This window comes from Phyllostomus discolor, chromosome 13, assembly GCF_004126475.2.
Source record: "Phyllostomus discolor isolate MPI-MPIP mPhyDis1 chromosome 13, mPhyDis1.pri.v3, whole genome shotgun sequence".
NCBI lineage: Eukaryota > Metazoa > Chordata > Mammalia > Chiroptera > Phyllostomidae > Phyllostomus > Phyllostomus discolor.
In genome coordinates this window covers 61,072,239-61,208,007 of record NC_040915.2, presented here as the reverse complement: position 1 = coordinate 61,208,007, position 135,769 = coordinate 61,072,239, and the positions used below count along the sequence as shown (strand labels likewise).

General features: G+C 53.1%; 11 protein-coding genes across 16 annotated transcripts in view; 7 read left to right on the top strand and 4 right to left on the bottom strand.

The window, feature by feature from the left end:
- IGLL1 (immunoglobulin lambda like polypeptide 1) overlaps positions 1 to 7,117 on the top strand; it is an 8,811-nt gene extending 1,694 nt beyond the window's left edge. The window contains exons 2-3 of the mRNA XM_036014002.1: positions 5,249 to 5,364; positions 6,796 to 7,117. Of these exons, the coding sequence (XP_035869895.1) occupies positions 5,249 to 5,364; positions 6,796 to 7,115 (436 nt within the window). The 3' untranslated portion in view covers positions 7,116 to 7,117. The remainder of the gene's footprint in view (positions 1 to 5,248; positions 5,365 to 6,795) is intronic.
- Positions 7,118 to 10,335: 3,218 nt separating this feature from the next.
- On the top strand, positions 10,336 to 11,485 carry LOC114510122 (ras-related protein Ral-A-like). Its single transcript, XM_036013833.1, has one exon. It carries the CDS (start codon positions 10,711 to 10,713, stop codon positions 11,332 to 11,334), a length of 624 nt encoding a protein of 207 aa, XP_035869726.1. The 5' UTR covers positions 10,336 to 10,710; the 3' UTR covers positions 11,335 to 11,485.
- Positions 11,486 to 25,860: 14,375 nt separating this feature from the next.
- ZNF70 (zinc finger protein 70) lies at positions 25,861 to 27,725 on the bottom strand. Its single transcript, XM_028527770.2, has one exon. It carries the CDS (start codon positions 27,647 to 27,649, stop codon positions 26,303 to 26,305), a length of 1,347 nt encoding a protein of 448 aa, XP_028383571.1. The 5' UTR covers positions 27,650 to 27,725; the 3' UTR covers positions 25,861 to 26,302.
- Positions 27,726 to 31,951: 4,226 nt separating this feature from the next.
- Positions 31,952 to 33,285, bottom strand: VPREB3 (V-set pre-B cell surrogate light chain 3). The gene is made up of 2 exons (XM_036014926.1): positions 33,179 to 33,285; positions 31,952 to 32,423 (listed from the first exon to the last, which is right to left on the bottom strand). The coding sequence occupies exons 1-2, from the start codon at positions 33,225 to 33,227 to the stop codon at positions 32,107 to 32,109; spliced, it is 366 nt and encodes a 121-aa protein (XP_035870819.1). The 5' UTR covers positions 33,228 to 33,285; the 3' UTR covers positions 31,952 to 32,106.
- A 2,898-nt stretch (positions 33,286 to 36,183) lies between these two features.
- On the top strand, positions 36,184 to 39,155 carry C13H22orf15 (chromosome 13 C22orf15 homolog). 2 transcript variants are annotated; one of them, XM_028527194.2, is made up of 6 exons: positions 36,192 to 36,722; positions 37,571 to 37,657; positions 37,750 to 37,887; positions 38,038 to 38,112; positions 38,196 to 38,352; positions 39,048 to 39,155. In XM_028527194.2, exons 1-5 carry the CDS (start codon positions 36,698 to 36,700, stop codon positions 38,333 to 38,335), a joined length of 465 nt encoding a protein of 154 aa, XP_028382995.1. In that variant the 5' UTR covers positions 36,192 to 36,697; the 3' UTR covers positions 38,336 to 38,352; positions 39,048 to 39,155. The 2 variants fall into 2 exon arrangements, with proteins under 2 accessions (XP_035869755.1, XP_028382995.1); XM_036013862.1 differs by having other exon boundaries at positions 36,184 to 36,722; positions 38,038 to 39,155.
- CHCHD10 (coiled-coil-helix-coiled-coil-helix domain containing 10) lies at positions 39,125 to 40,943 on the bottom strand. The gene is made up of 4 exons (XM_028528017.2): positions 40,903 to 40,943; positions 40,417 to 40,636; positions 39,446 to 39,593; positions 39,125 to 39,344 (listed from the first exon to the last, which is right to left on the bottom strand). The coding sequence occupies exons 1-4, from the start codon at positions 40,941 to 40,943 to the stop codon at positions 39,325 to 39,327; spliced, it is 429 nt and encodes a 142-aa protein (XP_028383818.1). The 3' UTR covers positions 39,125 to 39,324.
- Positions 40,944 to 43,996: 3,053 nt separating this feature from the next.
- Positions 43,997 to 54,835, top strand: MMP11 (matrix metallopeptidase 11). Its single transcript, XM_036014350.1, has 8 exons — positions 43,997 to 44,151; positions 49,473 to 49,702; positions 51,044 to 51,187; positions 51,267 to 51,400; positions 51,546 to 51,787; positions 51,907 to 52,123; positions 52,806 to 53,063; positions 53,994 to 54,835. Exons 1-8 carry the CDS (start codon positions 44,032 to 44,034, stop codon positions 54,125 to 54,127), a joined length of 1,479 nt encoding a protein of 492 aa, XP_035870243.1. The 5' UTR covers positions 43,997 to 44,031; the 3' UTR covers positions 54,128 to 54,835.
- Positions 54,836 to 55,955: 1,120 nt separating this feature from the next.
- Positions 55,956 to 88,390, top strand: SMARCB1 (SWI/SNF related, matrix associated, actin dependent regulator of chromatin, subfamily b, member 1). 2 transcript variants are annotated; one of them, XM_028527598.2, is made up of 9 exons: positions 55,956 to 56,289; positions 59,835 to 59,973; positions 61,653 to 61,782; positions 65,099 to 65,236; positions 66,903 to 67,030; positions 74,723 to 74,889; positions 80,197 to 80,387; positions 87,481 to 87,612; positions 88,064 to 88,390. In XM_028527598.2, the coding sequence occupies exons 1-9, from the start codon at positions 56,197 to 56,199 to the stop codon at positions 88,101 to 88,103; spliced, it is 1,158 nt and encodes a 385-aa protein (XP_028383399.1). In that variant the 5' UTR covers positions 55,956 to 56,196; the 3' UTR covers positions 88,104 to 88,390. The 2 variants fall into 2 exon arrangements, with proteins under 2 accessions (XP_028383399.1, XP_028383400.1); XM_028527599.2 differs by having other exon boundaries at positions 55,987 to 56,289; positions 59,835 to 59,946.
- A 2,347-nt stretch (positions 88,391 to 90,737) lies between these two features.
- Positions 90,738 to 93,061, bottom strand: DERL3 (derlin 3). 4 transcript variants are annotated; one of them, XM_036014352.1, is made up of 8 exons: positions 92,885 to 93,061; positions 92,707 to 92,772; positions 92,561 to 92,634; positions 92,353 to 92,446; positions 91,653 to 91,848; positions 91,443 to 91,528; positions 91,054 to 91,144; positions 90,738 to 90,949 (listed from the first exon to the last, which is right to left on the bottom strand). In XM_036014352.1, the coding sequence occupies exons 1-7, from the start codon at positions 92,975 to 92,977 to the stop codon at positions 91,067 to 91,069; spliced, it is 687 nt and encodes a 228-aa protein (XP_035870245.1). In that variant the 5' UTR covers positions 92,978 to 93,061; the 3' UTR covers positions 90,738 to 90,949; positions 91,054 to 91,066. The 4 variants fall into 4 exon arrangements, with proteins under 4 accessions (XP_035870245.1, XP_028383699.1, XP_028383700.1 ...); XM_028527898.2 differs by lacking the exon at positions 91,443 to 91,528 and having other exon boundaries at positions 92,707 to 92,769; positions 92,885 to 93,050; XM_028527899.2 differs by lacking the exon at positions 91,443 to 91,528 and having other exon boundaries at positions 92,707 to 92,712; positions 92,885 to 93,050.
- Positions 93,062 to 101,614: 8,553 nt separating this feature from the next.
- Positions 101,615 to 124,940, top strand: SLC2A11 (solute carrier family 2 member 11). Its single transcript, XM_028528286.2, is given in 16 exon segments — positions 101,615 to 102,068; positions 103,125 to 103,202; positions 107,211 to 107,467; positions 110,415 to 110,513; positions 112,954 to 113,114; positions 115,374 to 115,498; positions 117,066 to 117,092; positions 117,095 to 117,198; positions 117,728 to 117,826; positions 117,829 to 117,877; positions 120,716 to 120,903; positions 121,022 to 121,132; positions 121,933 to 122,034; positions 122,115 to 122,190; positions 122,420 to 122,547; positions 122,796 to 124,940. Coding segments are annotated over 14 exon segments (1,491 nt in total). The 5' UTR covers positions 101,615 to 102,068; positions 103,125 to 103,202; positions 107,211 to 107,446; the 3' UTR covers positions 122,997 to 124,940.
- Positions 124,941 to 134,411: 9,471 nt separating this feature from the next.
- Positions 134,412 to 135,267, top strand: MIF (macrophage migration inhibitory factor). The gene is made up of 3 exons (XM_028528266.2): positions 134,412 to 134,644; positions 134,795 to 134,967; positions 135,073 to 135,267. Exons 1-3 carry the CDS (start codon positions 134,537 to 134,539, stop codon positions 135,137 to 135,139), a joined length of 348 nt encoding a protein of 115 aa, XP_028384067.1. The 5' UTR covers positions 134,412 to 134,536; the 3' UTR covers positions 135,140 to 135,267.
- The last annotated feature ends 502 nt before the right edge of the window (positions 135,268 to 135,769 follow it).

Here is a 135,769-nt window from a genome sequence, read left to right as displayed (position 1 = left end):
CCACAGGGCTGAAGTGGTGGGTCCTTGGACCAAAGGGGTCTGAGAGGGGGCTGGGCAGGTGGCCAGGCCCAGATCTGGAGGATCCATACTTGGAGAACCGACTTCATTTGGAGAGTACTGGGGGAATATTTGCAAGAAAACCACATGACCAGACTTGGGTGGGTGGGAGGGGATGGGAATCCAGGACTAGAGACCTGGGAGGGGGTGGCAGGGGCCCAGACAGAGGAGACAGATACGTGGACAGGTGGACAGATCCAGAAGATAGGAGCACCTGGAGGGGAAGAGTCAGGATGCTCCACCTTTTTTGATGGACAGTTAAAAGAACACTGTGACTGTACCCACGTGTCCTGTGTTTCAACAAAGCGGTCCAAGAGGAGGGGTGGTCTGCAAAGCGTTGGTCTCCCCCAAGGCTGTCCACTCAGTGAGGGGCCACACAGGGTGCAGGATGCAGAGGGGGGTCAGCCTGAACCAAGGCGTTCATGTCCAGTCATGGGGACAGACCCATGGGCACTTTAGGAGCAGTAAAGAGGAAAGAGGCGTGCCCAAGCTGGCCTCACAGGGAGGGTGCCGACCCCTGCCAGGAAGGCTCCAGGCAGAGAGAGCAGCATCAGCCTAGAGGAGAGTGAGGCACCCAGATGCAGAGGAGGCTGGGAGTTGGAGGGAGGGATGCGGAGGCAGACCCAGGAAAGGAGACGGGTTTGGGGTTGGGGGTAGTATGTCCCGTGTCTGGGGACTCTCAGAGTCAAATCTGTGTCTTGGACAATGGCTCTGGATTTTTCGAGGCTGGAGTAGAGGAGCAGAGGGAGCTGCCTCTACCGTGACCAGGTAGCAGGATGCCCTACGATTTCGGTAAGTGAGTATGAAGTGACCACCTGAGGGCTGACCGGGAACACATGGGCGCTCTCCTGGGCGGTCGGGCAGATTGAGTTCCTAGAACAAATAGCGCCTTGTATCAAAGTTCATAAAAATGTGCATTCCTTTTCATCAGGTAGTTCCACTTTTGGAAATTTATCCTGAGGAAATAATCAGAACTTCAACTAAATATTACACCTGTGTTTGTGGGAAGAAGTGGAGACAATCTAAATGTCCAACAATAAGGGAATATAAAGTCAACTATGGTACACTTGTGATAGGGAATATTAAAGTCATTCAATATTAACTTTTTTAAAGATTTTAAAAAATTATTTTTAGAGAGAGGGGAAGGAAGTGAGAGGGAGAGAACCATTGATGTGCCAGAGAAACTTTCATCAGTTTTACCTCCCCTGCTGAGGACCTGGCCTGCAACCCAGGCATGTGCCCTGACAGGGAATCAAACCCGTGCCATTTCGCTTTGTGGGAAGACGCCCAACCAACTGAGCCACACTGCTCAGGGCAGACAAAGATTTTTAAAAATCAGGTTCCAAATGATATACTATCAATTTTTCTACTGTTATTTTATTTTAATTTACACAATAAAATGTACTCTTTTGTGTAGAAGTTATACAAGTTTTATAACATCATGCAGTTATGTAACTATAGCCACACCGAGTTACAGAACACCCCCCACTGCCCCAAATCTCCCTAAGGTCCTTCGTAGTCAATCCCTCTCCCCACCCAACCATGGCAACCACTGATCTCTTTCTGACCCTGTACTTTTGCCCTTTCCAGAATATCGTGAAAGTGGAATCATGCAGGATAAAACCGTTTTGTAAATTAAACTTTTTATTTTGAGATAACAGTAGATTCGCATGCAGTAGTTGTAAGTAATAATACAGGGGTCCCAGGTCCCCTTCACCCAGTTCTCCCCACAGGCAGTGTCTTAGACTCCCTGTGCCTGTCGTCAGACATCACAGCCAGGACACTGGCATCGGTGCACACCGCCACGGCACAAAACTTCTCCCTCACCACAAGATCCCTCGCTTCCTTTTTTTCTTAAATCCTCACCCAAGGATATGTTCATTGACATTAGAGAGAGGGAGATAAACACTGTAACGTGAGAGAGAAACATCATGCCCACACTGGAAAGTGAACCTTCAACCTAGGTACGTGCCCTGACCAGGGATTGAACCCAACATTGTTGGTGCACAGGACGACGCTCCAACCGCCTGAGCCATCTGGCCAGGGCCCCTCACTTCTTTTTTTATAGCCGTGCTCTCTCCCCTCCCTCCCAAACCCCTCCTGATCCTCTGGCAACTGCCAGTTTGGTCTTTGTTTCTAATTTTGTCACTTCAAGAGCGTTCTATAAATGGATCGTGTGTAACATTTTGGGACTCACTTTGTTCACGCAGCATAGCTTTACAGATGTTTGCTCAGACCGCTGGGTGTAACGTAGTTTGTTCCTTTTTCGTATTCCAAGTAGGAACTTTTGAGTCTGGCTTCTTTAGTTCAGCATAACGCCTTTGTGGTTCGTTCAAATGATCCCATTTATCAATAGCTTCTTTCTCTTTAGGGCCAAGCGTCATCTCACTTATGAAGGTCACAGTTTGCAGAGCCATTCACCTACTGAGGCACAGTGGGTTGTTTCCAGCTCTTTCGATGATGGATAAGGCTGGTGTAAACATTTACATTCATGGTGGGGGGGGTTGCACATAAGTTTTAATTCACTTGGATAAATACCCAGGAGTAGGATTTGAGTGAGCATAGGGCAAATGTGTGTTTGTAAGAAACTACCAAACAGGTTTCCGGAGTGGCTGTACCTTTTACATTCCCTTAAGCAATGTGTTCCAGTTTCTCTGCATCCTCGCCAGCACTTAGTTCTTTTAGAACTTGAGATGAAATTCATTTAACATAAAATTCGCCATTTTAACCATTTTAAAGTGTATGATTCAGTGGCATTTAGTGCATTCACAGCATTGTGTGACCATACCCCTATGTAGTTCCAAAATATATTAATCACCCCAAAAGGAAACCCCAAAACAATGACTCTTCATTTCCCCCTCCCCCAGCTCCTGGCAACCATGGAATCTGCTTTTTGGGTTTGCCTATCTGGACATTTCATATAAATGGATCCATGATACACAGCCTTCTGTGTTGGGCTTATTTAACTTCGAGTAATATTTCCAGGTTCATTCATGCTGCAGCACGTGTCAGTGCTGCATTCTTTTCAAGGTCAGATAATATCCCATTGTGTGGATAGACCACATTTTGTTTATCCATTCAGAGTTCATAAAGCACTAGGGTTATGTCCACCTTTGAGTTATTGTGAGGGTACTGTTACCAACATTCGTGTACAAGTTTTTGTTTGAATACCTGTATTCAATTACTTTCTGTATGCCTAACTGGATTTTTTGGGCCATACGGTAACTCTAAGTTTAATATTTTGAGGATGATCAAACTGTTTTTGCACAGTGGCTAAACCATTTGACAATCCCACCAGTAATGCACAAAGGTTATGATTCTCCACCTCGTTTCCAACGAGCTTTATATCTTGCTTTTTTCCTTACATTGTAGCCATCCTACTGGCTGTGAAGTGGTACCTCATCAAGATTTTGGTTTGCATTTCCTGCTGATGACTAACGGTGTTGAATGTATTTTCACATGCTTGTTGGTCATTTCATATCTTCTTTGGAGAAATGTCTGCTCAAGTCATTTGTCCATTTTTAAATTGGGTTATTATCTTTTTTGGTTTTGAGTTATAAGCTTTCTCTGCACATTTTGGAGACTAGACTCTTTTTAGATACATGATTTGCAAATAATCTCTTCCATTCTGTGAGGTGGCTTTTCACTTTCTTGATAGTGCCCTTTGATGCACAGAAGTTTTGAATTTTGATGAAGCCCAAGGTACCTAATTTTTCTTTTACTGCTTGCACTTTTGGTGTCACATCTAAGAATCAGTTGCCTCATCTAAGGTCATAAAGATCTACACCTATCTTCTAAGAGTTGTCTTCTAAGAGTTTTATAGTTTTAGCTCTTACACTTAGGTCTTTGATCGACTTTGAGCTAATTTTGTATATAGTGTGAGGTCGAGGTCCAACTTTTGTTTGTGGATATCCAGGTGTCCCAGCGCCATTTGTTGAAGAAACTATTATCGTCCCCTCTGAACCACCTTAGCCTCTTTCTCAGAAACTCAATTGATAATAGATGTAAGGGTTTCTTTTTGTCACTTAATTCTATTCTGTAGATCTCTGTGCCTGTCCTCATGCCTGGGGGCGAGCGGGGATGAAAGCTCTCAGGATTGTGTGTGACAAGATGAGGACAGAAAAAGAACTGGGTTGGGAGAAAGGTGGCCAGTCTCATTTGGATGCAGTGGGTTTGGGGTTCCGGTTGGGCCATCCAGCTGCAGGTGGTCACTGGGCAACTTAGGCTGAGCCGAGGAGAAGGCTTGGCTGGGGCTGGGATAGGCTTGAGCTTCACCACATGGACAGCAGTGGGAATCCTCAGTGTGAGAAGATGGTGAAGAAGGGCCCAGCTGCCTCGTGTGGGCCGTAGAGAAGGGCAAGTTGGGGGAGGAAGAGCATGGGAGGTCTCAGGTGCCGAGGGGAAGAAAGTCATTGGAAAGAAAAGCTGCTCTGTGCCGCACCCGGCAACAACATAAGGGACAACATGGGCTGGGGAGGGAGGCTCGCACTTGCCAGCAAACAGGGTCTGGTTGGCCTTAACTGAGAGGTTTTGGCGAGAGATGGAGATGAGGGCCAGGGCCCTGCCACATCTCAGCACGTGAAACTGCCAGACACTTGCTTTGGAGCCGTGGTTAAATGGATGGATGGAGGGATGGACAGGTGACTGGAGCAAGAGATGAGTGGATGGATGAACAGAAAGATAGTGGTTTAAGAGATCAGAGAAGGCTTCACAGAGAGAACTAAAGTGTGTCTTGATGTGGGGAGACAAAGGGGGAGGGGACCTTCCCCGTGAGACAGGAATGTCCCAGTGTCCACGGACCCAGGGAGGCAGCCCGCCTGGCTGCACGGTGGGAAACTGCGAGGAAGAAACCCTCAGAGGCTCCAGAATGAGGCCAGGAGAGGTCAGGCAGATCTGAGCCAGTTCGGGACTCGTTCTGCCACAGCACACGGCCTCGTGAGGGGACACAGTATTCGGGGTCTCCATCAGCACTGAGGATCTGATGGTGACCAGGACAGCCTCGGGGGTCACACACCAGGTGACTCCAAAGTATGGGTGGTGCTTGCCTTGGAAAGGGGGTCAGACACAGTGACACTTCAGGGTATGAGTTCACCTAGGTATGCCCCAGCCTTTCAGCACCTGGCTGCCCACCCTCCCCAGGCCAGGAGACAGTCCTGCCTGCTATAGCCCCTCTGCCTGTCACATCCAACAGGTTCCCACCCAGGACTGGCCCCCAGGAGGCAGGCCCCAGGTGCTGGCATGGGTTTTGGCCTGATTCTCGGTCACCATGGTTCATCTTCAGCAATGGGACTGAGCTGATCATCCTAGGTAAGAGGCCTCACCACCTTTTCCATTGTATCCCACCCCCCTGCTATCTTGGGAAAGTCATTCTTCTCCCTGTGGGCTGTTCCCCTCTGCCATCCAGCCTTACAGACTGACCCCCACTTTCTCCATGGGGCCTTGGGAGGCAGGTTGGTCTCGGGGTAACCAGCGGGAAGGACCCAATAGCAGGAGCAGCCACCTCCAGAGCTTGACAGTTTGGTGCAGCTGGGTCCTGGGGGTCTGGGCTTGGGGGTTGGCCCAGGAATGGGGCTCCTTTCTCTCTTCCAGGACAGAGGCCCACCAGGGGACCACAGGCTGGTTCTGACTGTCCCTGGCCTTGGACAGTCCAGAGCCCCTGGGGTCTGGGCTGAGGGCTCAGTGCTCATCTAAGCAGGTAGAGCCATACAGGAGGCTGAGGACAGGCTGGATCTGTGACCCCAACCCCCAGAGACACAGGGTCAGCCTGAGAGGAGGCCCATGGAGAGCGGGGTCCTGCTCACTCTTAGCTGAAGCTCTCAGGGCCTCTGCTGGGCCATGAGGACGCAAAGACACAAGTGTGACAGGGTGAGGTGGCCAGAATCCTAGTCCTCCCAGGTCGGTGGTCAGAAAGGAGCAAGTCCTGCGGGGCAGAGACTCATCTGTCCCTGGAGCCCCACAATCCCTGTCCAAGGGTCAGCCACTCACCTGCTTCAAAGGGTGCATTAGACTCAGATGACAAAGGGGGAGTGAAAGACGGGTGGCTCAGAGCTACACAGCTGCCCCATGAAGTCAGGCGTCATCAGAGGTGCTGGGGTGGCCATGGGGCCACTGTGTCCATTGTCTGGAGGAGCAGAATCAAAAATGCAGCTGAGGGGAAGGGTCCTGGGATCAGGGTGTGAGGGACAGGGAGGGCAGGCAAAGCCACGAGAGGCCCCCAGGCTTTGGCCCCAGCCTTCCCTTGGGGACCTGAGGCCAGGCTGAGGCAAAGTGGGCGCCCAAGGGCAACAGGGACTCCAGGCCCCACTGTGTGCTGGGCGTGGGCTCGGAGCCTCTGCACACGCTGTCAGGCCCGGATCACACAGGAGGCCCTGGGCTCCAGGAGAACAAAGAGAGATGGAGGCTGGCGCTGGGCCGAAGGCTCAGGGGGTGGGGGCCAGACTCTGCGCTCACACTCTGCAGAGCAGGAGAAGGAAGGAACAATCTGCCCTGGTTCCACTTGGGGAAACTGAGGCTATAGGTGGAGGGGCTTGACCAGGTCACCTGGAAGAGGTGACATGGAAGGGCTTCTAGGAGGGCGGGGGCTGTCTGCTGTCCAGCGGGTGATTGGAAAGGAGGAGGCAAAGAAGGAAGGAGGGTTCCATGGGTGAACAAACGTGGACACCCTGGACCAGCCACAAGCTACAGATTGGTGGGGGCTGCCCACCACTCAGATTCTCCCTCTGCATCTCACACCCACAGGTCAGCCCAAGTCCACACCCTCCATCACTCTGTTCCCGCCCTCCTCTGAGGAGCTCAGAACCAACAAGGCCACGCTGGTGTGTCTCATCAGCAACTTCTACCCTGGAGCCATAACAGTGGCCTGGAAGGAAAATGGCAGCCCTGTCTCCCAGGGCGTGGAGACTACCAAGCCCTTCAAGCAGAGCAACAACAAGTATGCGGCCAGCAGCTACCTGAGCGTGTCAGCCAGCAAGTGGAAATCTGCCAGCCAGTACAGCTGCCAGGTGACCCACGAAGGCAGCACTGTGGAGAAGACAGTGGTCCCCTCGGAGTGTTCCTAGGACCCTGAACCTCCCACCCTCAGGGGTTGGAGCCTGAGGACCCCTGGGAGGGACTTCCCTCCCACCTCTAGCCTGTTCCCTGCACCCAAGCAACTCTCAAAAATGTTCTCATTGTCAATCAGAAATCACTCTTTCTGCTCATTTTTTTCTCATCTCATATTTCATCTGTGAATTCTCCTGGGTCACAGGGTAAGGTGGGAGAATCCTTGGTGCCCGGCGGGAAAGTTTCCCAGGGCACCTCCCAGGGAGGTGGCCAGGACATAAGGAGTCTAATCACCATTCGGTCCCTCTCCTTCCACCAGCTCCTCCTCCAGCCCACAATGTCCCTTCTTCTTGGTCAGAGCTGGCCGTGGCCAGTGACCTCCAGATAAGCCCTCTCTCCCTGCCCTGGTCAGAAACCCCTCTGCTCCAGGCCCTCGCCCCCTGGAACACCCTGTCACTCCCTCAGGCTGGATCACCCACGGGGTCCAGGACACTGCAGCAGCATCAGTTTTAAAGGCTCTTTACTCTAGGGTCTACCTCAATTCCTCACCTTAAGTCAGGTTCAGCAGTGTAAGAGGACTAGGAGGAAGACAGGAAGGGACTTGTCACACAAAATGCCTGCTGGGAGGCTAAGGTAAACTCTAACGCAGACAAGCTTTGAGCTCCCCAGGAACCAATGCAAGGAGGGAAATAGGTGCCTCATAATGTCTCTGAGGTTAAACAAAGCCTTTGCTTGAGGGAAATTGGTGTCTTGGACATCTTGTATCACAATTAAAAGTGGGCACGAGTTTTTTCTAAGTTGTCAGCATTGACAGGAATCAGGTTCTGACACACACACAGGTGACGTGCCCTGCAGCCTCAGGACATGGTAATGACCATGAGCTGGCTACAGTTGCCACTGCACAGGGAACCCTCCATGTCACTGTCTTCTTCACCACCAGGTCACCACCACTGGGGCAGGTGGTGTTACATAGTAAAAGTCCTCTGATTTGCTTCAGGGAGGTCTAGCCAGGTAACCTTCCCCCATGGACCGAAGGTGGACCCACAAAATCACACCATCCTACACCCATTGCACATCTGAGGACAGCCGGCCCCTGCTGGAACCCCCTTGGGTATCCTGGGACCCTTGAGCTGCTCCCCAACGCATGAGCCAGCTCTGCCACATCCGAGCAAAGGGAGGTGGGATACGCTCAGGTTTGTGGCCCAGAAAGGCACCTACCATCTTCCTCGGGGCATTAATTATTGGAAACCATGTTCACCTGATTGTGAATGTCAGGGGGGAACCAGGTCCCCTATGGTGACTCTGTGAGGCTGTGAGGTTCCCGGTGTCTCTCTGAGAATGAAGGGTGTCACCCCAGCCCTCATGCTGGGTTCCTGAGCTCAGGCTTCTCTACCACACCTGGGGGGGGGTCCAAGGGGGTTGGGGCAGTGGCAGCTGGTCAGGCACATGTCACTGTGGGTGGAGGCTGTGGCGGGACCATGCTGAGGTACAGGGTGAGTCTCTTCCCTGGCTCCTTTGTCAGCTTCCTGCACCTAATGTCAACACATCGCGGCGAAAACTAAGCGGCTCAAAGCAACATACATCTCTTTAGTCTCTCACAGGTCTGGGAATCAGAAGTCTGAGATGCTGCAGGCACCTCCCCCTCGCTCCCGTCTGCGGCACCTCTGGGAGGCTGTCAGGTGGCAGCTTCTCGGCGCCACTGGTTGGGATGAAGAGCAAGGCCCTGTGCCTCAGCCCCTAGGATGCAGGTGCAGCAGGGACCAGGCTCCTCGGCCATGCAGTGTCCTGTCACCTGCCCCTTTGTTGTGCTGTTGCTGTCGGAGCCAGGGGAGCTGGCCCCTTGGCTGTTCTTTCTCCTCTATGTAAGGTCATGAACTGGCTGGACCCAAAAGCCGCCTGTTTCCACCCAGTCTCCATGTTGACCCTAAATTTTATACAGAAATGCAAGAAGCCCCGGATAGCCAAAAAAATCTTGAAAAAGAACAAATTTGGAGGACTCACATTCTCAATTTCGAAACCTACTAAAAGCTACAATAACCAAAACAGGGTAGTTACTGGCATAGGGTAGACCTATGGATCCACACAATAGACTTGAGGGTCCAGGGGAAAAAACGTAGATTTATAGTCAATTGATTTTTTAAATCCTCACTCAAGGATATATTTTTATTGATTTTAGTGAGGAAGGAAGAAAGAGAGACAGACAGACATACAGACAGACACCGTACATGCCCCGACCGGGCATCGAACCTGCAACCTAGGTATGCGCCCTGACCAGGGATTGAACTCACAATCTTTTGCTGTAGAGGACGATGCTCCAACTGTGTCACCTGGCCAGGGTTCAGTTGATTTTTTTAAACACTTGTTTTTTGTTGTTGTTGTTGTTTTTAGATCACTCTGGGTTTGCAGCAAAATTTAGAGGAACACCAAGAGTTCCCGTATACCCCCTGCCAATACACATGCACAGCCTCCCCATTATCAGTCTCCCCCAAGAGTGGTGCATTTGTTACAGTTGACGAACAGCACACTGGCGTGTCCTTATCTCCTGAAGTTCACGGTTTGTGTCAGGGTTCACTCTCGGTGCCGTTTATTCAATAGTTTGGAGTTAGCCAAAGGACCTGAAAAGGCTAATTCAGGGAGGAAAGATCTAGGCCTGGTACAGATTTCTCTTCTATCTCTGCTCTGTTCTGGTAGAAAGGTTTGGGGTGCCTTCAGGGCCCCCAAACTCTAGGCTCAGGTAGAGGCAATAGGGTGTAAATAAACTCTGTGGACACAGGTGTTAGCTCAGTGTGAAGGAGAATCACCTTACTTATTTTCTGAGCTCCTTTTAAATAGTTTATTCACATTGGTCTTCTGTCTAAAATGCTAATAGCTCACTCTAAATAACGTAGGAAGTACAGAAAAACAAACGGGAAAATCCACCCTCATACTCACCCAGAAGAGCCACTGCTAATATTTTAATGTACTTGTTTTAATAGTACATTATAACCACAAAAATGCATTTGTAAAGTTATTTTTAAAAAGCAGTGAAACCAATCAGGACGTGGTTAGGACCTCAAGATCCTGAGTTCTTCACTTTTCTTTATAGTTTTACCTCCTCTGCACGCGCCCTTAAGCCAACCGCTTCTCAGCTTCATCTGTTTTTTTAACGTCACACAGGTTGTTAGGCTGCGTCTTGGACACCATTCACGCGGGCGGAGGAACCACACCCCGCTCTGTGCCGGGCCGCGGGCCACACTGGGCAGGTCGTCCCGGAGCGGGGCCCTGCAGCACCGCCTGGAGCTCGGAGTGACGGTCTCTCCAACGCCCTGCGTTTGTACATCGCATTGTTTACCTTAGCTTGGTTTTCGAAGATAGAGACAGCTTAAGTTTTTTCCTGATTATGAGAAGATATACAAAGACTCTTTTAAAGTAAAACAGAAAGAACTCCCGCGAGCGGGACGCCCCGAGTCTTCCGCCTCCTCCCGCCGCCCAGGGTCCACTGCCCCTCCCCGCGCCCGCGCCGGGACTAGGACCGAGCACTCTGCGGCCGGAGCGCGCTCAGCAACGGCTTCCGGAGCCCGCACGGCGGCGGGCCGGGCGGCAGAGCCTTTGGTGAAAACTCTGTGATTCAAGATGGCCCCAAATAAGTCCAAACGTCAGAAGAAACCCGTGGCCCTGCACAAAGTCTTGGTGACCGGCAGCAGCTGTGGGAACCGGGCCGCTCTGACTCTCCGGTTCCTGTACGGGGAGTCGGTGCAGGACTATGAGCCCACCAGAAGCCTGAGCTATCGGAAGAACGTGGTGCTGGATGGGGAGGAAGTGCAAATCGATATCGTGGATCCAGTTGGGCAGGAGGACTACGCGGCAATTAAAGACAGCTACATACGGACCCGGGACGGTTTCCTTTGTGTCTTCTCCGTTACAGAAATGCAATCCTTTGCAGCCACAGCTGACCTCAGGGAGCTGATTTTAAGAGTTAAAGAAGATGAAAACGTTCCATTTCTGTTGGTTGGTAACAGATCAGGTTTAGAAGATGAAAGGCAGGTTTCTGTCCAAGAAGCGCAAGCCAGAGCCGAACAGTGGAATGTTAATTACGTTGAAGCATCCGCAGAAACGCGTACTAACGTTGACAAGATATTTTTTGATTTGATGAGGGAAATTCGAGCCAGAAAGATGGAAGACAGCAGAGAAAAGAAAGGGAAAAAGGAGAGGAAAAGTTTAGTCAAGAAAATGATAGAAAGATTCTGCATTTATTAATCAAAGCCCAAACTACTTTCTTATCTTGACCATACTAATAAATACAATTGATTAGCATCGCCTCTGAAGGCTCAATTGACTGAAATTATTTTATTTTGAAAATTGTTATGTATCCCAGAAACCATTAATTGGGACTGCACTGAAAGTCAAATTCACTTTTTGTCTTTTTAAATCCTCACCTGAGGCTATCTTTATTGGGTTTTGTTTGTTTTTTGTTTTGTTTTGTTTTGTTTTTAGAGAGAGGAAGAGAGAGAGATGTTCACCCACTGCCCCTGGTAAGGGGCACCCAGACAACCAACCAACCGGGGATCGACCCAAAAACTTCTGGGTATGAGTCACTGCTCCAACCAACTGAGCCACCCAGCCAGGACGCAAATTCACTTTAAAAAGAAATTAATGAGGCTTCATCAAGAAGCAAAGTTTACCTCCTTTCATAATGGCCTAGATCAGGGGTATCAAACTCATTCTCACATGAGCCACATCAGTCTCGTGGTTGCCTTCAAAGGGCTGAAATAATTTTAGGACTGTATAAATGTAACTACTCCTTAACTGTTAAGGAGTTGAAATTACGTCCTGGCCTAGATTTATCATGGTCACCAATGTAACATAGGAGCTTGTGTTTTGAGAGCAGTCTTACACTGTTAAGGAAGGGAGCTGGGGGTAGGGAATAGCAGGAAAGGTTACTTCTTCTGGTTTATTATAAAGCTTACATTTTATATCATTTGTAAATGTCTTGGTCTTCTACTGCCTTGAAAGTGACAACTGTGAACCTGATGGTTAAACTACCTGCTTTTAAAACGATTATCATGTAAAATATGGAAGAAGTTATTGGTATGATTGTTGCACAGAGTTAAATGGAGAGCAAGTCATCTGTGAACCTGCATTAATTACCTGGTGACTGACTCAGAAAAGCAGTGAAGCTTGTACGTGGAAATTTTTTAATATGCCTTAATTTAGAAACTGAAAAATACTCGGGTACATCATTCTGGGTATGTCCTCGCTGGCGCTGTGGCCCATTGCCCAGCGTGTCCTGGTCCTGGTGACATATGTCTAGGATGGAATACAGCTTCTGTGTAGAAGATTCTTGAGAAATAGCTGTCTGTTAGGAGGCTGTCCAAGTATAAAACATGTACTGTATTCTGGTTCATTTTTATTTTTATTTTTTAGTTTGTGATTCTCCCCTGAGAACATGTTCACTGACTAGAGAGAGACACACACATCGATGTGAGAGAGAAACATCGATTGGTTGCCCATGTACTCTGATCGGGGATCAAACCCGAAACCTAGGTATGTGCCCTGACTAGGGACTGAACCCACAACCTTCTGGTGTGTGGGGAAAATGCTCCAACCAACTGAGCCACCCGACTGGGACATACTCGGGCTCTTCAAGGTAAGATTCCAGAGCTCCTGATTGCTTTTGACTAACTATATGGTCGTTTAAGGTGAAGGGCCAGCATATACTTGTAAGTTTAGTCTGAAGATTGAGCACCAGTTACGTTTCAGGGAACCCTCTTTTTCTGTTAGATGCTGGTCCCTGGAAACCCCTTCTGCAAGTGGTAAGCATGTGTTAAGTTTTTGATCTCTCTGGAGCAGGCGCAGGAAAAACACAGTGCCGATGCATTTTGGGAAGATATTTATGCTTGCCATCTGTTAAGTTCATACTCATGAGGTCAGATTTTGGGTATATGGGATTTACTAGGAGTATTTGTGGTCTGTGTTCCTAATCAAGAATGCTGTAGTTACATTTCCCTGAAGTTAGCATCAAGCAATCAAACCTGGATACAGTGCTGAAAACGTGTTAGATGCTCGTGACCAAACGTTTAGGCCTGCGTCACCATCAACGTTGTGTGGTGCGCCCCCTGGAGGAATCCTAGCACGCTATTGGGGAACATAATTCCAGCGGGAAATCTACAATACCACTGTCAGGCTTTTCTTTTCTTCTTTGGAACTCATCTAAGACAGTTGATTCACAGAGTTTTTCCTTTATTTTTTTGTTCAGTCCTAATTTCAATAAGTCAAAGATGTGTTCAGGCATTCCAGGTAAAAATGTGTACGTAAAATCAACAAAAATAGGCTCTTTAGAAAACTCTGCTCTTTAGATATTACATCCAGTGTGTCCGATTAAATATATGTCCCTAAGTGAAATGTGCATCTTTCATTTCGTACTTCTATAGGCTGTGCTGTGTGCAGAAATCAAGTACCAGTGCGGCACTGGTGCTGGGGACCCCCACGTGCACTCACTGCAGTCTTCTCTAACCAGGGGTCCTACCACTGACATCATGACTTTGCTTTGAGACCTTTCCTCTCCTGGGTTCTGAAAGGCTATGAAGCAAACTGACATAGATGCATCACGTGTCTTAAGCTAATGTCACTGCCTGATTGGTTTATTTGCAATTTGAGCCATTTCAAGACTGATAAACTTCCTTTAAGAAAAATAATAAAACAGAAAAAGAAGTATAAAGAAGTTTCTAGCACAGCTTGCAGATCCATGATGGTTGTATGTGGTATGTGTCCTTCCAGATGTGACCTTGAACTTCACATAGATGATAGATGGATAGGTGGGTGGCAAATGATAGGTAGATGACAGACAGATGGAAGGAGAGTGTTCCTTCTGCCCTGAGCAGCACCCTACACAGTTGTGGGTCACCCGGGTGTGCAGCACCCCGTGAACCTGCAGCTTCAACAACACTCAGGCTGCCCGTCGTGGGTCCCGCTGGAGAACATTGTCCCACACAGGACACAGCCAGTGCCCTAGCTTCCTTCCCTGTGTTCCCCCACTGACTTCACATAGACCCTCCCTGAAGCCTCCCCACAGGAATCAATGATCATGCCTGTCTGAGGTGTTGGAAGTAGGGTACAGATGAACTCCCAGGCCTTCCAGAAACAGGAACGTGCACTGCACACTCCTCTGGGCCTGGGGGGGGTCCGGGTCCTAAGGAAGGAAAGGCACAGGTGTGGACAAAGAGGAGCCTGGGAACACCGCTCTCCCCCGCCTGTCCCCCCCAACCCCGGCTCTGCGCTGAGGCAGAGGCAGAGAGGGGCTCCGAGGCCTCTCCCCAGCTCCTTGGAGTTCCCCCGACCCATGACGTGAACCAGGCCCAAACCCCCTTCCACAAGGAGGCCTCGGACCCCCAACACCACAGTTGCCATGTCTGCCTGGCAGTACCGAGCCCCCCCAGAGGGAGGAGAGGGCTCAGCGCTGTAAACGCGTCCTCTGGCTGCTCTGGGGGCTGCGAGGGTGTGCGTGCTGGGAGCGAGGGGCCAGGAACATGGCCCAGGGTCAGCAGGCTGTGCCGGGGGCCTATGGGGTCTGCCCTATGGGCTGTGGAAGGGCACGAGGGGCCCGGTGGTGGTTCCCACAGTTAGGGCCCGGGGAGGGGGTTTGTCCCCTCTGCCCCCGGTAACGTATGACCTCTCAGGTTCTGGGGACAGAGACCCCAGTCTGACCTTCCAGGCACAGAAGCCCCTGACATGGGGGGTTGGACAGGAGACCTCCAGCCCCAGCACCTCCAGCAGCAGAGCCTCGTCTCAGAGCCTGGGAGTCAGGCCCATCGGGGGTCCTGGCTGCCCAATCCAGCTGCCCCAGAAGCCAGAGGAAGGCTTGGGGGGGTCCCTGCGGAACCCGGAAGGAGCAATAGAGAGTGGGCCTAGGTTACAATGGAGAAAAGGAGTCCCATAGGGGACAAAGGATTTGTCCCAGCCACATGGTCACACTGTGAGCCCAGCCTCCAGATTCAAGAACCAGTACTCTCCCAACAGTGCCCACATGCCCTTGGCCTTGAGAGGGCCCGTCTTTATCCTAGGCTCTGGCCCTGTGACCTGCACCCTAAGACTCAGAATCGTTCAGGAGCGTCACCTGCATACAGATACCCCCACCCTCACTCAACTGTCCACCATGGGCTACACAGAGGTGTCCCAGCTGCACTCCTGGTCAACACACCCCAAATGTCCTTATACAATGCCCTGTCACATTCACACACATTCACCCTCACACATGCACCACAAAACACACAAATTACACTTTTGCACTTGCACACACAGTCATACACAGATGCACATCCAAGCCAACAGTGCTCTCTAGTGGCATCTGTTGTTATTTCTCTAAAAGGTCACGCTCCTCTGAGTAATAACCCCAGGAGTATTCATCACAAATCCTGGCAGCACAAGTCTGGGAAGAACATTCTCTCCTTTCACAGGGAGGGATGCGCCCTGGCCAAGGTCACACAGGGGGCAGGCGGTGGAGCCCTGGCCCCAACTCCTAAGCCAGCGCCCTCGTTCCCTCCCACCTGGCCTGGGCGCTCAAGTCCCAGCCCCCAAGGCCCTGCCAGAGCCCAGACACTGAACCTCTCCCAGGAGAGGGGCTGAGACAGGAGCTGTACCTCGCTTCCCACACACACAGGGTGCGTGCCCCCCAGGAGGGAACAAAGCCCCTTGGGGGAGAGGAATTTCCAGACCAGAGAGTCCCTGAGACGGGGCTGCTCCATGCTGGATGGGAGGATGTCAGCAAGGAAGGGGGCCGGGCTTTACAGAAACACAAAAATGCCCCAAAACATGGATGTAGACACAGAAGCTGCAAATGCTGACCTGGGGTCAACTAGCTCAGGTGTTTTTACAAGAGAAGAAAAACAGCTGGTAATGTGGGAGTGACTCCCCTTGCCCCCTGCCCACCGCCTCCCCACCCCCCCCAGTCCCATGAGCTCCCTCCTTCTCCACAGAAAACAATGCCATTCATTCCACATGCAGCCACTTATCAGCTCCAAAGCCTGGCACTGCTTTAGGCCCTGGGGACAGGGCAGCAGCTCAGAGACAAAGTTCCAGCGGGCGACACAGGCCAGAACAAACAAGCTGTCCTGCTACAATACATGGAGGTGGTGGAGCTCTTTAAGCAAGGGGGGAAAGAGGGACACTGTTGGTTTAGATGGGTGCTCAGGAGAGGTCGCCTCTGAATGACGCTAAGGGACTAGCCACGGCGGTGCCTGGGAGGGAGTGCTCCTGGCAGCAGGAGCAGCGTGTGCAAAGGCCCTGGGGTGGAATGTGACTGACAAATGACAGGAGCAGCAAGGAGGTCAGTGTGGCCAGATCCAAGGAAAGCAGGAGAGGGAGCCAGCAGGCCCCTGGGGCCTTGGAGGTCATGCTGAGCACCTTGCATTTTGTTCAAAGTCTTCAAATGTACCTGGAGGACATCATGCTGACAGCCACACTCCTTCTAACTTCCTACAAATGTGTCTTTACACCATATTTGATGCAGCCACGTTGATTGCAGAGAGCCAGGTGGCTGTGTGGTGACAGACTGCACAGCACTGGCCACCTCGGTGGGTGGACCTGGAGGCAGTTCTAGCTTTTCTTTCACACACACGGCCCAGAGAACGCTGGTGTCCCCAGTGCGCACACCGGGGCTTCTGGAGGGCACCCACTGACCTGCAGCTGGGGGACACAGGGCGTCTATGCTTGAGTTTCCTGTCAGCTGTGTGCAGCCCACTCTCTGGAGCAGCGGGACTAATTTACAGCCCACCGTCCCATTCCCCAAGTCCGCCTTTCCTTGGGTTGTCGATGCTCAGACCTTGCGGTCCCCAACAGTGCATGTCCCCTCATGGCATTGAGTGAGAAGCCAGGGAGAGCCCACCGGCATCACTTGCCTGTCACTAAGCTCTGGTCCCCACTCAGCCCATCTCATGGACCCTGGACTCCCAAACCTCAGCTTCCCTTGGTGGCACTCATGACTCGCAGACCCCTGAGCCCTCCCTGTCATCCTGGTTCCTACTCCTCTGAGTCCGAGCATGCTGGAACCCCTTCCTCAGCTTCTAGCGAGGAAACAGAGACCCCTGGCGACCGAGGAGGGTGAGGCAGGTCCGGAGCTTTGGCGTCATTGCCCGGGGTTGGAGGGGGACCAGGTGGGGCAACCCTCCACCTCAAGAGAGCACAGGGACCCCCACCCCTACCCCAGGTCTCCACCCTTGAGCTCCTCCCGGGTGCGCCACAGAGCCTGCAAATGCTGGGCCAAAGAGGTGCTCATAGTGGGGCACCTCCAAGTCTCCCCTCAGTTGGTGGCAGGGTAGAGGGGCTTCTGGGGATGGGGGCAGGAATGTTCCAGAGCCCAGGTAATCCCTGAGCAGTCTGTAACTAGTCATTGCTGGCCCCGCCCTCCCTCCAACCAGGCCCCCTGTCGTCCTCCTCTGGTTCCCTCGCTGTGCGCGAGGGGTCCTCCACCGGCTCCACGATGAGAGTGAAACCGAGTGTGAGGCTGAACGGGGGTGGCAGGGGTGGAGCCAGTGCTTGTCTGAGAGTGTGTGTGATGTGTGGATGTGGTGCGTGTGTGTATGAGTGTGTGTAAGGGAGTGTGAATACAGGCTGGTGATTGATGCTCATTCCTCTCCTAGCTGATACACGCGCGCACACACACACACACACACACACACACTCAGGGTCCGAGAAAAACCAGGCAGGATAGTAAAGCAGTAAAAACACTTTATTCAGACACTGTGGCAAGAGGGAGAGAGACTCAGTGCAGAGTCACTTCGGGCTCAGTTCCGAACACAGCGTGGGCCAGTGGGGACGCACAGCCCAGGGGCAGGCTGGGGGTCTGTGGACGGGAAATTACTAAAAGGAAACATCACTTGAGGAGGATTTCTGGCCAAGCCAACCTTAGCAGGATTCTTTGCGGAAGGAATGCCCGGGTGATCAGACAGCTCTTCCACAGATCTCTCTTCCCTGCTGGTGTTTACTGCTTCCCCGCCTGTCCTGTATTCCCTTTGCTCTCGGCCAGCCCCTCAGCTGGTCAGAGTTGTTAGTCTGGTGGGCTGCCCCCAAACTTTTATTCCCAACGGCCTGGGCCATAGGCGTTCCTGCCTGGAGGAGGTGGCTATACCTTGCATGCACTGTCATCACAGGACACGAAGGGACCCTGATGCACTCAGGGTTCCAGACACACTCCTCCTGGCCCCAACAGGGTAGGGACTCCGCAGTGCCCCTAAGAGTCAGGCTGTTGTTCACGGGCACGAGATGCCCAGAGTGGCCCGAGGGTGGTTTCTTGTTGTCTCCCTGGAAGAAGCATTCCTCTCTTTTTCTTTTTTTTTTAAAGATTTTATTTATTTATTTTCAGAGAGGGAAGGGAGGGAGAAAGAGAGAGAGAGAGAAACATCAATGTGCGGTTGCTGGGGGCTGTGGCCTGCAACCCAGGCATGTCCCCTGACTGGGAATTGAACCTGCAACACTTTGGTTCGCAGCCCGCGCTCAATCCACTGAGCTACGCCAGCCAGGGGCAGCATTCCTCTCTTGAGACATGAAACCTCTTCACTGCCGGCAGAGCCCAAAGTTCCGCTTACATGGATGGGATGTGTGTTCTTGCTGGTGGAGTCCCAGGCCTGAATGGTGAATGACGGGGAGAGGGACGGGGAGAGGAATGGCGCCAGGGGCTGGTTTTCCAGTTACGTCGCCATGGTTGGTCTCTAGCATCACTGCACGGTTCTCCAAGAACATACTCTGCACCTCAGGACTTCGACACCTGCCGGCACTTTCTACGTAGCCCAGCACGTGTGTGCTTGAAAAGGGTGTCCTGCACTCAGAGCACTCTGCTCCGTAGGTGGCCGTGAGGTTGTTTGTCCACCATCTTGTCCAGGCCTTCTCTAGCCTTTCCTATTCATGGTCTGCTGATTCCACTAATGACGGACACAGATTGTGAAAATCTGGCAGCACCCATGCACCCAGTGGGACTCCCTGAATTTCACCTCCTAGGGCCCCACGTCTGGACCCAGGTTCCCCTGGGGGCAGGTCTGGCTTCAGGCCTGCAGGCCCAGGCCAAGGGCAGGAGGAAGAGACACTAGATCTGCTCATGGGGGCAGGCCAGGGGGACACACCTGCTGGGTCTCCCACAGGTCAGTGAGCACCGGGCAGGGGCGCAATGTCCTGCTCCCCCCATATGTGCCCTGGTCAGGCTCATGGCGCCCCCTGCTGGCTTCCTGCCCTGTGTGACTCACTTAAACACCCTAGAGCTGTCCTGTGTCCGGCAAGAAAACCCAGCTGTTTCCCAGCCTGGTCCTCCTTTATCCCATGGGTTGGTGGGATTTTTTTTTACTCCCCTTTCTCTGCATACTATGGGAAGGCAAGCTCCTACCAGTGTTCTCACTGTTGGCGCTTGAGAACGTGAAATGACAAGGTACCAGCTGCAATCTTGAAACTGACCTATTTAATTCTTCCATGAACCGGCCTCCCCTCAGAATTCTTGCTCAGCCCCAGCTCCCATCAAACAGGGAAGAAAACAAGGGCAAGATGAGCTTCGGCCATTGTGAGGCTCTGCCCAAGGCCTGGAGGGGGATGAAGGCTTAAGCAAAACTGCATCCAGGGTGCTTGTGCGATCGTTTTTAGGAGACATGCAAATATGCCAGGCAGTGAGATGATGTGTGAAAGTGTTAACAGTGCACTGTGAGACACAAGACAGTCACGTGATCTTGGACCCTATCTGCCCTCTCATTCTCCACTAACCAAAGGGCTAGCCCTGATTCTAAACTTGACCTCCTTCCCTGGCTCACCTGCACCTAACACCCAGGCTAGAGCACGGGGCTGGGGAGGGGCATGGTAGAATGTCTGGCTTGAAAGCTGCTAACCTAGGAAGAGAACTATCCCTCTGCGACCTGGCCTCTTTCCATGGGTGAGAAAGGGGTGTCCCCAAAGGATATCCTTCCTGCCAGAGAAGGCATGTTTGGGAAATAGGGGAGCTCAGTGTGGCTGGAGCATGGGGACCCTGGCGGGAGGGGTGGTGTCAGATCAGGAAGGGCCTGCAGGACACCCCCCGCACTTAGGTTTACATAGAAACAATGGGAGTGTGTGAGGAAGAGTGACCCCACCAGGCTGCAGATGGGAACAATTGCTCTGGCTGCCCAGGGGAGGAAGGGTGGAAGGAAAGTCAGGCAGGAGATGGGAGGCAGGAGAGGAGGCTGTGCAGCTGGAGGGCAGCAGCCCCAGGTGGGAACAATCATGTGGGAGGAGGAGGTGGCTTTGAGTGACCTTAAGGGCAGGACTTGGGGGGATTGACGAATGAGAAGGTAGAGGAGGTAGCATTTATTCCTGGCTTGAGACCAGCAAGGGTGGAGGAAAAAGCAGGTGAATAGAAAGAAGGTTGAGAATTATCACTGACATGCAGGACAGGCGGGTGGAAGTCCGGTGTTCACACAGCAAATGCTGGTGGAGGGCCTCTCGTGCAGCTCAGCAGGGGACCGTGGCGGCCAGTGAAACCTGCAGGCCTCTCCCCTGCAGGGCTCCGCCAGGTAGAAGGGGAGGTGACGGACAGGGAGGCCCACATTCGGGGCCAACAGGAGAGAGAGGCTGTGGGCTCTAGGATAAGATGCCCATGTATAAGACCCAGATAAAGCCCCATCAGCCTCCAAGAGGGGAGCCGTGTCCCCTTGCCACTCCCCACTACATGCTGGGGACAGCCCTTTGCTTGAGGGTGCCTGTGGCCCTGGGAGAAGTCCAGTCCTGAACCATATGCTGTGCTGCCCTCTTTCCCAGGAGATGAGGTTTGGGCTTCATGAGGATTAAGGAGGCAGCACATTACTGCGTGGCAGCTTATGACCCCCCCACCCCTGGGGTTCCAGGTGCCGTACTTAAGCAAGACCCACAGGGAAGAAACAGAAGTGCCTCTGGTTATCTGTAGGGGAAGAAGAGCTAGCTAGCCTGGCGGAGCGTAGCGACAAGGGAAGCAGGGATTGAAAGCCAACACTTCTGAGTTTGAGATCTAACCGTCTTTCAAGTGTTTGCAGGCACCAGCAGAGGGCGCTCTAGACCTCAGAGGGCGAGGACCTAAAGGTAGGAAGCTCAGGGAAATCTTCGTGATGGGCGGGAGGGAGGTGAGGTGGCCAACACTGGACCGTCTCTAGCACAGGCCCCCCCCCCCCCCCGAATTCTGATGGCCTGTGCTGCAGGAGGAATGGCCCGTCTCACGACGCCCCCGTTTCACAGCCACCTTGGTTTCCTGGGTTATCACATGCTGAAGATGGCATTCTCCCATAAGAAAAGGGTTTCTCTTTTCCCACCTCCAGTAAATCCATGTATTGGCATTCTGGCAAATATGTCCATTTTGTGTGATGTTTGCAAATGTCTGCTCATCCCCAAGAGCTGAGCAACTCTGAGCGGACTGAGGCAATTTGGTTTTCACCTTGGCCAGCAGTGACTGAACCCACTTGCCACCTCTGAAAAGTTCTGGCAGCAACTGGCTGGAGCTCCAGCACGGCACCCAGAACCGTTCTTCCCCACGACTTCCGGGTAAAGCTGACACAAATTGCCACACTTTTGGTAAGTCATTGCCCTCTGCTTCCCTACCTGTAATGGAGTGGCCACAAGCCACAAGCTTCTTGAACCTTTTCAGTTACACCCTCCCCCCACAGGAGGGGGTTAGGGAAGAAAGGGGGAAATTGGGGGGAACTGGCCTGGGACAGACAGGTGAGGGGAGGTGGGGGTGTAAGATCAGGGTCCTCACTTCTCTTCAAGACTGTGGGGTCACTCTGGGAGGGGGGTGTGGATCTGTGATGCCTAATGCTTTGCTACATCTGGTAGTATTTGCTAAAAAGCAAAGCACAATGTAATGGTCTCAGTTATGTTCAAAGAACTTTAGGAGTCAGAACAGAAAGTTCAATATTTCCAAGTATTAATAGTGCGATAGCCACCTATGCCCTCAGTTTGCCACGCAGGTTTGCTTTCATTAGTTCTCAGGGCCCCACAGGCTGTGAGGTGTTTTAATTCCTCCACATCACAGACAAGGCCATGGCTACCGGGGGCTGTGACTTGAAGAGCGGGCTCAGGACGGAGCCTGGCCCTGAGGAAGGTAAGGCGGCACAGGTGCGCCCAATGGCAGACTCCCAGTCTGCCCAGAAATGACACTCCACACCTGAACGAGCATGGCCTTTTGGGGTTGGATGAGTTAGCAAATATGAAAACATTAAAATAAAAATTATGCCTTACTCTAAACAATAATGTTAACAACAGAACCTCTTACACAAGAACAAAGAGAATTACAGAAAGAATCAGAAAATAAAAATTGACAATTTGGTATTTATAAGTTACAGAGATATAGCAAAATATATACACAAATTTAAAAATTAAAATGCTGAGCTAAATAAACTCTCATGCAAATGCGAATCAAGAAAAGCAAAGGGCTTCCATTAAGAGGTCTGGAAAAGAGAAGTGTGAGCCAGAAGCCATGCAAGAGGCAAAGAAGGCAGCAAAAGGCACAGTTTTTCCACAGGTCGCCGTAAATACACGGACCCCAAGTACTACGGTCCTTCCGGACAACGTACACCCTGCCTGTGTCTCCAAAAAGAGCTGTGGTAATTGCGTGGTAACACAGCAACACCACGCGTGTAGAAGAGGAACCGAAATTAAAGGGGAACAGAAATACATAAAGAAAAACCATAAAATCTCACTGCAATTAGATCAGGTAAATGAGTGTTCTTAACTATTTTGGGGTTGCAGAGCCCTTGAAAAATGTGAGTAATGCTACAGACCCCTCCCTCAGAACGATTTATTCATGCACGTGTACCCACAGAGCTCTATTCGGTCCCTAGGGGTCCCCAGTCTTTACAAGCCCCGTGTGCTCAGAGGCTCCTAGGCCATCCACGGACCCCAGGCTCAGAACTCTGAAGTAAGCAAAAGCCAGAGAAAATATGAGTTTGAGTAAAATAGTTTAAAAACTGTCTTAACAAATAGAACTGATGGAGTAAGAACACATTTCTCGAGAGTACACAAATGCTTTATAAAAACTGATAATATACTCAGGCCCAACAAAGCTCTATGGATACTTCGAAACGTTGACAGCACAATACAGTAAGAAATAACAATGACTTAAGCATTCATCACGTGGGAATATGAAAAGTAATAACATTTGGGTCAAAAGGAAATTCCTAATATAATAACAGAAAATACCACATGTCCAACTTGAGTGCAGAAAAGGCTCTAACTGTAAGAAAAAAAACTGTAGACCAAAGTACCCACATTTGCCAGAAACATTAAAAATATGATTAGCTAATAATTAATCTTAGAAACATAAAACATTAAGCCAAAAAAAGAAAACAGAAGAGAATACATATACTTTGACACAACGGTTAGTAAACAAAATCAAAAATTGGACTTTACAACACCCGACATCTGCCACGAGGAAAAGAAAGACGACAGAAACGACTAAACTCAAGGACGATTAGACTGTCACCAGGGCAATGTCTCACAACATTACACTGAGGACCTAAATCAAATGGAAGGAATTCAAACATCATTGAACAGTGAAAGAACGTGAACAGAAGGAACTAGGTTCTGCTCACACTTCCGAAGGTGAGAGGTTCCTGGTCTTACCGTATTTGAAACCCCATCAACCCTTCAGAAAGGGGTTTTTATCCTGCGTTACATTAACTATCAAAAGTAAGAAAGGAGACAGGTGGGGGAGGAGGAGAAAGTGCAAATTCCAAAACTCGAGAACAGCATAAGAGGAGCTGGGAGAAGCTGGGAGCGAACTGAGGACAGAGGCCGCACGAACTCCGTGTGGCTTGCTTAGGGAGGGTGAAGGAGGGTCGGCTGAAATGGGGGTCTATGTGCAGAAAAGCCCCAGAAGGCTGGTTTTGAGGGGAGTCGTGACATGTGCAAAGTGATGCTTTAAAAAATTCAGTTTGGTTGTGGTGTAGGAAGGATGTGGAAGGAATGCTCTGGTTTCTCTTCAGGTCCTGTAAATCTTGCGCCTTTTACAGAAGGATGTGGAAGGAGACGTCAAACGTGGGAAGGAAACAGATGACTGCCTGACAGGGACAAGGGGAGAGGGGCGCCCAGGAGGTAGGTGGGGGCAGGGTGGCTGCTGTCACCTGCACCAAGCAGAGGTCTCAGCATTCTCTCCCCTCTCTTGGTAAATGACGACAGTGCCCAGGCACCACGGCTGGCAGGTGGAGAAGCAGGCCCTGGGGGCCCCTGGTGGGGGGGGCAGTTGAACATCTCACACACTCACACAGCAGAGGGAGGACCTGGAGAGAAGTGATGTCCCAGCCACCAGACCAGTCCTTTTAAAATCTCTGGCTACTGCCTTGGCCAGAGAGCTGTTGGTTAGAGCATTAAAATAATTTTTTTTTGTTTAATAATAAAATCGAATCTCTGGCTCTCAAGCCCCACTTACTCAGTAACAACTATGGCTCTCCCATTTTATTCATCCAATTACGCATAACGGCCAAGCTGAGCTTCTGATTAGCTGAAATTACCAGCTTCACCCCGATGCATTCATGTGATTCCAGCCATAATGTTTGAAAAACTTCAAAATAGCTCAGACTGCCTCCTCCCACACTAGCTGAGAAGCCTGGGGGGGGGGGGGGGAAACCAGTACAATGATCCCCAGGGTCACCCAAAGGCCTAAGGACCCAGGACAATTACCAACTAGCCAGACCCTGCAGCATCCCTGCCAGAGCCCACTCCTGTGGGACTGAGATGCAATGGCCACCTTCAAGCTCTCCTCAGTCCAGGCGAGCCAGCCTGACATTTGGGAGGTGCTGGGGCTGCATGGTGCCCAGCACAGGGCTCCTGGCCTGGGTGTATGCGGGTACACATAACCTCCTGGGAGCTGTAAAAACACACCACTGAGCTCTGCCCCCTTCTGGGGATGCCCACGACTGGTCCACGTGGGACCCGCCCCCACTGAACACCAGCTGGCGGGAGGACAGGGAGACAGACGTGCAGGGACACGGACTGCACTGCCACCGCAGGGCGGCTCAGGATGGCCCCCCAGGAAACATCTGCGTGTAGGACAAACAGGGCGCCCCCAGCCAGGGCCTCGAGCCTGAGGGAGTGTGGGAAAGCCTGGGTTAGTGAGGGCCTGCTGCAAGCTCTGCCGTTTCGGGGACCAGACGGGATGTCTCTCCAGGTTTCAGGGACAGTGTCTCCAGTGCGGCACCCACACTCAATCACCAGTTGCCAAAGCACTTTCGTATGTGGCCTCATTGCGAATGGAAGCCTTGCACCAGTCCTGAGAAGTACGTGGCCAGGCCCCACCATCCCCGTTTCACAGATAGGAAAGTGGAGCCTTGGGGCTTCTTCAAGGTCACAGAGGTAGGAGGGACAGAACCGAGACCTGGACCCAGAGGTCTGGACCTCTGACTGAATCACCCTGCTTCCAGCGTCCCCTCTACCCCTGCCCGACCCCACACTGGAAGGTGCAGAGGCTGCAGAGCCGCCAGCCGGGAGATGCGCCTGCTGCTGCTGTCCAAGGCACGCTGAGGTCTCGGGAGCCCTGGGTCTTCTGGAGGACCTACTCCCAGAGGGCGCTCTGCCTCGGGCCCGGGCTGAGTCAGAGCTGGGCACCAACTGAACCCCTACTCCGCTGGGAGAGAGGCTGCCCTCACTCCACCACAGTGGACCACACCAGGGCCTCACGCCCTCACCCTCAGTCCCAGACCCAGTCCTTCCAGACTCTCTGTTCCATACCCTGTTCTCCACCAGCGTCCAGGCCAGGCAGAAGATTCCATTTTGTGGTGAGGTAACTACTTTTTGGATTCATTTTTTCTTCAGCTAATTTGGACTGTGAGAATTGTTACTTCTTCTAAAAGTGCCAGACTGTAGCCTGATGTTGAAGAGTTCTCACCTGACATTTTCACGGGTTTAACTCAGCTTTCTCCCTCCTTACATTTATTCCCCCTCTGGATTCTGGAACAGAGGTAAACACTAAACTCTCAAGGCTTGGAAGCCAAATGTGAGAACCAGAAAACTGAAGGCCCTTCTCAGGCACACAGCCACTCTGGCAGCCTCCTACCCTCCACCCCCCGTCTCACTCAGTAAGCCCACCAACCCCAGGGCTCCTGGCCACAAGGGGGCCTTGCCGCTGTTGTGGGTGTTCAGGAGCGCCCAGGTTCAGCACTGTTATCTGGAAAGTGGGTGGGGCCTTGTGGGCGAAGTGACTGAGTGCAGGCTCCTTCTGGGAAAGGTTTTCAAGCTTTGGTGTGAGCTGCTCCTCCTCCTAGAGCTTCTCCCCAGCATGGATTTTCTGATGCCGAATGAGGTGTGAGCTCCCCCTGAAGGACTTGCCACATTTGTTACACTCGTAGGGTTTCTCTCTGGTGTGGGTTTTATAATGTTCGATGAGGGCCGACCTGTGCCGGAAGGCTTTGCCACACTCGTTGCACGCGTAGGGTTTCTTCCCGGTGTGGATTCTCTGGTGCTGAATCAGCGCAGAGCTGTGGCAGAAGGCCTTCCCGCACTGGCCGCACTCGTAAGGCTTCTCCCCGGTGTGGATCCGCTGGTGCTCGATGAGGGAGGAGCTCTGGCTGAAGGCCTTCCCACACTTATGGCACTTGTAGGGTTTCTCCCCGGTGTGGGTCTTCCGATGCTCAATGAGGTTGGAGCTCTGGCTGAAGGCCTTCCCGCACTCTTCACATTTGTACGGTTTCTTCCCCGTGTGAATCCTCTGGTGCCGAATGAGGTGGGACCGGTGACAAAAGGCTTTCCCGCAGAGATCACACTCGTGAGGTTTCTTCAGGGTGTGGATTTTGCGGTGCTGGCTCAGGCCCGAACTCTGGTTGAAGGATTTGCCACATTCCTTACACTGATAAGGTTTCTCTCCGGTATGGATTCTCTCGTGTTTTCTGAGACTTGAGCTCCTGCTGAAATCCTTCCCACATTCCCTGCATTCATAGGGTCTCTTCCCAGTGTGGGTTTTCTGATGTTGTGTGAGGGCCGAGCTCTGGCGAAAAGCTTTCCCACACTCCGGGCATTCATAGGGCTTCTCCCCGGTGTGGATGATCTGGTGTCGGAGCAGGTGTGAGCTCTGGCTGAAGGCCTTCCCGCACTCGCAGCACTCGTAGGGCTTCTCCCCGGTGTGGATCACCAGGTGTCTGAGCAGGTGCGAGCTCTGGCTGAAGGCCTTCCCGCATTCCCGACACGCATAGGGTTTTGGTGGCTGTGCCGTTATGTGAGGGTCATTCGGTCCCGAGTCCCCCCTCCCTACTAGGTCACAGTCATGTTTACTAGGTTCTTCTTCGCCATGGAGTAACTGACACATACTAAGGTCTGATTTCTGGAGGAAGGCTGGGCCAAATAGCTCATCATCCTGAGGTTTGTTTACTTGGGAAAGACTCTGATGCTGAACAGGGCTCGCGCACAGACTGAAATTCCCCTCGTAATCATCATGCTCCTCATCTGGATCCCCGAGAGGGATCTCCTTATAGATGACAGCCATTTGCTCTAAGCCTCTTTCCTGAAGGAAGGAGTCCCCCAGGTCCTCCTCTGGGAAGAGCTCTCGGTGCATCTCTAACCCATCTTCAAACACAAAGGTCTCCCCAAGTTTGGCTGCTGGGGGAACCTCCATTGTGGATCTGGTATCACCCCCAATGATTATATTTCTTGAAAGACGTTCTTTGGGACACTCTTACCTTTCTTACAATCTGAAAAGGAAACAAGGAACATCGTCAAGCTGGCAGTCAAGTACGTACCGAACACAGACCTCCTCCCCGACCCAGAGACAATGGTAGATACGACAAAATAAGTATAAGGAACAATATTGCGCTTGAGATGATCCCCACCGAGTTAGAGAAGTTTGATTTATCAGGAACAACTGCAAAAAAGACAGAAAATACAGGATCAAGCACCGCAGTACGGTGTCCACTCTAAAGGCTGAGGATGTTCAGAAAGGGGCTAGAGCAGGAAGTGGAGCCATGTGCAGAAGGAACAATGCCCCAACTACTGGAAGGTGTCGGCGGTGGGGTTTTGTTGGGGGCAGTTGGGAAGGGGAGAGGGAGAGGGAGAGGAGAGAGAGGGAGAGAGAGGGAGAGGAGAGAGAGGGAGAGAGAGAACACTTTCTTCCTTCTGGTGCCCCAGCCATGAATGCTGGGAGTCAGCCTAAACCTTCCTCTCTCACCCACATGTCCTGTCCTGTCCTGTCCTGTCCACTTCCTGGGGCTTTACTGAAGGGGTCTCTGCCTCTCTGTCCTGGCTGCCATTCTGCAGCTCAGGCCTCAATGCAACCTGTGACATTATTTCAATACTCACCTCCCAACTGGCTGCGTATCTCCAACTTCCACGCCTTCCTCTGCTCTGCTCTCTACATCGGCACCAGTGACAGAGACCCAAAGCACAGGCCTGGCCGTGTCACTTCTTTTCCTAGGATCTTGGGACAGCTCAGCTCCTTCACAGGCCCTTCCAGCCCACCCCTGCCTCTCCTTTCACACACCCCTAACCTTCCAGCTCAACAACTCATTTGCTCTGCTGTTTCCTCTGCCTACCAGGTCCCTCCCCCTTCTCAGACTGCCACCAGCTCATCCTTCCAGGCTCACTCCAAATGTTCCCTCTTCTCTTCACCAGCAGACTGATGAATCAGGCACAGCCCCTGGTGGCCCACGGTGCACAGGTCCACCAAGCAGTCGCCACCTTGGCAAACGTGGGCTGACAGGACCCTCCCCACTGCTGCCTGTGAGCTCCTCAGGGCGAGTCCCATGCTCCTTCAATTTGGAAGCCCCAGCCCCCAGCACAACAGGGCAATCTCTACGCACACATCTGTTGAATTACTAGATGACTGAATGGAGGAAAAGCCATCTGGTTTTGTGCTAGAAATGACTGTCACACTTGAACTCTTTACTCAAAAAAAAGTCAGTTCTCTGGGAGATATAAATAAATAAAACATACAAAAGCATGACTGCTCCAGTTGGAAGGGGTGTTTTTGTAGGAAAAAAGAAGGGTGCTGGAACACTCCCACTTAGTCCCCCATCACTGTGGTGTGGTGGCCCCTGAGGGAGCCCCTCAGGACCCCATCCAGAAACGTGTGTGCAGCTAAAAGGAAACTCCCCAGGTACCATAATGATGACAGCTCATGCTTCTTGATCATCTACCTGCTCTGTGCTAGGCACTGCTAGGCCTTTACAAGCAGATTTCATTTAATCCTCACAAATCTATACAAAGGTACTATTATACCTTCCCTGAAGCTTAGGGAGTAATTGGCTCAAAAGAAAAACACACTAAATTAATTGGAATAGTCACGATGGATCCCATTTCTATTTGGAAATATTTTAAAATGAATTTTCAGCCACTTTAATGAGTCTTCTTTGCTCCTTCTTTACCTCCTCTTCAGCGCCCACAGTCTCCAGCCCTCCAAGTTCTCCCACTCGCCTCATCATAGCTAACTCCTTGTCTAGCTCTGCCCGTGCCCGGGTGGCTGAGACCCTCTCCATCTGCAGTGGGTCTAACGACAGACATCACTTCTGCCAACTCTCTGACCAGTATCACATCCCTCACCAACTTGCCCTTCTGCAACCAGCCACTAATTCCTTCTCTACCCATTCCTCCTAAAATGTTCAATGTTGCCAAGGAAAATCATGCGACTGTGTGATTTCGAGTTTCCAATTTCAGCTGGAACTCCAGCACTCAGCTCCAGCGTCCAATGACCTCCTTACTGCCAATCCCTCTCCTTTCAGCCCTCGCTCCCCCACCCTCTGGCACTGCTCGCCAATACCTCCTTCTCCAAACCCTTCATTTTAGAGGTTGCAAGCTGGCAGCCTGGGGATCCCGCCACAGACACGTTTTGTCTGGCTCTCAAAAGAGTTGGGCTTTTCCTTTTTGTTTGACTTCGCTGCCAATATGGAAAACTCAGTAGGTTTCTGGCTTTCTCTTGATAAACTGGAAGATGTGACAACATGGGCCCGCCCCTTTATTAAACCCACCTTGCTTACCTGGATGCCTCAAGGCTTTGAGCTTGCTGGACAAATCACCCCCACTCCCACACTCCCACTTTATTCCCTTGGTTTCTGAAAGGTACCCCCCGCCCCCAATTGTCACGCCCTTAGATCCCTCCTTCTTGATATCTGTGGACTGCAACTCTTCTTCCACCCACCTGTTAAATCACGGTGTTTCCAAGGTTTCCTCCTTAGGAGTTTTCCATTCCCACTAAGTACCACCTACACCCTTAAGTCTCCACTCTGTTGAAAAAGTTGGCAATCCTTACTGTCCGCAACGATGTTTTAAACGTTTTTGGACCGAAAAGCCAAAGGTATGGAACCCCACGTTTTCCACCTCCCTCGGGCCTTCCCGGCTCCTCCAGCACCCATCACCCCATTCTCTAGGGAGCCCACAGGGCCGGGCACGAGGCAGACCCACGGTCCGGTGAGGTTTTCCCGGCTGGAGGACCACCAGCGGCCGCGGAACAGCACACGCCGCCCGGGCGGCGACGCCGGTACCCCAAAATGCTTCCCACCAATGGGGACGTCCGCACCCCGGACCACCTGAGGGACAGGTGGGAACACTGGCTGATGCGGAGCCACTCACCTGGGCCTGGGCGGAGCCGCTCACCTAGGTCGGGGCGGGGCCGCGGGCGGGCGGGGCGGGGCTGCACCTGAGCTGCTCCAACCCGCGGCCGACCGGCCTCGCTCCCCGGCAGCTGCTGACGCGGAGCCCGTGGCGGCCCGAGAGCCCGGAGCCCCGCCCCCAACCCGCGGGCACTTCCGGGACTGCTCTAGGCCGCGCGGAGGTCCACGCGTCTCTGTGGTCCCGTCGCTCCGGGAGTCCCCGTGCGTACCCTCCTGGCTCCAGAGCTCAAGGACAGGGATCTGGAGAGTCTTTCCAGTCCGACGCAGTGGCTCTGGGTTGCCCCTAAGTGCATCCTGGCTGGGAGGAAAACAGCTGGGTAGGCGCTGGCAGGACTGCAGGGGAGGAAACAGGCTGCCGCAGGCAGGAGGCCCAGTACTCGCTGCCCTTTTCCCTGGAGGTGCGGGCAAGCCAGGGACCTTGGGGGCGTCTGGGATCTTCAAGAGAAGAAGGGAATCCTAGAGTGGAGCCCGTCACCTCTCATAGGTCCAGGGATCCTGTAAGGATTCATCCTTCCTGGTTCATCTGCCTGCCCACCCTGCCACCACAGAGACGGAGGGGAGAGGAAGGGCCCGCGGAGGGCCTCCCAGATGGCCGGGAGTGTAGGCGGACCCTCTTTACACTCAGGGCATTTGAGGGATGGCGTCCTGGCATGAGGCGCCTCTTAGGGGAAGGGGGGGCGGGGAAAACGAGTGTGTTCTTGAACCCCTACCCCACTCCCAGACACTCAGCTTTGCTTCTGATGGCAAGACTTGCCTACCCCACCCCCAGTGCTGCCTTTGGGCCCACCTGCATGTGCGGCTCCCCCCACCCCGGGTTGGGGGAGCTGCACAGCCCTCTCATGGGAGACCAGAAGGACACGTGTTCCCGAGAGGGGGGATGCTGCCCACCTTGCCCCTGTCATCTAACCACATGTCTTCAGCACCCTTCACCCTGGCCCTCAGGTGCCTCTCAGTGCCCTGCACACGCGCACACACTCACACCTGTCACCCGCCTCCCTGTCCCATCAAGGAGTAGGCAGGGGCTGTCCCTCCCCTACCTAGCAGCCTGGGCTCCATGGGGACCCAGTTGTCACCGAGTGAGCATTGGACCACAACCAGCCATGCAGAGCTGGGAGTGGCAAGGGCTGGTTCCTTTTTTCTCCCTCCACCACCTTGGGTCACAGGAAGGCCAGGCTACCCATCTGATCCCTCTGGGGACCAGTGGAGAGGCTGGACCCTGCCCCAAGAGTCTCAAGTTCTTCCTCTTTTGCACCAAGCCCCAGAATGCCCTCCTCCACTTTCCCAGACCAAACACAGTCACTTTTTCAGCAGGGATCTCATGGCCCTTAGAATAGTCATTGTTGACATGCCAGATATTATTAGTCCATTTTACAGAGGAGGAACATCAAGGCTCAGAGAAAGTTAGAGAGGGGCCTAAGGTCGAGGACAGAAGTGGGAGACAGACAGGAGGCATTCATCCCACACCCCACCCCTAAGGTAGGTAGCCCACAGAGCAGTAATAGTCTGCATCATCCTCTGGCTGCACAGGGCTGATGATCAGGATGCCGGTATTGTGGGCTGCATCTGTGGCTGCTGAGAAACGATCCGGGATGTCTGGGGAGCGGTGGTGATCCTCTTCTGAACGGTAGTAGAGGAGATAGCGGGGGGCGCTCCCTGCTCGCTGCTGGTACCAAGACACTCCGTGGTCCCCAATGGTGGCATGGCGAGGGCTGATCATACAGGAGAGTTGGGCCACTTGGCCTGGGAAGACCAACTGTGCATCTGGCTGGGTCAGAGCTGGCTGAGAGACTGAGAGAGACAGACCTGCTCAGGCCTAGCCTGGGCCCCTTCTCTCTCACCCCTGCTTCATGAAGTCTCCATCAGTCTCCCAAATGATTTCTGTTCCTGAGGGGCTCCTGGCCTGGTGCCATGGTGTCGGCACTGGATAGGGTAGCAAGATGGCGACTCCCAAGTCCCTATTAGTGCCATGTTCCCAAGGATCTGTATTCAGTGGAGGGACTAGAGTTTATAAGGTGGGATGGTGGCCCCTGGTTCCTTCTGTTGCTCCTCAGGGTCCTGAAGACCCCTAGCCCTTTGGTCACACTGGCTCCTCCACACCCTGGCTACAGACTCACCCCCTCCAGGAAGGTTCCTGGGCTGTACCACCCATCAGCTCAGCCTCAGGCACCTGGATGCTGAGGACCTTCCTGGAGTTTGGTTGTTCCTGAGACACCGTGAGGTGAGGACCAGCCCACACCAGCTTCCCCTGTGAAAAACTCAAAAGGTGACCTGTTCCAGTCCCTTCTAAGACCCTAAAGAGTCAAAGTTCAAAGGGATCCTGGTGACCTGCTCATTCAGAAATGGAGAAACTGAGCCCCACACAGAGAAGTGACTTGCCCCAGGTCTAGGGCAGAGCCACCTGTAGTCAGTTCTCCCTTCCACCTCAGAGCCCCTTCTAGAATCCTCCCACGGCTCACATCAGTTTGCTCCCTTGCAGGAGGCCTCTGCAACCAGTGCTGTCCCCCATCCCACCCCCAGGTGAGCCAGGCCCAGGAAGGGCTCACCTGCCAGTAGGTCTCCAATCAGAAGGAGGGCCAGGTGCCACCAGGCCATTGCCGGCAGCAGGGAGGCAGACGGGAGTGTTCTGTTGGGTGTGCTCCAGGTGCTTTAGGGCACAGGCAGGGGAGGCTACTGGGCCACAACAGGGCATGCAAATCAGCCCATTGATGGGTGGGGGGAGGCGGTGGCTGGGCCCCAACCGCCAGGCCCTATCTTCCCAAACGTGAGCGTCTTGACCTCACAGGGCCTTCTGAGAACAGGAGCCGAAATCCACACATGCATTACAGAATGGGCTGCTTTTACACTGAGGTGTACCTCACATACGATAAAGTGCACAAATCTTTGAAGTATGGTTCGGTGATTTTGTAGATAAGATACACACACACGCACACACACACACACACCCCTGCAACCTCTACACAGATCAAAATTGAGAACATTTCCATCTCCCCAGAAAGCTCTCTCATTCCCCCCCACACTTTCCCCCACCCCCAACTGTAACAACCATCATTATGCCTTCAATCACTTAGGTCTAGAACTTCCCATAATGAAATGCGAGTGTATCCTCTTTTGTTCCTTCTCCTTTTGTTCAACATTATGGCCATCATCCAGAATGTGCAGTGATATTTAATTCATCCTAATAGCCGTGAGTGATCCATTGTGTGAATTAGTTTACCCATTATCCTGTCATTTCCTGTGCTTTTCAGCCCTTGGCTTTACAAATAAAACTGCTGTGAACGATCCTGTCAATGTCTGTGATGCACCTGTGTTTTCATTTCTGCTGGACAGACACACAGCATTAGAATTGCCTGGGGGTAGGAAATGTGTACGTGCATCTGTAGTGGATGCTGCCAGCGCTCCCACCAGTGGGTGAGTGACTCACATCTTCACCAGCCTTGATGTGGTCAGCGCCTTAATTTGCCAGATGGAGCGGAGCTGACTGGCTTGGATTCAGTTTCCTCATCTGGAAAATGAAGATAAGCATAGTGCTAGCTCCAGCATCGTGAAAACGCAAAGACAGGACTGTGTACCCCCTGCTAGGCACAGCCTGTGTATCCATCACACCGTTTATTTCCTGAATTCTGATGCTTTGACATCCAGGGCCTTGCTGACCTTAGAGGGCTGACCCTCCCAGGGTTAGCCAGCTCCTAGAGATACTTTCCAAATGCAAACCAAGCAATCCTGAGCCCACACCCCCACCTACCACCTTTATTGGGCTCTCTATCCTCCTGCCCTAACCACCCAGGTATCAGCTGATCGGGAATAGCCCCTAGAACCTTCTGAAATTACTCCTGAGCCTGTTCCTTCCCTCTGAAACTCCAATAAAGGCTCTGGTCCCCCAGTTGCCCCCATCCCTGTGCCTCCCGATGACCCTGGTGCTTCCTCATGTGACCCACTCCCCAGGGACTCAGTGTCCCCCCTCCTCTTGGGGACTGTAACAAACTATCTTCTCCAAGGCAATCATCTACTGCTCTGCCAGCCTTACCAGGCCTAAATAATAATATTATAAAACTAATGGAAACAGTGCACTCTCATTACCTAGCAGCCTGAGAGCTCCTTTGGCAGCTTATTATAAACACCCTCCAACATGGGTCCCAGTGCATTCCAGACACCCCCGCATCTCCACAACCCTCAAGATAAAAGACCCCTCAACTGCACTGAAGGCAGAGCTCACTGACCACAATGGCGGCTGTCAGAGCCAAGGCTCCCAGGGCCCAGAGGGGCCATTCCTTCAGAATCTGGCTGCAGCCACCCCTGAGCTCTGGTTCTGCAGGGCTCAGGTCCCCAGATATAGTGGTGTCCCCAGCATAATGTGCCTCGTGTTTAAATAAGTTTGGGAAATGCCGCATGTTTCCACAGCGCTGGTTCTGAGCACTTGGGGAAAAGGGAACTGGCAAAGGTTGGGCACCCTGGCTGGTGGGGCACATGGGGAGGAGGCAGGAGACAGAACTGGAGAGAAGAGGTGATTAGGGAAGAGGAAAGCGGCAGGATGATAAAGTGAGAGGAAGAGGGAGGGAGAGAAGAAGTCAGGGGGAGGTGGGGCACAGACAGAGAGGCAGAGAAACAACGTGAGAACACAGAGAAAGAAAGACCAAGGGAGAGGCAGATGGAGGGGAGGGAGAAGAGGGCAGGACAGACAGACAAATACGAGACAGGGAGAGATGGCAAGACAGGCGGAAGAGAGAGAGAGAGAGAGAGGTGGTGAGAGGGACGGTCGTGCCTCTGGGAGGTCTAGCCACAGCTGGACGAGAGAGGGACAAGGAAAAACGGCGCGGCCATGCCAAAACATGGGCAGTTTCCCGTGCAGTTAAACAGAGTTTCATCATATGACCCAGGAATTCCTCCCGTGGTATTTATCCTAGAGAAATGAAAACACTGAGTCACACAAAAACCTGTAGGTGAATGTCTAAACTGGCTTTATCATAATCGCCCAACACTAAAAATAACCCAAAACGGCAGGTGAGTGGATTGACAAACTGTGGTGCACCCAGACAATGGGACTCCCCCAGAGACAGAAAGCAACAAACCGCATATATACATGTAGTTATATACATGTACCGTGTGTGTGTAACTATATATGTAACTGTACATATAACTGTATCTGTATGGGAACAAACCATTGATACACAGGACAACCTGGGTGAATCTCAAATGCATTATGCTGTGTGAAAGAGACGAGACTCAGAAGGTCCCGTCCTGTATGAGTCCCTTCACAGGACGTTCTGGAAAAGGCAGCGCTTGCCAGGGGCTGGAGTTGACTACAAAGGGGCATGGGGACATTTTGGGAAGTGATGGAAATGTTCTGTATCCCAACTGTGGTGGTAGTTACATGAGATTTGTCAAAACTCAAAATACTCAAAAGGGTGAATTTTACCGTCTATAAATTTTACCTCAAACTTAAAAAAAAAAAAACAAGAATAGAGGAAAACAGGGAAGGCTGGGAACGAGGAGGAAGGCAGAGGGAAAGAACAGGAGCACGGGGCAGAGAACGGGCCTTGAGTTGGTGGGGAGCCTGCAAGGTTGGTGAGGACCCCATGTTGGCAGCTACCAGCTCACAGTGGTGAGCGACCACCCCCAGGAACCTCCCCCACTTTCAGTCTGGGAGCTCAGTCTCTAATGGTGGGAGAATGTGGTCTCTGGATGTCCCTGGAAACCGAGGCTCCAGGCCCCACAGTAGCCTTGCCTCAGATCTGGTTACCAGGATACTGAGGGGAAGGCATTTCCTGCCTGGATGTCTTGGCAGCTCCCACTACCATGGAGACCAGCTCGGAAGCTGGGAGGGCCTGTCTCCTCCTGCTACTCTGACCCAGCCAGCAGGAGGAAGAGGAGGCCAAGTAAGGACTTCAGCCCGGGCCCTCCCACCTATCACCTACTCGTCACCCACTAATACACACACACACACACACACACACACATAACTCCCTGCAGGGCTCCAACTCTGAGTAGATCTCAGCCCCAGTTCCTTCCTTAGTCAGACATTGGGGTACCAAAGCCCCCACATCTGTTTTCTCTCTCTTGCAGCCATGTTTATCACGGTGATGTTTGGAGGTAAGTAAGGTGCCCTGTCTCAGCAGATGGGTGGGGAATGGTACACTCAGCTTGCTTCCCTCTGCCCTGGGGAGAGGGTGGAGGCAGTGTGGGGAAGGAATGTTCTGTGAGGAAGCAGAACTAGTGCCTGGAGTGAGTCCCTGGAAGAGGAGAGCCTGGCTGGGTACCAGGAAACTCACACGGGTCCCTCTCCTAGAGCTTCTGCCATGCTGCTCCCATGGAAGGTGTTTTTAAACTGCGTGATCTCTCTGCTACTAATTCAGTCAGTGATCCTCAAAGTCCAGGGTGCCTCAGACACCTGAACTCCAGCCAGCTGCAATCCCCAAGCCTCCAGTGGGAGGGGTCCGTTGAGGGCAGGAAGCTGGTGCAGGAGGCTGTCCAGCGTGGGAGGCATGAATTGTGTGCCCATCACTGATGTCTGGGGAGGTGGGTGATGGGCGGGTACAGCAGGTCCCAGAGCCCTACTCCCTGCTCTGGTTAAGAGATGGGAGAACCACAATGCTGTATACTGGAAACTCATACAAAATAATATTGAATGTAAACTGGAATTGGAAAAAAGAAAAGAGAAAACTTAACTGCTTAGTGGAGATGTTGTTTACTTTTGGGGGTGACAAAAGTATTTTAGAAATAGAGGTGATAGCTGTACAACTCTGTGAATATACCAAATGCCACTGAAATGTATACTTTGGTTAAAATAGTGGATTTTTTCTTATGTAAATTGTACCTCAATGAAACAAATCACTTCAGTAAAACAAAACACAAAGGAGAGAGAAATGGAAGAGACATATGGTCCCAGATTGGGGGAAAATACAGAGGCTCATTCACTCACCTCTGCTCCTCCCCCACAGCTGGCTGCTGGGAGCTGGTGAACCCCTGGTGCAGCCTGGTGACTCTCACTGCCCACCTAAGGCAGAGGGGGCAGGTGCTTCCAGATGGTGAGGGGCAAAGAGGGGTGATGGGGTGGAGGGGGCTCAGGGCTACAGGCATGGGCACCAGCCCTGCACTGCCTTCCTCCCTGCCCTCCTAGCAACCGTGGCCCTCCTGGGTAAGGATGGGCACCTGGTGATCCTGAGCAAAGACTTGGAGGAGGGGGCTTCCCAGGAACCCTCCACAGGCAGCACCCTGCTGCAGGAGCGTGGGACCTATGTTCTCGTGCAGATCATTAGTAAGTGGGGCCCAAGACTTGTTGGCTGACGCTTTGGCCAGAACCTAGCCCTGACCCTTTTACCCAATGCCTGGTCCTGATCCCAGCCTGAGCCAGGTCTACAGTGAGAAGCAGGTGCCAGTCAAGAGCCTTTTTTTTTTACCTCCACAGATGGGGAGGATGGGGCCCCCACTCGCTATGAGTCCCTACTGGAAAACCTGGAAGATTGGTGCCCAGAGCTGGCAGGTGAGTATCATGGTAGAGCCCTGGGGTGGGGAGGAAGCATCTTCTCCCCAGCCCCGACAGGCAGGGCTTCCTGGGTCTTCCAGAGGAGCTATGCTGGCTGTCGGGCGTTCCCCCAACGGGCAACCGACGGAGGAGACGTACCGGCACTCGGCGTGGCCACCAGGAGCAAGGTTCTCCTTCAAGGCCCCAAAGGCTGGGCTCCCTGCTGTCCAGGACCCGCTAGCTGGGGCCAGGAGCCAGGTAAGGAGACATGGGTACCTGGGGGGACAGTCACACCCAGAAATGGTGTCCTTTCCCAGGGGACAGACACCTGTGTACTGAGAGGGGTAGGAAGCCCCAGGACACATGCACATATACATGAAAGAGGGAATATACTGTCCCCAGAGACAGGTGCCCAGCACACTGCTGGAGTATAAGTGCCCCAGGACAAGAACATCCTCAGTGCCCAGGAGATGTGGCATTGGGCCTGGCATTCAGTAGGTGCTCGATGCAGAGCTGCTAAATCAATTCCATGAAGGCCACAGCACACGTGATGGTGGGGGCCTCGTGACTGGGCACACCACAGTCTAGTGGCCAAGCTGGACTCAGATCCAAGGAGGTTGGCCGTGACCTCTGCCTTGTGTGATCAGGCCCAAACAGACAGCGGCCCAGCAGCATTCCTCTCATGGAATCTTGAATTATTGAGCTGTATCAGTCAGAAGGGGAAAGTCATACACAGGATGTGAGGTTGCCAGGGGCCCCTAAGATGTGGGTGCAGAGAAGGGAATTGAAAGGCAGAGACAAGAAAGGTGGAGGAGGCGTGCATCTCTGAGAGGAGAGACAACTAGGATTCTAGCTCCCAAAGTCAGATGCCCTTGAAGCCACCTGCTAATACCTCACCATCCGCCTGACTGCCCAAGGCTGTGGGATTACAAGGCTCCTCCCTCCCCACCCAGGAGGTGAATCATCGCTACAGCACCTCTTCAACCACGATGCTCCCAGCAGACAGGCCAGTGAGAGGGCACACAGCAGGTTCTGGTCTAAAATAAACTCTTTTAATTGCACATTTGTGTCTCAGGTCACCTGTGCGGTGAGAAACCCTCTCTTTACTCCCAATCCCAGCTTCAAGGGTACATTCTGGCGTTGTAGTCTGGCTGTCGGTGAAGGGGCGGAGGTGAGTGCAGAGCTCACTACTGAATTTACTCCAGTCTGCACCAGCGTGGCCCAGTCTCTTCAGGGCAGGGAGCTCAGACCTGTGAAGGAAGGGGTGGCACAGGCTGGTGGTCAGCCCGCAGGTGTAGGAAGAGGGGCTGTCCCTCCCAGCCCCTGCCTGGGTGGGGGGCGACTCGCTCACCGTGGTTGTATTTGCACTGCTTCAGGGCCTCACTGAAGCCCTCGCACAGGGTCAGGTCACTCTGAGTGGTGGAGCAGTCCAGGAACTGCTTGATCTCATAGGCGCAGGGCCCCAGTTGCAGAGGCTGGGGGGCAGCGCGGGCCGGGGCCTAGGGTGGCACAGGAGGCAGCAAAGTCAACTCAAGCTGGGGGAGCTACCTACCCCCTCCCCACTACCCCAGCCCAGGGGCCCCAAGGGTCCCAGGCAGGCTGAGTGACCCAGGACCTGCAGACTCATCTCCATCTGTTAAACAGGGTGAGCCCACTGCCCTCTTAACACCACCCAGCTGATGATAGACAGTATCTCCCTGCTGCCTCCTCAGGGGCATGTTGGGCAGGTGGGAGAAGAATCCAGAAAAGCCCAGTGAGTGCTCTGCTAGTACTCTTGGAGTATGAGCCCCACCCCCACAAGTTCTAGCAACTTCCTGGCTCAGCCACATTGATCCTCATGACCTCTGACCCTGCATTAAGTCTGCATTTGGCTCAGGACTGGTGGGGCACCCAGTCGAGGAGAGGCCAGTCACCAGCTACCCTTTGCCCTTGGGCGCAGGGATACAGTGCATGACGTCGGAGTAGGGAGACCTGAGACTCAGAAGCTTCAACAGCCCTTCCCTCTAATAGGGTTAGGTGACCTCGGGCCGATCTCGGAGCCCTAAGGGCCTGGGCTGCCCCATCTCTAAAGGGCTGGTTGGCATCTGTCCCTGAGAGTCTAGGGACCTTGGTCTCAGGGGAGGGTCTGGGAGAGCCTGCCAGTGAGTGACAGAAGGGCAACAGCCCAGTGAGAAATAGGACTCTGCCTGGTTGGGCAAGGCCCTGGGCCTGAGGCAGCTCAGGAAATGCCCGGACACAACTCGGTGGACATTCCAGCTGTACTCCCTGCTCCGCGGCCTTCTGAGAAGTGGGCCTCAGTTTCCCTGGAGCCCCGTTGCTTACCTGCTGAGCAGCAGGCTGGGCGGGCTCTGAGCTCCCTCCGCTGAAGGCTCCGGTTAGGGCGCTGCCCACGACGTGTCCCACCGCGGAGCCCACGGCTACCCCAGCGGCCGTGGACGCCATCTGTGCCATCAGGCCCGGCTGGCCCGACGGGGCGGGGGCCGGCGCGGCAGCCGAGGGCGGCGGGTGAGCGGGAGGGTGGGCAGAAGGTGCGGCAGTGCGGCTGCGGGGTGGGAAGGGGCAGGGTTAATCCTGGCCGGACCCCAGGCCAGAGGCCCAAGGGGCCGGCAGCCCCTGGAAATGCCCCCTTTCTCCTCCTGTCGTGTGGGCTACTACAGTCTTAGACACGTGGTTGTGATATTTCCCTCCCCTCCCCGATAACCCCCGCTAAGATGGCGCAGTAGTCGCCAAGGTCGAGCTATTACGTCCTTGGGGGAGTACACGCGCTTCCCGAGCCCTCTCCCCACCGGGCCCCTGTCCCGCTCACACCTGGCTGGCCGAGCGGACACGCTACGGCTCCCCCGGGGCATGGTCGCGGTGGTGGGGCTCCGTTGAGCTGAGTCAGAGACCGAAACGGTGGCGGAGATTGAGTCTCCGGGACCGAGTTGACACACCTTTTCACTTGCCGGCGCAAGGGGCGGAGCCTCGGAGACACGCCCCCAGGGGAGGTTGGGCTCTGCTGCAGCACTTGGCTCCCGCGGCTCCTCCGGGCTTACTCTTCCAGCATCCTCTCGTTTCGGCGACCATTTCAGCTGGAAATGTGACGCTGCGCCCTTCCTCCGCTTGGCCCGAATTGTATGGGCCCCATATCGGGGATATGACCCGATGTCGTAGAGCGCAGAGAGTTTACGCAAGGGCGACCGTCGTGTGCCTTTAAAGACCGCAGCGGAGCTCAGAGTGTTGTCCTGTGCTCCAGGGCAGAGGAGACCGGGAGGCAACCGGCCGATGCCCGCCTGGGAGGGGGCACGAGGCGCCAGGCCGGGCTGTGTTCCTTCCCTTCCTATGAGACAGGGTTTGAGGACTACTGCGTGGTGTCAGTGTCGCGGCGGGGCGGGGGCAGGGGACAGCGGGACGCGGGGAGGGAACTAGAGCCGTGATGAGGCGCCCTAGGGAAGGCCTGCCGGGATCGGTCTCCAGAATCCCCACCAGGGGGCGTCCGGAACCCCTCTTCGACTCCTTTCTGGAAAAATGCACTGCAAGCAACGGCAGCCTTGGGCATCACCCCGGGTGCGATGAGGCGCCCCCTCCACGCGTGACCCTCCACCCCGCTGATGCCCCTGCCCCGCGAATGCAGCGCCATACACTGACAGACTTTACACGACATTCAAGCAGCGTGCCCATCCTGAAGTCTGTGATCCGAGTGCCCAGAGATGCTTGTACACGTCTGAATCCTATAACCTCTCCATTTTACCACCTTGGCTCCAGGACAAGGGGAGGGCGGAGGTGCGGATTTAGGATGTTTCCCAGCCCTTCAGGAGCTTCAGGTTTTATGGTCTTTTCTGAGTGACTTTGAAGTGGTCATATTATTACTCAGATGGGAAGCTGACTTCTTTCCTTCACCCTCCTATCACTCTCGTGCCATGGGAGGGGAAACTGAGGCCTGGTAGCACAAGAATCTCCGAGATGAAATCACCCATAGCAAAGGCATGGGGGGGGGTAATGTATACTCAGTGATGGGTGTGCAAGGCATTTCCAGGCCACATGTGCACTAACCCTAACCTCTCACCTTGCCTGTGAAGGAGGGTCCTCCCTTGACCCCTGCCTGGGGGCCTGGGCCTCAGTTTTCTCCTCTCTTCAGTGGGGCTTACCATGCACTTCAAGGTGAGGTACACATGTCAAGGGTGGGGCATTTTCTCCTCACAGATATGCCAGGCCTGGTGTAACTCTACTCCTTTATAGTCCCTGCTCACCTATTCTCATTTGCCAGGCTGGCCTACCCTTCTAGGCTTTTCAGGGTACTCCTCTTACAGGAAGCCCTCAGTGACCAGCTGACCTTGCCGAATGCTTGGTTAGCATGTAATCATGGTCTGCTACCCCGGGTCTGCACTGCAGGTGTCTGTTACTTCAGCTCCCATGATTGGTGAACTGCAGGTTCTCTATAGTTCGGCCATGCAGCCCTGGAGGCAGGCAGTCAAGACCACTTAATAAACATTTTTATTGAAATCATTATGTATTTTCCTGTATATCAGAAAAATGTATAATTAGCTCATCAAGTCCATGATTTCTTGACCAATATTGCTAAGAATGAGGCTGAAGTAAGCATTTCAACCTTTAAAAGTGAGTCACTTTAAAGAAAAAATTGCTAACAGATTTAAGTAGGAAAAATCTCGGCTGTCGGCCATCTCCTCGCCCTCTAGGTGTCGCTGTGGAGCCTTCCTGGAGAAGCTGTGAAGGCTCCCTGGGCTGGGACCCAGAGGGAGGGTTGACTCAGCCGATTGTCCTTTCTTTCGCCCCAGCCCAGGCCTAGGCTGGGTGTCACAGCCTCACCTAGTAACACTCAGGTCCCTGCCCACCAGGACAAAAGCCACTGTCTGTTTTTTGGCTCAGCAGTGTTGTCACGATGGAGCAGATTGCCTGGGGAGATGATACGGCACCTGGTCATCACAGGGATTGTGAGACTGGAGGACCCCTTCCAGCATGCAGAAACCACCTCCTTTAGGTCTCAGGAAGCTTGAGGAGCCTGTTAGTCCCTGATGAAGGGATAGCCTGAGCCTCCAGAGCCCCAATATCCTCCCTCCAGCTCTTCACACTCCATTGCCTGCTGGTATGGAAAAGCCTGTTCTGGTCAGCCCCCTCTTGGCCTTAGTTTCCCCATACGTTATCACGGTTCTGTTCCAAGCTGGGGTGGAGGGAGGGGGAGGCCAGTCACTTCCCTGTGACTCAGTTTTCCTGGGACACATTTTAAAAAATGGTCTTATTTATTTTTAGAGGGGAAAGGGAAGGAGAAAGAGAGGGAATGAAATATCAACGTGTGGTTGCCTCTCACACCCAGATACTGGGGACCTGCCTGCAACCCAGGAATGTGCCCCGACTGGGAATTGAACCAGCAATGCTTTGGTTGGCAGGCCCATGCTCAATCCACTGAGCTACACCAGCCAGGGTCCCTGGGGCACATTTGAATACCCCCTTTCTCACAGGGAATACAGTTCAGCCTTCAAGATGGATCAGCACGTTTCTGAGAAGTAAGGAAACTTGTTCATGGGTACAACCACCTGTCGTAGGCTCACAGCATGTCAGAGGCCAGGCCCCCTGGGCGACCAGCTGGGGATGCCCCTTCCAAAGTTGGAGGTAAGGACCAGGAGGAGTGAAACCCTATTTCTCTCAGACTTCCCACTGCACATTTGGGAAACTGAGGCCTGGAGCGGTACCAGCTGGCCAGGGTCACTCAGCACCAGACCTCAGACTGCCCCTAATTAGGACGGGGTCTCCAGGCCCCAGGTCCCTTAACTGGCCAGCGGCTCCCTGTCCACCTCCCCCATCCTGGCAGCCGCAGTTGAGGCGGGGAGAGTTTAGAACAAAAGGCGCGAGGGGCGGGGCTGGGGCGGGCCGGGGGCGGGACGGAGGCTATAAGAGGTGGTGTGCCGGCGCGGCCCAGCAGGCCCAGCAGCCCTGGGGCGAATGGCTCGGGCCACTGGGCTCCGCGGCGCGGCTCTGCGCGCCCTCCTGCACCCGCTGCTGCTGCTGCTGCTTCTGCTGCCCTTGCCGCTGCCGCTGCTGGCCCGGGCTCCGCGGCCGCCGGTAGGTGCCCGTCGCCGGCCGGCCGCTCCTCGCCCAGGGGTCACTGGGCACGCGGGCTGGGCCCAGAGGTGGAGCTGGACCCAGGGGGGCGTTGGGGTGTCCTGGTGCCACCCGTTACCCAAAACTCCTTCTGGATCCCTGTGGGCGTGATAGATAGTGAGCGTCCCATCCCTGGAGGTGTGCAAGTGAAGCCTGCATGAGGATCGCCCAGTCTGGTGAGACGCAGCTCAGCACTAGATACACGCCCCCTCGCACAGCGTGGGGACTGCTCTTCTGTGTCCCAGCCACAGATGCTAGAGTGTGCTGGGGGAGGGAGCAGAGGGAATGGTTACAGGTATTGCTGCAATAAATACAGGGTTACAGGGCCCTCTATTTATTGTAGGGACAAAGCAGGCTGGTGTCAGCCTCCAGGCAGTGGCCTTGGTGATCACACCTCCAACTGTGCAGTGGGCTGGAGGATTAGGGAAGAGCTGGGGAGGGCAGCAGCGGCTCTGGGGGAGACGGTGTCTGAGCCTGGAGGGGGTGCCATCACCTAGGCACTTGCAGGTGGCAAGTTTGGCCAGGGCAGCATGAGTGTGTGTGTGTGTGTGTGTGTGTGAGAGAGAGAGAGAGAGAGAGAGAGACTGTGAGAAAGTAAGAAGAAGCAGAGCCAAGGGCGGAGAGTTGAGAACTTCAGAGAGCAAGGGGGTGGGAGAGTGAGGGAACGGAGAAGGTGTGATCCACGGGAAGAACAGAGTCCACGTGAGAGAGCAGCAGAGTGAGAAGAGGACCGCTCATGGGGTGTGTATGACAGCCTGTGTGTGACAGTCTGTGTGTGCCCAGAAAGCTGCACACTCCCCTCAAGCTGGGGTTTTAGGGGACCAGTCACAGGGGTGCCTAGGCAGGGCCTGGAGTCTGAGGCTGCACAACTGCAGACGTATATGGGCCCCTGGGAGCCCACCCCATCCCTACTGGCAGCCGAGGCATCAGACAGCTCAGGAAGGGATGGGACCATTGAAGTGTATGGTAGACAAGAGTGTGGGAGTATTCTGGTGAGGAGGGAGGTCTGACCAGGCTGGGCCCCTCTGTTCAGCCACCCCAGGTCTGCCCTGGCCATTCTTGCCCTTGCTGGCTATGGGAGCAGGGAGAAATAGGATGGGGGAGGCACCTCAGTTTGGAAGCCTTTCCTCTTCCCCAGCCCCTTCCAGTCACCTAGATCTTGGGGCAGTTGAACCCACGGGTTCGGGAATGGGAGCGATTGGGTTTGAACCACGTGACCCTAGGTGAGCCTTCTTGTGCTTTTAGAGCCTCACCCCCTCAGTCTTGTCAGGAGTGGGTGGGAGACAACAGTGCCCACTGCTGGGCATTGAGAATTAAATGAGGTAGTTCAAGGAGAGGTACAGCCAGGTGCACTGGAGACACTCTGTCACCTGTAGCTGCCACTTTGATGCTTATGCAGGGTCAGTTGGGGCCGGGTCTGAGCTGGGATGCTGCCTGACACTGTGCAGATATGCAGAGAGCATTTGGGGTCGCCTCTGATGTGTTTATTTGCAGGCTGCTGTTGGCAGGGCCAGGAAAGCTCTGTAAATATTTATCTATCCCAGTTCAGCAGCTTTCAGGGTTGCTGAAAGCCCCACAGCCCCTGGGACCAGCAGGGGAGGGGAGGGAAGGGAAAGATTTGGTCACGACGTCAGGAGACGATGGACTTGCCTGCTGATGGGCTGTGTGACTTAGCCAGGCTGCTTGGCCTCTCTGAGCCTCAGAGGGGCTTGATGCTAAATAGAATGATGCGATGATGCTCCCCTGTCTTCTGTACAGCCTGACGAAGTACCCTCCTATCAGGGTTACCTCCTGCTGACAGCAGAAGGCAGAGCCACCATGAGTAATTATCCCATTAGACCAACAGCAAACTGAGGCCCAGAGAGGGGCACAGCTAGTCGGGCTGAACCCAGCAGTCCCCCAGTCTGGGGTCCTCCTTTATCTCCCCTCTACAGGATGCCTCCATTTTCTTGATTGGAAGTTGTCCCAGAGGCTGACCTTGAGCCTCTAACTCAGCCAAGAGATTGAGTCAGCCGAGGAATTCCTCGAGGATGTTTGAGGCTGTGGTTTGGTGCCCGCCAGAGGAGGACAGGGCGAGTGGACAGTTACCACACAGGGCTGGCCAAGGGAGGATGCTGGCCCAGGAGGAGGGAGCGCACCAGCAGAAGAAACACTTCTCAGCAGCGTGGGTTTTGGAGATAGGCCAAGAGCTGAGGGGATGCAAAGAGAGCTCTGGGCAGGGAAGTATGAGCCCTGGGTCTAAGACCAGCTCTTGCCCTACTTGCTGTGTGACCCTGGGTAAAGTCCTTGACCTTGGTGGGCTCTGGAAAATGCCTGCCCCCTGAACCCCAGGGCTATCGATGAGGTCAGGTGTGGCCTGTGCCCACCACCCAACTCACTGAATTCCGGCAGCCTTGGGAGGACCAGTACACCCATTTTAGGAATCAGCAAGCTGCCTGTGCCAGGCCTTGCCGCTAGGCCGTCTGGCCCCAGGCCAGAAAGTACTCAGAAAGATAAAGTGTGGAAGGTCAGTGGGGCAGGGAGCATGTGTCCTGTCCCAGTAATGTGGAAACAGGAGCCAAGAGCCATTAAATGATGAGCTTCCCTTAAAAGATCCCGCTGGCTGGAGACCTCCATTCTATTGCCTTCCGCTCACTCTCTCTCCAAGACCAATGAACGTGACACAGACAGGGAGTAAGAGGCCTTTGCTTGCAGGAGAGCTTGCATAAGTCACTCTTCTTTTCTGGGTTCGCAAGCCACCTTCTGGCTGCAACTCCTGGTTTACAGTTTAAAGTCTGGAGACGTGGGGAGCTGGATGCCTGGTGGGTAGTGGGAGCTCTAGATTCCCAGATGTGGGATGGTCAGGCTCACAGGGGCAAGGAGCAGGGCCAGCAAACAGGCTCTGTGCCAGATGCTGCAGCAGGCATCACAGAAGAAGGGCATTTAGCCCTTTGCCATGGACTAGTCCCATTTGATAGATGGGGAAACCAAGGCTAAGAGAGAACAGTAACTTGCCCAGGGTCCTTTGTCCAGGGGTGCATGGCATAGAACTGGGCCTTCTGAACCTCAGTGTAGCTCTTTCTGCTGCATCGAGAGAGCCCTGATCCAGGGCTCTGGGGGTGCCTTGTGGGGGCAGGAGAGGAAGGGACGATGTATATGCCCATTGGCCACCCTCCATCCGTGGCTGGCTGCTCCAGGCCTCACTGGGGGCAGAGGAGAGGGGAGATTTCTACCCATGGACATAAACAGAGCCAGCAGGCTGTGCTCTGGGCTGTTTGGGTCTCCCAGGGGACCAAATGGCCCTGTCTTTCCCAGGGAGGGTCCTTGTACCCCTGCCAGGCTTGGGGAAGAAAACCATCTGCTGGAGGTCAGGAGGGGCAGCGTGCGGAGGCGAAGGGGCAGACTCTCATGTCTAGTCACACAGACCTGGGGTCCACATCCTCAGTGTGAGGTCTGCCATATGCATCATCCCCACCTCGTGGGAGGGGAGACAAGGTTCAGTAAGCCCATCTGCAAAGTGCCTGGGAAGTAGCAGGTGGGTAATAACTTCCCATTCCTTCTCTTCTTCACCAGGGTGAGGCGATCTGGGTCCCTCCTCCAGGACAAAGATGGCTCCAGCCCAAAAAGCAGAGCAGAGGTAGTAGGCTGGGTGGGCTGTGAGCACAGGGAGCCTGCCACCTGCCAGCTGTTGTGTGAGCAAATGGCTCTAACTCTCTGGGCTCCACTTCCTCATCTGAGAAAGGGCATGATGCAGGTGGAGGTGGTGAGAGGTCCCTTTAGGGGCTAAGAGCATGTGCGTGGAGCTGTTGGCAGGGTCCTGGCCTAGATACAGGTGGACTGCAACCATGACAACTACTTAATAATAGCAGTAAGCCCAGCATCGGCTGGAATCCACAACCCAGCAAGGCCAAACTCTGCTAGGTAACCAACTGCTTGATGAGAAGCTCAAACCGAGGAAAAACTGATTCAAGGCCCCACACCCCAGAGAGCTCCATAGCTCCCTTGGGGTTCAGAATCGCCAGGTATTCAGAAGACCACTTCATAGTGGGGTATTCTTGGGGGCTGAGTCTGGGTGGCTCTTGGGGATTGAGTTCTTAGTGGCTCCATAATCCAGAGCTTGGGGGAGGGGAGCTGGGACACTGACCTGGGGCTTGGGAGAGCTGCCAGAGGCTGAGGCTGAGGCCAGGCTGAGGGTGGGGCCTGGGTGGCCTGGCTCTCACCCCAAATATGGCTGTGGGAAGGCGGACGCTGAGTGTCTCAGCAAACAGCACCTCTCCATGCCTCTCCTCCGGCTTTGCATGGTGTCCACAGGGGGGCCTTCGCTATGGCCTATGTCATCAGAGTCTTCAGCTGGCCCTGCCATGCCCTTGCTGGATGACTTCACAGGGTCTCCCAACCTCTTGGGCTTCTGCTTTTTCCATGCACTAGAATTGTGACTTCTACCCTGTGATTTTTGGAGGGTGGGAGCTCCGGGTCAGAATCATCTGGGGGCTCTGGCAGGGCAGGGGGGTGGGGCTGGGTGCTGGTAATTGTCTGATCCCTTACACACACACACACACACACACACTCACTCAGGAGTGGAGGAGGCAGGCAGACCACATCTAGCTCTGCCGTGTGCCCAGCCCTCGAGGGTGAGGCGTGAGCAAAACTGCCCCCAGAAATCAGACCTCAGTATCAGGTGCCCTTACTGGGTACCCGGTCCCAGGCTAAGTGCTTTAAATGCATTGCCTGGGTTCATCCTTGGGTCAACACTATGGGGAGGTATTACCCCCATTTGTCAGATAAGCAAATCGAGGCAGCATTGCAGTCCCTCCGTGTCCAAGGTGGGTGTCCTGGGCAGAAGTAGCTTACAGGACTTGGGAGCTGGGAGAGGCAGGGAGAGGACTCAGGAAGAAAGGGAGGTGGAAGGCATTTGCTGGGGGTCGGGGAGCAGGAGGCGCTGCCTGGCCTTTCCTCGGCAGCTCTGTGGAGTCCACTTCTGGCTGCGTGTGGAGGGCACAGTCTCTGTGACCCCATTCAGACCTCACCAGCCCAAATGGCCAGAGTAGGTGACAGGCAGCCCTGGGCCCTTCCAGGAGGAAGCGACAGGTAGTAGGAGGCCTTGGAGGAAGCCATCAGGAAACTGGTTAGCTCATGTCAGAGGGCCTTCAGTGTGACAGTGCACATGCCTCCTCTTGCCCTCAGCTGCCTGGCAACCCAGTGGGCGGGGCTTGAGCATGGGTGTGCTGACAGCCCGTACCTCTAACCATGGCCCCTGAGGACCAGTGGCCTAACCAGGCCTCCTCATCGTCTCTCCTGCCCAGGTCACCCACCGCTGGCACCTGCTGAGGAGGGGGCCACAGCCCTGGCATGAAGCTCCTCCGCACAGCCTGGCACCTGCCCCTGCTGCACAGGAGGCTCCTCGGCCTGCGGGTGGCCCCAGACCTCCCCGCTGTGGCGTACCTGACCCGCCTGATGGGCTGAGTTCCCGCAACCGACAGAAGCGGTTCGTGCTGTCGGGTGGGCGCTGGGAGAAGACTGACCTCACCTACAGGTAGGGCCCTCGGCCACGAGCAGACTCCAGAGCTATTTGTCCGTGTGTGTGCCTGCTACCCTCATACCTGCTTCTCAACACACACACCAAGGCGAGATCTCCGCAGTTAACAGACCTGTTGTCCACTGTTGACCCCTGAGCCCTCCCTGGACCAGCACTGCTGAACCCCAACTTACATGCATCCACAGACACCGCCCTGCCCGCCCATGGCAGAGGGACAGTGCCTCTGTTAGCCCATGCCTGGTCACCCTGTAGATGTGCTGGGGCACAGCTTTCTGTCACACAGGCAGCCTCTCTGGGGGCATACTAAGGACCAGGCCCTGGGACCCTATGGTGAATGAGGTGGCCACAACCTTGAGGAGTGAGGCATTAATCATGGCATTGTTTGCATCCAGGATCCATGCAGGTGGGACGCAGTGGTGGGGGCTTAGGTGACCTGAGGTCCTTGAGAGTGGTGCAAAGCTGAAATGTACACATGGTGCAGGCAGGGCCTTGGCTTAGAAAGATCACGTAGCAGGTCACATGTGACGTAGGGTCACATAGCACTGGAGCTGAGCCTGAAGGGGACCCCAGAAATGTCCTGGGTGGGATGGGAACTGACAGGCAGGTTAAAGGATCATGGTCTCCCTGAAGTGAGCAGTACAGTCTGGTCTGTAAGGTAGGCCTTGGGCTCCTGTTCCTGTGTTCTTTTTTTTTTTTTTAAGATTTTTATTTATTTACTTTTTTTTAAAGATTTTATTCATTTATTTTTTTTAGAGAGGGAAGGGAGGGAGAAAGAGAGAGAGAGAAGCATCAATGTGCGGTTGCTGGGGGTTATGGCCTGCAACCCAGGAATGTACCCTGGCTGGGAATTGAATCTGGGACACTTTGGTTCCCAGCCTGTGCTCAATCCACTGAGCTACGCCAGCCAGGACCTTATTTATTTACTTTTTAGAGAGAGGGGAAGGGAGGGAGAAAGAGAGGGAGAGAAACATCAATGTGGGGTTGCGTGCCCCCCACCGGGGACCTAGCCCACAACCCAGGCATGTGCCCTCACTGGGAACTGAACCGGCAACCCCCTGGCTTGAAGGCTGGCGCTCAATTTACTGGGCCACACCGGCCAGGGCATGGTCCTGTGTTCTTGCCACTGAATGTAGACACCTATGTGCACCTGAGGACACCAATCCACACAAAAATGTGCCCATGTGGTGGAGGGATTAGCGCATCACACCCGAGGCTCATCTGGCCTGTGCCCTGCATGCATGCACCCCCATGGAGCACCCAGAAGCAACTCGTGGCCCCATAGCCATCAGGGGCTGCCCCTGCACTCAGTAAAGCCCAGGCCCCTGCTTCTCCCCACAGGATCCTTCGGTTCCCATGGCAGCTGGTGCGGGAGCAGGTGCGGCAGACAGTGGCAGAGGCCCTCCAGGTGTGGAGTGATGTGACACCACTCACCTTTACTGAGGTGCACGAGGGCCACGCTGACATCATGATTGACTTCACCAGGTGAACCGGTGGCCTGGAACCCCTCTGGGAACAGCCCCAGCTGCCAGCAGCTACTGACCCTGCCCCCACCCACCCACAGGTACTGGCATGGGGACAACCTGCCATTTGATGGACCTGGGGGCATCCTGGCTCATGCCTTCTTCCCGAAGACCCACCGAGAAGGGGATGTCCACTTCGACTATGATGAGACCTGGACTATTGGGGACAACCAGGGTATGGGCTGGGGACCTATTTTCCAGACGGGGCAACTGAAGATCATAGAGAATGGGAACTTGCCAAGGTCTCAGAGCTGGGGTCTGGAGCTCGGGTATCTTGCTGCAGGAGGCTCGGGGATTGCTGGACTATTTCCCTTTTCCAGGCACAGACCTCCTGCAGGTGGCAGCCCACGAATTTGGACATGTGCTTGGGTTACAGCACACGACGGCTGCTAAGGCCCTTATGTCCCCTTTCTACACCTTCCGCTACCCACTGAGTCTCAGCCCAGATGACCGCAGGGGCATCCAACATCTGTATGGCCGGCCCCAGACAGCCCCCACCTCCAGGGCCCCAGCTGTGAGCCCCCAGGCTAGGGTGGACACCAATGAGATTGCACCACTGGAGGTGAGGCGCAGGAAGGTGGGGAGATAGGAAGGGAGGCCCTGCCCCAGCTTCCTCAACCCTACTGGCCTCTATGGCTCCAATGTGGGCTCTTTCCTGGCCCCCCTTCCTCTCCACCTCAGCCGGAAGCCACACCAGATGCTTGCAAGGTCTCCTTTGACGCAGTATCCACCATCCGTGGTGAGCTCTTCTTCTTCAAGGCGGGCTTCGTGTGGCGGCTTCGCGGGGGCCAGCTGCAGCCTGGCTACCCTGCTCAGGCCTCTCGCCACTGGCAAGGACTGCCCAGCCCTGTGGACGCAGCCTTTGAGGATGCCCAGGGCCACATCTGGTTCTTTCAGGGTGAGTGGGGGTTGGGGGTCATATTTCCAGGTGCCAGGAATGTCATGCCCAAGTGTAGGGACAGACAGACAGATATATTGGGCAGGTAGAGGGTGCCCCGAATCCTCAGGGCCAGGAGAGAACAAGACTCATTCCTCTGGGCACAGCTCTGGAGACCCCTGGAGGCAGAGGCTTTCCAGGTGGGAAGGTATTCTGCAATGGGCCCCGCCTTGGCCTCCAGCTCGGAGGTGGCGAGATGACTCATCTGAGGGCACAGCTTGGAAAAGGCAGAACAGGGATTTGATCTAGTTTTAGCAACCCTAGAGCCTGTGCTGTTAACTTTCAATTGGCAGAGAACAGAGCCTAGAACATTCCAGGTAGCAGGGACTCCATAAACAAAGATCTAGCTGGGACCTGCTGAGACAAAGTTAGGGCCACTTAAGAGCAGCCAAATGCCAGGGGAAGGATCCGGGACCCAGGCGCCTGTCTGCTGCTTAGAATAACCTTTCCCACATGGTACGTCTCAGAGCCTGCACCACCCTAGCTTACTTCTGCTGGCTCCAACTTCCCCTGGACTGGGGATACCAAGCAGGACAGTGAAACCGAGGCTAGGAAAGTCTGTGGCAGTGGTGGCAGCTGAGCAGGTCCATGATGGCTGAGTGTGGCAGTTGCACAGCTCCATTGCAGCCTCACCTCTCTGCAGGGGCTCAGTACTGGGTGTATGATGGTGAGAAGCCAGTTCTAGGACCTGCACCCCTCTCTGAGCTGGGCCTGCTGGGGTCCTCAGTCCATGCAGCCTTGGTCTGGGGCCCTGAGAAGAACAAGATCTACTTCTTCCGAGGCGGAGACTACTGGCGCTTCTACCCCAGCACCCGCCGTGTGGACAGCCCAGTGCCCCGCCGGGCCACCGACTGGCGAGGAGTGCCCTCTGAGATCGATGCTGCCTTCCAGGATGCTGATGGTGTGTTGGGGACAGGGTGGCTGGTGGAAGTGGTGTAGCAGCTGCATCTCCCGCTCTGTGGTGGCTAAGCATCAGCTTTCCATCTCAGATGCTTTGTCCAGCACCATCCTGCAGCAGGGCGGTGCTGCACCCCCGCACTGCAGGTTAGACGAGGGCTAGAGAGGTGCCAGGACTCGCCCAGGTCCTTTGTCACAGCTGGTATTCACAACCACTACACACCAAGGACTGACACCTGAGTTCCCTAAGGGTCTTGTGCAATTCTCAGGTGTAGTACCTGTCATGAACCCAGTCTCTAGAGGAGCAAACAGAGGTTCAGGTGATGAGGTTCCCTAACTGAGGCCACCCAGGTGGACAGTGGGCAGCTAGGACCCCCACCCAGGCAGTCCCTGCTTCTAACCATTGCACCACTTGGCCTCCTGCAATCTCCAAGGACTAGATTGGGACTCAGAGTCCAGTGCTCTTTCATGCCTCACCCCCGCTTGCTTCTGTGCTCTCCCACAGTGGGACCTGTTGGAGAGCTGTCCTATGGTGGCCTTGGGCTCTGGGGCTCTTGGTTGCCTGTATCACCCATGTGACTCAAGGTACCCAGGTGTATCTGGCTGGTGGGTGCAGGAGTAGAGTGATGTGGAGGGAGGGCCAGTGTGGGGAGTGGGACTTGCTTTCCTGACAGGTAGGAATTGGGCCTCTGAGGCACTCAGCATCTGCCAGGCTGGGTGGTAGCCCAGACCAGACTCTCAGCAGGCTAAAGGGCTCCCCCAAGAGAAAGGAGGTTCTGGAGGGCCTGCAGGTTTCAAGGAACTCAGCAGCGGCCAAGGCCCATCCACCTGGACCCCCACCCCCCACCCCAGGCCCGGCCCCTGGCACAGCCTGATAGCAGGTGTGAGGCCCAATGTGTCCACTTGCCCAGGCCTGACTCTCCTCTCTCCCCAGGTTATGCCTATTTCCTGCGTGGCCGCCTCTACTGGAAGTTTGACCCTGTGAAGGTGAAGGCCCTGGAGGGCTTTCCCCGTCTTGTGGGCCCCGACTTCTTTGGCTGTACAGAACCTGTCAACACTTTCCATTAGCCATGGCTTGGGTGCCCTCAGGGCCCCTGACATCACCTGGAGACCTGTGGCCATCTTTGTGGCTGTGAGCAGCAGGCATGGGACAGAACCTATGTCTCCTCAGGGGAGTTGGGAGGGGGTGTCCTGCCACCGTGACAACTGCAGGGAAGGCCACGCAGGTCGTGGTCACCTGCCAGCAACTGTCTCAGACTGGGCAGGGAGGCTTTGGTATTAAGTGTGAGGGTCGTCTGGGCCCTGCTCTACCCTACCTGTGCAGGTAACAGTCAAACCTGGCTGTCCTCGCTCTCTATGCCTGTCCCTCAGGAAAGGACCTCAGCAGGTTAAGGGGAGCTGGAGCCCTCATGCTGTCCCCGTTGTGAGGTTCCTGCAGGGTGCTGACACATGGATCCTGGGGCCCCATGGCCTTCTGCCTTTTCCTGAGAAGTCAGTTCTGGGGAGATGCTTGGAACTGGCTGCCTTGCAGTTGGTGATCCTGGAGATCTGTTCCCCAAGATCCAGGCCAGAAGGTCCAGAGTCAGCTGGGGAGGGGGATGCTTCCAGCTGAAGACCCAGGGCCCTGGAGGCCCCGACATACCTCAATCCTGTCATAAGCCGGATCCTCCCCAGCCCCCTCATCCTAGCACTGAGACCCTCCAAAGACGTGTAATTGTAAATGTGTGTACAAGCCTTTTTTTTTTTTTTTTTTTTTTTTTTTACTGAAGACTGTCATTAAACACGGTTATGGTCATTTTCTACCTGCCTGACTGGGGTTTCTCTGACTGGGAGGCCAGGATGGGGAAAGAGGTGGGACAGGGAGGTGGTAGCCTTGGGTTGGGACCTGCTCTGTCCTGGGAGCCAGGGTGGCAGCCCCCTCACCTCAAGCCTATGGTCTTACGGGACTAGGTGCAAGGTCTAGGGCGCTTCTTGCTCCATTCCTCCGTCTTGTCTCACTGGACACCTGTAGCGGCTTTGTCATTTCTTTCCTGCTCCCCCAGTGCCCTCCAGATCATCCTTCACCAAGTTGTGGTCACTTTGTCTGATCTTACCACACCCCAGCGCCTATCCACCATTGTCAGGACACAGCAGAGCCCTCCTAACCTTTCAGTGCCTCCTTGCTGGCCACCCAGCCCCACATGTAACTCCTTCATAGTAACATCTATCATAGCTGCAATTTTTGTTAGACCAAACCACGTGAAATTGTCAGCAGTGGGCTGTTGCTGTTGTTGACATACTGCATTGTTCAACTGGATACATGGAGGCTTTGATGCTTTTATTTATGTCAGTCCCCAAACCCAGATGTAAGTGTGCGGGGCCGGGCTGTTTAGTTTCACTGAAGGGATCAGCTTGTTGTTGGGCACAAAGCACAAGGTTAAGAAAGGAATGGAGAAGGTTCCCTCTCCTCCGACACTCATCTGATGCACCAGCCAAACCAAATACCACCTGGGCCCTGGAATCCTGCCAAGTCAGGGAGCCTCTGCCCACATCAGCACCACTCAGTGTTGTCATTCTGCCCATTCCCACAGCCGCAGGAACAGCTGTGGGCCCGGAACCGGGATATCTGTTCCTAGGATCCCTTTTATCTGCTCAGCTGCACTGTTTTCCGGGTGGGGAAATTGAGGCACAGGTACTACCAGCCTCCCTCAGCCTTCAGACCTCACTTCCTTTCTCCTCCACTGGGTAGAGTTCCAGTCTCAGCTGTGAGACTGGGAAAGCCACCGCCTGAGTCAAGACTCAGGTGTAATTTACTCCTGCGAGAATTTTCCTTGGTATCTTGATCTGGGAGGCAGGTGGTAGGAGAAACGGGTGTAGGTTCCTTTAAGAGACCCGCGGGGACGCGCACCAGTCTTTTGTTTGGGAGACGGCAGCGCGCGCGTCAGCGTCAACGCCTGCGCATGCGTACTGAGAGCGGCCTGGTTGTCGACTGCGGCGGCTGCTGAGGTACCCGGCGGCGGTGGCGCGAGCCCCCGGCCAGGCCTGGCCCGCCCTTCGCTTCCCGGCTTCGGCTCCCCTAGACTCGGTACTGCCCGACCCTGCTTCAGCCCTCCCGATCTTTGGCATCCCGGCCTTTGCCGCTCGCCTCCACCGCCGCAATGATGATGATGGCGCTCAGCAAGACCTTCGGGCAGAAGCCCGTCAAGTTCCAGCTGGAGGACGACGGCGAGTTCTACATGATCGGCTCTGAGGTACCGCGCAGCGCGTCCTCGCCCTCCAGGCTACGGCCTCGCGGAGCCTCAGGGCGGGTCTGCGCGCCGGGAACGCGCGTCTCCATTCATCGCGGCGGGCGGGCGCGCGAGCACGCGCGTCGGGGGCGGGGCCTCGCGGGCGGGGCCTCCCCGGCCCGGGTTCTCGTACCTCTGAGACCCTGGGTTTACCTTCCTGTTTCGAGGTGATCGGGGACTCACCCTACTGCCAAGGCTAGGGCTCCGCGAGGGGCCACTGGTTTTGTGCTGAGTTGTACAACCCCAGGCAGACGCAAAGAAACTGGGTGTTTTGGTTACCCCCGCGACTCTGGGGCGGAGATGTTGGACATCTCACAGGCACCCCTCCCCCATCGCTATATCTGGAATCCTGCAATGGCAGGCTGTGAAGAGGGGCTTAGTGAGGGCTCATTCCCGTGTTCGTTGCCTTTGAGGTGGGCAGGGAGGTGTTTTGACCTTTGTTTACCAGGGAGGAAATAGGTTGGGAGGAGGATGCTTGCTTTAGGGTGGAGAAGGACATCCTATTTCCTTTGGGTGGTAAGGCCCCCCCCCCCCCCAAAGGGGATCCATCAGCAGTTCAGAAGCCGTCCACACTTTGGATATCTTGAACTGACTGAATTATGACAGGGGAAAGATCCTAAAAATCTTTACTTTTTACTGGGCGTGACACTTTGTTGAATCAGCTGGACTGCTGACTTCAGGAAACCCCCACAACTGGTCCTTCAGTGGTAGATTGTACTAAGTATATTAAGTTTTTCCAGATTACCTCGAACTAGGCCTTTGTGGTCTAAAGGCAGTCCACAGATAGTGTGCATTCCTTTAAAAAAAAATAGCTGTGCAATTCAGACGTGCATATACCAAGCAGTAGAGTCTCATGTGACGAGGTAAGTGCTAATCTTGGAGAGCTAACGCAGTTAGTTTTACACAGTGCCAAGGGTTGCCTCTCCTTGTAGCAGTTTTCAGTATCAGACGCCAGGCATTTCATTCCTGGTTTTGGTTGTTTTTCTTTCTTTCTTTCTTTCTTTCTTTCTTTCTTTCTTTCTTTCTTTCTTTCTTTCTTTCTTTCTTTATATATTGTTAGAGCACAGAAGTGTGGATCATATTTTTTTTAGATTTTATTTATTTATTTTTAGAGAGGGAGGGAGAGAGAGACACACACACACACATCAATGTGCGGTTGCTGGGGGGCTGTGGCCTGCAACCCAGGAATGTGCCCTGACTGGGAATCGAACCTGCAATGCTTTGGTTTGCAGCCCGCGCTCAATCCACTGAGCTACGCCAGCCAGGGCTTGGTTGTTTTTCTTTACAATCGAATATAAACTAAGCCTTGTGATGGTCACATTGAGGCTTTCAGGATACCCTGTGATTCCTGATTGTCTTAGTAGTAACACATTATAACACTGATGTCAGCATCAGAACTTTAGTGTAACCATTTTCCATCAGTTTTTATAAAACAAAAGTCAGGATGCAATAAATTTTTCACATTAGCACATAAATGCTGCTCTTCAAACATAGCTGTGCTGAGGATATGGAGCCAGTTAATTATGTGATTCAAAAGGCAGTAGAGGAGTTTCATTATGTAATAATGGGCAGGTTGTTTAAAGTAACCTTTACCTGACCTAATAGGCAGGAAAAGAAATCAGTTTGGCCTTGACTCTGAGTGGCTGGTACTTCTGAAAAGCAAGCTTTCATTTATTAGGTGGAGCAAATTGAGAAGAAGCTTGCAGCCAGGTGGGAAGAACATCAGGAGGCCTGGTCCCAACTCGGCCCTTCCTCTGTCACTTTTCTCATGTGTGTCTTGAGATTCGGAGACTAGACGGCTTCTGATATCTTCTCTCTCACACACTTTAGTTTATAGAAAGTTAACTGCAGTCTTCTCTTTCAACCTTGTTGAGTGGGAACATTGTCCTGAGACCCAGTCAGCAGGGACCCAGATGGGAGAAGGGAAAGGCAGTTGGCTTTCTGGGCCTACCTTACAATCGTCAGACCTTTGGAGGTCTGGGAAGGTTCAAGGTCAGGATGCCGTCTATTGATATCCTCTAGCTCCTGTGACAGCATTGGGTGGGTGGCCCCCAGGCCCCTTTCCCTTGGGAAGCAAGCACCATATTCAGAGAGTGGGCCGGCCGTAGCATCACACCCAGCATCGCCATGCCATGTCCGTGGAATGGCCTTGGGCTGGCACCTGCAGTTGCAGTGAGTGTGTGTCACTGTTCTGTCTGCAGGCAGCTCTGTTTACCAAGTCAAAGTCACGGGCCTGAGAGGACTCTAGGAAATCCCTCGGTCCATATTTTCACTTTACATTTGGAAAACCAGATCCAGCAGACAAAATTGGGTTCAGGAAAAACCCAGGAAGGCAAGCCCTGGCCTCCTGTGTTCTGAAGGGATTTATGAAGGATCTAGGAGTCCTGGGACTCTGCAGGACCTGCAAGGTGGTAGTGGAGGGCGTTATCATCAGTGTCTTCTCAAAAATCTAATGGAAACTATGTTCACCTCGGGTGGTACTGACACTCCAGGCCAATGACGCACAGGAGTGTGTGCTGACTGTGCAGCTCATGAGTGATGTGCCGTGACTACCTTCTCTCACGCTGTGCAGCAGCTCTGGTTGTTGATCATGGAAGTCTTTGATTCATGAAAAATGGAGAAACATTTATTTAATAAATATACTATGATGGGTAGGCAAATGGGAAAATAATAGAAGTTATCCTTTGTGGGGTACAGAGTTGCTGAGGATTTGACAGATGTAAGGAGACCCGAAAAGGGAACGTGATTCCTCGTCACAGGTGGTGGCAGCACCTGGCACCCAGTCCACTGGCCATCTCGTGCCATGTGATTGCAGTGATCATTTTGGAAAAGTCAGTGGGACAGTGGGGTTTCTTTGTAAAAACTTTAGGACTAGATTTTTTTTTTCCATTAAAGAAGTCTTACTGTGAGTATCTGGTACAAGCAAACTGAAGCCGTTGTTTGCGGAAGTAATGATTTATATAGCAATCTGGTGATTGCCGATAAGTGCTTTTTAAACTCTTCGGAAAATTCCTTTGGCATTCCTGGTTTGAGTTTTGTTACTAAACAAAGCAACAGGGGTCATGGGGGAAATTATCCTGCATCTGTCTAAAATTAAGAGACCTTTTTGGTGTTTATTACATCATAAAAATATCAAAGTCTTATTCTTAAGATAAAAGAAGTCAAAGAGGCCTTACATTTCTGGCAAGTGCCAGAGAACCTTAGTCCAAAATCAAAACCATTGCAAACTTCTCCGTGAGCTCTGGGGGCCTGCCTCACAAGCAAGTTTCGGTCCTGTCGTCAGAATGTAGACGTTCCTGTCCCTGCCCGGAGGGGCAGATGTGGGCCAGATGTGCACTGTTGTTGAACCCTTGATGTCAGCAGAATGTGTTTTTATTGCTGCCTGGTGCCTGAAGGCCAACTCAGGGCCTGTTTGTCCATCACTTGATCCAGTGGGGCCTCTGCACCAGGATCCTCCCCTCTGCTTGGAGACATGACCCTTATAATGAGCGTTCTTGCTTTACTCATAGGTGGGAAACTACCTCCGTATGTTCCGAGGTTCTCTGTACAAGAGATATCCCTCACTCTGGAGGCGACTAGCCACTGTGGAAGAGAGGAAGAAAATAGTTGCATCGTCACATGGTAAAAAAACAAAACCTAACACTAAGGGTGCGTCTTCACGAGGGTTTGTAAACCTGTTTCAAAACCACTCGCTTATGTCATGAAGATAAAACGTTTTCACTCCAGAGTGTCTTCACTGCAGCCCTGACCTTAGTGTGGCAGGAACATCCTAGGGGCGGGGCACCCATGCGGCTCAGGCAAGAAGGTGGCTCCAGGGAGCCAGTGGTAGTCCTCCACCAGGTATTTTTAATGGGTCCAGAGGGTGTGAGGGGGGTGGGGCTGGGACAGTAGCGGGTGCTGTGAAGACATGTTGGTCTCAAAACGTTTTTGGAATGCTGTGATGCTCTGCCACTGCCGTGGCGTATCGCCATAGTCCCCCTTCATATGCACCCCACCATATGCAGCCCGAGCGGCGGGTGGTGACCCTGGCTCCCACTCCCCTCTGGGGCTTTCACCGCTTTGCTTCCCAGAGCACATCCATCTCGTAGCACTTCATTCTGGCAGCCGGTGTGCTAGAGCTCCTGTGCATGTCCCTGCTTGTTGTGCCTGAGGTGTGCCTGGGGCTTGCTAGGCCAGCCGCCCGACACTGGTGACACTAGAGACGCTAGTGTGCTTCAGCCGTGTCAGCTCTGTGCAGGGCAAAAGGATGCTTTCTGACCTCTCATGAAAGACTGAAGGTCTTTTTGGGTTTGGACACAGCACAGTGTTTAGCAGATGGCCAAACTGCTTCCCACTCGGCACTGGCGCCTTATAGAGAGCTGCGTGTGTGTTTGTGTGCGTGTAAATTGAGACAGAGAGAGAGAGAGAGAGAGAGAGAGAGAGCTTTGCTGTCTGTCCTGTCCTGTTTGGTTGTGTCTGTAGGTGCTGCTATGATCTTGTGGGCAAAGTAGTAGTTCTTTTAATGCAGGAGCCAGAGCTTCTTTTTTATCTGCTGCTATAACATTTTCACTCACTTTAAAGTCTCCTTTTTGTCCTCCCTCCACCCCCCAGTGGCGCACCAGTCACTAATGCAGTGAGTTCCCAGCTTTGCTTTCCCCTCCACAAGTCTCAAAAGAAGTCTTGTGACTCTTCCGCTTGTGCTTGGGAGACACCTGCCCTGTACCTAGTTTGTTTCTCCAGGAGAAGCCAGGCTGGCCCTTCAGACAAGTAGCAGCTCTTGACCGAGGTTCCCTGGAAGAGCTATGGGTCAAGTTGCCTAGAAACTGTCCTGCTTCTCAGAAATCATAGACTGGTGCAGGACCAGGAGTTTGTGTTCCATGTGAAGCAGCTCTTTCCAACTCTCTGGGCTCTTGTTTTAAAAGAAAAGCGTTTTTCATCTTTCATTCCATCTCTCCGCTTTGCTTCGTGTTGTGGATGGCAGTGGTGTCAGACCTCTTCCCACTGGTGATGTTACTCTGGAGCCTTCCTCTTCTCCTGAGAGCCCCTGTTGGCTGTGTTGCGCTGTCCCTGCTGCCGCTGCCCTGTGCACTTCCTCTGTGCCTGGAGCCAGTGCTCCTGGGACAGATCAGTCCAAGGAAATCCTCAGAGAGTCTTTACCCAGTAGGACCTCTAAATAAAGCGCTCAGTCCAGACTGCCCTTTTGGAAGAGGCCAGCATTCGGCAGTAGTAAGGTAGACACCTGCTTTTCCCACCTCCTGCATGTGAGGACCTGGATGTGCTGCATCTACTGGCTACTGTTGCTCGCTGCCCCACCGGCAGGGTGACCATAGCTGTGTCTCTGGTTACAGATCATGGATATACAACTCTGGCCACTAGTGTGACTCTGTTAAAAGCCTCAGAGGTGGAAGAGATTCTGGACGGCAATGATGAGAAGTACAAGGCTGTGTCCATCAGCACGGAGCCCCCCACCTACCTCAGGTAACACACCCATGGCCAGGTGTGCTCTTGGGACACCTGCGTATATTTTTCTCACACTCTAGAACTGGTTGGGATTAAGTCAGACTGAAAACTTAAACACTTTATACATGGTGCTTACAAATCATCCTAGCTGGGTTTTTAAGTTTCTTCTGTATCTTCGGAATTTCTAAGAAACCTAAGCCAAGTCTTGGATTGTGAAGAATGGTTAAGAAAGAATGCTTTGAAAGTAGGACTATCTGTCAGAAAAATTAGTGGCCCAGATAAAGTCACAAAAGAAACAAACAATGGATTTGATTGTATAAATTTAGAACCTTTCAAGAGAGTTTACCTTAACAATTAGGCAGGTAGTGGGAAAGCTGTTCTGTTGTAGAAAGAGTCTATTTATTCAGATTTATAAAGAAAACTTCAGTACCCCAGTAGATAAATAGGCAAAGGTGGGCTATATCAGAAGTACAAACAAAAACAGGAAACGATGCTTGTCCCCATGTGTAATTTAAAAAATTCAAAGCAAAAAAAAAAAATCAAATAGCAACATAAAGAATTGGGGAAGGCATGACAGAGGGGCCCTGGTAGAGGCTGCAGTGGCTTGTAGGTGGGCATGATCTTTTGGTACGGCGTTAGGACATCAAACATTTTTTTGTTCTTTGGCCCAGTAATTTCACCCCTGGGAATTTGTCCCAGAGAAATAATTTGAAAGAACACCACCACCAACCGTTATATATACAGAGATGTCCCTGGGTGCATTGTGAATAATAGTGGGAAATATGGAGCCACTTGAGTGTCTAGCCTTAGGGGGAGGCTGGGTGAGTGAAGGTGCACTCACCAGTATGGACCAGTACGTACCCTATACGCTGTAATTACATAGATTCCGCAGCAACTGCAAACACGGTGCACGTGCTCGAGGTGTGCGGAATACCCGCCTTAGGCTTTCAGTTCTCAGGAAAACGTGCACCCCTATGCACCAGACCCCAGGGGCACTAAGGGGGGTTGGGAGCATTATTGTTGAGAGTGATGTGGGTCTGAAAAATCATTTCTCAGATTTTCTCTCAACTTTACCGTTGGATTGTTTATATGATCTCCCTCCCCCACCCCTCACCCCCACAAAAAAGGGGGCACACATCCAGCCCGGCCAACATTATAGATGTGTGCTCTACAGATTTGTTTCCCCAGGGGATGTGGTAAAACACAAGGATGGGGAGACTCACCCGGGGAAGTGGCAGGAGGAAATTAGGTACATATGGAGTGGACTTTCAAGTCTGCACATGTCAGCTGGGGAACTTTTATGGGGTGATAAACACTTTCTTAATGATTGTATCATTTGAGGAACAGATGAGGGGGCAGTAGGGTCTTGTTACCCCTGAGGTCAGAGCTATGGGGGCATGGGGCAGGTAAAGGTTCCAGGGAAGCTGCTGTGCATTTTGACGGGCTTTATGCTCAGGAGGTGCCTTCTCAGTGTCCAGTCAGCCCCGTGGGAGGACTGGCACCTCCCCACCCCCTCACTGAGCAGGTCAGTCTCAGACCTCCTGGTGGTGGAAGAAGATTGAATCACATGATGCAGATCCTCGGATTCGGTGCATGGCTCTGTGTTCGTGCTCACTGTGTCTGTGACGTAACTCGGTAGAGCAGCCCCGACTGGAAACAAGTGAGGCTGCTACTGACTTAGGGTAGGATTTTTAGGGGGACCTCATTACAAGGTCTGGATGGCTCAGGAAAGAGGTGGTGTGCTAGACCCAAGGACCCTAAGTCCAGGCCCAGGGGCATAGACCTTGCCATGGAAGTTGGTAAGTTGTTGATCCATATTCCCAGGCCTTCCCCAGATGGGAGTCCCTGGATCTGGACGGGGCTCAGGAATGTGCTGCTTAAAATTTGGTGCTCCTAAGTGAGTCCACGCCGGTGGGCCCAGACAGGCTGTGGTCAAGATCCCAGTCTTGCCGCCCCAGCTCTAAGCCCTGCCCAGATTAGTTCCATGTCTCCCGTTCCCCCAGGTCTCTGATATAAGGTGAAGGCCATTCATAAGATCTAAGCAAGACCTGGTCATGGAAAGTCTTGACAGAGTCCTGGTCAAACTTGATGCTGTGAATTCGTCTCTGACCCCGCGCTCCATCAGGAGATGTTCCTGGACTTCAGCACCTGAGGTGCGAGTGGCCTCAGCTTTAGAAGAGAAAAAAGTTCAAGAGCCTGGGCCCAGGCAGGTTGTGGCCACTACCTCTGCTCTCCACCACCCGGGAAAAGGGGAAGGGCTGCCAGCAATGTCTCCTGGCCCCCCCAAGAGGGCACTGGCGGAGCAGCAGGAAGTCTAGCAGCTGTCACATTCTCTGAGGTGTAGCAAACAGTTATTGAAGAGGACTGGCGCAGGTGTTTATATATGTGAGTTGTGCACAGCCATTGCCCTCACGTTACCTGTAGTCTCACTGGGGAAGGAAGGCTGCCCCAGGGACGATAAAGGGACTCAGGGTATAGTGGGAACCTGAGCACTCATCTGGCAAACCTGACACTGGAGCCTCATATTAAAATAGTTTGTGGTATATTCCTAGTGGTTAAAGCAACCTGCGGTTTGGAGAGAAGAGTGAGCCTTTTAGGGGACATGGGCTACTTAAATTATTTTGAGTGTTATTTTCTAGACTATATTCACCAATACTGCATTTTCTCACCTCTACTGGTCAGAAGTCCAGAGGCCAGCAGTGTTGCCTAGACCATCTCAGCTGGCTGGCATGTCTAAAATAGTAGTCTGATCATACCTCTTCCTGCTGCAAACCCTTGGGGACGCCCAGCCATCTGCTAAGTGCAGTCAGTTTCTCGTGGGACACGCCAGCTCCTGTGATGGAGACCCTCTCTGTGCCCCATGTTTCCAGCCCCTGCCGAGTCTACAGCCTACTGCCTCATCCCTGCTGCTCCTTGTGCTTCTGAAATGCCTTCTCCCCTCCAGTTGTCCCCTGCCCCAGTGAACTTGAACTTAGTGTTCAAGGCTCCACTCCTCTGGGAAGCCTCCTCCTTGTGCTCTTTCCCCGCAGAAGGGACAGTGCCTCTGTGGAGCCACGGCCAGCACATAGCATGTTAACATGGCTCGTGCGCCGGTAGGGTGGCTGCTCTGACATGTCAGGGCCCCTTTGCACCCGTACTCTAACTTGGGTACCTCCAAGCAGGTGCTGGTAGGAGCCTAGGGAATGGAAACCTACAGAGTCTGGGGTGCACAGAAGTTCCCGCTGGGGCCTGGAGCTCAGCAGGGATGCAGTGGTTGTCTGTTGACTGTGACTTGATAACCTGGTGAGTGATATTGGGCTTGTAGACTGAGGGGGGATTTCCCATGTTTTTCCAGGGAGCAGAAAGCAAAGAGGAACAATCAGTGGGTGCCCACCCTGCCCAATAGCTCCCACCATCTGGATGCTGTACCATGCTCCACGACTATCAACAGGAACCGTATGGGCCGGGACAAGAAGAGAACCTTCCCTCTCTGGTGAGCACACCTCACCCTCTCTGCTGATTCTGCCTTAGTGCTGAAATGCAGTTTCGTCTTCTCCTCCCACCAAAAACACTCGACTTTACCTTATGCCCCCTAAAAAATGACATCTTGCCTTCTCCATGAAACCATTTTCCCTCAGCTTCCAGGATGTCGGTCTCTGGCTTGCTCTAGCCCCCCAGCTCTCTTTGTTTTCATCTCGCCAGTCTCCTCATTTCCCCAGTATCTTGAATAGAATTTCTGGGGACCCAGTCCTTGGACTTTTTCCTCATGATTTCGGATGCCACCCAAGTGACTCCTGCTGTGTTAGTTCTCCTGCTGGAACAAATCGCAACAAACTGGGTGGCTTAATACAACACGGATTTATTTTTTCACAGTTTTGGAGGCTGGGAGTTCCATGGAGCCAAAATCAAGGTGTTGGCTGGGCTGCACTTCTGGGGCTTCTGGGGAAATCTGTTCGTACCTCTTCCAGCTTCTGCTGGCTTCTGGCATTCCTTGGCTTGTGGCCACATCACCAGTCTCTGCTTCCGTGGTCATATGGGGCCTGCTCTGTGTGTGAAATCTACTCCTGTCTGTCTCTTATAACGATACTTGTGATGTAATCTAGGGCCCACTAGGATGATTAATCTCCTCTAAGATCCTTAATTACATCTGCAAAGTACCCCCTCCTTCAGCTGTATAAGGTGACAGTCAAGGTTCCAAGGGTTAGGACATAGCTATCTCTTGGGGGTTATTTTCCAGCTCCCATCCCCACATTCATCTCTGCAGCCCAGCCTCATTCATTTCTTGCCAGTACCTGCATGGCTCACCCCTTTTCTTTCCTCTTCCATCTCTCCTTCCCTCCCTCCCTCCCCCCCTCCCTGTCTCCCCACCTCTGTTTGAATGTCATTTTCTCAGGGCTGCCTTCCACCTTTAGAATGTCCACTCCTGCCCCTTCCCTCTATGTTTCCCAGAGGATTTGTGTGTAGCATGCATGTGGTGTGCTTTCCTTGTTTCTTTGTTTGTTATACTTGCCCCAAGCTCTGAGAGCAGATGCTCTTAGGTTTCCCCTGCCCTCCAACATCCCCACATCTCTTCTCCCTTTGTCTTCCTAAAATCCGGTGTGACCATGTAAAGCCCTTGCTGAGTCTTCCTGGAGTTCCCCCAGGGTGGAGGGCTGGATTCCGCAGCCTGAGGTGGAGAACTGTTGGCACCTTGACCCTGTAGTTTCCCAGTGTCTCTCACGCTGCTGCCCCATCTAATCAGTACCCTGCCTCCAGTGTTCTGGCTGCCGCCGCCCCGGCAACTCCGGGCTTCTCCCGGCCCCTTGGCCTTTGCTCAAGTATTTCCTCTTTTGGAAATTCCTTTCCCTCAGCTTTCTGTGAAAGTCCTGCCTGCTTTGGAGCTTAAATCTCCCTCTTTCAGAGTGTGTCTAGGTCTTGTCCCACTGCTCTAGCCAGCATCTTTTCCCCCTTTCCCATGTGTCCATGAAGTGTGGAGCTCTGCCCCTGTGGCCTGTGACCCCTGCTTGCCTCGTCTCTCCTTACTTAGCCCCTAGCTGACAAGTGCCTGTAAGAAGTGGGCTTCCCCCTTGGCCAGGATCGCAGTGGTCAGTGGTGCAGAGAGGGAGGCTCTGGGGGGACCCGTAGCACCCCTTGCTGACTTTGCTGCTGTTTACTTCCAGCTTTGATGACCACGACCCCGCAGTGATCCATGAGAATGCATCCCAGCCTGAGGTGCTGGTCCCCATTCGGCTGGACATGGAGATTGATGGGCAGAAGCTGAGGGATGCCTTTACCTGGAACATGAATGGTATGTGGGGCTCTGTACAGCCCAGATTAGCCACTGTGTAAACACTCCCTGTTCCCATCTGACACCCGTTGTGCAGATTCTGAATTATGAGCCTGACATGCAGAGCATTGTACCATAGGTTAAGAGGGTGTGGACTCTGGGTTCAAATCCTGCTTCTGCTACTGTTTCTTGTGGGCCAGGCACATGAACCTTGGGTTGCTTCCCCACTGTGAACATGGGTAGTTCAATGGCCTGGTGTGAAGCTTGCCAGTCCACAGAGCTCAGTGGTGAACTTGATGCTGCACCTGGGCCCTCCACTTACCTCCGCTTCAGCCCTGTCCGCTGCCCTGCTCCTTTAGACGCTGCATGTGCATGCTCATGCCTCTGTCAGACTGGGAGGCCTGCCCTCACCCTCTTCATTCTTTCCATCCTCACTCTCTAAGTCCTGGGTAAGACGCCAGCCCTTTGCGTGCTTCCCTGGCTCCAAAAGTCTGAATGAATCTCTGTGCAAATGAAGAAGAGAAAGATTAGGAAGAGACGTCCACCCAAGTGTTTAGAGTCCTTACCACATCTGGGGAAGAGGGTTACATATGTGTTTATTTTCTTCATTTTTGTTCTGAATCTTTCAGACTTTTTACAAAGAACATACTTATATTCAGACAAAAACAAAAACAAAAACAAAACAAAAAAACCCTCAATCTAGTGAATGTAATTTTTAAGCAAATAAAAGTTTAGAGGGACCAGATTCTTACCATCCTGATGTTTTATTTTGCATTTTTCAGTCACTTCCATATGCAGACCGACTTAACATAATTGTAATTATAGTTGCAAGTATAATGTTATTTTTCTTCACTTAAGTATCTTACCGGTTTCTTTGGTTCATAATTGGTGCAGAATTTCCTGTTACATTGTGGTGTCCTAATTTGTTAAAACTCCCCCTGCTATTGGATGTTTCCATGGCAGATAACATACGAGCTTAACAACATTTTTCTCCCAGAGTGGATTTCCTCAGGGAGGAACGTGTGTAGCTGTTGATATGCAGTGGCTTCAAGCTTTCTGGAAGGATTAGGTTGCTTCCTTTGGTCATCCCCTAGCAACTGGCGTGCCTGGCCTGAATCCGAGGGCCTTTGTCCAGCCCTGGGAACAATGCCTGAGGGCCGGTCTTCCATGACCTGTGGGCTAGCTGGCAAAAGAGGACGCTGGCAAAGAGGTGATGTGACAGACAGGATGGACATCAGTGAAGGGTTTCAGGAGGTTGTAGTGAGTGTAGATAAGGGTAGTAGCAGCGCACTGCTGATGCCCTGCACGGGGATGGGCTAGCTCATGGGTGCCGGGCCACCACCAGTGCTGTGTGTCCCTGCTGCGTTCAGCTGGCCTGCACTGTAGTTACTTGTTCATTCATCTCTCTCCCTCTTCATTTCAACCACTTGAGGCCAGGGACTTTATTTTTTATTACTGTTTTTCATAGAGCATTAGCATAGAACTTGGCTGGACATAGGAACTTAGTTCATATTGAATCAGTACATGTGTTGTCTTACCACTTTCCTTTCAACCATACATGAAGAGCTCTCACTATTTTTTTTATACTCAATCCTGTTTCAGAAGGGATGTTGGGCGGCTTATATAAGGATGCTCGGTGTAAAAAAATAAAGCAAATGAAAAAGGAGTGGTTAGAAAGAACTAGCTAAAGGGGAAGATGAAACTAGAACATATAAAATATAAAGTAAAGCCAGCACCCTGGTTTGTACACACAATTCAGTGGCATCCATTGTTAGGAGCTGGGCATAGCTCTCAGCCTTTTAGATCCAGGCGGGGAGAGACATAGTGATCGGTTCTGCTGTCCTCGCTGTGGTCAAGATTAGCAGCAGTCCGTGGCTCAGAAAAAGCAGAATCACCCAATACTTAAATCCATGAGAACCTTTTTCCTCAGCTCTCATGGGTATAATGTAGTGAAGACCAGCATCTCTCTGTAAACTCCACCATGGGTTTCTCTAGGCTGTTACTCCTGGGAGTGCTCTTGCAACATCCACTAAATGTAATTTAGTACAAACGCTTGAAGGACCAAAATACTGTTTTGTTTTCTATTTTAAAGATTTTATTTATTTATTTTAGAGAGAAGGAAAGGGAGGGAAAAAGAGAGGGAGAGAAACATCGATGTGTGAGAGATACACGACCGGTTGCTTCTCACACACCCTCAAGTGGTGACCCGGCCCACAACCCAAGCCTGTGCCCTGACTGGGAATCAAACCGGCAACCTTTTGGTTCACAGGCCAGCACTCAGTCCACTGAGCCACACCAGCCAGGGCCCAAAATACTGTTTTTATGTGAATTCTTCAATCTAGAGTAATAGTGTGCCTAAAGGCTGTGATAATCTTATTTCTCAAATTATAAAAGGAAGTTTATTTAGAAAGTTACATAGGTATTAAAAGTGAGCTGTAGAAGAAATGGGCTAAGGAAATAAGTTACGGAGACAAAGAAGAAGGGCCCTTGGAACTTAGGAAAGTACATTCAAAAAGAAGACGTGACAGGGTGTGCTCTGGGTGGGTAGGGAGTGGGAGAGAAGGAGCAAAAGCGCCAGGGCTGTCGGAGTCTGAACTGGTGGTTAGGAGGTCATGCCCCTGGTGTGGTAGTTGAAGGAGCATATTCAAAATTGTTGATACCCTGTTGTTTTTTTTTAATATTAAGCTTTTTTAAATATATAAAACATTTTGAAAAATTTATTGATTCTAGAGAGAGGGAGAAAGGGAGAGAGAGAGAGAGACAGAGAGATAGAGAAATATCGACTTCTTGTTCCACCCTTCAATGAATTCATTGGTTGCTTTTTGTATGTGCCCTTACCAGAGATCAAACCTGCAACCTTGGCATGTTGGGACAACACTGTAACCAACTGAGCAACCTGGCCAAGGCTGATCTCCTGTTTGTTAAAAGTCATGTTTTTCTTAATTTAAATTTCAAATGACCTTAAAGGTTATGAGAGTATTTATCACAAAGAGATTAAAAATGTGAAGCAGCACTGGTTGAGCAGCATGAATGAACTATATGTAGTTTGGACTACCCTTTCTAACCAGGCTATCTCTCTAACAAGCTTTTGGTAGATGTCAGTTAATGAGGAGTCTGAGGTTTTCTTCTCTGAGAAGGACTTGAAAAGAAGCTTGTTTGAGTTGCTGGTGAAGTATGGCATTCTCTGCTTTAGTAGTCAGCCTCCTCAGAGAGTGTTGAAGTCCTTCAGAAAGGATAAGCGTCTGAACAAGAGCACTTCTCTACATAGATGCCAGTTTGACCCCGAGGGGGATGAAGGCATCCCAGGGCAGTGCCGTGAGCTGCCTCAGGAGGAAGTATGGAATCTGCTCCTGCACACGGGCCAGGAGTGATCAGGGCCCTGATGGTCTACACCACAGGTCATGGCTGCAGCAAGAAGTTTGTGGAGATTTGTTTTTACATGGTCACTTAAAAACCCCAAATGACAGATTTAAGAAGCTGAGTGAACCTCAACAGGATAAACCCAAAGACACATCATAATTAAACTTCTGAAAGCTAAACAGAAAGAAAAAATTCTTGGGAATAGCCAGAGAAAAATGACATCTCATCTGCAGGGGAAACATAGAATGATGGCAGACGATAGAGGCCTGAGAAACCGGCACAATGTTTTTTAAGCAGTGAAAGAAGACTGCCAATCCAGATTCCTATATCCAGGGAAGATCCCTTAGGAACGAAGGGGGAATCCTTCTCAGGTGAAAAGAAAGCTGTCACCTGTAGACCTAACCTAAAGGAGTGATTGAAAGAAGGCAAATGACAAAAGAAGGAATTTTGGAACGTCAGGAAGGAAGAAAATGACAAGCAAAAATATGGGTAAATACAATAGGTTTTCCTTTTTTTCTTTAGTTTTCTAAATTACACTTGACAGTTGAAGCAAAAATTATAACACTGCCTGATCTGGTTCTAAGTATGTGTAAAGGAAATATTTAAGGCAATTACATTATAAATGGCAGAGAGTAAAGGGATATAAAGAAGCAAGTTTTCAGGCTGGGTTATCTCAATGGTTAGAGTGATGCCCTAATATGCTGAGGTTGTGGGTTCCATCTGTGGTTAGGGAGCATATAAAAATCAACCAATGAATGTATAAATAAGTGGAACAGCAAATTGGTATCTGTCTCTCTCTCTCCAAAATCAATAAATAAAAAATTTTAAAAAGAAGTAAGGTTTCTGTACTTCACTTGATTTGATAAAGTGAAGAAACCAGTAGACTAAATTAGGAATGTATAATACATAAAATTTCACTTAAAAATGCTATACAAAGTACCCTGACCGTGTGGCTTTGTATGGCATTATCCTGCAAAACAAAAGGTCACCAGTTGATTCCCAGTTAGAACACATCCCTGGGTTGTGGGCCGGTCCCCGGGTGGGACGCATGCAAGAGACAACCAACCGATGTTTCTCTCTAACATCAGTGTTTCTCTCCCCCTCTCTCTCCCTCCGTTCCCCTCTCCCTAAAAATAAAAAAAAATTTTAAGAAGTACTTTACAAAGAGATATACTCATAAATAGTATAGATAAGTCAAAATGGAATCCTAAAAAAAGTTCTAGTAACTCACAGGAAGGAAGGAAAAAAATAAAACAGAAAACAAAAATAAAATGAAAATAAAATGGAAGACCTAAGCCTTAGTATGTCAATAATTACTAGTTAGAAAACAGAGATTGGCAGATTGATTTTTAAAATGATTCAACAATATGAGCTCATTTCAAATATAATGATTTAGGTAGGTTGAAAGTAAAAAGATAGAAAAAGATACATCATGCAATCATTAATCAAAGAAAAGGAGGAGTTGCAATATTAATATCAGATAAAGCAGACTTAAGAGCAAAGAAAATGACCAGAGTTGGAGAGGGACTTTAAATGATAAAAGGGTCAATCCACCAAGAAGGTAGAGCAATCCCAAATGTGTGTGCAGTAAACAACAGAGCTGGAACATATGTGAAGCAAAACTGATAGAACTGAAAGGAGAAATAGACAAATCCAAAATTATATTGCAGACTTCAACATCCCTTTCTCAGCAACCGGTAGAACAACTAGACAGAAAATCAGCCAGATGATAGAAGAACCCAACAACACCAACCAACAGAATTTGATTGGCATTTACATAACATGCCACACAACATAGCAGAATACACAGTCTTTTTAAGTCCCTATGTAACATATACCGTATAAACCATATTATGTGTCATTAAACCTTAGCTCAATTTAAAAATGTACACAGACCTGAATGAAAATAAAAGATCAAAATATATAAGATTTGGCAAATGTGGCTGACATAGTAATTTAATAACACCCTACATGGTAATTTATAGCACCATTGCCCACATTAGAAAAGAGGAAAAAGTCTTAAATCAGTAATATAACCTCTCACCTTAAGGGTCAAGAAAATGAAGTCAAAGCAAGCAGAAGGCTAGACATAATAAAGAGAAGAACAGAAATTAATGAAATTGAAAACAAAACAGTGGATAAAATGAATGAAACACAGCTCATGCTTTGAAAAGATCAGTACAATTGACAAACCTCTAGTAAGACTGACCACAAAAGAGAGAAATATAAGTTGCCAAATTTAGGAATGAAGCAGGAGCTATCACTTATAGACTCTGCAGATATCCAAAAGAAGGGAATACTGTAAACAACTCTACTTAATAAGGAACATCTACAGAAAATCTTATAGCTAACATTATATTTAGTGGTGAAAAGCCAGACATTTTCTCCCTAAGATCAGGGACAAGGCAAAGATGTCTGCTTTTACCACTTTGTTCAACCTAGACCTTGGAGTAATAGGCAGTGCAATAAGGCAAGAAAATGAAATAAAAACATAATGGATCAGAAAGGAAGAAATAAAACTGTCCTCATTTATAGATGATACGATTGTCTATGTGTATGTAGATTGTCCCAAGTGATCTATAAAAAATTTTGCTAGAATAACTGAGTCCAGTAAGGTCACAAGATACAAGAAAAACAAGCAAAAATCAGTTGTATTTCTGTGTACTATCACTGAACACATGGACATTCAAATTAAAAATATATTACTATTTATAATTAGTCAATAAGAAGAAATCCTTAGATGCAACTATAACAAACATGTATAGGAGTCGTATGTCAAAAACTATAAAACGCTGATGAAAATAATAATTAAAGATCTAAATAAATTCACAGACCAAGTTCATGGATTAGAAGATTCAAGATATCAGTTCTCCCTAAATTGTTATGCAAGTTTAATGCAATTCTATGAAATTCTCAGCAAGATATTTTTGTAGTTATAGATAAAGCTATTCTTAAAGGGAAACACAAGGGAACTAAAGCACCTAAAGCAATTTTGACAAAGAAGAATTAAGTGGGAGGAATCAGTCTTCCCAGTCTCAAACTTTATATTGCTACAGTAATCAAGACTGCCTATGAATCTACAACTAAAAAGGCTAATTTTTTGAAATGCTGTGGACAGTGTACTCATAGGTTACCGTACTTAAGCCTGAGCACTTTAGCTTTCTGCAGCCATCTTCAAAATAAACATTTGCTTTTGTACTAAGTACTGAACATAGGCTGGCTGAATGTCCTGATGGTGCTGTTAGGCCACCTAGCCTCTAGTACTTCTTTTGGGCCAGTGAGGGAATAGTGGGGTCAGTTGACTGTTAAGCAGAGCTGGTTCTTGATGATGGGATCATGCTATGTGCTTATGAGGGAATTCATTCTTGGCTTTCGCATGTCTGTGGCTTGTTCTAGAGTGGTATGTGGTTGTTAAGGTTTGGGTTATGAGAACAGGGCAGAATAGGGACACAAATATTTGATTGCACAGTACCTTGCTCTAGTTTGGCCAGATACAGATGACCCCTGCAAGCTCATGCCTAGTGCTGTTGCATTTCTAGGGTTCAGGATCCATACTCTTCAACTTGTTGAGTGTGTATACTGCTCACAGTCAGAAGCTGGAGGAAGGTCTGTAAAAAGCCACAAACAGCCTAGTATTATCTCTGAGAGATTTTTCTACTGGTGAGGAAGAGGTGATGGGTATGCATCTGCTTCATCTTCCAGTGGGAACTGGCCTCCAAGTGGCTTATCCAGAAGGAACCTGTGTTAGTTTGGTAGGGCTGTCATAACAAAGTCCCAAACATGGGGGCTTAAACAACAGAAATTTATTTTCTCCCAGATCCAGAAACTAGAAGTTCGAGATCAAGTGTTGGCAGCATTGGTTTCCTTTGAGGCCTCTCTCTCTAGTGTGTAGATGGCTGTTTTTTCCCTGTGTCTTCATATGGGCTCCCCTGGTTGCCTGGGTCAGGAGATGAGAGAATAGACATGGCACATCAGCTCTGAAGTGCCTTTGCTTCCCCTGCCCCCACACATCTCATTGGTTAGAACTAATGGAGTGGTGTAGTCATGTAGTGGTGGTGCCTGGGAGCAGGGAGAACCTGGTATGGGGGAACGTGTAGGGCCTTGACCCCCCTCCCATGTGAAGGAGGACATGTATGTGGAATGGTAGCCAGAAGGGAAGTGTTCATCCTTTGCTTCCTTCCCTTGCCATGTCTGGAAGGTCTACCCTTAGTTCCTCCATTCTCCTCACCTTTATTCCGTCTTCGTCTGAGAAGTTCAGCAGCAGAAGAAGGGGTAGAGGGAAGTCAGGGCTGAGCACAGTGAGATTAGGCTCTGCAATCCATCAGCAATCTCTGCCCTCTTGCCTGATTTCAGAGAAGCTGATGACCCCTGAGATGTTTTCAGAAATCCTCTGTGATGACCTAGATTTGAACCCACTGACATTCGTGCCAGCTATTGCCTCTGCCATCAGACAGCAGATTGAGTCCTACCCCACGGACAGCATCCTGGAGGACCAGTCAGACCAGCGCGTCATCATCAAGGTAGGCAGTTCCTCTCCATGTGCCAGGGCCTTCCTTGTCCTGGGGGGTCATGGGACACTGAAGGTCCATAGAAGCCTGTGGGGCCGTGCTCCTGGAAAGCCGTCTTTGTTGTTCTTTGGTTGTGTTCTGTAAGTTCTCTCTATATTCTAGATATCAGTCCCTTATCAGATATGTGATTCAAAAATATTTTCCCGCATTCTGTGGGTTGCCTTTTTATTTTGTTGATAGTGCCCTTTGATGCATGTAAGTTTTTAATTTTGATGAAGTCCAGTTTTTCTGTTTTTTCATTTGTTGCCTGTATCTTTGGTGTCATGTCCAAGAAATCATTGCCAAATCCAATGTCATAAAGCTTTTCATCTATGTTTTTTCTAAGAGTTTTGCAGTTTTAACTCTACATTTTTGTCTTTCATCCATTTTGAGTTAATTTTTGTAAATGGTGTTAAGTAAGGGTCCGACTTCATTCTTTTGCTTGTGGATATCCTGTTTTCTTAGCATCATTTGTTGAAAAGATTGTCTTGTCTCCCATTCAGTGGTCTTGGTGCCCTTGTTGGAAATCATTTGACCATGTATGCAAGTGTTTATTTCTGGGCTCTTTATTCCGTTGGTTTCTATGTCTGTCTCTGTCAGTACCACACTGTTTTGATTACTATAGCTTTGTAATAGGTTTTAAAAAATATTTAAAAAAAAAAACTTATTTATTTTTAGACAGAGGGGAAGGGAGAGAGAAAGAGAGGGAGAGAAACATCAATGTGTGGTTGCCTTTCGTGTGCCCCCAACTGTGGACCTGACCTACAACCCAGGCATGTGCCCTGACTGGGAATTGAACTGGCAGCCCTTTGGTTTGCAGGCTGGTGCTCAATCCACTGAGCCACACCAGCCAGGGCTGTAGTAAGTTTTGTAATCAGGAAGTGTGCGTCTTCCAATTTTGTTGTTCTTTTTCAGTATTATTTTGGCTGGTCAGGCAGGGTTCCTTAGATTCCATATGAATTTTAGGATGGATTTTTTTTCTATTTCTGCAAAAAAAAATTGTTGGGATATCTTTTCATTTATTTATTCCTTTTTTAATTACTCTCAGCATTGTTTTGTAGTTTTCATTGTCCAACTTAACCACTTTCTTGGTTAGGTTAATTCCTAAGTATTTTGTTCTTTCTGATGTAGTTGTAAATGTAATTGTTTTCTTTTTTTATTTTCAGATTATTCATTGTTAGTATATGGAAATATAGCTGATTTTTGTGTTTTGAGTTTGTATTCTGCTACTTTGCTGAATTTATTAGCTCTAATAGTTTTTCAATATAATCTAGGATTTTCCCCATATAAGATCATATCATCTGTGAACAAAGATAACTTCTTCCTTTATAATATGGGTGCATTTTATTTTATTTTTTCTTGTCTAATTGCTTCGTGTAGAAATTGCAAGAAAAGGCATCTTGTCTACTTTCTGATCTTAGAGGAAAAGCTTTTAGTCTCTCACTATTTAGCATGATATTCACTGTTGGTTTTTTATATATGGATTTTATTATGTTGAAGTAGTTTCCTTCTATTTCTAGTTTGTTGAGTGTTTTTATCTGGAAAAGGTGTTGAGTTTTGCTAAATGCTTTTTCTGCATCAATTGAAATGATCATGTGACTTTTGTTCTTCTCCTGTTCATGTGGTGCATTCACATCAGTCAGTTTTCATATCGAACCTTCCTTCACTATAGGAATAAATCCCCCTAGGTAGTGGTGTGTAATCCTTTTAATGTACTGCTTAGTTCAGTTTGCTAGCCTTTTTTTGAGGATTATTACATCAGTGTTCATAAGGAATATCAATCTATGTTTTCCTTTCTTGCAGTGTCTGGCTTTGGTATTAGAGTGATGAATTATGAAGTGTTGCCCACTCTTCACTTTTTTGGCAGAATTTGAGAAGGATTTGTGGTAGTTCTTTTTTAAGTGTTTGATAGCATTCATCAGTAAAGTCATTAGGTCCAGTGCTTTTCTTTGTTGGGAGATTTTTGATTACTGATTCAGTCTTCTTGCTAGTTAATTACTTTTGTGAAAAGTATGAATTTGTTGTCTTTAGCCTGTTTCAGTTTCACCTTATGGCCAACTAACAGAAAAAAAGGGCCCAACTGAGAAAGGGGGACATCCTGGGAGAGAGATGGGGGTGTTGGGTATGGTATGGGGAGCCCCACTTGTGCCCTGTGCACAGGCTGCCGCCTCTGGTGCCCGGCTGAGGACTCTGCTCTGTGCCGTGTCTTCGTTCTGTAACGTTAGAGAGGGCGTGGCTCTGTGGAGCAAGCTGTACCGAGCCACATGGTACCGAGTGGCCAGGGTCAGCCCCACACAGGGTCCTCATGATTCTGACTAGCTGGCTTCCCTGATATTTTTCTCAGAATTGAGTGTCCCTTTTTTTGGTGGTGGTTGTTGTCTTGATGGAGGCTCGTGACAGCCATACAGAAAGTTGTCAGGCAGTTCAAATTCTGCCTGGGGCTGCCATCTGCTTTCTTGACCAAAGAGTTTCTTGGTGACTGGGCAGTTGTCAGCCATAGGACCCCTTCATGTCCTCCAGGCCACTATAATTCCTTCCCATTGGGGTGACATTTGCTGATGGGCTGTTGGCAGACTGTCCCTAGGTGGGGTTTCCTGCCCAGCTTGGTGGCATAAGGGCTCGTCTGCTCCGGGGTCAGACACAGCTGGCCCAGGGAAGCCCCGCTGCTGTGGAACAGTGCTGTGTTTATCGGGCGCCATGGCCTAGGTGACGGCGTCCTGTCTTGTATGTGAGGAAACTGAAGGTCACACCCAAGGTTTTCCATGTGTAGCTGGGACTTCAAAAGAGCTGGGTGCTTGCTGCTGTGAGGATATTCTTTGGCTGGCTGCTGGGACACAGTGGAAGACAGGAATCTCGGGAGTGCTGGTCCTGAGGAGTGTCTTTCCTCACAGAGCAGCGCCTTAGCTTGGAGCAGCCACTGACAGATGTTCTCAGTGGTACTGGGACTGAAGCCCAGGCCTGGCTGCCGTAACCAAGGGCGCCTGGGCCCGGCCAGCTCCACTTGGTTCCAGAGGCCTGGGAACCGTGGTGCTGCCGAGAGTCAGACCTTCACACTTTGTGTGGTGGCTGGGCCCTTTCCAGGGAGTGAGTGAAAACGTTTATGGGGTGATAGAGGTCAATGCTGTGGAGATGACGAGATCCTGGTGTCAGTGTTGTGTGCCTGCTCGGAGGTCCTGGTGATCCTGGCTCTGCGTTGTCTCTGTGAGCTCACCCGGGGTCCAGCCTCCGCTCACCATCCCACTGCTGTCGCCAGCAGATGCTGTCTCCCGCAGATGTGTCAGTGGCAGCCAGTGTCTCTCCTCTGCTCAGAACACTTTGCAAGCTTCACACATCCCCCTGTGGAAGCCTCAGGCTCTACTCTGCTGGGGGCCCTTATTCCCAGGGAGCCGCAAGCCTTCTCTTTTGGTTCATTCAGTTCTTCCTAAAATGCCACCTCTTTCAGGAAGCCCTTCTGGTCCTCCTGCATAATGTGGCTGACTCTGTACCTTCTCTCCATGCTTTTTTTCTCCTTAGCACGTGGCGCCATTCGATGTACATCCATGTATTTATTTTATATATGTCTTTCCCTCCCTCTGCTGGATGTCAGCCCATGGAGTCAGCTTTGTGTCTCTTTGACCCACCGCTGCACCCCGAGCCTCTCCTTAGTTGGCATGTAATCCATGCTATTTAATAATTGAAAGCATTCTTGACAGATTGTGGGGGACAGACAACCCAGTCCACACGGCATTGCCTGGCAGCAGAGAGGACTTACGGTGTTGCACCCAGGGCAGGGCTTGCTGGGTGTGAACCGCTGCCCCGGCTGGTCCTGCTTGGTTCCTTTTGGTCCTGGTAGGTTCCGTTTGGAACATTTCTGCTTGCCGCTTCTTGTTTTTTCCTGTCCCGGTGTACCGATGTGTTTCGCCAGGCATTTGGATCCTGTTAGGGGAAGAGGCAGCTCTTTTGGTTCCATTCTGTAAACCCAGGGTGGTCGCCTAGTAGGTGAGAAGGGACTGGGGCTGAGCTGTAGTGAGTGGAATGTGAGGCATAGGACTTAGAGTCTGGGTCCCACGTCACTCAAGGAAGGGAGAAGTCCCTGTGTGGGCTAGGCCCTGAGCAGTGGCCAGTTCACTGCCTGCCCTGATCCTTGCCTTAAAAGCTGAGTTGAGCCATCACTGTTGTGGCTCAGTTGATTGGGTGTCATCCCGCAGACCAAAAGGTCGCCATTGGATTCCTGGTAAGGGCACATGCCTGGGTTGCAGGCCAGGTCCCCAGTAGGGGGTATTTGAGAGGCAACCAATCGATGTTTCTCTCCCTCCCTTTCTCCCTCCCCTCATTCTAAAAATAAATACATAAAATCTTAAAAATAAAAGAAAGAATGAAAGCCTAGTTGAGCACTCAGGGACAATGGGGCAAATGGGCAGACACACCACAGCCTGCACACCTGGCAGAGCAGTGAGAGGTGGTCCCAGCCTCACAAAGCCGTGGAAGAAGTCTTGTGGACACGATGCTGAGTGAGCAAAGCCTGACCCCAAAGGGTGCTTCCTGTGTGATTCGGCGGTGCCCGGTTTCAGAAGTCACAGTCAGGTGTGGGTTGAGAAGTCAGTGTGGTAGTCCCCTGGGGCAGGCATGGGTGGGGCGCTCTTGGGGTACAGGCTGTGTTCTCCCTTGGTCTGCATGCTGCACACGCAAGGTCTGGACCCTCTCCTGGATGCACGCTGCAGGCCGCACTTCAGCGGGGTGCTGCAGGGAGTGTGGTGGAGTAGTTCGCTGTGGGCTTCTGTTCCCCTCCCAGGCTTTCCTTGTGTCTTGCATGCTGGTACAGGTACAATTTGCATCTGTGAGCACACTTAACAAGGTGATTTCCAAGTGGGGCATGCTGTGTAAAGAGACAGTAAAGGGGTAGACATGGGCTCAAGGACAGTGTCTGATGAGTGATGATTGAGCTGAACCCTGACTGACAGGGTAGTTATGTCAAAATCAAGACCAGCAGGAACAAAGGGGAACAAGAGGTTAGAAGCAGGGGCAAGGTAGGACTTGGTGCCTTAGGGCCACTTTAGGGTCTTGCCTCTAGGCTGACTCTACTGAGCCCTGAGCCAGAACCCCTTGGGGCCATCCTAGTTGGTTTGTGGGCTTAGCCCCACTTTTGTGGATAGGGGGTTACAGCTGGAAGGACAAGGGCCACACCTGGTCCTCGGCGAGTAAGTGGAGGGCAGGGTCCAGCCTGGTGTCCCACCTCCTCACAGCCCCTCTGTTGGATGGGTTCTGGTTGCTCTAATTTGAGTGCTTTGGTTCTGGCCCCAGCTGAATATCCACGTGGGGAACATCTCCCTGGTGGACCAGTTCGAGTGGGACATGTCAGAGAAGGAGAACTCTCCTGAGAAGTTCGCCCTGAAACTGTGCTCGGAGCTGGGGCTAGGCGGGGAGTTTGTCACCACCATCGCCTACAGCATTCGGGGACAGCTGAGCTGGCATCAGAAGACCTACGCCTTCAGGTAGGATCACAGATGAGTCCCTCTCTCATTCCTCTTTAAACTTGTTTTTGGGGAAAAGACTTCTCCCTGTGCGTGGTGATGTCTCCAGGATTTTCTGGAGCTTTGCAGTATGGGCTGGTCTTGGAAGGTCTTGCACCTTCTGCTTCCCATATCCCAGAAGCAGGGCTCCCCACCCCCATCATGGTGGGGTGGATTTAAGGAGATAGGGTACCCACCCGCTTTGTCTTCCACCCACCCTGCATCGCCCTGGACCACACTCTGCTGCCGGCAGCCGCTCCGCAGCCTTTACGCCCCTTTGTCCCCCCCATCTCTGCTCTCTTGCTCACACTGTCTGTGTCTCGGGTGCACACCCCAGGTTCTTCATCTGATGGACTTGTGTTCCATCTCAGACAAGGGCTACTCCATAGCACCCTCCCGGGCTCATGCAGGGAGTCCTCCAGCAGCCACTCTTACTGTCAGTCAGAGGCCAGTTGGTGAGCACCATGCTGGCTGCACCCTGTAGCTAGCACCCTGGGACGCTGTAGAAGATAAAGAGCTGCGTTCAGGCTGCTTGTGAAAGCGCAAGTGTAAACACAGCATTCTGGTCCAGTGTCCTGTGTGCTGAGCTGGGGGATGGACCAGAGGCCTGGGCTTTTTGAGAGACAGACATGGCCTTCCTGTTGGTGTTGGTCCCCCACATGAAACACTGGCCTGGCAGGAGGCGGGCCTTGGTGAGCGTTCATGGAGAGGTGGCGCTCGCTCGCCTCAGGACCGTTCCGTTGTACTAGCCCGACCCCCGAGCTCCTCTCCCATGTTCAGGCAGTGCGTGTGTGTGGGAGACGTGTGGTGAGTGGCCCTGCGTCAGAACAGGATGTTAGGATTTATTCTGCTCGTGAAGCTGTCATCATCCACATGTGGTGGTCATTATTTAGGGACTGAAGCTTAAAATGCTACATGAGGAGAAGTATGAAGGTCTTTTTGCAAAGATATAACCATTAATAGGGCTCGTGAGTATGTTTGTGTCTCAGCTGATTCTCCCAGAAATCCCAAGAGACGGCTCTCTTATGGCTTCCTGTAAGTCTGAGCAAGAAAGGAGGAATGAATGTACACCCACACGGCTTGAGGTTTGGGCCTGGGAGACCGCTGAGTCTCCCAGCGTGGTGGTCTGTGCTCCCAGGTCCAGGCGGAGATGGCACATCCGTCACCTCTGTAACCCTCCAGCAGTCCTGCCGACGAGGTGGTCCTGCTTCACAGACGGAGTCCAGGCCCAGAGAGGAGGGGGAGGTGGTGTCTGGCCCACGTCTCCTGCTTCCAATGTGAGGCCCGCTTGAAGTGTGTTGGTGTGTGTCTGTTCACTCTGCACCAGTGCCACGGCCAGTGGGCCTCAGACCTGGCTGGGGTGGCCTTGCTTTCCGGGGTTGACTCTGAGGTCCTGGGAGGTGGTGTATCATTGTATGTCTTGAGAGTGACATTGACACTGAGTACCTCATTCCCCAGATGCAGACTGAGTCAGAACCTACTTGCTGACTGGCCAGTGCAGGGGCGGGGGTGTCATGCTGCTCTCAGCAGCAAGACCCTGACAGTGTTGACACGTGTGACACCACCCCTCCTGCTCTTATCTCTGTGTGACGCCTAAAGTCCTCGTCGGCTGTGTGCCAAGTAGCTCCAGAGCAGGCGCCCCTTGGGAGCCCCTGGTGGTGACAAGTCGGGACTTACAGACAGATCCCTCCCTTATCTCCGCAGCCAGTGAACAGGTCACAGTTTTGTGGACAGGGAGCATCACAGACCTCTGTGCCACCTCAGTTGCTAGTGCTGAGTGTGCAGGTTTCATATCCGTGGGGACCGGGGACACACATCCCCTCTGCAGCAGCCTGGGCCAGCCAGGCGGGAGCGGCGTCCCAGGTGCCTTTTGACATTGGGAGGCCCGCCTGTGCTGTCCCAGCCGACCAGGCCTCGGGAGCCTTTCACGCTGGGCCCGGCCTGTTGTGTGTGCTCCATCTGGTCTGGGCAGGCGGGTGCTCTGGGGAGAGCTGTCAAGGACAGGAAGGGGAGCCTTCGGTCAGGGCCGGCTTGTCACAGGCTTCATCACGCAGGGGACAGAACTGCAGTCAGCCAGGGGAGTCCCATCCACCCCAAGACTGAGCCCAGTGCCTGGCTGTGGTGCACTTCTCGTCAATGGCATTAAGTTGTGCCCATAGTAGAGCCGGGCAAGATGCCACAGTCGGGAACCAGGGTAGAGAATAGGCTGCTTCCCTTCAGCAGGTGGGATGGGAAGGCCTGATGTGGGTGAGCACAGAGGGGAGGCGGGGGACATGGGTGTGTGGCAGAGGGGTTGGGGGCCCCGAGCTCCTAGAGGACAGAGGTGAACCAGAGTGGCATAGAGGTGTTCTGGAGCCAGTGGAATGGGGACAAAGAGACAGAAGTGGGAGAGGGATGGGGCTCCATCTACGGGGTGGGGGTGGGCTGAGCAGAGCATGTGAGGGTGTCACACTCACTGAGACAGTGAGCTGCTACCTATGAGGAGAGATGCATTCATCAGAGGTAACGGCACCTTCTCCAGGCCAGCCCTGTGTGCCAGGCTGGGGACACAGAGAAGAAACAGGAGACTTGTATGTGTGGTCACTGAAGGTACCAGAGGCTGCAGGCACAGGGAGGGAGGTGTTTGGTGGGGGGTGTGGAACCTGGAGTGAAGTGGCTGGGTAGGGTGCTGGCCAGGAGGAAGTCAGGACAGGCAAAGACATGGGACCTGGTGGCTGGTCCTGATGGGGGACAGAGAGGCTGTGTTGCGGGAGCAGCAGGGTTAGAGACACCTGAGTCGCTTTGAACTAGTTGGCCATGAGCCACTGGGGTTACTTCTAGGGCTCTGCCCACCTGCCCTGTGAGCGAGTTTTGCATGTCAGTTTGTTTTGTAACAGCTTGTTGACATATAACTCATATACCATACAATTCGCTCAGCTAGGAGTACAATTCAGATTCCGTGGGTTTTCATGTGTTTGCAGTGTGCAACCCTCACAGCTTCCAAACATTTTTCACCTCCCCATGCCCCTCTGCCCCAAGGCTCCTGGCCCTGGGCAACCACTAATTTACTTTCTGTCTGTAGATAGGCCTGTTCTGGACACTTAATATAAATAGAATCGTACAGTACACAGTAGTCTGCCCTTATTTACAGGGATACGTTCTAAGACTCCCAGTGTTTGCCTGAAACCACAGAGGGTACCGAACCCTGCATATACTGTGTTTTTCCCTACGCACACACCTTTTCACAAAAGGAAGCACTTTCAGCCTCTCTTTGGATGCCAAGCTGCCAGCGTCACTACTCTTGCACTTTGGGGCCATTGTTAAGTAAGATGAGGGTGACTTGAGCACTAGCACTGCGATACCGTGGAAGTGGATTGGATCGCCAGGACGGCTGCCCTGTGACTAACAGGCTGGTGTTGTGTATTTGTCACAACGTGGAGACGAGGGACAAAGGGATGGCTCACGTTCTAGACAGGACAGGGAGGGGTGGTGTGAAATTGCATCATGCTGCTCAGAACGACCTGCAGTTTAAAACTTCTGAATTGTTATTTTCAGAATTCCCATCTAATGTTCAGTCTCTGGTGACTGTGGATAACAAACTATGACAGCAAAACCATGAACAAGGGTCCGTAAACTACTGTATGCTCTTTTGTGGCTGGCTTCTTGGCGTAATGTTTGCAAGGTTAATCCATATGGCAGCCTATGTCAGAACTCACTCCATTTTCTGGCTGTTCCATTGTATCAATGCACCACATTTTCTTTATCCACCCAGTACAGCAGTCTGACAGCACAGGAGCCGCCAGCCACAGACCCAAACACTGCTCCTCGCCTCGGGGGCTCCCAGTCTCATTCATCAGTGCCCACTCATCAGGTGATGGGTACCTGGGCTATTTCCTCTCTTTGGCCGAGAACAGTACTACCGTGGTCATTCATGTACAAGTGTTTGCTTGAATACCAATTTTTCATTCTCTTGTGTATGTATGTAGGTGTGGAATTACTGGGTTATGTGGAAACTATCCTTAGCATTTTGAGGAACTGCCAGACTGCTTTCCAAAGTAGCTTCGCCCTTTTCCTTTCCCAGCAGTGGTCTGAGGGTCCCGGTTTCTCTACATTCTCAGCAGCATTCCCTGACGTTTTGATTCTAGCCATCCTAGTAGTGGCATCTGATTGTGATTTCGAGTTACATTTTCCTTCTGACAAACGATTTTGAGCATCTTTTCATGTCCTGCTGTCCATTTGTACGTCTTCTTTGGAAAAATGGCTCTTCCAGTCCTTCATTTTTGTTCGTAAGTAATTGAGTTTCAATAACTCTTTGTATAGCCTAGATACGAGTCCCTTATCAGACACATGATTTACAGACATGTCCTCCCATTCTGTGTTAGTCGCTTTGAAGTTCAGAAGTTTTACATTTTGATGTCGTCCAGTGTATCTGTTTTTCCTTTTGTTTGGCTTGTGCTTTTAGTGTCACATAAAAACCACGGCTTAATCCAAGGTCTTGTCCCAGCGCCACTTGTTAGAAAGACTGCTCTTTCCTCATCGCGTGGACTTGGCATCGCTGTCCAAAGTCAGTTGATCTTTGTTTTGTTTTGTTTTTTCTTCCTAAGTCAGTTGATCTCCAGCAGGAGACTTACAACGAGCTTTGTCTCCTCCTCCCGGTGGAGCGGCTGTGGGCACGTGGTTTCCCTCTCAGACTGCGTGCTCTCGTTTACACAGTGGGCACAGAAGTGCTGCTCAGCTGGTCTGTTGTGTCACGTGAGAGAGATCCCACTGAAAATGAACCTAAAGATACTTGATAAGCACGTTGTCTCACACACGACCACCCTGGCTGGGCTCCGGGTCTGTGGGGAGTTCTGTCCTTGAGGCCCATGAATCATAATCCCCGTGGAGGGTGGGAGGCAGGGCAGGGCTGTGCCGTGCCCGTGTTCCCCCCCCCCCCACTGGAGCCCGGCCTGCTGGCTCCAGGCCCCATTCTTGTTTTGAGCAGTTCTTATTTTAGAATAAACCCACTGGAGTGGAATCTTCCCAGAACCAATGGGGATAAACAAAGGGCCTCCAGGATCCACTCACCAGCTTTTGTTTAAATTAAAAGGAAAACATGTTTTCTTTCCTTTGGTGTGGGCTTGGCGCCTTTCATGTCTGCCCTCCTGAGGAAGGCGGTGGTGGTTGTCGTTGGGAGCCCTGTCAGTGAGGAGCAGTGTTTGGGTCTGTGGCTGGTGTTCCTGCACCATCAGACTGCTGCACTGGTCGGGGAACAGCTGTCGGAAGGGCTCAGGAGAGGCTGGCCCCAGGGTGCCAAGGGGTGGGGGCTGGCGCTGCTCAGTCACTGGCCTCTGAGTCACCAGCTTGTACTCAGGATTCTGGGCCCTGTGGGTCTGGGCCCCGCGGGCCAAGATTCAGCAGCAGGAGGTGATCCCCACTTCCAAAGGGACACCACGGTTAGTTCCGGGCTGTGGCGCCGGCGTCAGCCTGTACCCTTAGCTGTGTCATGTGTGCTCATGGTGACTGAGGCCCCGGGCTGGAGAGCAGCATAGGGGCCGGACGGAACAGACCCTTGGCTGCCCCATGCTGACTGGTGTCCTGAGGAGTGGAGGCTCTGCGCCCAGAGCACCCTGGGTGGCTGTTCATCTCTAGTCAACCACACATGTGACCTTGGGCACAGGTTTCGGGGATGCTGTATGAGAAGGCCCCCAGCTCGTAGGAAGCTCCGCAGTGGATGTATGCTAGCTGCTTCAATAAGTGTAATCCTTGGAAAATCCCTCAGGCCAATAATATCTTTCCTATTTTCCAGATGAGGTATCAAATATCAAAACCAAGGCTGCCCCACCTGGGGCCTATTCTATTTTATTCCATCTGCGTCCACCAGACATCTCCCTTGGGCCTTGCCTGCCCTCACTCTTCCCAGAGCTGACGGTGCTTTGCAGGGCTGAAGGCTTCTGGGGGCAGACTCCTGGCCAGCTGCGGTAGAGCAGGGCAAGGCTTTGGTGGGGCTAAGCCTCAGGAGAAAGGCTCAGCCTCCCAGATGGAGGAGAAAGGGCCTGGGGAGGCCGGAGTGGTGATACAGGGAAGGGGTAGGGCCTTGATTTGTGGCTTGTCTGCCAGGCCAGGGGTTTGGGCTGTCGCCCTGAAGATGGGAGGCACACAGGCCATCCTGGTAGTTGTGGCCTCCATGTCTCTTCAGGCTCCTGTCCCACAGACTTGGAAACCAAGGCCCAGAGAAGTGGCAGCTCAGCTTTGTCTTTCCCCCCCTTGGTGCTCCTGCCCACCCCCTCCCCCCCACACTGCCTTCGTGGCCTTTGTCCAGGCTGAACTCCCCCACCCACGCTGTGTCCACTTGGAAAGAGGGTGTGTAGATGGCCTTCGGGGTGAGGGACCCCAGGGTAGAGTGGTCAGGAATATGGGTTCAGTGTCCAAATCTCTGCCCTAAGCAAATAGTCCAGCCTCTCTGGAGCTTATTTCTGCCCTGGGGAAGTGGGCTAAGGGGCAAGTGTATAGGACATTCAGGAGCAGGCTGGCCCAGTGAACCCTCAGTGAAGGGGTGTCCAGGACTCTTGGGTGGCCCCTCCTTTTGCTCTCCTTTTACCCTCCATCTGTCTCCCTGATTGGTGGGTCCTGGCTCTGGACACTGAACAGCGCAGACCACCCTCCCCTTCCCTCCAACCCCCGACGTAACAGCAGGCTCAGCCACACTGTTCTGTCGAGGAAGCCACCTCCATAGCAAGTGCCTGTCTTCAGTCTCCCAGATCCAGAGACGCTGAGGCAGTAGCAAAGGGCCCATTGCTTTGAAGAGAAGGCCAGGGTCACAGGGGCAGCACCGCTGTAGCCAGTGGAGGTCCTGGCTCTCTGCCTTGAGGCTCAGGTGACAGGAACCTCCCAGGCTGCCTCTGTCAGGACTGTTGCTCTAAGGAGCTGGACATGGAAATGGGCCCAGCTGGGAGGAGGTGGAGGAGGAAGCAGGAAAGGCCTGGACCTTACCACCAGGCCCTGGCTCCAGCATTCCCTCTGTTGGCAGGCAGGAGGTAGATAGTGGTTTCCGGGGGGGCCTTTCCAGGTGCTGTTCTGTGAACTAGCACTTTATTCTCTCCCCTCACCATCCTAGTGAGAACCCCCTGCCCACCGTGGAGATTGCCATCCGGAACACAGGAGATGCTGACCAGTGGTGCCCACTGCTAGAGACCCTGACTGACGCCGAGATGGAAAAGAAGATCCGTGACCAGGACAGGAACACAAGGTACCTCCTCTCCCCCAGAGTGCCCGCAGCCAGCTCTGCCCACAGGCACTGTCTTCCAAGCAGGTACAGAACCACCACCTTTCCCCAGGGACCAGTGTCTTCCTGGGAGAGGACCTGTGTCCCAGGGCTATGAGTCCCATTCTGTCCCCTAGGATTTCAAACCTTGTAGGGAACAGAAGTAAGCCCTTAGATTGACTGGGTCTGACCACAGTTCAAACCCAGGTTTCAGGACCCCTGAAGAGGTGGGCAGGGCCTGAGCAGGCAGGTGCAAGGACTGCTTCAGGGCCCCAAGGGCGCACAGGTGGAGGCCAGGGGAAGGGAGGGGCTGGGAATCCCTCCTGCCTTGTCTCACTCTGTCTCCACTCCCTGGCCACCCTGGAGAGCCCTGGGGATGGCAGATGCCCAAGGCTTGGGAGCTGGCCCTGGGTCACCACTCTCTCCCCTCCTGCAGGCGTATGAGGCGTCTTGCCAACACTGCCCCAGCCTGGTAACCAGCCCATCAGCGCTTGGCTCCCACGGAGTGTTCAGAAGACCGGCCTGTCTCTCCATCTTCTGGCAAAGAGGGAGGCAAGGGGGCAGTCCAGGGCCGTCCTGAGCAGCACGGGCACGGAGGCCTTCCAGGTCGCCCTCCCCTGGGCACACTTTCCATTTGCTGAGCCCTAGTCTCCACCACCCCAGTCTCTGGTCAAGAAGAGGCCTCATTTTGCGTTGTGTTTTGTTTTTGTATAGGAGCCCCAGGCAGGGCTAGTAACACTTTTTAAATAAAAGGCAACAACAGATCATGTTCCATTTCTTCTAAGTGGCAGCGTAAACATGACAGTGGAGGAAAGCAGGAAGCAGGTCCTGTTGGGTTGGTGGAGCCAAGGCTGGTGGGCCAGGCCTCCCACCTGGCTCTGCCTGGATCCCCAGGGGGTGTTGACAGGGCTCCAGGGCTTCACTCTCAATGCCTGTAGCCCCAGTGAGACCTGAGTTACAGTGGAGTCCTTGCTTTCTGTTGGGCCCTCCAGTCTCCCCACCACCACCAGTAGCTGGATGCCTTTTTAGAGCAAGGGAAATGATAGGTGTGGTCCTGAGACTCAGAGGGCAGGGGGCCCTGTGCCCTTCAGTGAGCTCCATCCCCTTTTCCTGCTCTTGTGGAGCAGCCCATGGCTCTCCTGCCGTCCCTGCACTCAGCTGGGCCAAGGTGGTCAGGCTGTCCTGGCTGGGAGCGTTGCTTCTCTGGAGTCCCTAGCAGAGGCCCCACCCTATTATGCAGACACTGCGGGGGCGTCACCAGCCTGGGTGCCTGGGCCCGGCTATTCCAGATCTAACAGGTGTGCAGCGCTCTAGCCACACCTCCCAGTAGTGCACACGTACCAGGTGGACTGAGACATCGCCACCCCTGGCTAGCATGTGGCCAAGGCCAGCTCCTCCCTCCCAGGCTCGTGTGAGGAAGAATGAGTATGGAGCAGCACGTCTGGCCTGCTGCCGGCCTGTGGGGTGGGCATGAGTGGAGGAGGCACAGTTCTGTGCCTGTTCCCAGCTCTGCCTTCAACGAGCTTGTTATCACCTCTGCATCCTCATCTCCTCTGTTAACGTGGCAATGTTCCGCTCTACAGAACGGACCTGTGCGGGTCTCGCTAAGTCCAGCGCTGCTTGGTGAATTGGGCATACAGCTGTACTTACTGAAGATAGTGGACCCAGATCTCTAGCACTGGGCTGGTGCCAGCTTCAGTTGCTGGCAGGTCCTTCAACAGCCAGGGCAGGGCTGAAGGTTGGGACCACTCTGCTCCCTGGGAGCATGACAGGGGCGCCATGGCACCTGATTTCTCACCTGAGTAGGGATTGGGGCTCTCCTAGGGGGAGATGGGCCTTACCATCTAGGCTGGGGATGGAGGGGTCCTGTGAGCATGTTCTAGGACGTGACAGCTCCCAGGGAGTCTGTACTCAGGTTCCTACTTTTCATCCAGGAGTGGAACTTGGCTGGAGCAAGGGGCTAGCTGGGCTTCATTGGAAGGCCCTGACAAAGAAGATTCTAGGCCCAGGCCCAGTTGGTCTTATAAACTAGTGGGCTCCATTAGCAAGGTGTTTGCTCCGTCTGTGGACAAGAGATAGCTCCAGGGCTCCATAACTGGTTGGGTAGAACGAACCCTGCCTGCCTCAGCCCCACTAGGCAGGTTAGCCCACTTACCTGGGAGTGGTCTGGGGAAAGGCCAGCGCACCAGGCCTGGGTCTGAGCCCACACTGCTGCAGGGTCAGCTGCTGGTCCACAAGGTTTCCCTACAAAATTAGGGTGTACTCTATAGCGAATCTTTTTCATCTGTGAACATGACAAAACCTGAGCTGTTGATCATTCAGGAAGAAACCATAATGCAGATGGGTCTAAGGCAATGAGGAAAGCTGGCCAGGTCATCTGATGCGCACTTTACGGAGGAGAGAAATGAGCTGTGGGATTGGATGGGGCTCCTGTGGTCCTCAGCTAAACAAGGTGGAGACAGGACTTCCCAGGGTTCTTGGCTTCAGCCAGTGCAGGGCTCGGCGAAGGTGAAAACTTCTCCAGGCTTTGGAGTCACAGTAAGGACAGAGGACCCAGTCCCAGCTCTCCTCTGCACCTGACCCCATGGGGCCTTGGCCATGTCTTAGTTGCTTGTCTGCTAGTTGCTCAGCTGGAAAATGGGGCAAAGGTCCCCTTGGTTGTTGGTGAGGGACAGGAGGGGCTGAGTGAGGCATCAGCCTGTGAGTACCACAGGCAGGAGCGTGTCCCCAAGTCCCACAAAGACCAGGCTTGGCACAGCCGGGGACAGCCTGGTATTGGTCCCTGCTACCAAGATCTGGCCAACCCCCCTCTCTGGCTGGCAGAGAGCAGAGGTCCAACAGAGGTGGAATTTGAGTTTCCCCTGAGGCCCTGGAGAGGATGGGATGAGAACCCTGTGTCTGCCATCTGTCAGTCCAAAGCTGTCTGGCAACGGTGGGCAGGTTCTTGACCCTCTCTGGGCCTCCCATCCTTCCACCTACAGTTGGTCTGAGAAGGCAGTCCAGGGCAGAGGGTGGGCACGGTGGACCAGGCTTGGTAGCCCTAGGTTAGGACCAGCAGCGTCTGTCCGGCATGGAAGGGTGTAGCCAGGTCAGGCGAGGGGAGCCAGTGCTGTGGGCAAAGAGGCTACAAATTATTCTGTTTATTTGACAGGTTGCTCTGCTTCAAGCAGGGGTTAGGGATGGGATGGAGTCTTGACAGATGCTGGGGAAACAGGCCCCTCGGGCTGACCCTGGGTGGGGTCACTGCTGCTGCTGTCCTGGCTGTTCTTCAGGGAGGGGCAGGTAATTGGGGTCCTCTTCCGGGGCATCCAGTAGCAGCTTCCTGTGGGGAGGGGCCCAGGCTGAGCTAAGGCCAGCCTGGGCCCCCCAGGGAGTCAAGAGCTGTCTGTGGGAGAGTAGGGCAGGGTTGTCATCTCCAGTACTCACAGGAAGCCGGGGGTCAGCAGCAGCCTCTTGCCTCCAGGCTGGTTGGGAAAGACATCCTCCAGGAAGTAGTAGATGTGTCCCACAGCAATCCCTGTGGGAGAGCCGAGGACTGCTGAGGCCACTCTCCCTGCATGGTCTGGAGCCTGGGGCCCCAGCCCAGCACAGCCTGCTCTGGGCCTCCATGTGCAGCCCTGGAGGTCCAGTCAGGCCCAGAGAAACCTCAGGGGTCAGAGTATGAGTGTCTGAAGTCGTGGGCAGGCTGCCAGCCCAGGATAGGGCTGGGGTTGGCCCTGGAGGAGTTTACAGGACCTGGGGCATGGTTTTGGGGGGGGAGGGGGCTGAGAACCTTGGAGCAGCAAGAACCACAGCTGGAACAGTGACCCGCCCACCCGCACCCTGGTCAGGCTCCACACAAGCTTCAGCAGGTGGGGCCTGGAGATGTGAAGCCTGCAGGCCTGCTGGCTTGTGCAAGGGGCTGTAAGAACAGAGAGGCGAGGGTGGGGTTGGGGGCGCACAAATGAGAGGTCTAGTGTAGGTGAGAAGGCTGTGGCAGAGCAGCCAGCTTGGGATGGGCTGGCTGGCTGGACAGGCAGGCTCACCCAGCAGGTCCACGAGGATCGAGTTGCCCAGCAACATTGAGAAGCCCATGAGTGCCCAGGGCAGGAATGGCGCCTGGAATGTGAGGAGGCCGAAGAAGTTGACCCTCACCTGAGGGCTGCGGCGGCTCCATACATACACCAGCATGGCTGTAAGGGCCTGGCCCAGAAAGAACAGGCTGCCCAGGAACCCCAGCAGCTGGGCCAGAGTCAAGGTGCTAGGAGGCCCTCTGCTGATGGGGGCCTCAGCCCCTGCCCAGGGCCCCCTGACTTGGCTAAATCCCTGCCATCCTACTGGTCTCCTCACCCTCATCTAGGTGTCCCAACTAAGGCCATAATGTGTCCTTCAAGCCCCACATAACTGCCCTGATTCTCCACCTCACCCCAGCCTTCCACCCCACCACTGGTCATCCTTGCCTCAGTTTCTCCTGCTGCCGGCATCAAGAGCTCAGCCCTGAAGTATCCCACCTGGCTCTTCTTCAAGTCACCCTGTGGTGTGTGTGTGTGTGTAATTTTTTTTTTTTTTTTGGCACAACCCAGAAGAGCTATCCCTGGCGCCTGGGGCTGAGCACACAATGCACTCTCAAAACACTCTAAACTAAGAGTCCCCCCCCGGCCTGGGCCTTAAAGTAGTGGCCCGGGACCAACACTGGTTGGTTGCAGAAGTGCCCCCGACGGAGGTTCTGGAGCCTGGGAAGGATACAATCATAAGGACTCCCCCAAAGAGAAACATGAAAACGAAGTCGGCCTTGCGGCCACGGAAGGAACCCTCCTCCAGCATGCGGCAGTACCGGAACCTGTGGAGTCCGTATAGGAAGTGCCACCAGAAAGGGCCTCAGTTTCCCGCTCCCTGCCATTTTAGCCCGGTGGGCCCGCCCACTCCCCGTCCGGGTCCATGAGGCACAGGATACACGAAGAGCATGTTGAAGAAGAAGCTGAATCCCAGGGGCCCGAAGAAGAGGAAGTTGGTGAGAAGCCTCCAGACCTGAAAGGGGCAGACCGTTAGGTGCGGGGCAAGCGGGGCTGGGCAGTCAGGTGCAAAGGCGGGTGATCTCACCTGGAACTTCCTGAACACGAGATGCGGGTTGAAGTAGAGCTGGAAGGGGCTAAGGAGCTCCAGCTGCTGCAGAGTCAGGGGTGCGTCAGGTGCTGCCCTGGGATCCAACCGTAACTATGGTGCCCCCCCCCCCCCGGGCTGTAACCATGGTGTCGCCCCACCCGCCCAGTAAGCTCACCACGGCGGCTGTGGTGAGGACGCAGGCAGTGGTGTAAGCCCGCGTCACCGCCGGCACCTGCAGAAACTCGGCTGCCAGCCCCTGCCACGCCATTGAACTTTCTCAGGCACGCGTGGCCCAAACTCCAGCGAGCTCTTAACCCGCCTCCAAGCCCCGCCTTCCCACCTTCGGCCAATCTACGTGGGAGCCGCTTTGTGCCCAAGCTGAAAGAGAGACCTGGGGCCAGGTAACCAATAGGAGGAGGAAGCAGGGAGCTGTGGGCGGGACGGGAGCGTGGGCGGATCGAGCCTTGGGGCCAATGAGCAAGCTCCGCAGTTGAGCATGTGGCGGTTGTTGTGATGATAGTCGTAGGGGCGCGGGGGAGAAACGTGCAGCCAATGAGTAACTGGGGCGCTTCGCGGACAAACTACGGGAGGACCAATAGCGAGGACACACGGGCCACCCCTGGGGCGGGGCTAAGGTTACCCACAGTGGAAAAAAGACAGGATCAAGGCAAAGCTGATTGGAAGGGGCGGGGACATGGGGGTGTGGGTGCGGGAGAGGCCGGACCCAGAGTCTGGCTGTGAAGCTCTTTGTATCCATCCACTTTGCGCTGGCCGGCGACCTGGGACAATCCGCTCACCTCTGAGAACCAGAGACAGTGCCACCTCACCCACAGCAAGGGAGGCGCTCAGTAGCATGTCCAAATCCCCTCACACGTCCAGAGCCCCGCTAGATCACTTCAGCTCCTGTGGGGGAGTCTTCCTGGGTCCCACCAGAGGAGAGGCCAGAATGGGGATTTGCAGAGCCCATGGGATTCGAGGGTGCAGAAATGAGCTGGAGCAGGTGGACAGGCTTGTAAGGGACCCACCGTTACTTTATGCAAGTTAACTTTATTGACCACCGACTGTGTTCGGCACTGTTCTGGATCTTGTATATGCAGCAACCAACGAGACCATCCCTACAGTGTTACCGAGGGGATCGGCAATCATAGTTCTGTGCTAGCCTGAGCTCCTGTTCACAGGACAGTGAGCAGACAGAAATAACAGCTAAGTAGGGGTGGAGGTTCAGGTAGTGGGCCCCATGCCAAGATTGGGTGGTGTGGTCTGGGAAGTCTCAGTGAAAAGGTGATGCTTGATTGTACTTCGGAAAGATTCCTGTGGCAGTTGTGAGGACAGTAGGACTGCCAGAGGAATCAGTGAGCAGGAGGAGGCTTCGCGAGAACTGCAGAGTGGATTTTGGAGGTTCAGAAGAGATGAGATGTGGGTTGACAGGCAGACTGGACAGGGCTGTGAGGGAGACATTGAGGGTGATGTCCAGGCCTGAACCACACAGGGTAGATAGAAGGCGGTGAACTTTCCTAAGACAGAGAATGTTTGAGGAAAATGGGGGCCCACTCTCTGATCCTCCACCCCTGACTTAGCATGTAAACGGAGAGTTCTGTTCTGGCCTTGCTGAGTTTGCGAGACACCCACCTGGAAAAATCCATGTGCGTGCGATGTTAGGGAAGAGGCCAGGCAAAGTGATCTAAATGTGGCCATCGTTAATCAGTAGGTCAATGGCGTTTGTAGTCCTGGGCCTGTATGAGATGTCCAAGAGGTAAGGCTAGACTGAGAAAAGAAGAGGCCAGGCCTGGGCAGCTTGACTTTCATCGGTCAGAGAGGCAGACCAGCTGGGGAGGTGGAGGGAAACTGGGGGTGTAGGGGATGGGTAGGACTTGAGCCAGGGAAGGGCTTTAGGAGCAAAGCAGTGAGGAGTCCCCAGGTGCTGGGAAGGGACTGTGGAATGCAGCCATGCCACGGTTCCTGGTGGCCAGGATGATAGCTGGCATGAAGGAGAGGAAGGTGGCCAGACCAATGCGCCTTTACAAATGTGGGAGCTCAGCTTAGCTGTAAGTGTGGAAGATGAGGGGTGCTCTGGACAGGTCCCCGAGGTCCCCAAGAAGACTAGAATGGGGAGAACCAGCCAAGGAATTTATCTCAGGAGGATCCCAAGAGAAGGAGGGACTCACAAAGGCACCAAGAAGTGTCCCCTGGGGACTGACTCAAGGAGCCCCCCACTCTGGAGGAGAGGGGAGGGGAGGGAGAGGCTGGGAGCACTGAAGGGAGATGTGCATTTAGTTCAGCAGTGAAGAGAGGTCCGGCCTGGAACAGCAGGAATGGGACCAAGGTGTTGAGAGGTTGGGTGATGGGAGCAGGCTGAGGGAGGCCCCCTATCAGTCAGCTTGCATTTTCCAGGGAAGCAGGCCAAGGTCATGTTTGAGGTGGGCCGGACAGAATAGATGCCATCAAGGTGAAGGCATGGCAGCAGGGTGGGGATCCAGGGCCTCCGACGCCAGGGCGGGCACCTGCCTGTCATGAAGGAGCCAGCGAGGAAGGTCGGATTTCTTGTCTGCATGGGGAAGGGGGGTATTCCTGCCTCCAGGCACTTAGCGGGCGCTGGCTGGCCCTCCGCTCAGGGTCAGGCTGGGGCTAATAGGAGGGGCTGTCATTGTCAACAGGGGCGTCTGTCTCCCCTTAGACTGGGCCGATAAGGCAGGCGCCCAGTTTGAAGGCGGAGAAGCGCATTCCTGGGAGGCTGGGAGCCCAGGGTAGGGGCAGCCTGCTGGGCCAGACATCTAGGGAGCAACGGCTGGCTTTCACTGCAGATTCTCCCCTCTCAGAGCTTTGGATTATCCTCAGATGGGGAATCTGAGGCCCACTGGGAGGCAGAGCAGGGCCTGTGGTCCAGTCCAGGCTTTTCCTATCCAGTCTCCAGGCCCGAGACAGGCAACTCAGGAGATACCAGGTCTACATATCCTCCAACCCTCCAGCACCTTCAGTTATTCACGGAGAGAAGCCCTGGGTACCACACGCTCCCAGGAGCCTGGAAACGAAGGCAGGAAGTGTGCTGGATGCTAACATCTTTCTAGTGATCTGTCTGAAGCCCTGCTGGCTGGACCCACCTTCTCTCTCCTGTGCTGAGGGCTGTGGCAGGAGGAGGGCCTGTGTTTCTTTGCCAGGGTGACAATGGACCCTGCTCCCAAGCTGCCTGTCTGGCCTGGGAACCTGCCTGCTGCTGCAGGGCAAGGAGCCCCGGGAGCCCCACGTCTGGAGACACCCAGAGGACTCTTAAATCCCCTGTCCAGGTTTTCTCAGTGCCTACAGGTGGGACAGCACCCCCTGAGTGCCCACCAAGCCCGCCTTCCTCCTCACTGGCCTCACCCACCAGAAGAGACCCTCACCAGCCAGTGACCACACAGAAACCTGGGGCCACCCCTGCCCCACCCCCAGCCCCACATCGAAGCTGGTATTCCCATGGAACTCTCCAGTGCTTTCCCTCCCCTGCAACACACCTCGCCACCGCCACCACCTCGTACACAGGCCTCAGCCTCTTGCTTCTGAGACTGCCCAGCTCTCTGGCTTTCATTCAGTCACTTTCCTCCTACCAGCCTAGAGGCTCTGTTAAGAGAGGAGAGCAAGGGAGCCCTTCCCGAAGGACCAGAGCTCACAAATCCTCTGTTAGGGCCCCCACACTTCATTCATTCATTCATTCATTCATTTTATTTTAGAGAGAGGAAGGAGAAAGAGAGAGAGAGAGGAAATGGAGGGAGTGGGGAGGGAGGAGAGAGAAAAAAACCTAGATCTGTTATTCACTTATTTGTGCATTCATTGGTTGATTCTTCTTGTATGTGTCTGACTGGAGATCGAGCCCACAGCCTTGGTGTATTGGGAAGATGCTTTAATCAACTAAGCTACCCGGCCAGGGCTACTTAATTTTTAAATGTATTTTATTCCAAAGGCACCACAGGCCTGTGGTAACAAACCAGAAGAATCAGGAACAAGGTGTTTTTGTGTGCATGCTGGAGGCAGCTGCATTTCCCTTTTGACGACGCAGGGCACCCCCGCTGGCCCTGAGCGCCCTCTGCCCAGGGCCTCTCCTCAGGGGCTGTGAGCTCTGTGCTCACTTCCTTCCAGCACGTGGACTCCCAGAACACGGTGGGGAGCTTGCACTACAGCTTCAGCCAGCCCCTCCCAGGAGCAGCTGTGTCCCCGTTGGCCCTTCCTGTCTGGGCCATGCGGTATTTTTAGCACCGAATCCGGAACCTACTCGGCAGCAGCTGCTCATGGCTGGAGGTCAAGAATAACAAACCGTCCGGTGGGCTGCGTCAGGCCTGGGCAGCAGAGTGAGGGCCTGGGCCGGACACGCTGAGCCTGGTAGCAGAATCTGGCTTTGGCAGGCAGGAAATAGTGGGTCTCTGGGTGGGATGAGCAGGGAGGAAGCAGAGGCTGAGTAGGCATTAGCCCAGACCCAACAGGGGGATAGCCTGTGCAAAGGTCCTGAGGTGCCATGGAGAGACAGGGCAGGCAGGGCAAGGGGAGGGGCCGTGTGCCTGCGAGGCTGGAGAGGGCTGCGGCCGGGCAGAACAGGGCCCTGTAGGCTGTGGTCTCCATCCCAAGGTCCCAAGGGCAGCAGGAACCCAAAGGAGAGTGCTCAGCATGGTGATGAGGTTCAGATGGCAGCTCTTTGGAAGAAGAAGGGGACAAGAGTATAAGCCGTGGCCTGCAGTGGCAGGTCTGTGACAGAGAGGAAGTGAATAGGTCAAGGAGGTGGAAGTCACAGACCTTAGCTCTTGGCAGAGGGCTGAGACGTGGGAGATAGCCAGGTTTGGGAGGGAGACCACCCATGGTTTGGACTGGCTGAGTTTGGGATGCTCTGGGGACATGACCACCTCCCTGGTCACCCAGCCAAGTCCTCCCAGCTCCTTGCCCCCTGTGGCCCTTGCCATGCCTGCAGAAGCTCTGTGCCACAGCCTCTCTCTGCCCCTGGTGTCTGCTGCAGTGCTGGGTGCACACAGGCTTCAGGCCTGGACTCTAGGGGCGGAGTTGCCGCCTGAGGCTGGTGGGGGCCCTGGCCACTCCCCTCCTCCCGGGCTTCAGTGAAATGGGCCAGCTGGAAGAGTCCATCTGTAGACTTTCCTCTGGCTTGAAGGCTGTGCTCTGGCCTATGGTGGGGATGTCCAAGATTTCTGGGCAGGGGTTTCTTCCTGTGACGTCATGACCGGCCTCCCCCACCAAGGCCAGTCCCTGCTGTGAATGAGCCAGTCTGTGAGCCAGAACGCACTGGGGAAGGGACTTTCTCCCACATTTGTGCCCTCACCTGCCTCCCCCGATCCCAGGGCCTCAGCGGCCTGTGGTCAGGAATATCCACAGAGGCCTGAAGGGCACAGGATGGAGGTGACAGGGCTGCCCCGTCCTGCAGAAGCTGTTCCTCTGGCCAGGGAGACTCAGACTCTCACACTGAGCAGGGCGGGGGTTGTCCAGGGAGTGACCCAAGGACAAAGAACCACAGGCCCTCCCTCTGGGGGCCTGTCAGGCAGGAGGCTCCGGACAAAGCCAGCGGTAGAATGGAAAGAAGAGAGGGCACGCTAGGAAGGGAGAATGGCTAGAGTAAAGGTGCGGAGGCAGTAATGAACTCTTGTCTCATGCCTGAGGAAGGGCCACTCTGGTGTGGGGATGCTCACGGCCAGCTCCTGCAGTGATAACAGCTGCGCAGTGACCTCTCACCTGACTCTGTACCACAGGTTTTGCTAATCTTACATAAGCCTCACCAGCCCCTTGCAAAGTAGGTTATTATTATAAAGGAGGAAATAGGCTCAGAGAGGTTAAGTAACATGCTTGAGGACACACAGCTAAAGAGGTACCAAGACACAGTGTGCCAATCCTGGCTTTGCCACCATGAGGGTTGATGGAAGGGGCTAGTAGGGAGGTGGCAAATTGTCTCCACCCTATTTTGGGGACACAGAGGGAATTCATCACCTGCCTGAGCCCACGGAGGGCATCACCAGCCAGCCAGCACCATGCAGCCAAATTTCTCTGCCACCTCTGGGCTCTGGAGTGTCCCCGGCACGACTCTGCTCCCCTGCTGCTCCGCTGCTGCTCCCCTGCTGAGCAGCTCGGGCACGTGGCTCCCTGTGTGCGCCTCAGTTTCGCTGTCTCCGACCCCCGATGACTGGACGAGCTGGATGCCACCCAGCCCCAGCTGCCAGGCGAGCCCGGGCCTGTGCCTGTCTCTCACAACCCTCAGCAACTGCCTCTAGTCCCACTTCCTGCCGTGGCCACTGCCGGAATTTAAAGCCCCTCAGCCTGTCCCCAGAGTCCCAGTGTCTAGTGGCCCCCCCCCCCCTCAGCTATTTTGGGGCTCTGCACAGCAGGCTGTGTTTTGGGAGAAGCACATTATCTGCGCAGCAGCCTCCACCAAGTGGCAGGGCCAGGATGAGAGTTCACAAGGACACAACCCACGCCACACGTGAGACCACCCAGGCCAGTGGGGGCCGGATGAGAGTTCACAAGGACAAACCACGACACACGTGAGAAGGCTGCCCACCCAGGAGGCTGCCCGCTGGGGCCGGCAGTGTGGCCCTGGGGTGCCGTGGGACTTGAGGCCACCCTGTCCTTTAGTCTTCGACTCATCACTGCTGGTCAGATCAGCAGGCAGCTCTGGTCTGTGGCCTGGCAGGGACGGGCAATGACAGGGGCCACAGCTCTGGGAGCACCTGCCCAGGACTAGTGACCAGCTCCGGGCAGGTGGATGGAGAGGCTCAGAAGGGCCAGGCTTACTCACCTTCCACCCCGTGTTCACCACTGACATCCCCACCAAGCAGCCCAGGCCCTGCTCACCACATCTGGGGTGGGTACCCCCCATGCCAGGTGCTTGCAGAGCCACTGCGACAGGAAGCTCATACAAGTGTGCTGGACAATGACCCAGCATATCTTCTGCTGGTGATACCTGTGGAATTCCTGCCTGCACATTTTCCTCAAGACATTCTCCCAGCCCTCATGCCCTTCACTTTAGTGAGGTGTTGAGGGCCTCTTTAAGAAAACAAACGCAAAATTACAAATGCAGCTTAGGTGCAGAAGTGAGTATTTGCTTAGAATTAGAACAAAACAAATGACAAGTTCCTAAAAAGCTGACAAATATTACCCCGAACCATAAAACCCAGAAAAATTCCCTCCCAGGTCCTGAAGCTCGTGGCTGGGGGCCTGCTGTTGCGTTAACCTGGGCCCCAGGGCCCCTCTAGTATAGCTGAGGAACAACGGCTGGGGTGTGGGGAGAGCTTGAGGAAGGGGTGATGGTGGACCCACCAAAAAGGGGTGGCTGCTTGTTCGGCTTCCTCCTCCCAAAGGTGCGCCAGGTGACCCAGTCACAGGGGACGGCCGCTTTGGTGTCCTCCCCTCTCCCCTTCCACGGGCCCTGCTGGGAGGCGCCTCCCCCACCATGGAATGCCGGCATCAGCCCTTCAGACTCCGGCCTAACCGCCACCTCCCCCGAACCCTTCCCCTCCAGATGTGGGTGCAGCTGTATTTTTAGAACAGCCAACCACGAGGACATTCTTTCCTTCTAATTAAGATGACTTAAGTCTCCTGTCCGCAATCAGCCCCATTGTTCAGTCCTCAAATATCAAAGAGTGGTCAGGAAGCGCTGCCTCAGCTGGTTGTAGGTTGGGTTTCTTTCTTTCTTTTGAGTCATTAAGTTGGAAATGTGACCCAGAAGTGGAGTAAATGCCAGCTCTGAGGTGGGGGAGAGCAAAGCAGGATTTTAGGTGGAGCCCGCAGGAGCTGCCCCAGGGCCATGCGCTCTGCACCCCTGCTTGGGCTGAGCACGTCCGACTAGGCCGCAGCCCGCCATGTTCACCCACCCACGGGTAGGGTCTGTCTGGGGATCAAAAGTGGGCCTGTGCCTACTGCCCTCAGGATGCCCAGGGCTGGACCAGCAGACCCACACAGGGCGCTCAGGGCCCAGTGCCTATGTCTTCATTTTGCAGGAGAGCAGACGGGGGCTCAGGGAGAGGATGTACCTGGTAGGACTGCCAGAGCTTCTTTGGTGTCGGCTGCAGCCAGGCCTATGGCCAGCCTGCTGGGCTTGGTGGGGGCTCATTGCCCACTCTGGTAGCCTGGTGTCCAAGGTCAGCAGACCTCCTGACCTCCACCAAGATGGCGCCTCAGGAGGGTCCTGGTGTGGGGCAGAGATGCCAGTCCACGTGGGAGGAACAAGGCTGCAAGGAGGGGGGCCTTTGAGTCTCCTCGCACATGGAGCAGGAAGAGGCTGCAGCACTTCATTCAATCCACAGCTAACATGAGGAAACTGAGTCTCAGAGAAGCAGAAAAGTGGGCCCAGAGCAGCTCAGCCTACTGGTGGTCAGGTGCTAGGTACCCCAATCTGCTGTAGGGGCCTACCCACCACTCACCCTGGTGATGGACAGGCCTGCTGTTGGGCTGAGCCTGGGGGAGAAGCCAGGGTCCAGCCTGAGCCCTGGATGTAGGGGGAAGGCACCTACCCAGACCCCTGTCCCACCCTCATGGAGCATGGGGGTAGGCACACGGCATGGTAGAGGCCTGGTGGGTCTGGATGTTAGGCCTCCCAGCCCACCTGGTGTCTGATTAGCCAGCTGCGCCGGACAGAGGATGTGAAATCACCCTAGGGCGGTTCCAGCAGGGGCCACCTGAGTCTTGGGGTCACGGGTCAGGCAGGACTCGGGTGGGGCCAGCCCTGCAATGCAGCCACACTGCACCTGGAGCAGCTCTGGCTCAGGCCTCTTTGTTCTGTCACCACGTAATCCTGCAGTGGCTGCGGCGCCCGGCGGTCCAGAAGTCTTCAGAGCCCGGGCTTTGTCTCCCCCTCGTGGCCGGAGCCAGTGTTGTGGCGTCGGGCAAATTCTGGAAAACCGGAGGGGCGGGGCCTTGGGGTCCCCTGAAGGTCTGGAGACAAAGGTCCTGGGACACCCCTTTCTCCAGCCCAGGTCCGCGGGCCTGAGCACCAGCAGAGGCATTTTCTGGGACCATCCGGGTCGGGGAGGCGCCCCGCCACTTCTGCAGGTGTAGGGAGCAGAAGAGCCGGCAGGCCGGGGGTGGGGGCAGATTCGGCGGGAGTCAGCGCCAGCCACTAAGCTACGGTATGTTCATTTTTAGTGTGAACCGTGCTCCTCCCTGCTTCCCGCTGACTGCCAGGCGAAAATCCCCGCTGCCATGGGCCGCAGTTTTCCCACCTGCAGAATGAGAGGCCCTAGCGTGTAGGAAGGAGAGTGAGGGCGTGGACTCAAGGTGAGGGACGGGTGTCATCACCCAGGACTGCCCACAGGCCATAGCAGCCCCTGAACCGCTGGTGGCAGGTCACCCCTCCTCCCCGACCCCCACCTTCACCTTCTCACCGGGGAAACCAAGACTAGGTAAGAATTAAACACGGAAAGCCCAGGGCTGGAAGTGGGGAGTTAGCATGCCCAAACTCTTGTGTGGTTTGGGGGCTCTGTTGGGGCTGGGCAGGCTTGTCTTCATCCCTGGGGGTACGCCCGCTGGACTTGGAGCTCTGTGAAAGATCAACTCCAACTTCCAGCAGGCTTGCTGTGGGCAGGTTGCCATGGGCACATGCTTGACCTTGTGGAGTCTGAGACTGTGCGGTAAAGGAGGCTGAAGCCACCCACTTGTGGGTTGAGAGGATCGGCAACAAAACTGGGCCCACAAATACAACCATGGCTTTCATATACTCGAGGTTAATATTTGCCAAGAGAAGTCTCAAACTTCCTGGCTTAAGGGTAACAATTAATAGGGAACTCATGCATGGCGGGGGACGGGGGCGGGGGAGCTGATGGAGTAAGGTGTCCAGGTGGCATTTCAGGGAGAACCGAGGGGGCGGGGTGGGCAACCAGGCATGTGCACAGCAGCGATCCGGGGTGGCATGCATCCAGCCTGGCAAGGCCCTGCACTCAGAGTGTTAGCCCCAGTTCTGAGTTTGGCATTTACCTTCCATGCATGTCCTCAAGTTCTTACTACATGTGTGCATATTCCTACCCAATATAAGACACAAGGTGTGGTTTGGTGTATTTCCAAACTTTACATAAAGGCTTTAGAGTCTGTGGCGTTTTCTATACCTTTATTCACACAGCACTGTGATTCACCTGTGTTGGTAGGGTTCCTCCAGTTCATTGCTTTCCACCAATGAGTGGCTCCCCGGTGTATATCACAATCTGTTTCTCCATTTTCCTGATGACTGACAGCTTTCTGATAGAAACAATGCTACATTTGTGAATAGAAGTTCGTGAGCGTGGGATTAAGAGCTTCTCTAAATCAAACCCAGGAGTGGAACTGTGGGACTTGCTGGGTTACCGGGTATTTCCAACGTCAATGTACTACACATGCCCAAATTCCTCTTCAAGTTTCTGCACCAATTTATATTTTCATCAACCATGAGCCATTCCAGCTGATTCCTACCTCCTTGGTATTGCCAGAATGAAGCGGCCAGCCTGTTGAGTGTGAAACAATGTATGTTGTGGATTCTATTTGCATATCCTGGTTGCTAACAACAGGTGAGTATCGTTTTATTCTTTTTGTTTGTTTGCCACTTCAGTCTCTTCTTCTGTAAATTTCCTGTTCACAGCCTACGCCCATTTTCTTTACTGATGTGTGGGAATTCCTTACATATTCTTTGCTTTAAAAATATATTCTGATTATGCAGTTACAGTTGTCCCATTCCGCCCCCCTTCACTCCCCTCCACGCTGCACAACCCCTCCCACCCACATTCCCCCACTTTAGTTCATGTCCATGAGTCATACATATGAGTTCTTTGGCTTCTACATTTCCCATATTATTCTTACCCTCCCCCTGTCTATTTTCTAGCTACCATCTATGCTACTTATTCTCTGTACCTTTTCCCCCTCTCTCCCGCCCCGCTCCCACTCCCTTGTTGCTAACCCTCCATGTGATCTCCATTTCTGTGGTTCTGCTCCTATTCTATTTGTTTGCTTAGTTTCTTTTGGTTTTGCTTAAGTGTGGTTGTTAATAATTGTGAGTTTGCTGTCTTTTTACTATACATGTTTTTTATCTTCTTTTTCCTAGGTAAGTCCCTTTAACATTTCATATAATATAGGCTTGGTGATGATGAACTCCTTTAACTTGACCTTATTTGAGAAGCACTCTATCTGCCCTTCCATTCTAAATGAAAGCTTTGCTGGATACAGCAGTCTTGGATGTAGGTCATTGCCTTTCATGACTTGGAATACTTCTTTCCAGCCCCTTCTTGCCTGCAAGCTCTCTTTTGAGAAATCAGCTGACAGTCTGATGGGAACTCTTTTGTAGGTGACTGTCTCCTTATCTCTTGCTGCTTCTAGGATTCTCTCCTTCATTTTAATCTTGGGTAATGTAATTATGATGTGCCTTGGTGTGTTCCTCCTTGGGTCCAACTTCTTTGGGATTCTCTGAGCCTCCTGGACTTCCTGAAAGTCTAATCCTGTGCCAGATTGGGGAAGTTCTCCTTTATTATTTGGTCAAATAACTTTTCCACTTGTTGTTCTTCCTTTTCTCCTTCTGGTACCCCTATAATTCAGATGTTGGAACGTTTAAAGATGCTCTGGAAGTTCCTAAGCCTCTCCTCATTTTTTTGAATTCTTGTTTCTTCATTTGAATGTTTCTTTCTTTCTTCTGGTCCACATTGTTGACTTGAGTCCCAGTTTCCTTCCCATAACTATTGGTTCCTGTACATTTTCCTTTATTTTGCTTAGTGCAGCCTTCATTTTTTCATCTAATTTGTGACCAAATTCAACCAATTCTGTGAACATCCTGACTACCAGTGTTTTGAACCGTGCATCTGATAGGTTGGCTATCTCTTCATTGCTTAGTTGTACTTTTTCTGGAACTTTGATCTGTTCTTTCATTTGGGCCATTTTTTTGTCTTGACATGCCTGTTACATAGTGAGGGGTGGAGCCTTAGGTGTTCACTAGGGCTGGGCAACCCAGTGGCTGGGTTGTGATACTGTATGTGGGGACAGGGTCTGAGATGGAACATGGTGCTTGTTCTGCTCTCTGCTGGATTTCAGTCACTTCCCCCGCTTCCCACAAACAAATTGGGCCCTTCTGGTGCTGATTCCCGGGTGGGTGGGCTTGTGCACATTCTAAGACCCTGTGGGTCTCCAACGAACTCTCCTGTGAGACTGGGAGTCTCTCCCAGCACCTCGACCCGCACAGGTGTTTTCAATTGGTGTTTTGAGGCTTTATTTCCCTGAGCCGGAACCCCGGGTTGTGTGCTGTCTGGTTCCCCAGTTTTGCCTGGTTTATCTGCACGTGAATGTGGGACCAGACATGCCGCACCCCTCCACAACCCACTGCCTCACTGGGTCCGCCAGCCGCCGCTTTTTTTGCCCTAAGCCTTCTCTGTCCGGCTCCCGGACTCCGCCCCTCCTACCAGTCTGGATGAATGTGTCTACTTTAACTCCTTGGTTGTCGAACTTCCATACAGTTCAATTTTCTGTCAGTACTGGTTGTTTTTCTGTTTTTAAATTGTTGTTGTTCTTATTTTGGTTGTGTGAGGAGGCACAGTGTGTCTCCCTATGCCTCCATCTTGGCCAGAAGTCTCCTTACATAATACAAACATTTTGTTGGTCAAATGCTTGTGGACACCTCCTCCTAGTTAGTAGCTTTTAGCTTCACCTTTTTATGGTGTCTTTTAATACATAGTTTTCTGCTTTTTATTGTTGTTCAGTTACAGCTGTCCCCATTATCCCCCCATTACCCTCCTTTGCCCTACCCATCCCTGCCTCCCACACCCAATCCTAGCCCCTCCACCCCTTGTCTTTGTCCCTAGGTCCTTTATACGTGTTCCTTGACAACCCTTCTCCTTTCCCCTGTTATCCCCCTCCCCTCTGGTCTCTGTCAGTTTGTTCTTTATTTCCACATCTCTGCTTCTATTTTGCTCACGTTTGTTTTGTTGATTAGGTTACACTTATAGGGGAGATCAGATGGTATTTGTCTTTCACTCCTAGGCTTATTTCACTTAGCATAATGCTCTCCAGTTCCCTCCATGCTGTCACAAAAGGTAGAAGGAGTTCCTCCTTTCTGCTGCGTAGAACCCCATTGTGTAAATATACCACAGTTTTTTGATCCACTCATTTACTGGTGGGCACTTAGGCTGCTTCTAGCACTTGGCTATTGTAAATTGTGCTGCTGTGAACATTGGAGTGCATAGGTGCTTTTGAATTGGTGTTTCAGGATTCTTGGGGTATAATCCCAGCAGTGGAATTACCTGGTCAAAAGGCAGTTGCATTCTTAGTTTTTTGAGGAAATACCATACTGTTTTCCACAGTGGCTGTACCAGTCTGCATTCCCACCAACAGTGCACGAGGGTTCCCTTTTCTCCACAACCTGGCCAGCACTTCTTGTTTGTTGATTTGTTTATGATGGCCACTCTGACAGGTGTGAAGCGGTATCTCATTGTGTTAACACATAGTTTTCATTAACTTTAATGATGTTAACTCTTCATAAGAAACCTATGTGGTTTATCCTTATTTATCCCACAGTTATATATATTTTTAAAAGATTTCATTTATTTTTTAGAGAGAAGAAGGGAAGGAGAAAGAGAGGGAGAGAAACATCAATGAGTGGTTGCATCAATATGCATCCCCCAATGGGGACCTGGCCTGCAACCCAGGCATGTGCCCTGACTGGGAATCGAACTGGTGACTGTTTGGTTCACAGGCTGGTGCTCAATTCACTGCACTATACCAGCCAGGCCTATCCCAAAGTTATAAAAGTATTTACTTTCTTAAAAAAATGTTTAGTTTTCTTTTTGCAGTAGGTTTGTGTGGACCTGGACTGGTTTTTATGAATGGGCTGAGGCAGAGACCCGTTTTCATTTTCCCACAAAGATAATCAATTGTCCCACCACCAGTTATTATTAGACCATTGTTTTTAACTGTAATTTTTTGAGGGAAAAAAGTTGTTTTGAAAATAAAATTACCTGAATAAATTATCAGCAACTGAGACCAGCAAAGTGTTAGTAGTTGCAGTTACATTATGAGCCAACTGTGTTTACCCGGAGAATTCAAGGAGAGTTTACCAGTAGGAACACTAAGGATGTAACTGAGCTCATAAACAGTGTCAAGAAGAAATCCCTGGCCCTGGTTGGGTAAGTCAGTTTGTTATAGCCTCTTCCTGATAGGCCAAGGTTGTGGGTTGGATCCCCAGTTAGGGCACATACAAGAATCAACCAATGAATACATAAATGAATGGAACAGCAAATCTCTCTCTTCTCTCTCTCTCTCATATCAATGAAATTTTAAAGAGAATTTAAAAAAGAAAGCCCTTATGATCATCTCAATAGATGGAGAAGAAAAAGGGTGCAGTTAGCACTGTTTTATGTATTGCATTTTCCCTTAAAAATGGTATTTTTAGAAATGATTAAAAATTCAGGGCAGCAAAAATCAAACAAAAATGACGCATGAGCAATAGAGACGCTGCAGCATCTGTTCTGGTAAATATGTCTGGTGTATGTCTATCGGTCTTTGCTCCGTCACGCTCAGGTCTAAGTTTCTGTGACCCACAGACAGTGTCTTTCGCAAGGTCTGATTTCCGTCTGGCGTTGTCCTACTCATGGATTCCATGCAAGGCGTGAGAATCCCCGAGAAATAAAAGATTAATCCAGCCTAGTGGACCCTGGCTCCTTACCTCTGAGTGCGTCTGGGCTGTAGGCTTGACCGGCCCCTCACGTAATGAATCCCCCGGCGGCAACCCGAGACCGGTTCTCCGCCTTCAGGTCACCTGCTCTGTCAGAAGGGACAGATGAGAGCGCTCCAGAGACTGGTGGGTCTGTCTTTCGGTCCCTCCTAATTCTGCCCCTCCTCTAAGGAGAGGGTGGGCCCCCTGAGCTGGAGGAGGGTGGAGATGTCTGTTTAGAACCAGGGCTCGGCCTTCAGAATGTGCCCGGGTCAGGGGCCTCCCGGGGATATGGGACTCCCAGGTTCTGGTGGCGAACTGGGACCCCAGGGCGGGGTAAATGGAAGCTGGGCAGAGGGGATGGAGGGGAGGGTGCCGGAGGTTCGAGAAGGAGCAAGGCAGGGTCCCGCAGAGATTCACTCCGGAGACGGCAGCGGAGGAGGGAACGAGGGGCCAGAATTTCGGGTGAGTCTGGTGCGCAGAGATCAGAGCCATCGGCTGCGACCTGCGAAGGCGCTTGCAGGGGGGATCGGCCGGGGTATTTTGCACCACAGCTCCCTTTCGGTGCAGAGGTGGGTCCCAGGCTCAGCCTAGTAAAGAGTGGCTTTTCAGCCACAGAGCTGCGGAAAGGCAGGGTTAGAAAACGAAGAGAAGCCACCCTTACAGCCTCGGATGCTAGTAACCCATTCTCCGGCAAACCCCTTCCCTTTAATACTTTGTGCCCCTGCGCGTGCGCCTCGGCTGCCTGCTCTGGCGGAGGATAAATTAAGCTCACCGACCATTGCAACACGCACTGCGCTTGCGCGGCAGCTTCAGCCTCTAGATTGATTTGTGCCTCTCTCAAAGGCCCACTGCGCATGCGCCTCCACCTCTCCACCCAGGTGCGCTACTAGTGTCCTGTTGGAATGATTGCACCACCTTTCCCTGTACGCGCATGCCGGTCACTGTTACCCCTAATGCTGGAGAAATGTGTATGCGCTCCATGCCCTCCTGCGATCTGAATTCCAAAACCTGCCCGGCCCTGGCGTTTCAGATGAGAAATTGTGGCCCACACTGGGCCACTACGGAAGGCGCAGCCACTATGGAGGGCTTAACAGAGACGTCAGATGTACAAAAAATATCTCGTGCTTGTTTGTACAGCGTGTGGGCTCAGAAGAGCACAGGCAGGTGTTTGTTTTGCAGGGATGGGCTGAGGGCTGGTGCGGGATTGCATGGGGTCCCACATCTGCAGGACCTGCCAGCATCCCTGGTGATGCCTGCGCAGTTCTCGTGTCCTCGAGCAGGCCAAACACGCCGCGATCCGGGCTGCTGCGGCCCCTTCTTTGACTGTTTCCCACCCTCACCTCTCTCCCCAACCTTCCTCTCCTTCTCCATGCTCCTATTAAACCTTCCTGACCTGCTGCCTCACTGAGAGAATGGGGACTGTCCACACCGCCCACCACATCTCTGGTTTCCTCCCAACCTGCACCGATTTCTGGGAGCTATCTGGGCGGCCCTTTCCCTGGTCTCCTTTAGGTCTGTGCGATGTCACCTTCTCAGGACATGTTCCTGACCACCCTCTCCAAACACTCCCTCGCACCCTTTCCTCCTTCTGTCTCAGTCCCACCGGCTGACTTACCAGCGCTGTATATTTTCCTTGTCCATTTTGTTGTTGCCTGCCTTCCCCCACTGGAAGGAAATCTCCATGAGATCACAGATTTTGTCTCTTCTGTTCACTGGTATGTCCCCAGTGCCTAGTGAAACCAGAAAAGCTGGCGTTTGCGCTGCCTGTCACCACCAGAACCACTGAGCAGAGACAGGGATAGACTCTTCATGGGCACTTTATCCAGAGGGCTGGCGATCTGAGAAGATGGCGGGTTATATAACCTAACAGATAGTCTTACATTTCCTTTCAAGCCAGCCTTTCTTATAATGGGGCAGAAGTGTAGGTAAAGGGTCTGGAATTCAAGGGAGTGAGTGTAGGTAAGGGATTTGGGATTCAGGAAAGAGGTTAATCAGGTAAAAGCTGCAGTCCAGCAATTTCCCTAACATCCTTTCATCTGCTGACCGGTCATTTTCTTTATCTGTGCCCTGGGCAATTTTCTTTATCTGTGTGCTGGGCTATGGACTGTCTCTGCCTGGAGCACAACGGCTCGGCTCGGAGACCACCTTGACTGCTTACAGTCTCTTGCAGAGCACAAAGGTCCATCGCTGTGGTCTCCTGGGGTCAGGGTGGGCCGTCCCTGCAGGTCCTGAGGCAATAGCTTTTCACATGCATTAACTACTAGGCTTATTAACTAGGGTCTAAAACTAAATTTCCCAGCTCTTGAGTTCCCTCATCACAGTAGGGAACCCAGAACAGTAGTAGGTTTATGGTCCATAGTAGGGAGGCAAGAAATATTTGTTAACCGAATTAATAATCACCGTCATAGCTGGTGTCTGAATGCTTTTCATGAGCAGTCATGGCTCTAAGCAATTTCCATGAACCATCTCAGCGAATTAAACAATTTCCTGCTGTCTTGGAGACCTGCATCTCCTGCCACACAGGCTCACTTGTCATCAGGCACTGTGTCTGTTGCTGCTTCCTGCAGATCTGCCATCTTAGTGGAACTCTCACCTCCACGAGGCCCACACCGAGCTTTGATGTGGCCACAGTGAGACGAAACCCCTGGGTCCTCCCCTGGCTGCCTCCTACAGCTTGGGAGGAAGTTATGTGGGCCTTACAGGGATTGTGGGCAGCCAGGGTGCCTGTCATGGGCCTGTCTGCAGACACGTGGCCGAATCCTGCCCTCTGGAGCCTCTTCCTCTGCCTGCCTCCCCCTGCCCCCCGCCCGCACAGTATCTCGTCAAATGGTAAATGCATGTCTGTCTTTCCCCTGGCTGTATCTGTCCTCAGCACAGGTGGGAGGTGGGGAGGTAGTGAAGTCCTGGCCTCAGAGCAGAAGGCTGGCCTCTGCTATCTGCCAGCCTTGTGGTCTAGGTAACTCCTCCGTGCCTCAGTTTCCTCTCCTTGCCTCGTTCAAACCGATTGCGATTCTGTAATTGGTAGGTTCCGGTCCTGGGAGGCAGGCAGAGGCTGTTACTAATCACTCTGTGTTCTCCCTTCCCTCCTTAGAGTCAGGGCAGGGTCCTGCTCATGACCGTCTGTGCAGCTGGCATTGGTGGGACTTTTCAGTTTGGCTATAACCTCTCCATCATCAATGCCCCCACCGTGGTATGTACCTCCTGCGCCCACTATCGCCAGTCGAGTGAGTGCTGGGTGCGGGCTGACAGCTGGCCCCTGTGGGAGTTCAGACCAGTGTCCACTCGGTAGGGCTTTCTCCTACACCTCCACCTCCACCAGGATGTCTCATAGGTCCTGCACGTTCAAATCCGGCTCCTCATCCTCCTCTGAACCCACACTCTTCCTGAGTCCCTGATGCCAGTCTCCACTGTGTACCCAGTGACTCGGGGTCAGCCTTTGCTCTGAGCTCCCTCTCTTAGATACCAGTCCTTCTTCACTACCTCTAGCATGCAGCTGTTTCTCTCGGTGTCTCCGCCATGACCCCTGTTCACGTCCCATCTCTCCTTGCCTGGATTGCTGGTCCAGCCTCTTTATTAGCCTCCTGACCTTCAGCTTCTCCCCTTCTAGGTCCTCTCAAGTTTGATCAAGCCCAGAAACATTCTGTGTCTTCCTAGTGCCTGCAGGCACGAGCGCAGACTCACCCGCCTGCGTGCACCTGGAATCAGAGCCTGTTCGTCTGTCTCCCACCTCCATGCCCCCAATAGCACTACCCAAGCGGGTTGTGCAGCTCCCCAGAGGCACACAGCCCTTCCTCGAACCCTCCTTTCTCTGCAAAGCCCCTCAAGAACTACCCTCCAAATGCCATCATCCTCCTAAAGCCTTCCTTGAACAACCCCCAAGCCGGAAGTCACCCCTCTGTCCCCGGCCCTTGGCGCGGGTCGTGTGTTGGTTGTTTCAGGCCCATCTCTTCCTCCTGTGACTCCCCAGCAGCTGATGCTGGGCTGACCCCTGCAGGTGTTCAGTGTGGGCCTGTGGGAAGGATGAGTCACTGAGCCCTGGTGACGGAAGCCTCCTCTTACTCGCTTAAGTAAGAAGGGCCAGTGTCCCATCATAGAGCTGGGAAGAGCTCAGGGTCCATGTGGGGGGAAGAGCTGCAGGAACCAGGCCCAGGATGGACCTGGGGCCCTCCTGTTCTTGCCTGGCCTCGTGCGTCACTCAGGGACAAGAGAGCCATCACAGACTCACTTCCTGCTAGTTGGGAAGCCCCAAACAAAAGTCTTCCCAGGTAGCTCCTGCCGAAAGGCCTGGGAAGGGTGATCAGGTGGCTTGGGTCACGTGCCCACCCCTAGCCCAATCGTGTGGTTCAGAGGGTAGAGCACTTCCATTGGCTGCATCTGGCTCAGGTCACCACACTTGTAGGGGCTGTAATTGAAAACAGGAGAGGACTCAGGTTGGCGGGGGCATAGCAGAAGCCCAGGTGGGAGCACATTCTGGGTAGAAACAATTGTAGCAGCCCAGCCCCTTAAGGAAATGATGAAATGATGGCTTCAGAAGTGGGGTCTGAGCTAGCCGTGCTTGTTTCTGTGTTCATTCAACACGGGCGGGGGTGCCACTTCAGTGCAAACCTCCTGGCTGGCCACTCTCACGCCCTGTCTCCCGTGGGCCATCGCCAGTCCCCCTTTGGGGCTCTCCTGGCCTCAGAGGGCTCCTCTACTGCACTGAATGGTCACTCTTGAGTTCCCGCCAAGGTCAGCTCCTCTTGACACGTCATTCCTCCAAGGGGACCTAGCGGGTGCCAGGCTGACAGCCTCAGCAGGAGGGAACTGGCTCAACACCCAGCCCACTGCCCTCGTAACGTCCTCCCCCACATCCATTGGGGAGGCCTGAGCCTAGCCAGACCCTGACATTTGGTCTCTCACCAAGGCAAGAGGGTGTCTGGGTCTTTCCTCGCTTACTGTCCTGAGAGGCATCTCTGGGGTGGGGTCCTGGGGTGTCTGAACTACCTGGCAGCAGCCCTAACCTGTGGCTGAGGCGGTGGGCGAGTCATTCACCTGATTCCCAGTCTTAACGATGAGCAGAGTGATGTGTCTCTAACAGATGCGCACTTCCCAGGGCTCGGCACGGGCAGGGTCCCGAGGAAGCGTGCAGCATGTGCTGGACTGGCCAAGTGGGCTTGGGCACCACAAAGGACAGCTTACAAAGGCCGAGTGGGGTGCTGGGGGCACACAGGCCAGTGGGCGAGCAGTGATAGTGATTCAGAGTTCGGGGCACAGAGGAAGCGTCATGTGGCTCAGAGGGGAACGGACACCCTCCCACTTCTCTCTGATGCCCTGCTGGTGCTCACCACTGGCCAGTCCTAGCAGAAAGCTGGTCAGCCAGGAGCCCGAGGATGGGGGTCATGAAGATGGCTTCCAGGGCCCAAGCAGGGTGGGTGGGGGACAGTGGGCTCCAAGGGCAAGTGGAGACCGTCCCGCACTAGGCTCCCGGGGACGCTGTGTGTGGTAGTGAGTCTGTGCTCAGGCAAGTTTGGAGTTTGCGCTGCTCACGGCAGGGGAGTGGAATTGTGGGAAGACCTGGTGCCTTCTCTGCAGGGTCAGCCCCTCGTCTGTAGTCCCCGCCCTGGGAGGCTGACTGGCGTCTCTGTCCACAGCACATCCAGGAGTTCACCAATCAGACGTGGCAGGCACGTTCAGGCCGGCCGCTGCCTGACCACCTGGTTCTGCTCGTGTGGTCCCTCATCGTGTCTCTGTACCCCCTGGGGGGCCTCTTTGGGGCGCTGCTTGCAGGGCCCCTGGCCGTCATGCTGGGAAGGTAAGTGCTCCCTGTGTACCCCCAGTTCCCTTTAGTGAGGGTCAGCCCAGCCTGCAGGCTGAGGAATGCGGGAGAAGGGAGGTGGCCAGCAGGCCCCGGCCTCCTGCTCCGCCTGTCGTTCCACAGGAGACAGTTCCCAGCGGGCTTGGCAGAGGGAGTCCCGGGCCGTGTGCGAGGGGGCACTCAAGTTTCTTTCCAGTGCCATGTCTGCCTGCAAATGCCGTTTGATTGTAAACAAGTATCTTCTCCCTGGGCCTCACTTCCCCCTTTGAATCCAACTGATGCAGTGCCTATGTGGCAAATGAGAGAGACGGACTCTGGGTGAATTAATTGAAACTTGTAATAACTGGCAGGATATGGGGGCAGCTCTCGGGGTGAAGGGAAGTGCTCAAAAATCAGGCCTCCGGAGGACCAGCACAGCCAGGCCTGCGAGCCTCCCCCCGGCGGGGTGGCTTCAGCGTGCCGACTGCAGGCACATTCTGTGTCTGGCGTCTTTGTTCAGAATTCAGAATCCAGGAAGATGGACTGTTGTCGGCCCACCTTGGGTCACCTGCGAAAGAGGGGAGAGAAGCGATGGCAGGCAGAAGCAGCAAATGGCTATCACAAGCCACCCCCTTGCTGGCCATCCAGTGCGCGTGGACACACTTCAGCCCTGTAGTCAGCTCTGCGGGTGCCCTCCTCACATTACTCAGCCATCCTGTCATATGCACCCGCGTCCGTGTCCAGCTCCCCCTGAGTGAGACGCTCAGAGCGTTGTCTTGGCACAGCCGCCAGGGTGGTTACGGGGGGTCGGGGCGGGGGACACGCTCCTGCTGAGCGCGGGACTTCCCTGTGGTGACCTTCTGCCAGCCCTGCAGTCGACCCACACGGTTAGTGGTGCTCTAACGGCCACCAGGACACCCCCCAGAAACCAAAAAAGAAGAAAGAGTAGGGAAAACTAATCAAAGAAAAGTAGTGGATGAATTTTGTATTTTTTTAACCTTAAAAAAAACCCTCACTCAAGGATATGTTTATTGATCTTGAGAGAGTGAGAGAAACATCAATGCAAGAGAGAAATGTTGATCAGTTGCCTCCCATATGCGCCCTGACCAGGGACGAACCCACAGCCTAGGTGCGTGTCCTGACCAGGGACCGAACGTGTGAACTTTTGGTGTGTGGAATAACATTCCAATCAACTGAGCCACCCGGCCGAGGCTGGACGAGTTTATTTTAGAGCACATGATACAGGAAGCCCAGAAGCACAGGTAGAAGTTCCACCTGTTGGTTTTGGAACCGGTCACAAGCTGTTGCCCGCATTGTGACTCCCACCTCCAGTTCTCCACTCTCGTCCTTGGCTGGCACTTCCCCTGGTTGAGGCTCTTTGTCCACTGGGCTGACCCGAATCTTCATCCTCGAGTGGCCTTAGTGGTCCTGGTGGTGTGGGATCTCCGGCTGGTTGTTACACTGTGAGATCGCCTGCTTCTGGGTGGTGGGATTCGTAACGCAACTATGCATTCCACGAGCACCGTCCTTCCTCTTTCCCTGATGTAACTTCCTTTGTCGGATGCAAGTTGCACGGGTATCATGTTTGTGTATTTAACACGTGTATCTGTTAGGATGCCTTCCACTGTAAACAGTAAAACACCAGGGCTCAGCTGGCCAAAGCAATAGGAGATCCTCTATCTCACACAGGAAGTCTGTAGGTGGGTGACTTCCAGGCTACTCGGCAGCCCAGGTCCGCTCCTCTGAGATTCCCTTGGCTGCTGGTTTCACTGTGTGTGGGCGGGGCCCTCGGGCTTGCAGCCGGACAGCCACAGCGGGGCTTCACTCGGATGCAGCACTGTCCGTCCCCAGCGCCCCCGTCCCTGTTCGCAGTCTGTCCCATCAAACTAAGCGTGGACCATCCAGTTGTCTGGCAGGTTCTGATTCGGATACCAGTTCCTTCTTTTCACAAAGGATTTGGGGGGAGAGTGGTGCTTAATCTGAGGGATGATGCCGTAAAATAGAAGTCCCGTCACTTCAAACCGTGGTATGGGCAGCAGGGAGAGTGACTGGGGCGTGCTGGGGGAGGGGGGGGTGGGAGTGCACCCCTCTAGGCATACCCCAGGCGCAGTGAGTGGCTAGTGGTCATTTCCATCCATGTGGCTTAGACTCCTGAGCACAGTTCACACATACCCCCAGGTCTGGTCAGGGCTGGCTGGAACAGCAAAGAGGGGTCCCCAGGGCCAGCCGCTCTGGACTGACCTTGGCCTCTCTTGCCTGTGTTCCACTTGCCCCAAGGAAGCAGTCCCTCCTGGTGAACAACATCTTCGTGGTAGCCGCAGCGGGTCTGTTTGGCTTCAGCCGCAGAGCGGGCTCCTTCGAGATGGTCATGCTGGGTCGGCTGCTCGTGGGGGTCAACGCAGGTACGGGGGGAGGGCGCCTCACCCTACCTATCCATTCCTATTCATCCACTTATTCCCACCTTGTTTTCACAAAATGATTGAATATGGTTTATTTTAAAAGGCAGACATGTAAAGTGGGTATGGAAGAATGAAAATGTGCAGGGACGTGAGGACAAACATCCCCAAACCTGCAGTAACACAGGTCCTGTATTTGAATAACACTCTAAGCCATGAGCTTCCTGGCAGCCAAGGTAAAAGGCATCTCAGATGAGTTCTCTGATCTTTCATACAGAGGCAGGAAAGCCTGTTAGGGACTCTTTAGTTTTGGGGGCTTGTCATGGGAGGGAGCAGAATTCTGAGCACATCCACCTGGGCTTTTAGGGGCTCCCATCAACAAATCCCCTCTTGACACCCCACTGTTTGAACAGCCAGGTGTGGATGTCTGTATTAGTTATCGAGTGCTGTGAAACAAGTACGTAAAAGTCAGTGGCTTAAAACACCAATGTGTATAAATAATCCCGATGGTTTCTGTGGGTCAGGACCTGGGAGTGTCTTAGTGGGTGGTCTGGCTCGGGGCCTCTCAGGAGGCTGAGGTCAAGCTGTTGGGCAGGCCTGCAGTCCGCTGAGGGTTTGACTGGCGCTGGCTGTTGGTTGGAGGCCACAGCTCCCCAGCCTGTGAGTCCCTCTCACAGCAAAGAGAAGGAAAGAAGCGCGTGTGTGTGTGGCTCAAGGAGGAAGGCCCAGTGTTTCTTATGTCCTAATCTCCGAAGTTGTACACCGTCAGTTTTGCCACAGTCTCTGTGTGAGAAGTGAGTCCCTAAGAAGAGCCCACACTCCAGGGAAAAGGAACTAGGTCACACTTTGTCTCTGGGCCCCGAGGACCTAGCACAGAAGGAATCCCTCCCTACATGTTTGTGGGAAGAGCAGGGGCACCTCGAGACTTCCGCAATCAGTGTACCCACCCTCCCTCCCAGCACCCTGCACCCAGTGCTCAGAGAGAGGCGGGACCTTGACCAGGCCTGTTTCCTGATCCCTGGTCAGGGAGCGGATGGACCAGCACTCCCTGCAGTATTCCCGGGGGCATGGTCCTCAAATACTGTGGCCTTCTAGCTTTTGCCAGCTGTCACCATCTGGGGTGGGCAGTGGGGGTCCAGTTCTGTTTTCCCACTGGTTGCCTGGGTGCCGCTGTCTCTCTGGGGAGGCAGGGATGAGGGGAGAGCCTGCAGGAGCCATGGTCAGCGATGGTATTGATGTGAGCACTGCGGCAGCTGGTGGGCATCCAGACGCCCCTTCCCTCTCCCCCCACCAGCCACTCAGAGCCCTTTGCAGCCATCCCACTGACAGGGTCTAGAAAGACTCAATGACCACGGTTGGGGCTGTGCTGAGGGAACAGGTGGGATTGTTTTGAGCCCTGGGGTGGATCTGGAGCCCTGCTGGTCCTGCAGCAGGGGAGGAGGGGCCCCTCCAAGCGTGCAGGGTAAGGGAGCAGCACTCAGCACCTGGGCTCAGTAGATGAGGTGCTAAGGAGGTGGGGCGTTGTGGGGCTGGGGGTTCCAGCCTGACAGCAACTCTGCTGTGCACGTGGCAGGTGTGAGCATGAACGTACAGCCCATGTACCTGGGGAGAGTGCGCCCAAGGAGCTCCGAGGAACCGTGGCCATGACCTCAGCCATCTTCCCTGCCCTGGGGATTGTAATGGGCCAGGTGGTCGGACTCAGGTAAGTGCCCTGCCCGTGTGCAGAGTGGTGTGAGGGTGCCCTAAAAGCCCTTATTTGCCTAATTTCTCTCTATATATTAAGTAGATGACAACATTGCTTCTGTGTATTGAGTTGTTTGAAACCTGCCCGCTCCCACCTGTCAGCACACAAAACAGGAATCAGTCAGCCACACACACTTTAGTGTGAATCACACTTTTCCATCCTCTTCCAGATCAGGAAGCAGAGAGCAGGTCTTGACAGGAAGAGGGTGAAGGTTTGGGCTTTTCCAGGGGAGCCTGTCTTAGTCATCCCAGAAAGGAGAGGGGATGGCAACACCTGGGGCCTGGAGAGAGGAGTGTTAGGATAAGGAGGGGCCAGAGCCCTGCCTTACCTTGGGTCCTTCCATGGATGGGAGGGGTCTTCGGTCCAGGCCTGGAGCTGGTCAGGAAGAAGCACAGAGCAGTGCAGACCCTCCGCCCTCAAAAGGGCAGGCAGGCACGGGACAGGGCTCTGGCAAGGAGGCGTCTGGCCTGACCTCTCCTTTGCCTCTCCAGGGAGCTCCTGGTGGCCCGCAGGCCTGGCCCCTGCTGCTGGCCAGCTGCCTGGTGCCTGGGCTGCTCCAGCTGGCCTCCCTGCCCCTGCTCCCTGAGAGCCCCCCGCTACCCTCCTCATTGACCGTGGAGACGCAGAGGCCTGCCTGGCAGGTGAGTCCGTGGCCTCAGGTTCCCAGACCCTCCTGACCAATGGCCGATCTGCCCAGACCATGTGGGTCCTCTTTTCTCAGGTTTCATTTTTGAGGGAAAAGTCGTCCCTCTCTTGGTGCCTCTACTAATCCCTGTAAAATGCTTTATAGAGGGGCTGTCCTGAGTGCCAAGGCAGCAGGGTGGGACAGACCAGCCCCTGCCCCCAGGAACCCCAAGGTGGTGCTGAGAAAGAGCGCCCCCCGCCCCCGCCACACATGCAAGATAAGGCACCAGGTAGGACTTCACGGCCCTAGGCCAAACCGCCACTGATGGTCTTATCCATTAGCTGTGGCCACAGTAATGATGCCCGAGGAATGATCCCCAATCTCTGGCTTAAAACAACAATCATTTATGGCATCTTCTACTCATTCACTTGCTGCACTGCCCGCACAGCCTTGCTGATCTTAGCTGGGCTGGCTCCTGGTGCCGGCAGCGGCCGAGGAGTGGCCAGTCTGGGCCGGTCTGGGCTGCCGCAGTTCCGCTCCGCTGCACATGCCTTTCCTGTCGCTCCTGGTACCAGCCAGCCAGCTCAGGGATGTTCTTGTCACAGCGATGGCAGGTGCACAAGAAAGCAAATCCAGCCGAGTGAGCACTTTCCGAACCTTTGGTCGCCTCGTGCCCTTTTAATATCCCATCGACCTGAGAGAGTCATGTTATTGGACCCAAAGTTAGGGGGTGGGAAGGCCGATGGCATATCCTCTCCCATGCGAAGGGTGTCAATTTAGGGAGGGCCCACTAATATGTTTTCTCAGCGTGCCATCACGGCCACAATGATTACTCACGTCCCTCCCCTGTGTAGATCATGCTGATTGCCATCTGGGACCCCCTGAGGTCTTATCCAATGGCACCAAGCTTAAAGTACAGAATCCTTTTTTTCCCCTTAAGATTTATTTATTTATTTATTTTTAGAGAGTAGGGAAAAGAGGGAGAGGGGAAGAGAAACATCAAAGTGTGGTTGCTTCTCACACGCACCCATCTGGGGACCTGGCCAGCAACCCAGGTATGTGCCCTGACTGGGAATCGAACCGGTGACTGTTTGGTTCACAGGCTGGCGCTCAATTCACTGAGCCATACCAGTCAGGGCTGAAGTCCAGGGTCCCATCACATCAAGATCACATCAAGTCTATTTGTGTCTTCTCTTGATCCAGAGACCTAGGAGCCAGGACACAAGTCTTCTCCTCTTCCTGTACTCAGTGGTGAAAGTGGGAGAGCGTGACTAGAACTAACCTTCATTTCAAAGGAGCGGGAGGCAAGGAAGTGGGAAGCAGGAAGCAGCTGTGACCCACAGCAGTGCGCTAGTGCCGCTGGGAAACTGGGAAACGCTGCCAGATTCCCCTGCCCAGGGCGTAGGGCATGCTCCTCTGTCCCCTGGGAGGGACTCTTCAGCCATGGCTCCCCCAGCTTCTTGCTTCTGTCCTCCCAGATGTCCTTCCTGCCCAACGCCTTCCCGGACACCTTCTGAAGATGGCGTTGGGAATGTCCCTGTAGAAAGTGGGGCATGAAAGTCCATGCATCTCAAATGGTCTCTGCCTCTTTTCATCCAGGCTGGCAGAACTTTTGTCAATACGGTTTTCTCAAAAGTGATGTGAATTTTCTATGTATTTGATTTAGGTGCCAAAAGGCCACACTAGCAGTTTTTTTCAGACATGCGTCTCTCCCAAGACCTAGTTACTGGAATCTGGGGCACATCAGGCTGCTGCCGACCAACACCCTTAGGCCCCTGGAATGCCCCGTTTTAAACCAGGCGACTCTGTAAGGCTGTCGGGCTGTGACTTAATTTGGGACTTTTTGCTAGCTGGAGAGACTAGAGATAAGAAAGAGCTGTTTCGTTTTGCTTTGTTTTATTTTTGGAAACTAACCTTGCAAGCATGGGATAAGTTAAACTTAATTAAATTGTGTTCCTTCTGAAGTTGTTGTTGTGCTCACATCTTTTTTGTAAAGCAAGCTTAGAATACTCAACCAAAGGCAGGCAGTTCATTTTCAACACGTGGAGATCTCCGCCCCAGGCCAGAAGTGCACTGGGTCTGCTTTCCCTCCACCACGCTACAGCCCCTCACTCACAGGCTGCCCCTTGTCCGGCCTCCTCGTCACTCTCTGTCCGTGCCTATAACCAACACCACAGATCACAGGCCCTAGTTATGGTAGCACCCACTCCTTGTACCGGTTTATTCAGCAGTTTTCTGTTTCTGCTTAACAATCACTGCACCTCAGGGGCCAAGAAAAGGAGCAGTTGCTTAGTTCAAGCCTCTGTGGGTTCTCTGGTGCTGGCTGATACCGGCTGTGTCTGGTTGGCAGCTCTGCTGTTGGTCACTCATGCAGGTTGTTAACGGGGCGTTGGCTGATCTAGTATGGTGCCAGCAGGGCCATCTCTGCTCCTCCTGGCACCAGTGTGCTAACCTGGCAAGTTTTTATGATGATGACAGAAGAGCAAATAGAAATGAGCAAGGTCCCTTAAGGCATGGGCTGGAACAGGGGGCATGCCCTCCCTACAGACTCATCCTATTGGTCAGAGAAAGTCACATGGTGGAGCCCAGTGCCAAGGATGTGAACTTGGCCTGTTTAGTGGAAACTACTGCAAAATCCCTAGCAAACGGCATGGATACAGGGAGAAGGTAAAGGATTGGGGACGATGATGACAATCTGTCACAATTGCTGTGAAATGACAGGGTCAGGAAAGTCATCACCCCATGTGACCATGGGGGGCTGGGAGGGGGAGGGGGTTTGGAGTGGGGAGCTCGCTGTGGGGGACCAAAGAGAGGCCAGGGGAAGGAGAGCTCAGCAGCCCCTCTCCTGCCGCAGCACTGCAGCGGTTGCGGGGCACCACGGACTTGGCGTTGGAGCTGGTGGAGCTGGAGGAGGAACGCGCCGCCTGCCAGGGCCTGCGAGCACGGCGCCCGTGGGAGCTGTTCTGGGATGGCACCCTGCGGCGGCAGGTGACGAGCCTCGTCGTCCTGGGCAGCGCCATGGAGCTCTGCGGGAATGACTCGGTGCGGCCCTTGCTCCGTCTCCCGACCACCCCCGCAACTCCGGGCTGGGGGCTGGGGGCTGCAGGCCCCTGGGAGCCACGCCAGTGCCACAGAGCCGGCCTTGCGCCCACCTTCCCAGGTGTACGCCTATGCTTCTTCCGTGTTCCTGGAGGCGGGAGTCCCCCAGGAGAAGGTCCAGTATGCCATCATCGGGACCGGGTGCTGCGAGCTGCTCACCGCCTTCGTCAGTGTGAGTCTGGCTCTGGGCTGGTCTTGCCTCTACCCTGCGGGGGAGGAGGCCCTGGGGCGCTGACACCGGAGGACTTCAGTCCTCTTCTTTAAGCCGTTTCCCACTCCGGGTCATTCTGTTAAAATATGGCGAGGTAGCCAGAATTTTATTGAGCGCCTGTTGTTTGCTGGGCACTTAAACCACTATTTTCAGATGAAGAAACTGAGTGAAGTTGAGTGACCTCTGGGAAATTAATTAATTTCTTTTTAAAAAAAGATTTTGTTAGCCCTGGCTGGCGTAGTTCAGTGGATTGAGCTGCGAACAAAGTGTCGCAGGTTCGATTCCCAGTCAGGATACATGCCTGGGTTGCAGGCCATGACCCCCAGCAACCGCACACTGATGTTTCTCTCTCTCTCTCTACCTCCCATCCCTCCCTCTCTAAAAATAAATTTAAAAAAATAAAATCTTAAAAAAATATTTTGTTTGTTTATTTTTAAGAGAGAAAGGAAAGGAGGGAGAAAGAGAGGGAGAGAAACCAATGTGTGGTTGCCTCTCATACAGCCCCAACTGGGGACCTGGCCTGCAACCCAGGCACGTGCCCTGACTGGGAATCAAACTGGAAACCCTCTGGTTCACAGCCATCACTCAGTCCACTGAGCCACACCAGCCAGGGCATAGGAAATTGATTTCTTAGTCTCCTGAAACAATAAACTGCTCCCTGCCCCACCACCAGTTTCCTCATGAGGCCCCTCCCCACTGCCCACCCCCAAACCAAGGGGACCATGGCCGGACCAGTTATGGGGGTCCCCTTTCCTTTGCAGTGTGCGGTCATTGAGAGGGTGGGCCGGCGGGTGCTGCTGATGGGGGGATACTGCCTGATGACCTTCTGGGGGAGCATCTTCACAGTGGCCCTGTGCCTGCAGGTAGCTGGGCGGGGTGAGGGGTGAGGGGTGGGTGGCTGGGTGCTGGCTGGTCTGCACCTCACGCCACCCCTCTGTGGCAGAACTCCTTCCCCTGGATGCCCTACCTGGCCATGTCCTGCATCTTTGCCTTCATCCTCAGCTTTGGCATTGGTCCCGGTGAGTGGGCTCAAGGAGGCCTGGGCTTTGGGACTAGCTGAAGGACCGTGGATGTCGGGTGAAAGATGGGTGGGTGTGAATGCTATGTTGCCAGCGTGCCCCACCCCCACCTCTACCAAGGCTTCTGGAAGAACACTGAGGGGCCCTCACTCCCATGTTGGGGGAAAGGTGGGAGAAAAGCAGGGCAGGGAGCCCTGGATGGCAGTCCCCTGTCCCTCCCTCCTTCCAGCTGGAGTGACAGGGATCCTGGCCACAGAGCTATTTGACCAGACGGCGCGGCCTGCTGCCTACATGGTCTGCGGGGCGCTCATGTGGACCATGCTCTTCCTGGTTGGGCTGGGGTTCCCTTTCCTCATGGTAGGCCTGCCCCTTCCAGGGTGGGGAGGTGGGGTGGGGGGTGGCAGGGGAGGGGGCTGCCTTTGGTTTTGTCCCTGTCAGCAGGAAAACCCCAGCTGGAGGCCTCCATCCAAGGAGACTGAGGCTGAAGGGGGTGGGGCTTATCTGAGCAAACAAAGACAAATCCCTCTTCCAGGCCTGTTATGGGACCTTCGGTCTTGGGGCTGAATGGCACCCCACCGGGTCCCAGGGTCTCTTTTAACCTACAGGAGGGATTGTCCCACTTCCTCTACGTGCCTTTCCTTGGCGTCTGTGTCTGCGCGGCCATCTACACTGGCTTCTTCCTCCCTGAGACCAAAGGCAAGACGTTCCTGGAGATCTCTGAAGAATTGCGCAGACTCAACCTCCTGAGGCGGAGCCAGGGCCGCAGGTGGAGAGGCCCGGACGTCATCCAGTCTACGGAGCTGTAGCCCCGCAGGTGTGGCTGGGACCCAGACCCAGCTGCTGCCCTCCCCTTTGCTTCCTCTCCCTGCACTTGCTCCTGTATTTGCCCACTTAATGAGTGCTTATTAAATGAGCACCTACTGTGTGCAGGCATGGTGCCTTTGGTGCTCCCCACCTAGAGGCAGTCAACAAACAGGAAACCAATGAAAACGTAACTACAAACTCAGGGAATTGCAGTGGGAGAAAAGTACAGCTTGTGAAGGGTGCGCATACCCCAGGGTGGGGGCGGGGTGATGCAGTTTAAGAGGGGCGTGGCCAGAGAAGGATTTTTCTGAGGAATTGATTTTTTAAAAAATCAACCTTATTGAGGCATAACTTATGTAGAATAATGTATCCATATTAAGTATGCATTCGATGAGTTGTCAGCTTTATCTACCCATGAAACTGCCACATCACCACAGTCAAGACAGAACATTCACATCGGCCCCAAATCTCCCTTTGCAGTCAGTAGCCCATCCCTCCTGCAGCCCCAAGCCACCGCTGACCTGTGTTCTGTCACTACCGGCCGGATGTGCCTTTTTCAGAATTTGACATGATTCCATGATGTATGTGTACATTTGTGTCTGGCTTTGCTCCATATAGAGTTTTGGAAATTCATACAGCTCGTTGCATGTCTTAGTTAATATTCCTTTGTATTTCTGAGTAGTATCTCACTGTATGGACACACCAGAACTTGTTTATCCATTTCCCTGTCGGTGGACATTCGGGCCGTCATGAATAAAACTGCTGGGAGCATTCCTGCACGGGTCATTGTGCAGACATACGTTTTCATTTCTCATGGGTAAATGAATTGCTGAGTTTAATAACGAAGGTATGTTTAGCTGGAGAAGAAACTTTTCCAAAGTGATTATACCGTTTGGCATTCCCACTAGCAATGTTGAAAATTCCAGATGTTCTAAATCCTCATCAGCACTTGGAGTCGTCGCCTTCTTGATTTAGCCATTCTTGTGAGTGCATAATGGTGTCTCGCTGTGGTTTCATTGAGGTGTTTCCCTGATGACTCACAATGTTGAGCATCTTCTCATCTGCTCCGTACAGCCATTCATCTATTTTCTTTTATGGAGAATCTGTTCAGATATTTTGTCTCCTACTTATCTGTATTTTTTAAATTTAATGTTTTAGAGCAGTTTTAGGGTCACAGCAAAATTAGAAGATAGAGATTTCCCGTGTATCTCCTGCATGCCCCACCCCCCACATACAGTGCCTCCTCTGTTGGCAGCATCTCCCGCCAGAGCGGGGCATTTGTTACAACCGATGAACCCACAGTCGCATATCATTGTCACCCAAAGTCCATTGTTCACACTGGGGTTCATGCTTGCAGTTGTACAGTCTACGGGTTTGGATAAATGTATGATTTTGTGTACCCATCGTTATGGCGTCATACAGAGTAGTGAATTTCACGGCCCTGAAAATCATCTGTGTTCTGCCTGTGGTGCGGAGTGGGAGGGTGGGTGCCGGCCCCAGAGCCTGGTCATCTCAAGACAGGGAGAGACTGGGCCTAGGCCCCCTGGGAAACGGTGCTTCCACCGTGAGAGAGGAGGGGCTCCCTACCGACCTGGCCCTCTTGTGGGTCTCCACCTGGGCAGCCATGCTGACCCAGAGCTGGTTAGGAAGAGGTGTAGGACAATGCAGAACCTTTGCCCTCAGGGGGACAGGGCAGCAGGGGACAGAGCTCTTGCAAGGAGGCATCTGGCCCGGCCTCTCCTCTGTCTCCTCTTTTTGATCCTCACGAGCTTGTGACACCCTCACTGTTGGTGGACACCCCAGGGCTTGCCTGGGGGGTGAACCCCTGACCTCAGGTCCCCAGAGCACTCCTGATGGAAGGGGTCCCACCAGTCTGGACACTCAGCCAGACCCTTTGTGTCCTTTTCTGCTGGTCCCTGTCAAGCTCCAGATTCCCCTGGACTGCTCTCCCCCCATGCCCAAATGCTCCTAAGCTCAGCCCGCCTATCCAGACCCCAGACCCAGCATGGCCTCTCCCCACCGCCCAGAGCACCCTGTGGCCCCCTCTCCAGATGTTCCAAACCCTCCCTTGCTGGCTGGACTGTGAGTCTCGGCTTCCCAGACTCTGCTGCCTGGGCGCCAGCCTCTCCCACTGGTCCAGCACACAGGGGTCGGGTGGGTAGGCTGTCGAGTGGCTGCCTGGCTGCCGGGCTCCACGCGCCACTCACGAGGGTCGGAGGGTGCCGCTTCCAGGGCTGCAGTCATTTCGGCATTTGCTCTCACACCCTCCCCTTTCAGACCCTGAGACTCTGGCTCCCCCTTTGTGGCCCCACACAGGCCACCTTCTCCGTGTCTCAGCTGAATCTCGGCCCACTGCATCCTCTGCTGTCCTCGGCAGCACCCAGGGTGGCAGGGAGGTGGTGGCCCTCAGCTCGCAGAAAGCAAAACAGTTTCGCACTGACAATAGTGCTGCACAGAGCTGACATTTGTGCAGGGTTTTCTGCCTGTCAGGACGGTTCTGAGTGCTTCACAAACGGCCCCTTTAACCCTGACAAGGGTCCCGAGAAATGAGGACTTTTATTGTCACATTTTACATAGAAGCAGGGGCCCATGAAGGCAGTGGTTTGTCCAAGGTCACCACATGCCCAGGCTAGGATTGAGCCTGGTGGTCTTGACCACTGCACCACACTGCCTCCCCTGCCCTGGGTGTTTCGCTACCTGATCTCCATTCCCACAGGCCACCCTGAGAGGTCCAAGGTGACACTGTGGATTAGTGGTGCAGCTGGGGCTCGAGCCGGTGCTTTCTGAGGGTGGGGCCGGGACAGGGGTGTGGAGGACACAGAGGCCAAGCGGCCACGCTCAGGTTCAGCAAAGGCAGGTGGGGAGCCATGGGTGGCCCTTGCCCAGAGCTTGTGGGAGGTGAGGTTGTGTCCTGCTGGTTTCCGGAGCCCATTCTCCAGGCAGCAGGGAATGGCCGAAAGTTATAGAGGACCAAACATCCAGAGAGACAGAAAGACTCTAATGGGGAGCCCAGCTCCCACCCCATGGTCCCAGCGATAGAATACCATTCCAGGGGCAGATGCCAGGTTTTTGCCTGTTGAGCCCTATTTGGCTCGGGGTGGCTGGGGAAGAAGGCTGAGAGCCGGGAGAGGGTGGACACAGTGGAAGGAGGTAGAGCTCCAAGCTCTGGAGAGTGCGTGCATGTGTGTGCGCGCACACACACACGGCTTTCTTTGGAGGCAGACCGTAAAAATGCATCCATGGAGGCCCCCGGGTGAGGAGCGTTAGAGGTGGGTGGATTTCCAGCAGAGAAGGGTTCCTGGGAGACATGGGTGCTAGAGTCAGGATGGGAAAGGCCTGGGACGAGGGAGGTGCAGAGGGGAAGGCCAGCATCCTCCTGGACTTCATGGGGGACAGGGGCTGTGAGACAGGGAGGGGCCCTGAGGCCAGCCTGGGAATTCGTCCTGTAATCGTGAGAGCCAGCCCCTCCAATGGTCTCTTCCCACATCACTCCAAGGACCAGTGGTCCCCATGCCCTCACCCCCCACTACCCACCCCCGCCACGGTGCATGCTTACACGCCCTCAGTGACCTGGGAGGTGAGGGTTTCCGAGGGGCTCAGCACACCACCTTGGGGCAGGTGCTGTGAGCTGCCGATGGCTGGCTGTTGTGTGCGTCTGAGCCGGGATGCACCACTGTCACCTCCTGTGCGGCAGCTGCAGCAGGCCCACTCCCTGGGGGCCCCCCAGCAGCCTGGCCTCAGCTTTGGTGGGCGGGGACAGGACCTGGACACTGGGGGAGGAAGGTAACTTCTGTGCCCAGATGCTCACTGTTAGGGTTCAGTCCTATTAGCCCAGTTCCTGCTCCAGGATGATTGGTTGCAATGCAGTAAGATTGGCTAACATTTACTGAGCACCCACTGTATGCCAGAAACTTTGTGCTTGTCTCATTTAATCTTCACACAAGTCTATGGGAAAGGAATCACCGCCCTCATTTTGACATGATGAGAAAGAGGCTTAGAGTTTAAGGGACTCAGCCCAGGTCACACTGCTGGCCACAACCCCTGGCTCCTTCCTCTCCGAGTGGTGGTCTCCTGGAAGACACCCCTCTCTGCAGTCCTTTACCTTCAGGCACGGCTGGGTGGGGGTCACCAGCAAGGATGATGACCCCCAGCCAGGCCTTCTTCCACTGCAGCTAGAGGGAGATGGGGTGTTTTGCTTGTCTTTGCTGCAGACTCCACCACATTCAGTGAACAGGGCACAGGGACTAGTGAATGGGGGCCATCAGGGCCTAGGACCAGCAGGGTTGTCTGGCAGGAGGGAGTGATGTGGCTGCGGAGGGGGCAGAGGGAATGACAGGAGGGTAGACCATCCACGGACATGAACCGATGACCAGGTCCATGTCGGGGAGAGGCAGTGAAGGGGAGAGTGGGTAACCCCCCCTGGGGAGCTGGTAGACTGCTCCCACTGTGTCCTCCACGGGCCGCTCCCTCCCTCCAGCATGGGCACCTCGGGTCCTGCCCGTGGAGATGTTTAACCCAGGGGCCGGCTGCCCACTGATAGGGTCTTCCGGGTGCTCACTGTGGCCACAGTCCCCCTTACCCGGCTGACCTATCCCTACACCATGAGGTTTCTTCCCACCCGCTTCTCTGCCCCGCAGCCCCTCCCCCGGGATGTGACACTCGACCAGCCCCGAGCTGCAGTGGGGCTGGACCTGCAGACCAGCAGGGCTTTGAGCAGAGAGGGGCTTGTTTCTCTCCTTTCGGTGAATGGCCACTGAAGGGGCTGCGCAGGGTCGGCAGAGCCCCGGGCTCTTCTGGGTTGCCACCTCCCACTCCTTTGCCTATGTTTTTCCAGCTCATGGTTGCCCAACAGCTGCTGCACGACCAGGGGTTTTGTCCACGTTCCAGGTAGGGCAAGATGCACTGGGTAGGGTGGCACTGCCATCAGATGCAAAGCAGCTGCTTCCCCACACACCCCATTCATCGCATGCGCCACAGCTGCTTCGCTCGGCCTCACCTGGTTGCCAAGGGCTCTGGAGCAGCCAGTGCTCTAACCAAGCAGAACTGGGAGCCTGGAGGGGAGGGGAGGGGATCTCGGGCAGGGCAGCAGCTGTGTCTGCCAGTGCAGCCTGGGGCGGGAGTCCTGTCGTTCAGCAGATAATTATTGAACCCTACTGATGTCAGATATTTCACTTTTCTATTGCTCCTGGAACAACTCACCACACATTTAGCAGCTCCAAACAGCACACATTTATTATTTCTGTTTGTGGGTCAGATGTCCAGCATGACCAGACGGGGTCTTCCGCTTTAGGTCTCACTCACAGGCTGAAGTCAAGGTGCCGCAGACCAGCCAGGGAGGCGCCGGCTTCCACGCTCATTCAGGTTGTTGGCAGAATTCAGTTCCATGCAGGTGCACGACGGAGGCCCCGGCCCCTTCGTCTTCGAAGCCAGTGAAAGCACGTGGAGTCCTTCTCCTGTTCCCAGTCTTCACCCCCACCCCCACCCCCACCGCCACATCCCTCTGACTAGCTAGAGAAAATTCTCTGCTTTCAAGGGCTCGTGTGTTACATTGGATTCCCCTAGATAGTCCATGATAATCTCCCTCATTACGCCTTCGAAGTGCCTTTTGCCTCTTAACGTGACATATTGCCAGGTTCCAGGGATTAGTGTGGACACCTTTGCAGGCCCTCCGCCTGCCTGTCACTGAGGTGCAGGGTCAGGAGGCAGGCAGACGGCAATGGCCGAATGAGACAGTCCCCACCCTCCTGAAGTCACCCAGTAGAAAGAGAGATTAAATTATAAATGTGGTGATGGCCTCAAGGGACAGAACAGGACAGGACAGGTGCTGGGCACATTACAGGACCCGACAGAGCCAGGAACTCTGGGGGTTTGCCAAGGACTTGAGCCCGAGTCAGGGGAGGGAGAGTGTGGGCAAACTGAATTTCAGGACCGATGCCTCAGGCAGGAGCCGGAGAATAAGAGAGGCGGTGCAGGCCACGGGGTGGCGGGGAGGTCCCCAGGGCATTGTGACCGGTGCCACCTCCAGTGTCAGAGAAAACTATCGCCAGTGTTCAGACCACCAGACCCTCACAGCACCCTTCTGGAAGGTGGACGTTACTGTCATCCCCAAATTACAGGTGGGGGAATTGAGGCTCAGAGAGGTTAGCCAAGTAGCCGGGTTAGTAAGAGGGGGGACTGTGAATCATATCACCTCCCTAGGAAGTCAGTGCTCGCTGCTGTGGGAAATGGGGTGGGGGGGGGTGGTAAGGGCAGGTGGAAACGGCTCTGAGACTGTCAGATCAGGAGAGTCTCCCCTGCTCCACAGTAACAACACCCTGAAAATGGTCATGGCTCGCCTCCGGGGCATCATGGGTATTTGCTGGCCAGGCTCCACCTGGTCCTGCACTCTATCTCAGAGAGCAACAAGCCACCGACTGGCTCTTGAATCTTCTGCCTGGAGTCACTCATGTCACTACCATCCACATTTCACTGGGCAAAGCAAGTCATTTGACCAGATCTGCTGCTAGGGGCAGGGAAATGGGCTCCTCCCCCAGGCGTCCAGGCCAGGCCAAAGGTGATGCCAGCTAGCTAGGTGGTGGTGAGGTGGATGGGGAGAAGTGAGGATAAAGGGGCCAGGGAGCGAGGTACATTTCACTGGCAGGCAGTTAAGTGTGGGAGGGTGAGTAACACACTTGCGTTGGAACATAAAGAGCAGGAAGTGCTGAGTGGGCTGCTGGAGCCCAGAAGAACACCCCGGGGCTGGAGCTAAGCACAGGGTGCATCAGCCAGTGCCTCGGGGACTGTCACCAAGGCAAGTTTGTGCTGTGCCACCTAAACCTATTGCATCTGCCAGAGAGCAAGGACAGGACATCCCTGGAACATTCTGAGAACTTAGCCAAACGCAACATGCCCCCTCTAGCACCTGAAAGAGATCCCTTCCCCAGCACAGCACCCTGAGCCAGGGTGCTCGAGTGGCAGTAGGGTGGCCGCTTGAGCACAGGTTCCTCTGCCCGGTGACAGCAGGCCCTGCAGTCCCGTCCCTGGCTCTCAACACAGCCTGGGGCCTGCTCAGCTGCCGCCTCGCCTCTCCCTGCTGTGTCCTCGCTATTTCATTCACCCACTCACTTATTCAGCCAGTATTTAGTCTTTTTTTTTGCATTCTTAAACATTTTGCTTTTATTTGAAAACTTTCTGAAGAGTCACTAAAATACACTTAACTTTCTCCAGGGTAGCTACACATTGTGTGAACTCAGTGATGGGCTCATTCAATATTTAGTCTTGTGTGCTTGGTGCCCACCAGATGCCCGCTGTGCTGACAGAGGAAGACACGAAGAACTCACAAGGAGCACTCTGGGAGGGCAACGTAGAGGGCCTGGCTGGGGCGGGGCTTCCCTGAGGAGCTGGAGTTCCCAGACCTGCAGAGAAGTTGTCCAGGGGACCTGCAGTTTGGGTGTGGGCCTGAGGCCAAGTTGCCTTTGACCCATGGAGCTCTCTCTGGGCCTCACCTTCTACTCTTTGTGCCTCTCCTTGGAGCCTCCGGGCATCCTTGCCCATGCTGGGGCGGGTAGGCAGGGAGGTGGCAATGCAGGGAAGACACCTGGATGGTGACTCTGTTGCGGCAGCGCTCCTCCCACCTGCAGCAATGACTCATACATACACACTCTCACACACATGCACAGAGGACAATAGCCCTTGGAGACCTGGGACAGGTAAGGGCTCAGCGCATGTGATAGAATGAGGTGGGACTTCACCTCCTTGGCTGGCTCTGAGCCCCCGGGGAGCCAGGGGCCATCTGTCCTATTAACCGCCATATCCCCAGCCCCCCGGTATATCTGGGAATGAATATGCTATGCTTATGTAAAGCTGCCCATATTAAATGGTGAAGATGATTAAATACCTAGATATTTGGAAATAACAGGATACTGCATTATCAGAAAACTATTCAAAATGTCACTGTTGCGTCAACAGCTATGTTTGTTGTTTCCTTAGTTCCCTGCAGGTAACTTCTGCTATTGCTCCTGTAATTGTAGGAATAATGGTTTCATGGCACTCTGGAACGGCAATTTTGATTCCAAACCCATGGTTAATCTGGCCATTTGTATAAGGTTTTCTTCCGGTTTTTCTGCACACATTTCCTATGCATTTGTTTCCAGTTCTAAGTCCTCGGTGCACCAGCACTCAGCCGAGGCATTGGGTATGCTGGGCTGCTCTGTGTTACAAAGTGAAATTTCAACAGTAATAGGGGTGTGTGTTTCAGCTGCAGCCAAAGCATACATCTTCAGGACATTTTTTAAAAGCTTATGTTTCTTGTTATAGTATTTGGGGCTGCTCATGGTCTAATTTTTATCACAGTATTTTTAACTTTTTTTTTTGAAAGTTTGTTTGACCGTCCACTAGCAAATCAAAGACCAGTCATAGAATTCCTGACTGCCCCAGCCCAATCTGGTAAAAATGCACTATTAATAATAGTCAATAAAATAAAACAAAGGCATGTTTCCTTAACTTGGAAGTACCACTTTAAAATTTAGCCCTGGCTGGTGTGGCTCAGTGGATTGAGTGATCACCTACGTACCAAAGGGTCACCAGTTCGAGTCCCTGTCAGGGCACATGCCTGGGTTGTGGGCCAGGTCCCTAGTAGGGGAAGTGTGAGAAGCAACCACACATTGATGTTTCTCTCCCTCTTTTTCTCCCTCCCTTTCCCGCTCTAAAAATAAATAAATAAAATCTTTAAAAAATGTTATTTAAAATGTCCTGAGAAAAATTAGTCTTATATTTAAATATCTTTACTAAATTAAAAAATGTCATCTTTATTACAGTCTATACAATATGGAGCATTAAAAAACTTGAAAGGAAATTATATAATTAAGATGAATAATGAACTTAATTAAATAAATGAATTTAAGGATCTGAAGTAAGCTGAGACAGAGGTGGAGTTCTGTAGTTTTTCACTGTTAAAAGCACAAGGACTTTCCTCTTGCTTTCCAGAGATGGGCTTTTGTTTTCTTAAAGCAATTGGGTAAATTATACTTTCATAAGTAATACTGAAGCATTTATATTTTTCTCCCTACCTAATCCCTCCAGAATTTGGAAACTCTAAATCAATATTATAATTTTTATGGTAATATGTTTATTTGCATGAATCCATTAAGAATCTGATTTCTTTATAATAACACACATAAAGCCAGTTTCCAATTATGGTTTTATTAACCAGAACTTTGGCTGGAATGTCATGTCTTACAGAGACATGCCTGGCTTCTGGATGTTACCAGAGAACTTGAAGGGATGGAGATGAACTCTGAAGCCAACACGAACCCCTGGGAGACGTGGCCTGATCCCTTGCCTATTCATATAGTTCATGGCAGTCTTTCCGGGTGAGGAGCAAAGACTCCTTTTCTAGGAGATGGCAAAGCAAGAACCTCAAGTCATTTTGGAGACCTTGAGAACTTGATCTGTAGGCACTGTAGGCAAAGCCTGATGGCAACTGTGTGGCTTGGCTTCTCTGCCCTGAGAGGCTAATTAACACTCAGTCTGGAGATTCCTTATAATGATGCAGCAAAGAAGATTTAAGATAACCTATCTAATCAGTTGCTGTTCTTATTGTGTTTATGCAAATAATCAGGCTGAATTGAGACTGGATTTAATGCAGTTAATGAATTGGTCTTGGTTGGCTCTTTGTTGAAAATGAGGGTGATTTTAGGGGAGAAAAATTGTGTTTCAATAGAGTCTACAATACACAGTTATGGATGTTAGGTTGTAGTTCAGTTACTTGTCTTCAAAGTTTTATTTTTTAGGTATAAAGAGAACTGGATCCTGAATTTTTCTAGCTTTTGCCCCAATAATATTGAGATTTGTAGCAATTTGTCTCCATACTCAGGAAATGCTGATTCCCGACACCATCACCACCTCCTTCCATGCCCAGGCCTCATCATCCTGCTGACAGAGAGCAAGGATTTCTTGGCCCTGAAGGAAAACGTCACTCCTCTTCAGCAGAAAGCAACTCTGGAAGAGATCCTGCACCTCTTTTCTCTGAAAGAATTCAGAGCCAGAATGTGGTAGACAGTAAATGTTAAACCCAGCTTGTTACTCTAACCTGGTTTTTCTCTCAAAACGAGAGCTTGCATGTTAAAAGTTTTTAAGTATACTTTACAGTTTAGCAGTTTCAGTTTTCACGTGGCCCTGACCCCAAGGCCCCAGCTAACCCCAACTGCGCAGACACAGGAATTCAGCTTACAAAAAACCAGATGGCCAACTCAAGGGCACTGACCATGAAAATTCATACAGGGACCAATAAGGACACTGCTTGCATGTCCACAGACCCCGCCCCTGATCTCTTTGTTCTACTTTCCTTTTCCCTCCTTATAAAAACCTCTGCACCCTGGCTGGTGTGACTCAGTGGATTGAAAATCAGCCTGAGAACCAAAAGGCCACCTATGTGATTTTGGGCCAGGGCACATGCCTGGGTTGCGGGCGGCGTCCCCAGTTGGGTCCGTGAGAGAGAAAACAGATGGAAATTTCTCTCCCTCTCTTTTCCCCTCCATTCCCCTCTCTTGAAAAATAAATAAAATCTTAAAAACAAAAACAAACAAAACTTCTGCCTGCACCTTGGTGTTAAGACGGGCTTTGGGACCAGAGTCCCCCATTTCCTGAGGCAATCACTGAAAGGGTCAGGCTGGTTTCCCAGCTGGCCTGACTGCCCCAGTGGACTGCTGCCCCTGCTGTTACCCCTACTCAAGTGCTATCCCTCAGCTTGATGGAAACTCTCTCCCATCTCGCACCTGACACACCTGACATCAGCCATAATGGTCGGTGGTCAGACTGACCCTCCTGTAACCTGGGAACGCCCGGGCTTGTACCTAACCCGTTGTCCCCACTCACATCCGGAAACCTTGAGGCAACAGCCCAGAAGAACAAGAGACTAACCCCTCCTTCATTCTCCTACAAACCTCGCACTTTTTCTTTTAAAAACCCCATTCTTGCCCTGGCTGATGTAGCTCAGTGGATTGAGTGTGGGCTTTGGACCAAAGGGTCACTGTTAGATTCCCAGTCAGGGCACATGCCTGGGTTGTGGGCCAGGTGCCTAGTGGGGGCCACATGAGAGGCAACCACACACTGATGTTTCTCTCCCTCTCTTCTTCCCTCCCTTCCCCTCTCTCTAAAAGTAAATAAATAAAAAAAAACTTTAGAAAAAAACCATTCTTGAACCTGGGATGGTTAAACTTCCACACTTACGTCCCTGTAACATGCGTGATTAAATGAAAGGACTGATCGACGAGGGACGGGCAGATCCCCAGGTAGGAAATGGCTTTCAGGAGGTGCGCGAAGCCAGGGACTTTCTGGGGAAAAGGGTGGCTGACCCTATTCGAGTCTCTCGGGCGCCCCGCCCGCAGCGGCAACGTCACCAGCCACTGGGGCGGGGCCTCCGCCGGCGGTGGCGTCACAGGAGGCGGGGCCGCGGCCGCACTGGGGCGGAACTGGGCGGCCGTCACGTAGCTCAGGTTTCCTAGTCGTTGTCGCGCGCGCTTGTTGGTTCTTGTGTCCCAGTCCTCCCCGTCCTTCCGCAATCATGCCGATGTTCGTGGTGAACACCAACGTGCCCCGCGCCTCGGTGCCGGACGGGCTCCTCTCCGAGCTCACCCAGCAGCTGGCGCAGGCTACGGGCAAACCGGCCCAGGTTTGTCGGGGAGAACTGGAAAAGGGGGTGCCTGCCGGCCGAAGTGGGCCCAGGCTGGGGCGGGAGAGGCGGTTTCGGGCGGGGAAGGGTCAGGGGGCGCCTTGGGCTGGCAAAGACATTCAGGTCATCTGACCGCGCCCCTTCCCCCAGTATATCGCGGTGCACGTGGTTCCGGACCAGCTCATGGCTTTCGGCGGTTCGAGCGAGCCGTGCGCGCTCTGCAGCCTGCACAGCATCGGCAAGATCGGCGGCGCGCAGAACCGCACCTACAGTAAACTGCTGTGTGGCCTGCTATCCGAGCGCCTGCGCGTCAGCCCGGACAGGTGCGGGGGACTGGGGTCACTGGGGGTGGGGGTGGGGGACGCCGGGCGCACAGCTTACAGCCCACGACCACGCAGATTGCTCAGCTCGATTTACATCCCTCGCAGGATCTACATCAACTACTATGATATGAACGCAGCCAACGTGGGCTGGAACGGCTCCACCTTCGCCTGAGGGCCACGCCATCCCTGTCCAGCTGGACCAGACCCCAGACCTCGCCGCCACCAGTATTTGCCCATCCTGCTCCCAGGGACCTCCCATTTTAACGGTCGGGAGAAATAAATGGTTTGGAGACCGTGGCTTCCTTGGACTTGGCTTGTGGTGGAATCCGTTCCTGGCCAGGGCAGTGACTGGGAACGAAGGCTCAGAGAGGGCCCCCTAAGAATCTGCTGCCCTTGCGCTTTGACCAGCCTTGCCCTCTGCTCCCCTAGAAGGAGGTCCGGTTTTGGTTGGCATCCTGCCTGGGGCCACAGACCCAAGAATCAAACTTGAATGAGAGCCTCTTAGGGCTGCTTTGTGACTCCAGTTGAGTCTGTTCCCACTCATGGTGCAGGGCCACCAGGGATTTAGGGCTGGTGGGGAAGAAGGGGGGTTGAAGTCCAGATCTGATTGGCCTGGGTCAGAGATCAGCTGGGCTTGGACCTTCTCTTGGCCTCATTTTTCTCCATCTTCCAGATGAGCAAAGGGTATCCTGGGGAAAGAAAGCCTTTCCCCTCCAACCCAGGTCACTCTGTGCTAGGTTGGTGTCCCAGTTTATAACCTGGAAAAATCTCATTGTTTTGGAACTTTGGAAATTGGTATCAA

What these genes read in the sequence shown, in the direction of transcription:
- DERL3 (XM_028527897.2), bottom strand. Translation starts at nt 92,977, where the DNA reads ATGGCGTGGCAGGGGCTGGCAGCCGAGTTTCTGCAGGTGCCGGCGGTG. An exon ending in TCCTCACCACAGCCGCCGTG is followed by an intron (nt 92,773 to 92,884) that starts GTGAGCTTACTG and finishes CTGACTCTGCAG; the next exon opens with CAGCTGGAGCTCCTTAGCCC. An exon ending in TTCTTCAACATGCTCTTCGT is followed by an intron (nt 92,447 to 92,560) that starts GTATCCTGTGCC and finishes CGGACTCCACAG; the next exon opens with GTTCCGGTACTGCCGCATGC.
- MIF (XM_028528266.2), top strand. Translation starts at nt 134,537, where the DNA reads ATGCCGATGTTCGTGGTGAACACCAACGTGCCCCGCGCCTCGGTGCCG. An exon ending in CTACGGGCAAACCGGCCCAG is followed by an intron (nt 134,645 to 134,794) that starts GTTTGTCGGGGA and finishes CCCTTCCCCCAG; the next exon opens with TATATCGCGGTGCACGTGGT. An exon ending in CTGCGCGTCAGCCCGGACAG is followed by an intron (nt 134,968 to 135,072) that starts GTGCGGGGGACT and finishes CATCCCTCGCAG; the next exon opens with GATCTACATCAACTACTATG.
- MMP11 (XM_036014350.1), top strand. Translation starts at nt 44,032, where the DNA reads ATGGCTCGGGCCACTGGGCTCCGCGGCGCGGCTCTGCGCGCCCTCCTG. An exon ending in CCCGGGCTCCGCGGCCGCCG is followed by an intron (nt 44,152 to 49,472) that starts GTAGGTGCCCGT and finishes TCTCCTGCCCAG; the next exon opens with GTCACCCACCGCTGGCACCT. An exon ending in AAGACTGACCTCACCTACAG is followed by an intron (nt 49,703 to 51,043) that starts GTAGGGCCCTCG and finishes TTCTCCCCACAG; the next exon opens with GATCCTTCGGTTCCCATGGC.
- VPREB3 (XM_036014926.1), bottom strand. Translation starts at nt 33,227, where the DNA reads ATGGCCTGGTGGCACCTGGCCCTCCTTCTGATTGGAGACCTACTGGCA. An exon ending in GATTGGAGACCTACTGGCAG is followed by an intron (nt 32,424 to 33,178) that starts GTGAGCCCTTCC and finishes TGTCTCTCTCAG; the next exon opens with TCTCTCAGCCAGCTCTGACC.
- C13H22orf15 (XM_036013862.1), top strand. Translation starts at nt 36,698, where the DNA reads ATGTTTATCACGGTGATGTTTGGAG. An exon ending in TATCACGGTGATGTTTGGAG is followed by an intron (nt 36,723 to 37,570) that starts GTAAGTAAGGTG and finishes CCTCCCCCACAG; the next exon opens with CTGGCTGCTGGGAGCTGGTG. An exon ending in GGGGCAGGTGCTTCCAGATG is followed by an intron (nt 37,658 to 37,749) that starts GTGAGGGGCAAA and finishes CTGCCCTCCTAG; the next exon opens with CAACCGTGGCCCTCCTGGGT.
- SMARCB1 (XM_028527598.2), top strand. Translation starts at nt 56,197, where the DNA reads ATGATGATGATGGCGCTCAGCAAGACCTTCGGGCAGAAGCCCGTCAAG. An exon ending in GAGCCCCCCACCTACCTCAG is followed by an intron (nt 61,783 to 65,098) that starts GTAACACACCCA and finishes ATGTTTTTCCAG; the next exon opens with GGAGCAGAAAGCAAAGAGGA. An exon ending in AAGAGAACCTTCCCTCTCTG is followed by an intron (nt 65,237 to 66,902) that starts GTGAGCACACCT and finishes GTTTACTTCCAG; the next exon opens with CTTTGATGACCACGACCCCG.
- LOC114510122 (XM_036013833.1), top strand. Translation starts at nt 10,711, where the DNA reads ATGGCCCCAAATAAGTCCAAACGTCAGAAGAAACCCGTGGCCCTGCAC.
- CHCHD10 (XM_028528017.2), bottom strand. Translation starts at nt 40,943, where the DNA reads ATGCCCCGGGGGAGCCGTAGCGTGTCCGCTCGGCCAGCCAG. An exon ending in CCCAGCCTGCTGCTCAGCAG is followed by an intron (nt 39,594 to 40,416) that starts GTAAGCAACGGG and finishes GTGCCACCCTAG; the next exon opens with GCCCCGGCCCGCGCTGCCCC. An exon ending in GCAGTGCAAATACAACCACG is followed by an intron (nt 39,345 to 39,445) that starts GTGAGCGAGTCG and finishes CTTCCTTCACAG; the next exon opens with GTCTGAGCTCCCTGCCCTGA.
- ZNF70 (XM_028527770.2), bottom strand. Translation starts at nt 27,649, where the DNA reads ATGGAGGTTCCCCCAGCAGCCAAACTTGGGGAGACCTTTGTGTTTGAA.